The sequence below is a fragment of the Emys orbicularis genome, chromosome 3, assembly GCF_028017835.1.
Source record: "Emys orbicularis isolate rEmyOrb1 chromosome 3, rEmyOrb1.hap1, whole genome shotgun sequence".
Taxonomy (NCBI): Eukaryota; Metazoa; Chordata; order Testudines; family Emydidae; genus Emys; species Emys orbicularis.
Window position 1 is genome coordinate 26,529,130 of NC_088685.1, and position 144,179 is coordinate 26,673,308.

A 144,179-nucleotide genomic window follows, 5' to 3' on the forward strand; every position below is an offset into this window, starting at 1 on the left:
TAATGCTCTTGAATGAGCCTTCTTGGTTCTCGAGTTCTCCTATTCTTGGAGATATGGATTTACTTACGCCTGTGATATGGCTGTTGGGCTACAAAAAGACAATCTTAATGCTGCCATAATTACCTTTCTGACGTTTATATTCAAGCCAATGGCCATTTTGTACAGCAGTGCTTTAATGTCTTGAGCTAATTGCCACTGAAATCTGTTGGAGCTTTTTCATTTACTTTAATGTGAGGCCCTAAGTGAAATGGAGAAGACCTACTGCAAGTCACAGTAAATAAAGCAGTGATTGATATGAGCATTAATTCAAGGAAGTACTCAATATATAATTACTAGCTTAGCGTTTAATAAGCACTTGATTATTTTTAAACTAACATGAATTATACCACTTAATAAATTTAGTGAGGGTACTAATAGCAGTGCCCTAGTGAAATTCTGGTGCAAAATAGTAGTTGAAATTTCTGCCTTTGGCTGCTTAATGTGCCCAGGCAAATTAAATGGCTACATTCCTGTAGTCATGATGAGGGTGGACCAACTGAATTAATTCTGATCAAAAGAGGATTCAATTATTAGTGTGCTTCATGGGAAGGTTTTATGGTGAAGAATCTGCAACATATGGACATGTCAAAAAATGCTTCCTGCCTTGCTGCTTATTTATTGACTTGTTTGGAGATGTTTACTCTGACTTGAAGCTTAGAACCTAGCTTGCTTTTTCAGTCTAGAAATGCAGGGATGATTTGTCTTGTTTTTTGAGGCATGATTTGGAGAAGGGCAGAACTGCATTGCTTCTTCAAAAGGTAACAAAAGTAATTTTAAGGCACTAGAGCTTTGCTGTCTTCCCCCTACTGGCAAATGTGGCCACAGTGCATGCACTGAATTTTTCTGCCATAATCCTGTAAAGCATTTTAAAGGAAGTCAAAGGCTAATAAACTTAAGAGGGCCTTAGTGAGCTGGACAAGTGAAATGTTTATCTGCAGGTCCTCAAGTCATTCCAGATAATTCCAGTCATGTAATGGGCTGAGTTGCTTATCTACTATCTCATAGACTTTCTATATCCTCTTTGCTTTTTTTATTTTATCTCGTTGATGTTATAGTGCTATGTGGGATAAAATAGGAAGAGTTAGGCCAGCTTTAGGTCAAGAGAATGGGTGGTGCTTTGATCTAGAAGTAGCTTAGAAAGCTATTTAAACAAAAGAGAATTGACATTCTGGCTGGCCAGAAATCTAAAATGATGCTTTCAGGTTCTGGGTGAAATGATGCAATACTTTAAAAATTGTCAGGAAGTAAAGCAACCCCTTTTCTTCCAGTCTGAGTTTTGAATTAGTGGCTGGTAGGCTGTTGCTGGCCTCTGAAGAGTTAATTTTGAGTGAGAACCTTACTCAAGTGTCAGTTGTGTCCATTTTCTCCTCCATAATCAAGACTTCTGAGGAACTTATTTTAAGCTACCTAGAAAGAATCTTGACCTGAATGTTTTGAATATCAGACTTGATTTAATAGGACTATATGCAGTAACAACAATGGTGATAGATCCAAGGCATTTAATATAGAGGTATTACATGCTTGGAATCAAGGTCCTTTTGTGAGCGGAACATGGTCTCTAATATTCAGTGATTTTTCTGAAGGAGGTACCAGGAGAGAGGAGTTGCACGTTTACAGTCATATCACAGCTCTTCTGACAATGCTCTGAGAAGTCCCACTGTCCTATTCCCTAGCTGCTTTTTCTTCTGTGCAATATACTGTAGCAGTGACTACTTCTGCAAAAGTAGGATTTGCTGCCAGTGCCATATTATTAGGGAGATCAGATACTAGAATACCACTGGATAAGGAAGAATTTTGAGGGTGAGTGCCTTTGTATTTTTACCGGCTGTTTTCTCTCTGACAGGTAGAGCTGAGAATCTGTCCCTACAGATACATATTAGAACCACAGCATTTGATTACAATTCATCAAATAAGGCACTTTGGACAAGAATGAAGTTATACTTCCAGTTCCATTTATACTGTTTGTTTTCATAACAAAATGTGTATTTTTTCCAGTATTGTAGTAGCAGATTCTTGTAGTGACTGGATTAATTTTTTCCCTCTCAGTAGCAACATGCTAAAGATGTGAAATAAGAATTGGGGGGAAAAGTCAAATGTTATAAATTTATTTTGGGACATATATTGCAACCTCTTTGGAAGCTTTTGAAAATTCAGGCAGAAATCAATATACTTCCAATAAAACTTTTTTAAACTTCCAGTAATACAATATTTTAAATGTATATATACTTTTTAATTAAGGGAACATTTTAGGAGGATTTACTTAACTTTGTTCATACTGCATTCCTCTGACATAGCTCTTTCCAGATTGAAAGGATGCAAATGAGGTAAGAATTAAGGCAAACCTAAAAGGCATGCAAATGAATTACATTTATATTCACTGACAATACAAGCACATGTGTGGATCAGACTCACGCACTGAGGAACTTTCGCCTCTGTCTGTCCAGTACTACTTTACAGCAGAATGGTGACATGGTTTATAATCAACAGTTACATTACCATGGGAAGTCAGTGTCACTAACATTACTCAGGCTAGGAGACACATAGCTAGCATCAGTAAAACGAACAATCAATAGTATTTCACTGCAGCACGGTACTGCTGCACAGGCTTCAGAGGAATAGGATTGTTATGAAATGACATTGCACACATCACATTGTGGCAGTTTATTTTTATAATATATACTTTTAAAATTCTTTAGCAAATGACATTCTCATGCACACGAGTGTTTCAAACACAAGAAGCAAGTCCATTTATAGGTAGTCCAAGCAATTTGTGTGTGTGGAAATAGCTGCAAACTGAATGGAACATCTAAACTTCTGTGCAGTCCATAATGCATTTTACATTAGCTCATTTTTGAATGTCACACTGCAGGAGTAATACAATGGAAGGATCACTCTTTGCAGCTTCTTTGAATTCATCCAGTGTGATCTGGTCATCTTTGTTCTTATCCATCTTGCTGAAGATCTTGTCTACTCGTTGCTCTGGCGTGAGACCATCCTCATTCATTTTCATCATTATCACAGTACCCACCATCTTGTAAATGGCCTTTGGAAATAAACAAAAAGGTAAATAATAATTTTAAAAAAATCAAGACTTGGAATAAGTATAATTAAGTCTAGTCAGTACATGGTTCTGGGGGTCATGATTATATGCAGCGTTGATTTTTTTTAACTTGAGATGTTGATTATGCCTTCAAATTAGCTTTAAAAATCCCAAACCCATTTGCTTCTGACAAGGAAAAACAGCCTCTTAAATATTTTAATGAAATTCATTAATATAAATACAGGCTTCTTTAAAATGCTTATTCCATTTGGCACGTTAGAACTAATTTGATTCTTCAAACTCTTGAAACCTTTGTTTAAAGAAAATCATAATTTTACTGTTATAAGTGAGTTTCCAATTACAAGTAGATGCATAGTTTTATTTATGATAATCCAATAGAAGTGTAGTCCTGTAGTCTTAAAACAAACTAGAACAGCACAACAGCTCAAATCCTCCTATGCTCTGGATCAGATGTGTGTGCACTTCTGCAGTCTGAGGTTTTTACCAATCTTCAGCTCTTTGAAACATTTTATACAAACTTTGACTGATCAGTTTCCTAAGGTCATAGTCTTCAACTGTTTGGATTTTTTGTTTGTTTTTTGTTTTTGTTACAAGATTATCTTGGTCTGGTAAGAAGTAAACATACCGTAATCATCTGTAGAACACTTGACCAAGAATGAAAAGATTTTTCCATCAGGTAAAGATTTAAGCTTGTTTTAGAACTGTGACTTTGAGAATTCCTATTTGAGGTCCTAGAAGTGTTCAGCTGTACTGTTTTTCCAGACACATCAGAAAATTATCAAATGTACCTCTATTAAAATACAAGTATAAACAAGTGTGCACACACTGCCCTCAGAAATCATGGAAACATTTTTTTAAATCTTCCCATTTGTTAATCACTTTGAGAAACGACACTAAATGATGGCTCTGCATTACATCATCATTATTCTATTAAAATGGGGGCCAACTGAACAAGTCTGGATAACAAATTTCCAATGTTTAGTGGACACTGGAATATCCTATTTTAGATAATGGAATGTTTTTTTACAACTGGAAATATTACTGTTTGGAGAATCCAACTAAGCTACTGTATGTACTAAAAATATCAAAGTCTATATTCTACACCTCAGTAATCACTAATTTGGCAACATTTTTAGACGTTACTTCTACTGCGCATTTTTATAATGGAAGATTCTAGTTACTAATAGAATTAGCACTCTAATGTTGGACAGATAAGTTCTAACTAGCTTAATGTGTTGTGAGATGCAAACTCCTTGGTGAAACTATGCTTTCCACAAACCAGTAAGACTTAGTTAGATTTCAGCATTATCAGCACAGCTTCTAGAGAAATACAAGTTCTTTGTGCACAGGCTGCATGTTTTATGCACAAACTCTTATGAGCTCAGCACGCCACCCATGCCTGCTTGTGAGTGTTTGTATCAGGAAGTTTATGTGTACTGGAACGGGTGCTACACCTGCCTTATGGAAAGTGTTCAAAATGTACAAAAATTATGTTTGTAACAATGTGTAATATTTATCTTACCTCTATAATTTCCAGCATCTCCACTCTTGTAATTTTACCATCTCCATCAAGGTCATACATATTAAAGGCCCAGTTTAGTTTCTGTTCAAAACTACCCCTTGAGGTGATGGACAATGCACAAATGAACTCTCTGAAGTCAATGGTTCCATCGCTGTTCTTATCAAAGGTTCTGAAGGCATGTTGGGCAAACTTTGAAGCATCTCCATATGGAAAAAACTGCAAAATGAAATATAAATGCAGTCATTGGATGTTCAAGGGAACAATCTGCATACAGAAATATTAAAGTGAAGCTTTTAAGAAGACTTACTGTGATATGAACATTTTATTGCATATTCTCAATTTATCAGCAATAATCCAGTATAGTCTATCAGTGCCTAATACTCAGAAAGTGACTCCTTATAAAAGTGCAGGGTAAATTGTACAGTAAAGCATTAAGAGCACTTTTCATAAAAAAGGAAAAAAAAGCTTCCAACAAGGAAATATTTTGTACCCACCCACTACATTATCTTCAAAGCTAACATTAAAGCAGATCATTCTTAAAGTGCAGCTATACACTGAGAAGTGATTGGAAATAAAAACAATAGGACTGAGGGAGCTAGCATTCCATGTTTGTTTATAGCAGCGACTTCCAGAGGAAATTTGCTTAGTTTACATGTAGAGAGAGAGTTTCTATCTTCCAGCCTTGCAAATTCAGCCTGTCATCTGAAAATCAAGCTGATTTTTTTTCTGGCTCAAGTATCTTTCTTAGTAATATTCTGCATTTGAAAAATGTAGCCTAATTTGATTCCAAATGAAGTCAACAGGGATTTTGCCGTCCAAGGCAGGATTCAGCCATTAGTTAACAATTCTATTGCTGGTGGATTCGATTCTAGCTTGAACAACTACAATTCTCATGGTGGGTTAGCTCTGCAGTATGAATAGCAATGAAAACCTTATCTTGAGAAAGGTAAATGAAACATCTGTGACTTGAATAAAATGTTAGAGAGGGTGACCTTTTAGAGCCATTTTTCTGATCATAACTGCCTTTTGCAGTGGGTTCCTTTAAAGGGGGTATGGATCAGCAGAAGTAGTTAAATTTACAACTGCATTTGCATTGAGATCTGTTCTAAGTATAGGAATTATTGCAACTAATGCCACAAGTTCAGATGAACAGCACTGTCTTTATTTTAAAATTCAGTATGTTTGCTGCTTAAGAGAAATCGGGTGTTTTTCTGCGGTCAAGTACACGGACATGTTTACGGCTGTTATTTTTTTGTTTATTATAACAAATTCACACACAGTACAAAATTAGGAACATATGTTTACTTATGCTGATTTGCATAATACAAGTAAATAAACTGAGATCCAACTAACTATTACATTATGCTACTCATGTTCATTTCTCAGTTACTATTATCAGGTAAATATGCAGCACATTCCAGTTTAGTGAAAAAAATTAAAAATGACTGTTGCATGCATGTCTGGGGCTGAGACTTTCTAGTAACTGTAATGTCCTACTCTCAGAGATTCTCTCCTATGGGCTCAGTGCAAGAAAATGTCATTCATGAAGGATGTTTTCAAGCTCATGTTGAAATCCCAATGAGGGCAAAGAGACTTAAGTGCTTCCTGGCTCAGGACTTATGTTCATACAACACCAGCACCATGGAATCTGACTGAGGTCTTTGGGCACTGCCATGATATAACGCCACAATGAGGTTGGGGGGGGGGGGGGATGGGGGAGAACATTAAACGTTTCATCTTAACTAATGTTGAATATGAGGGAATCCTTTTAGAACCAGGGCAACCTTCCTGCGGTCTAGGGCCCTGAATGCCACTGCACTATATGCAGTGTGGTACAAGTTTGCACAGGGGCACATGATGCCTGTGCACTGTAGAACAGAGCTGCCTGTGGGTGGGAGTAGGGTAGGCCTGGGATCTTGAGGATCCATAACTATGCACATCCCATCAGCCATTTCCACCTTGTGGGAGCTGCTGCAGTCCTGAGGCTCTGGTAGCAGGGGTGAAGCAGCTCTGCTGCTGCTAGATTTTGCCCCTCACCTTCCTGCCACAAAAGTTGGATTCCTTATGCCCTTTGCCCTGCTGCCAGCACAGCCCTGCTACTTCATGCACTGGGATCAGGCTGTACCCCTCACTGAACAGAGAACAAGATGCTCATTGGCATGCGTGATTACCCATTTTTATCAACGGAGTATATTAATCTTGGCCCTGGGCCCTTAACCAGATATGTACATCATACATCTTTGGACTGTATTACGTTAATCTACCATTACGAAGTACAATATATTTTAACCATTCACATTCGAAAGCTGCACTAATAGAGTATGTCTACACTGCAGTGGGAGTGAGCCTCCCACTCTGGGTCCACAGACTCACATTAGCAGGGTTCATATTGAAAACAGGTACATAGAGATTGCAGCTCAGGCTGGAGCTCATGACTACACAAGGTACAATTGGAGAATTGGGCCTGAAACCTTAGGCTATGTATGCAGCTATGCCTCAAGCAGGAATCTGGTCAGAGTTGGATAAAAAAATGCAATGTGGTTGTCTACTTTCTGTCTTCATGCCCTTCTTTCATTCCGACCTCTACGTGTACTTTGCTGTAGTGCTGAACGAGCTGATGAACAATGTTGATTTCCTTGTGTTTGCCTAAAGGATATTTGTATATCAGGCTGTTTTTCTGCTTGTCAAATATTTATGGTCCCAGGCATTACTCTCTCCCACCAATAATGACAGCAGCAACGTTAGAAAGGTACAAAGTGAATTCAAACAAATCTCCAGTGATATGTGTTGCCATGCAATAGTGCAGTGGTCCCCAAACTATTCAGGGTCAACCCCCCTTGCCCCTGGGCATGGGGCCGGCAGCTGGGGCCAGGGCCAGGAGCAGAGCTAGGTGGCACTCCCTCCCCATCCCCAGGCTCCAGCTGTGCATTCCCCCCCTCGCCCCCCCAACGATCCTCCCTGCTCCCCTAGGGCAACATGCCCCACAGTTTGGGAACCTCTGGAACAGAGTCTTATGAAATGTGGAAGTTGATTGGAAGATTGGTGAATTATAGAAAGTAGCTTTAGCCATTCAATGTTAGAATAGTTTTGATTCCCATTAACATGAAATAGTGCTACAAGACATTTTTATAAAATATATGGACATTGTACGGCTTGGAAAATCTGTTTCTTGTCTGAAGGGGCCTCTGCATATTCACAATTGTGCGGTGCACCCACCTGCCCATGGCAACAGTAGGCTTTAGGAACCTTCTCGAAGCGCAGCACTGGGTGGGGGTGTCCTCTCATGATACCAGACATGCATCACTTAGTTTCTAGTCCCCAAACCCCTCACCTCCTGCCTCTTCATGGTAAACATGCCCAGAGAACTTTTCCAAGGTTAAACCAAAAGTTTCCTGTTAACATCTTGTGAAGTTTAGACAGAGAATTTTAGGTCGCTTCTCCATTGCTGTGCAGTTTAGACTGCTGAGCTATCTCCGTCCTGGCTCCTGGGCTTATTTCCATTCCAAAGTCTCCTCCTATCCCCACAAAATACACCAGGTTTACATGGACGTACCCAAAACCTGATGTGCCTCAAGGAAAGCCATTCCAGGGATTATTTCACAGTTTCATAGGATTTAAGGCCAGAAGGGATCATTCAATCATCTAGTCCAGTGGTCCCCAAACTTTTTACCTCATACCCCTCTGACCTCTGTCCACCCACCCCCAGCGGTTGGGCGCTGGGGCTGGAAGTGGGACCACGCTCGGGTCTGGGGCTGTGGCTGGGGGGCAGAGCAGAGCTGCAGCAGGGAGCCAGGGCTGGAGCAGAGCTGGGGGCAGAATGGCGCTCCCTCCCTGCCTGATGGGGTGGCCCGAGCCCCGCCACATCCCCCCAGAGAGAGGGGTGCCCCACCGTTTGGGGACCACTGATCTAGGCTGACTTGTATAGATCATGCCCTTAAACTTCACCCAGGTACCCCCGTATTGAACCCAATAACTTATGTTTGGCTAACGCATACATTCCAGAAAGGCATCCAAGCTTTTCCTGAAGACATCAAGAAATGGAAGATCCACCACTTCCCTTGGTAGCTTGTTCCAATGGTTAATTACCTTCATTGTTTGTTTAAAATAAAACAAAAAACAGGTGTCTAATTTAAATTTGTCTGGCTTCAGCTTCCAGCCCTTGATTCTTATTATGCCTTGCTCAAGTTGCGCTGCGAAATTAAAAAGCACATTAGTGCTCGCTATTATCACCCCACAAAGGTAATTATACATTGTAATCAAGTCATCTCTCGATCTTTTGGATAAGATAACAGGTTCAGCCCTTTAAGTCTCTCATCATAAAGCATTTTCACCAGCCCTCGAATCATATTTGTGGCTCTTTTTCCTGCACCCTCTCCTATTTTTCAACATCCTTAAAATGTGGACACCAGAACTGTATGCAGTATCCATTATCGATTTCACCAAGGCCATGCACAGGGGTGAAATCATAGCCCTACTCAACACTCCTGTTTATATAGCCTAGGATCCCATTAGCCCTTTTTGCCACAGCAACACGCACTGGGAGTTCATGTTCAGTTACTTGTCCACTGTGACCCTTAAATCCTTTTCAGAGTCATTGCTTTCAGGCTGTGGTACCTTATTCTGAAGGCATAGTCTGCATTCCTTGTTCCTAGATGTAGTCCCTTGCACTTGGTTATATTAAGACACATCTTGTTAAAATGGGCTCAGGTTACCAAGCAATCCAGGTCACTCTGTATGACAGAGTGATAATTATTTATCACTCTGCCAATTGTTGTGATATCTGCAAATTTTATCAGCAGAGAGTTTATAGTTACATCCAGATCATGGATGAAAATGTTGAGTAGTGCTGGACCTAGTACCAATCTCTGCAGAACCTCACTAGGACCACCCGGATTCGATGGTGATTCGCCATCGACAACCACTTGCTGAGATCTGTCCGTTAGTTCTTAATCCATTTAATGTGTGTGTTGTTGATATTATGTAGCATTATTTTTTTTAAATTAGCATGTCATGCAGGACTCAATCAAATGCCTTACAAAAGTAGATGATATTTACTCAGTTACTTCTCAACCAAACTTGTATCTCAAATAATGAAGCTAGGCTGCCTGGCATTAATTATTTGGCAATGGGGATCTTTGATGCCTTGGACCCCAAAGGACAGCCCAAATTTAGGGCCACAATCCCGTGCATGCACAGCGATAGAATTAGGCCTGCATTGAGTTTGATGCTTTTTAAGGTGGGGAAGCAGATGGCTTTGATACCAGGGTTGCCCCCTTTCTCAGGCTCTAAGCTGAAGAAGTATTCTTCGTTCATTTTTAGGCTTCTACAGGGCCCAAGGCTCAGTGACCCCAGCATGAGTGAATTTCTCAAGTGTGAATATCCAAAGGTAACACACTATGAACCATGGTAAGAAAACTCTCTCTCTCTCTTTTTTTTTTTGGTAATAGCTTACTAAAAGGAAACCTCTTATAAGTCCAGTTACAGGAGAGCAAACATACCATTCCCGTTCACATCATTACCAACCTCCGGCGTTCAAAAATCATGAAATTAGCTTAAAATAGAATCATAGGACTGGAGGGGACTTTGAGAGGTCATCTAGTCCAATCCCCTGCACACATGGTGGGGATAAGTATTATCTAGGCCATCCCTGACAGGTGTTTGTCTAACCTGCTCTTAAAAATCTCCTATGATGGAGATTCCACAACCACTCTAGGCAATTTATTCCAGTGCTTAGCCACCCTGAGAGGAAGTTTTTCCCAATGTCCAACCTAAACCTCCCTTGCTGCAATTAAGACCACGGCTGCTTCTCTTATCCTCAGAGGTTAAGGAGAACAATTCCTCTCTCTCCTCCTTGTAACAACTATTTATGTACTTGAAAACTATCATATCTCCTCTTCTCAAGACTAAACAAACCCAATTTTTTCAATCTTCCCTCATAGGTCATGTTTTCTAAACCTTTAATCATTTTTGTTGCTGGACTTTCTCCAATTTGTCCACATCTTTCCTGAAATGTGACACCCAGAAATGGACACAATACTCGAGGTGAGGCCTAATCAGCATGGAGTAAAGCAGAAGAATTACTTCTCATGTCTTGCTTACAACACTCCTGCTAATACATCCCAGAATGATGTTCACTTTTTTTGCAACAGTGTTATACTGTTGACTCATATTTAGCTTGTGATCCACTATGACCCGCCAGGTCCCTTTCTGCAGTACTCCTTCCTCGGCAGTCATTTCCCATTTTGTATGTGTGCAACTGATTGTTCCTTCCTAAGTGGAGTACTTTGCATTTGTCCTCATTGAATTTCATCCTATTTACTTCCAACCATTTCTCCAGTTTGTCCAGATCATTTTAAATTTTAATCCTATTCTCCAAAGTACTTGCAACCCCTCCCAGCTTGGTATTGTCCACAAACTTTATAAGTTTACTTGCTAGGCATCATCTAAATCATTGATGAAGATATTCAACAGAACTGGTCCCAGAACTGAGTCCTGTGGGACCCCACTTATTATGCCCTTCCAGCTTGACTGTGAAACCACTGATAACTACTCTCTGGGAACAGTTTTCTAACCAGTTATGCACCCATCTTATAGTAGCTCCATCCAGGAGTTTATGATGAGGTTTTGTTTAGTTTGAAGGACTCTTTATTTGCCTTTTGCTTTCTGAGCCTTTAGAATGCATTCTGGGTCACGTTTTCAGGCTTTTCTCTGAAACCATAAGGGCTAGAAAGTTTTTTAAAAAAAAGAAAACTCAGATTCTCGCAGGATTCCAGCATCTGGGGCTTTGAGAAAAACATCCAACTATTGTGAGGTTCATGATAAAATTTCATGGTTTGGCAACGCTGTGCTAAATACAAGGAGATCTAGGGGCAGTGAAAACTCAGAGCTAGGTCCTGTGGCAGTTCCACCCAAGTTCTGCAAACCATATCAGTATAAACATTCTAATATTAAATGTATAACAGTGATGCTGTTCCACATTGGTTTGTTCCAACAAGAGCTTGGTGATGGTTCAACCCCAGAAGGGAATTAGAATGAACCTAATCTGTTTCCACTGGAGTCTCAGAGAGCAAAGTTAGATGAACACTAAATGCCTTTGAAAATCCGACCCTCATCCTGTTGGAGCAGGAAGCCTGGCCTACTGCATAGTGGGTTAGGTACATTGTTATGGTTACTATATTGTGTGGGTTTGCAAGGCTGTTTACATTGTGTATGTATGTATGTGACTGATTTTTTAGGATATGAAGCTTCACAAAACCATGCTGTCTCACAAAGTGCATGTTTAGGTTGAGGAGCCTGGCTGTTGTCGAGGAGTCAGCTAAAGGGGACTGATAACCCCATTGCAGATCTCTGTTACTTTCATTGGTGGTCACTAATATATAGAGATATACCTATCTCATAGAGCTGGAAGGGACCCCGAAAGGTCATCGAGTCCAGCCCCCTGCCTTCACTAGCGGGATCAAGTACTGATTTTGCCCCAGATCCCTAAGTGGCCCCCTCAAGGATTGAACTCACAACCCTGGGTTTAGCAGACTAATGCTCGAACCACTGAGCTATCCCTCCCACTACAGAGAAAGGCAAAGAGATGAAGGGAATTGGAAAAAATAATTTTTGCGCCTCACATAACTAGAGAGCCTCGCTAATATGCTTCACAATTCTACTCCCTGTGAACATCCTTGGTGTAATGTACATGCCTCTGGGCTCCCAGGCATTCCTTAGGCACTGACTGCAGGCCATCATTAGTGGTGTTCTGGACTGTCTGCAGCAGAATGAGAAATGCTGTTTTGTCTTCATCAGTCACTCTTCTGTGCAGTGACTCTGCTCCCCTGTACTGAAAAGCGCCAGAAATGGAGTTGCCCTCTGGAGCCGAGGGGCATAACATAGCAGAGTATCCCTTTAACCCATAAAAGCAAGCACGGCAGAGGGAATGATAGAGACTGTAGAAAATGGGTCAGGAAGATACTGGGAGCATGGACTGCTGTGAATCAAGGAAAACAGACAAGGGAACAGGGAAGGAGACCAGCTGCTAATGAGACACAGCATCTACCTTCCCATCAGAAACACTCTGGAGCCCAGCAGTCAGACTGGGAGCCCTAGAATTGAGGTGGGTGGGTTAGGATGGACTCTTTGGATAGCAGGGTGAGTAAAGAATAAAGAGGGGTCTTTCTAAATTTGTTCTTGGGGACCCATCCATGTATCAGTACATCCCTAGTTAACATGAGTGTGTGGGCAAAGTCTTGGTGTAAGCACAGACCTCCCATTAATCTGTGTTATGCCCATACAACTGGGAATTGAATAATATTCTATTACTCTTCATCAAGGCCAAGAGCTGGATGTGTCTCCTCGGGGCTAACATGAAGGCATTTAATATGTTCCAAATCTGAGTACTGAGATGAATGAGTGAGCGCCATGCTTTCTGCGGTTTCAGTTTGTCCTCCAATTAACAGCAAATACAACAGCAGGTTCTTGAATCACTGAACTGGAGCTCTCTTCCCAGCTAGGAACTGGAACTTAAGAACATAAGAATGGCCATACTGGGTCAGACCAAAGGTCCATCTAGCCCAGTATCCTGTCTACTGACAGTGGCCAATGCCAGGTGCCCCAGAGGGAATGAATCTAACAGGTAATGATCAAGTGATCTCTCTCCTGCCATCCATCTCCACCCTCTGACAAACAGAGGCTAGGGACACCATTCCTTACCCATCCTGGCTAATAGCCATTAATGGACTTAACCTTTTAAACCCTGTTATAGTCCTAGCCTTCACAACTTCCTCAGGTAAGGAGTTCCACAAGTTGACTGTGCGCTGTGTGAAGAAGAACTTGTAATTGATGCTTGAAATACCCGGAGGAAGCCCTTAAATCTGCAGCTATGGATTTCTATTATTCTTGCTTCAGACAAACCAAAACTCATTGTCAAAAATGTTTAAAGAAAAAGACATGGATAATGTTTCTATTGTGCAGCTTCTGGCTCTGAGAAGATTTCCATGTAAGAAATGGAGCCAAGAACTGATTTAAGAGGAAATTGGCACCAGGCCTGTCCTTGAATTATTTTTAAAATTATCCTTTTGTGCTCTTTGCTTCCAAACTAAGGTACATTTAAAATGTTTTGTTACAGACAATTGGCCTAGAGATGAAGAAAGGAGGACAAGAACACTGCTGTGCCCCCTGTTCCTAGGCAGAAGCAGGAACTGAAATAACCTCCTCAATCTATTCCTAGCAAACAGAACATGAAATTACCTAAATTGGAAAGTTACTTGATTTTTATTAAAGCGGAGAATCTGCTGAGGAGGGTGAAGGGGAAGAGAGAGGTTCTTCACATCCACACAATAAAAGGCAAAGTTGCTGCATCCACCTTTGCCTGATTTTCAGAAATAAATGCTTAGTGTCTATTGCTTTGAGTAAATCAGGAGTACGCGTCGGTATATAGAATGTGGCATATGTCATTGGGAATTAAAGGAATTAAGCTTTATCATTATGAAATCACTGGGTCAGAGAACACCACCACACTTTTGGTTTTGTTTTTTGTTTTTGGAAAAGTCCTATATAATTTAATTGGTCTGAAACTGACAGGGCTGTGTAGACATAGAATTATATGGTTGGTTTACAAACTATACAAAGGCTATTGTTCTCAATTCAACTTTTTCTTTTTCATAGTGTGTTACCTACTGTAAAAATAGCTACTGTCCAAAGGAAAGGAAAGGAACCCTAGAAGGCACAGAAATGGTTCTGGAAAAAATTGAATTTACCAGTCATGCAACCTGCCATAGGCCCAGTACTTGATGTTTCAGAAACAGATAAGGAACCAAGACAGGGATTGTCAAAAGATCCTAAGGGAGTTAGGGGTCCATTCCCATTGAAATTCCTAATTCCTTTAGGCTCCTTTGGAAAAACTTAACCCAAACCCTGGCCGATTTACAATGCGTTATGTCAAAAGGAACAAAATCCTCCTGGCTGCCGTCAGCTTACACCAGGAAGGATGAGACTGATTTACTTTTATCAGTATAGGATCTTGCCTTTGCCATGCATGTTAGTGACCGTAAAATTAGCCATTTATAAAATCCAAGCAAAGTATGTCGGTGACCTTGTGCAGCATTGAATTCCATGGCTGACCAGCCACAGACTATTCAAGGGGCAGGTGAGAAGTTAAATTTAACATTTCTTGCATTTCTGCCTGTCAAATCTCATCTCTTTTCTCATCCACGCTTTCTAACTGAAGTAAAGCAACTGCTTAACAGACACATCACTCCTTTGCAGTGCTAGGGATGTGCTAACTATTAGAATAAGTAGGCAATTTTAACTGGGGGGAGGGGAAGGCTCTTTTTTTGTAATGCTGGTTCCCAGTCTAGGAAAAGACAATTTTAGAGGGTTCTTGTCTCCTGGAAGATTTCTGACAAGTCTTTGGCTCTCTCTGGTTTTGCTCAACTAGCTCTGGAAATAGCTTTAACAGTACCCAGACCACAGCACTAGGAAAATTAATCAAATATCTAGAAGACTTAGTTACGTCTGCACCTTCATAATTCGAGGAGATGGGTCCTCTACCAGTAACAGATCTTTGAAAAAGTATTGTCAGCTGCAGCTCTCAAAGCACTCTCTAAACATTAACACTCAGATCACCCTCGCAAGGTTGTAACCCCATTTTACACATGGGCAAAACTGAGGCAGAGAGGTTAAACACATGCCCAAGATCACAGAGTGACCTGGTAACAAAGCCAAGAATAAAACCTGTAATCACCTGCTTTAACCACTTGCCAACACTCCCTCTACTAAATATGCATATTGTAACTTGTTACAATAATAAATTGTCCACAGCATTGTTACAGTATATCAGCATGGCCCCAAACTTTTGAATGCTGAGCTCACTTGCCCGTACAGGAAAATAAAACAAATCACAAGCTTAACACCCCTATTTTAGAATTGTAATTAAATCACATTTTAAAATGTGGCCTTAAATGTTTAGTTCAGTGATCACATTGGTTTTCTCTGTGGCCAGAACTTGGTTTTAGTTTAGAAAGTTGGATGTGACTCTAGATCACAGATAGAAAAATCAACTCATCACAACTCTTCATCCAGCCTAACACAGGGCTAGAGTCTCAGAGTTTGTCTACGTAGAGAAATTTAACAGCAGAATTAGCTCTTCACCCAGCAGTGCATTTTTTGCTTTGTAAAAACTGAAACTGGTGATGTTGCCCATCAGTCCTGATGTGAATATACCCCGGACTTGGAGTGGAAGAGAATAAAGCACTAAAACACAGGACAGAATGTTTTTTTATGAGCTTATGTTACTTATTTCCTTTTTTTAAATAGCAGCTCCTACTCCCATCCAAATGTAAACCAAACCAAAAACCCAAATAAATTTCCTAAACACTAAGTTTGAGAACATTCTTCTCAGTCAGTTCAGTTCATACTGCTTCATCAATTAGCATTAAAACGGGGTTCCTTAACATTTATTTCCAATCTCTCATTATGAATTAGATGATTTCTATGCCCTGTGCACTTTATGTCCGTAATACTCAGCACAGTACATATTATTACCAATATGGGGTGATGGAAATATTCTCATTTATTTCAGTGGGCTTTCGTTCAGACCCAGGGTGTATGAGAAAATTCATCTTTAAAGCACTTTCTTATAATTCTCTATGTTAAAGGTGTCACTAAGTAAGTGTTAATTTAAATCTTTACTTAAAAGAACTACATTTAAAATTTGGTAACAATGGGTCACATCCCATTATTGTTACTCAGTCCTTACTCAGGCAAAACTCCCATTCTCTACAATGAGAGTTTTGACTGCACAGGCAGTGAATAAGCACTTCAGAATTTGGCTCAGTGTAAGCAGAAGTAATTACAGAAGCTTATCGTCCATTAATACTTTAATCAAATGTTAAGTGATTTAGATCTTTCAAATGCACAGGGTTCTGTAATGTTCTCAGCCTTCATCCAGTAGTGCCATACCACCACAGACAGTCACAAATACGCAGTTTGAAGAATACATCTTAGTCAGAGCTATTTTGTTCACACATATAGATAATCAAATCATAGTTACTCTGGATTAATTTTATTACGGAAGTTCCAGGGGGTTGATTTTAACAGCTAGATTGGAACATGTTCCAAATCTTCATTATAGAATGAGATTTCAACATACTGCAATACGATTGGCTACACTGCACACAGGTCTATGTAGTGAGCTCTGTTCACAGTTCAGATTTACATTAAAGAGGGGGCCTTATCCGATCTGATGTTAACCCACTTTCTAGTATCAGTCTGTTCAGCAGCGGAATCTCAGCAGTCGTCCTATGTTGGAAGCTCACAATGTGTGGGCTGTATTCACCTCATATGCAACTGATGATTATCAAAGTAGTTGATGACATTTACATTGACTCACCTATGGGACTTCAGCAGGAGCTGATAGAATACTCAGTAAAGAAACAACATTGCTGAGGATGTAATTTTCATTTATCTTAATGCAGTTAGTCCAAGTGTAGAAGGAGATGCCATTTCAGAATTAGGGGCCTGCTCCTTCTCCCACTGACTTCATTGGTCACAAAAATCAGGACAAGGGATCCCTCCCCTTATTGCAATTATTCCATCTTTGCAGAAAACAGCTATGCATTCCTCACAGGCCATACATCTGCCAGGGTATTTCCCAGAGCTAATACATGAGTCTCTGTTGGATAGCTTGGAGAAAGAAGGCCAAATTATGGCTCACATGCCAGCACTTCTATGGTGCAAAGGTGCCATAAAGCTGCCCTAAGACACAGCCGGAGTATACTGTACTGCAGCAATCCTTGGCTATTGTAACAGCCCCTTGGTATTCACTGCAAACGGTGAAAACTAGAACAGCCCTGTGATATATAGCCACCGTCTCCTCCCCACTCCAGGCCTTCCTGGGCCCTGCACTAAGCACAGCTCCCCCAGACTCAAATATCTGGTTTTATGTTCATTGGTTAAATCTGCTACCTGATATTCAATGTGAATGCAATGGGTCTATATAAACAGAACTTGGTTTCAAGTTGCAGGATGCCTAGTAAGGAACTGGAATTACCATTACTTTCAGCATTAGCATAGGCTGTTGGTATCCTTGCCACATTGCATCGCAGAAGATAGCAGAGTATTTTCTGCTATAAAACTAAATACAGATAAATAGCAGAAATAAAATGTCAATGCCAATGCAAGAAACTTTAATAATGTTGAGAAGTGGTCTAGGAAAAAGACACAAGAAATGAAAAGTATTATTAAAAGTGACCTGTATTAGAAAGGCAGGCAAGAGATTTTTTTCCCCCCTCCAGTTGTTTTTGACCTTAGTTATTTTATACACAAACTTCCAGCAATCTAAGTAAACTTGTTTCATAAAATTGATATAGTTATTTCAGTGCAAGTCTGTGTGGTGACTCTTGTCCTCTCAGAGCCTAACTAAATGAATTTTAAACCACACCTTTTGTTACTATAGTGCGGGGGTCGGCAACATTCGGCACGCGGCTCGCCAGGGTAAGCACCCTGGCGGGCCGGGCCAGTTTTATTTACCTGCTGACGCGGCAGGTTCGGCCGATCGCGGCCCCCACTGGCCGCGGTTCGCCGTCCCGGGCCAATGGGGACGGCGAGAAGCGGCGCGGGCGAGCGATGTGCTGGCCGCGGCTTCTCGCTGCCCCCATTGGCCCGGGACGGCGAACCGCGGCCAGTGGGGGCCGCGATCAGCCGAACCTGCCGCGTCAGCAGGTAAATAAAACTGGCCCGGCCCGCCAAGGTGCTTACCCTGGCGAACCGCGTGCCGAACGTTGCCGACCCCTGCTATAGTGCATGCTTGTATGTAGACCCGTCTTTAGACAGATCGAGTGAAATACTGGCCCCAGTGAAGTCAATGAGAGTTTTGTCATTAACTTCAGTGATGACTTCACTCATCAAATCTTGTCTTCCCCGCTTTTTCTGGAGGTCTCCTTGGAAGACCAGAGAATTGAACAGTAGTTTTCTTAGCCCTTGATAGAGGGACTTTTGATAAAAAGGTTCTCTCTTCCAACTGTCTATTATATATTTGAGTTAAAACAGACAACAAACAAATCAACCAAATAACAATCTTCTGAAGTGTCAAACACACACAGCTTCTACTGACTGCCACAGGAGCCATGGGTGCTCATCACCTCTGAAAATCAGCTCAAATTACCAAACAGCCTGACTAAACATTCCTGCTGAGCCTGCGGGTATTCGGGAGACATGCTAGTGAATTATCCTCTTGTTTGAATTATTTGCAGTGTGTGAACCCCTCAACATTGTAGTGTCAGTGGACCAGAAGGCGTGTTCTTTGTGGAAAGCTTGGTGTTACTGCATGTGGCCATTGCTTATTATGCTTGTCATAGGAACAGCAGTTGGAAAAGATTGATTAGGTCATCCAGTCTATACTCCTGCACATTCAGAACTGAAATATGTGATAACTTCTGTCTTGTGTGATATCTGTTGCCCTATTTGCTGTGAGGTCTTCTTAATATTTAAAAAAGTTCAAATTTATTATGTGATTATTGTGTATCATCTAATTTCCTTCAACGGGGAGAAGCAGTAGATGCGATAAAGCTTGACTTTAGTAAGGCTTTTGACACAGTTCCACATGACATTCTTATAAGCTTATATAGGGGAAAATATATAGCAATTTCATATAGGCTGATGTGTGCACAACTGCTTCCAAAACTGTATTCAGAGTAATTATTAATGGTTTATTGTCCAAATGGGAGGCCATATCAAGTGTGGTCCCACAGAGGGTCGGTTCTGAGCAACAGTCAATTGACCAGTATTCAGTATTTCCATTAATAGCTTGGATGATGGAGTGGAGAGTACATTTATAAAATCTCAGGATGACACCTAGCTGGGATGGACTGTAAGCACTTTGCAGGACAGGATTAGAATTCAATAGGATATTGATAAATTGGAGAATTGGTCTGGAATCAATAAGAATAAATTCAGTAAAGACAAATGCAGCGTAGTACACTTAGGACAGAAAAATCAAATGTACAAATACAAAAAGGGGAATCACTGGCTAGGCAATAGTACTGCTGAAAAGGATCCGGAGGTTACAGGGTATCACAAAGTGAACATAAGAACGCAATGTGATGCTGTTGTGAAAAAGGCAAATGTCATTATGAGATGAATTAACAGGAGTATGGTATGCAAGATATGGGAGGTAGTTGAGTCACTCTGCTTGGCACTGGTGAGGCCTCAGCTAGAGCACTGCATCACAGTTTTGGGTGCCACACTTTCAGGAAGCTGTGGACAAATTTGAGGGAGTCCAGAGGAGAGCAACAACAATGATAAAACGTTAGAAAACATGACCCATGAGAAAAGGGCTAGCACCCCTTCTAGACCACTCACACTGGTTTACATTGGTATAACTATACTGACTTTAATCAAGATATTCCAGATTTACATCAGTGGAATGGTATCAGAATAAGGCCTTTGGCTTTACTTTCACTATTCAAATGAATCAAGTGGATTTTGTATTAGTGGTGCAGAGGCTGAGATTGAGGGGAGCCCTGTAGATAAAGTGAATGGGCTGCAGAAATCCAAATATGAAACATCTAGAGAAGACATTTACACACTGCAACAGGGAGAAGTCGAGTTACCTGTTGTTTATCACACATCTCCCGGCAGTTCTCATGTGGAGGGCATAGCATTAAAAAGTTTCCAACCTGCTGGATTAAATTTCTTTATTCACAATGTGGAGAATTAGTCATTAACTAGGAGGAAAATGAATTGATTTTCAATCGCTGCTTTTCTGTAATTAGATTTAAACAATGAGCAACCTAATGCAGCCACGGTAGTGCTACAAACCAATGTGCTAGCAGATCAGTTATGGCCCACTGCAAACAATCAATCTCAGAATTATTGCCAAAACAGTTAGTATTACTAGTGCATTACGCCAGGGCTGGGACTGATTAAATGCTATTTCTTTTTATTCTTCCCCATTTGAGTGACAGCACTGGAGCCTTTCATTTCTTTATTTTAATTTTGGCACGGTTTACACTGCCCCAGGGTCAGTCCCAATACAGGGATTCAACAATGGCAGAATCCAGCTGTGCTGTAGCTATACCCCAGTTTAATTACAACATCCCTTCATTTGACACCACGTTATCTGATTAGGAATCCGGGACCATTCCAGACTTGCAGAATGCACCAATCTGGAGCAGATTTGCCCCTTAAAGAAAGCTTCTGACTTCTTTTCCCTTCTGAAAAGGACTTTACTTTCCAAGTGAGTCTTAGCCCTGAAGGATCAGAGCATTAATTTGAATGTCATGCATGCTGTCTCATGCAACTTTTTGAATATCAATTTGTAGCTCCCAAAGAAGCAGGATTAAAAGCACTAGGTTTGTGCAGTTTGCAAAACAAGAGATTTGAAATGGAGATCAAACTCTGAGATAATCACCTTACAAATAAATAGAGAGAGCTGCAAAATAATGAGAAATAGCTCTCTCCAAGCACTTATGGTTCTCATCTCCTAGCTATCTGTGTGCCACATTTACATTAATAAATCTATTCTCACAGCTTCCCCACAAGGTACAGAAGTAGTATTATCCTGGTTTTACAGAAGGGTGACTGAGGGATAAAGAGACTAGGTGGCCAAGATCACAGAGAAAGTTTTGAGCAGATGTAGGATTTGACCTCAGCCCTCCTGAAACTCAACTAGGGTCTTTAACCACCATGCCATCCTTACTCTCTGGTAGCCAAACAATAAACCTGGGGGCCCTAAAGAGGCCACAGCTGACCCGCAGAGTGCTAAACTGCCAGCCATGGCCCAAACATGATTTTCAGAATGCGGTGCCTGTAACTGCAAGATGAGCGCAATGTCCAGGATTTGGTACTGAACAGAGCCCACTACTTCCAGAGACAACCTGGAGCTTCCCACAAGCAGACCTTTATTACAACTCACTCAGAAATCATTCAGCCGTCACCACACCTGGACCCAGCCAACTGCATATCCTTGGTGTGGGCCACTACTAGTTCTCTTAAAGGCACAGTCTACTACTGGCAAGGGAAGGGGAGGGATAGCTCAGTGGTTTGAGCATTGGTCTGCTAAACCCAGGGTTGAGAATTCAATCTTTCAGAGGGCCACTTAGGGATCTGGGGCAAAAATCAGTACTTGGTCCTGCTAGTGAAGGCAGGGGGCTGGACTCAATGACCTTTCAGGATCCCTTCCAGTTCTAGGAGATAGGTATATCTCCAATTGATTATTATTATTACCACCATGTGGACAAAGTTGGCCAGCTGAAGGTTGGTGAGCTCAAAAACCAAGTATAATGAAAATGCCATCGTATTACTGGGTATTGCTTTTACCCTCCAGTTTAGCATTCAACCAGTAGAGGACTCCACACTCCCTGTGATGCTGACAGACCAGATGCCAGCTCTTGCTCAGGCTACAGGCATTAGCTAAGAACTGACAATCTGGTAGCTGCAGACCAGACCAAGTCACCTGTATGTTACTTTTGCTCAAAATAGGTTGTGGAAGCAGAGAAAGAACTGACAGGAAGGAACTGCAATGCATGACAGTTTGTTAGCAAGAGTCAGGCTAACTGTAAACCTAATAACGCGAGATTTGTAGAAGCGAGGATTGTGTGAGGCGAGTGGGAAAGAACTGTGTGAGAAGAAAGAACAATTTGTGCAGCTGACAGGACACTAACTTTTCCAGGTACCCCTGAGCCTCTTCCTTGGACTGATTCGGGCTGGGTTCCCTCAACCCCCCGGGGTCCCGGTCTGGCTCGGAACCAGTCGGGCTCCGCTCCTCCCGGACTCCCGGGGAGTTGAGGGAACCCAGCCAGAATCAGTCCAAGGAAGAGGCTCAGGGGTACCTGTTCATGACTACGTTTGCTGGGAGGGTAGGGGACAAGGAACTACCCTGACAGGACACTTACTTTTTCAAGCTAATGATAGCTGTGTGTATGTTAATGCCACCACATTGCAAGACATGCATTTTAATCTCACTACCACTGCAGGCAATCATATTATCTACTGGCCTGCAGATAGAGTTTTGCAAGTAGCCCTTAGGTTGCAGATACCCTTTAATTGGACTAGTTTAGTACCTGATAGATTTCAGAATTTGTTTTCACTGTTACCAGAGGTTCAGAAAATCTCTGAAGTACAAGGGCAAATTCACATGCTTCAAAATATATATCAAATTGAAAAGTAAGCCTTTCAGACAGCTTATAGAGTATCCACCTTATGTACTAAGTATGATATATTGTGTTCTATGACTAAGATTGTACAACAACCCCATCATATTATCGCTATGGGAATGTTATTGCTTGTGTTGTTGTATGTTATTGTTGTTGTAAAGGACGTAATAATAGTAATACCTTTCATGTCCATGCTCACCATGCATTGTCATTACATCCAATCAAAACCCCTAAGATTGAAGCATCTGATGTAGAATCTGAATTCCAAGACTTAATGCAAATAGAGATTTGAAAATGTTTGTTGTACTAGTAGTACAAAAGGGGGGGTTGTGGAAGCAGAGAAAGAACTGACAGGAAGGAACTGCAATGCATGACAGTTCGTTAGCAAGAGTCAGGCTAACTGTAACCCTAATAACGCGAGATCTGTAGAAGCGAGGATTGTGTGAGGCGAGTGGGAAAGAACTGTGTGAGAAGTTGTTGCGACCTTGTGTAGATAATGTGTAGAAAATATTGTATGTAGGCTAGAGTCAAAACAAGTGAGAAAAATAAGATATCAAGATGGCCTATGTATAAACAAAATGCAGCTGTTGCTTGTTATTGTCTGTAATGAAAGGTATAAATGCTTGCTGTAATTGTTTACCTGTAGAGAGACCTGCTTAGCTCTCTCCCTCTGCGCAATTGTGAGAGAAAATAAAGCATCTGACTTGCTGTACCCAAACAAAAAGTGAGAACTCTGTTATTCTCCGACAAGGTATTAGTCTCATACAAATATATTTAGTATTTAGACTATGAATTCCTGTAAATTGCTGCCTGCATTAATCTCACTTGTCAAGTATGGATTTCCTTATAGCATGGAATACAGAAGGTTTGCTTTATAACTTTGAAATGTTTGCTCTTAACTTGTGAGCTGAGGGATGGGTATAATTTCCCTTCCCGCCCCATCCAGAAGGGCTATCAAAATCAGATGGGCCATCACGGATCATCACACTACAAAGGATTGGCCCTAGCGCACCGAGGAAATGCTACATGCAAGGAAGCTCGTCCTGTGGACTTGGAAGATGAATGAAGAAATAAAACCAAGCCACGGGAAAATTTTCCATTGTTTTGGCTGTTTGAATCCGAAGGGCCAGAGACTCTAAACTGAAGCCGGAGATCCCCTGGGGATGCCTCCTGGGTCTACCCTGAAAGACACTTTGAATTGACAGATCACTGCAACTCTGTCACTCTCAGGATTTAGATATGCATCCAAAGAAGTGGGCTGTAGCCCACGAAAGCTTATGCTCTAATAAATTTGTTAGTCTCTAAGATGCCACAAGTACTCCTGTTCTTTTTGCGGATACAGACTAACACGGCTGCTACTCTGAAACCAGGATTTAGATGGTAACTCATCTATGTCTACATGTTTGCTTGCTTTCACCTGTAAATAGGGTCTCATTTCTTTTTCCGAGTTAATAAACCTTTAGATAGTTTATTACAGGATTGGATACTGGGGTTGTCTTTGGTGTAATATCTAGCATACCAATTGACCTGGGGTAAGTGACTGTTTGCTTGGGATTGGAAGCAATTTGCATGTGGTGTGATTTTTGGTGTAAGTGGCTATTTATCACTAAATACAGTTTGTCTGGGTGGCCAGGTGGACTGGAGAGTCATCTCTAAGGGACTGTCTGTGACTCCATGGTCAGACTGTTACAGTGATCCAGGAGTTCACATTTGTTCCTGGCTTGGTGAAATCTAATTCTAGAACACACCACCAGTTTGGGGTGTTTGCCCTGATTTTGACAGTCTGCCCCAAGATAGGTGCTCACAGTCGTGAGCCACTCCAGGCCGCATGACACCCTCACAACAAAGAAAATGGAAAAGCAACCTGAGATCAGAGGGGAACAGGGCCTCGGAGGGAGCCAGAGGCTGCATGGGAGCAGGACCATTAGGGTGGAGACAGTAGCCTGGGAGCTGTATTGAAACAGCCAGGTAGCAGACACTCTGGGAGGTAGGATGGGAAGGCTGAATGCCAAAGCACAGACTGTGACTTAACAGCATCCCAATGCAAAAGCCTCACTGGTGTCTGGAGTGAGTTTTAACTGGCCTGACCAGTTCACTGTATTTCAACTCACTAATGTCATAACCTGTAAATAAAAAGTGTCATCAATAGAAAGCGAATAACATACACTAGACAATAATATTAATGATCAGTATGTACAGACGACAAATTCACAATTACAAACATATTGGGAATTATGTTCTTAAAGTGTATCTGTCAGGCAGGACTAAAGTTACCCCACCCTAGACAAAGGAATGTGGGTCTGCCACCTTGAAAGTACTTCCAAGGTACATTAAGAGACAACGGGAATGCTATTTGTAGAGAAGGTGATCAGGACCATCAAGCCAACAAGGGGAGGAGATAATCGATCAGCATCACAGCAGGGAGAGGAGATTGTAGGAAACAGACCAATTTGCAGTTTAGCAAACACCAGTGGGGAAAGAAACCATCATTAAACTTCATTCTCGTTGAGACTCTATGGCGTTTTCCCCACAGTTTGAATGAATTTTACTTTGGGGGTAACCTACAGAAGAGTCTATTTCAAAAGTTCACAGGACTCTAAAAGACAGGGTCCAAGAACCCAAATTCTCTCTCACCTAAGAAGACAAACAAACAAAACACTCTGGACTTTGTGGGGGATCCCGACCCGAGGGGGGGGGGGGGTGAGCCACCTTGCTGGATGGTAGATTGTTAAGAAAACTACCTTGAACAAATGCTGTAGCTTGTTGTGTTAAGTCCTGGCCACCAGAAAGCGTTTTTCACCTTTACCTGCTTGTAACCATTTCTCACTCTATCCTTTATACTTGAACTCATTTAAAATCTTCTCACCTTCTGATAATAAATTTGTTTTACTTTTAATCTAAACCAAGCCAGTGCTGTGTTTGACTTAAAGTGACAGCTAAATCCAGTTTAAGTAATAAGCTGTGCATTCTTTAAAGGCGCAAACGAACCTTATCTTCCTCTGAATGGTCCTGGAAAGGTCTGGGCATTGCAGAGCACACAGTTTTGGGACAATTCAGGACTGGGAGTGTGTTGGAGTCACCCCTGCATATGGTAATTTGCTGAGAGAGACTAGCGAGGGATGTTGTGTTGTGGCAGGCTGCTGGGGTCAGAGTGGTGACCCAGGGCTGCACAGCACACAGGCATTCAGGAAAATGCATGCTTGTCTGCTGGTTGTTGGTGTCCAGGCTGTGAGCCACAGCAGCAGAGCATTCAAGGCATCCTGGGTTATGGGGCAGGCGGGGCAACAGCCCCTCACTAGTCTGAACTGCACCCGAGAATGTGACAGAGACATGCACTGACCTTGGCAGGGTTTGGGGGGGACAGCAGTAGCCATAACAACCAGATTGAGAGCTATACCTGCAGGCAGGAGGATCATGTGGCCAGGCTCCAATGAGACCGTAAGTGATGGATAAAATAACTAGACTCTGGCCAGACAATCTACAGGCCAGTACATAGTTGCCTCCATGAGCGGGATGGGCTGGAGGGAGTATGTTCTGGCACTATGGCCTGCATCCACTTGTAATGGAGCAGCTCGAGGGGCTGGGCTGAGAACGGTTGGGTTAACCTTTGTGTTGCAACCGCTAACGCTGTTGTGCTGAGAGTGTTTGATTTCTAGCAGCTTTAGCAAAGGAATCCTCAGTTTCTGGGAGTGGGCAAGGGGATGTGGAAATGCACCGAGAGGTCGGGCCCAAAGGGCTCAGTGTCTGCTTCCAAGCTCCTGGCACACCCAGCATGCTACATCTCTACATCAGAGGGGACTGGTGTACCAGTACAAATGCAAATATTAGGATGTCAGAGGTTGGGTTAGAACGCAGGATGGAAGGGCATATGGAAAGGCCGGGGAGTTGCTGAGGAGGACCCCCAACATTGAGAGACAGGGAGGATGGTATCTACTGTAATGGAGACTGGAGGGTTTGGGGGGCTGTGTGAAATGGGCTTGTGTCATCCTTTTTTCATCAACGTCCCTTAGCCTGGGGTTTACCCTATTGACTTCAGCTTTCAATGTTCGCTCTGAAAGGCACTTCAAAGCTCACAAACCTGCCTCAAAGTCAGACTTTGTAATGAAATTGCAACAGACATGTTTTCAGGTTTCCTCCCAAAGGAAGGTTCAGCCACCGATAACTCTGTATACTTTTATTTTTATTTGATTTATTTCAGTTGCATGTGTACATAAAACCCATGAGGTATCATGATCTAGGGGATAGGGCCAGGGCCGGCTCCAGGCACCAGCTAAAGAAGCAGGTGCTTGGGGCAGCCAATACAAAGGGGCGGGAATTCGGCAGCGAGTCCCTCAGTCATAGAATCATAGAATCATAGAATATCAGGGTTGGAAGGGACCTCAAGAGGTCATCTAGTCCAACCCCCTGCTCAAAGCAGGACCAATTCCCAACTAAATCATCCCAGCCAGGGCTTTGTCAAGCCGGGCCTTAAAAACCTCCAAGGAAGGAGGTTTCCCTCTCTTCCTCTTTGAGCTGCCGCCGAAGTGCGAGTGAAGGACCCACCGCCGAAGAATGGAGCAGCGTGATTGCGGTGCCGCAGGTTTTTGTTTTTATTTTTGCCGCTTGGGGCAGCAGAAAACCTGGAGCCGGCCCTCGATATGGCATGAGAGGGGGAGTTAGGAAACTTAGGTTCTCTGTCACTGACTGGCTGTCAATTAGACAATTCTCACTCTTGGTGCTTTATTTTCCCTTTCTATAAAAGGAGAGGTGATATTTACCTGCATTTGTAAAGTGCTTTGAGTTCTACAGGTGAAAAGGGTTGTATTATTAAAAGGCACCGATAATTAAGTGTACAGAAAACAGCACAAATTACATAAAATGTATAGCGGTATTTTCAAAATAGACTCTAGATTATACACTAACTAATTAGCCTAGACCTTAAGACAATGAACTACAACACTGGGCCAGATCATATCCCCTAGATGCATGCACAGAGCTTTGTCTACATAAACAGGGGTGCTGGAACAATTTTTATAGTGGGGGTGCTGAGAGCCATTGAAGCAAACTGTAAACCCTGTATATAATGTAAACCACTTCAAGTTTGGGGGTGCTGCAGCACCCCCCGCACACCTAGTTCCAGCACCTATGTCCATAAATGCATCTGCCTCTGGCTACTGTTTCCATGGCACTGTCTCACTGACTTTGACCCAACAGCAAATTCTGTGGATGCAGAATCTGAGCTTGGGGGTGGGCCACCAGAGTGATGGGAAGATGACAGCTGGGAGGTAGCCAGAAGGTGCATAGACTCAGGTAAGATCTCTCCCAGCTACCAACAGTAAATCGGTCAAAAAGTATACACAGGCTGCATTAAATTGTTCATGGAGTCTCCTTTGTGCCAAAGAATCCCACTGTAAGGAAGGATTCCAGGGGCTACCATGTGCCTGGCAGTAGCGCTCCAATGGAATCACTGTGCTAGGAAATGAAAAGCGAGGCAGGGAGATCTGGGGCCAGTATGGAGGCACATCACCTTGGAATGACCATTCGTGTGTGTCTCAAATTTCCATGATCCATGAGGACAGAGGCAGAACCCTCTATTCATCCCATGGAGAAGAAAATCCCTGCCCTATACAATGATGTGGGGAAAACTTAGTTAAGGGAACCCTTAGAATTCCAGATACTAGTGTTAATTTCCTTAGCATAGAGGTAACTCTAATCCAAATGAACGCTGTGAATTTTTCCCCTCCCCATAAAAATTGTCTAAGTGCCTGGAGTTCAAACTGGGCATCTACCGTCTATCTGTCAGAAGAAAGCTACAAGGGCAGGGGTCTATTTATATGCAAGGTAAAGCACAGAGAGATGCTTCAAGATCATTGTTTTCCTTTAATAAGCACTACCTAAGAAATGCAGTGGAAAATTCAGTCTGATGCAATTCGAGCTGCCCCACAGTACAATTAGTTAGTATGCACTGGGGGAACTATTGATGCTTTTCCACACTGAATAATGAATATGAGCAATTGGTTTCACTTTGTTCCCCAAATATTCTGGCAAACATGTTAAATATATCAGCTTGTATTTGGACTTGAATAAATGGCAGCAATTACTCAGTGCTTAATGTGCAGATAGCAAAAAACACAGAGGCTCAGTATTGTGGGGGTGAACCGAGAAAAGCATTAGTCAGACATGGCCTCGCTAGCTTTGGACAGAAAAGATCCCATGGAGCATTAAATACAAAATCTGAGAGAATTGAAAGGAACTCAAAAAAACCCCAAACAGCTATTTAAGAGAATTTCTCATTCATAAATGAGAGCTCATGGGCTGAAGCTGAATTTGAACTAGTGTGTAAATAATTCAGGCAGAATGTTTTTTTAGATGAATGGAACAAATTGTCAATGTCCTCAATAAAGCCATTTGTGTAACCTTGCACAGGAGGAAGCTGGATGCACTTTTGAAAAGGAAACAATACAAGGGTAAAAGCCTTGGAATGCCTTGGCACAGCATTTGCTAAGAATTCACTAGCAGACCATCTCATCTTTGATGTTGCTGTGTTCCAAACGCAGTGAAGATAAATAAAATGCAATATAGTCCAGCCATTTCTGCCTATAAAATACAGTAACCATGGCAGACCCGTTATGCTAGCACTTGGCTTTTGATAAGTAGACAAAGCAAATATAAGATATAAAGCTATAAGAAATTATTATGAAGAAGCTACCACTTGTATTAAGGTTGCAACCGGCTTCCTTTGTAAAAGATATTTCCTCTAGGGAACATTCTAAGGCCAGATGTGGAGCTCATTCCCATAGGAGGTGGTCAGCGAGTGATGTGTGTGTTTGAGGAGAGAGGTAGAGGGAAAATGAATAGAGGTTTCCTGTTAAACAAGAGGAGAGAAACCTGTAACATGCCTCAGCCGGGACATGGATAAAGACAGAAACATTCTAATAGACTGGGGGACTCCAGTTATATGAAGAAGCTTGTAGTCTGTGCCACTGGAGCACTAACAGTATATTGGTGTTTTACCCTATCATGAAAGGGCCCACATGACCGACAGGCCTCCTACAGTGGCAGAATTGACAGCTCTGCCTGAAATTCCTTAGTAGCAGTCCAGAACCCAGCGGGCAGCTGGAGAGAGATTGTATATGTTCCTAAGCTGCTGTACCACCGTTCTCAAGTTTTAAATCTACGAGCACTAAACCAGACAAACATTATTATACTGCCTGATGTGATATGACAGACGGGAAGAGGATTATCAATACAGCACAAGCTATAAAGGGCCAAAAGATATTGCTTTTCTCTGACCTAAGTCCTCTCAGAGACATGTCAGAAAGAATTTGTCCCTCTCTGGTGTAGCTTAGCCTACAGGCTGTAAATAGGCTTCCAGTGGCCCCCATGGAGTTAAGAGAGCACAGGGGTGCTTAAGCCATTACCCCTTTCAAAGAGCTGGCTCATAAAGCCATTGATGTCAGCCAGGGATTCCTGCATGTCTGGGATTCTTCAGCTAGCTAGATCTATCCCGTTTGTGGCACCTCTGCCTGGTGGACTGTTGCGAAAGGGATGTGGCACAGCATATTAAACTGCAAGAGTGGAAAGAAGTTATACTTTCCCAACAATACGCCAGGTTATCTCTGAAGAAAAATCTACATCCAATTCAGCTAAGCTCTGCTGGGAAAAAAATCTTAGCGGATCTGTCAAGCTATTTTTAGTCCTCGGAGAAAAAAAAGGACTAATCAAAGAATGTTTAGATCCCAGTTCTTTTATTTACCAGGTTCCTTACTGTCCTTCAGCTGTGGCTGATTGGCTGCCTATTCTGAACTGGAGTGACTTTTTTTTACTTTTATAATTGTTTTCGCTCTATTTAGCTAGCATTGCACCTAGTGAAAGTAACTGGAAGCACAGGCACTGACTTTCAGCTTTCACTGGGGGTACTCCACCCCCACTCCACTCCAAGGCCCCACCCCCACTCCGCCCCTTCTCCTGAGGGCCCACCCTCACTCCGCCTCTTCCCACCCCCTCTCCACCCTCTCCCCTGAGGCTAAGCCCACCCTGCCTCCTCCCCGAGCATGCCCTGCCTTCGCTCCGCCTCTTCCCCCCCAGCTCCTCCCACTCCCTCCCAGCACCTCCTGCCCACCGCTGAACTGCTGATCAGCGGGAGGCGCCGGAGGGCATGTGTGTGAGCTGATTAGTGGGTGCTGAGGATCCACTATTTTTTTTCCCCGTGCGTGCTCCAGCCCCAGAGCACCCATGGAGTTGGCACCTATGATTGGAAGAACTTTTTGTGGGTCACAATATTTAATGTTTCATTTCGATAATTCAGTCGCTGACCTGTTTCACTTCAGACAATAGGTTTCTTTCTGGGCAAGAAAGTTTGTTAAATCTTACCAGTTAGTTATGTATACAAGATAAGGATTTGACCCAGTCTCAACTTTTGTGACTGGACTCTCTATCCCACTCTAATCCAGTGGGATATTTTGAGTTTCTTTTGCCTAAAAGCAATAAAATGTATTTTGAAACCCCCCCAAACAAACCCCCAGGCTGCAAACTGTGATATCCCTAGACATGCAGACCTTTTCAGACAGGGTTGAGGGGATTGAAAAATGAATAGGAAACCCTAGATAAGGCCAATTTCACTAGTATATACCTCTGAAGTAATATTCACCAATGCGTACAGGGCTGGCACAAAGAAGGCTTATGTTGTGTTGACCTCCTGGACAAGGGTGAACGTCACCCATGGTGAACATGTCAGCATTTCCCCCAAGCAGCTGAATGTGATTGACTGAATAAGTAATAGCTCATATCAGTATAACATATGAAAGCACTCTTTTAGCATAATCGGTATTTAACTCTCTCCTTAAATCACAGGTGCTATATTGATTATGTTGGTTATCTGCTTTGTTATGGAGGACTTATATTACCCAAGTGAATAATATAAACTGAATATATGAACTGTAATTCAAAGAACAGGATTCCAATAATCAGGCAAAATCTGAGGTGTTATTTCCCACTTCAAGCCTTCTTTCATGTGGTCTTTAACCATTGACATATTATCTGTAATCCTTCAAGGAAACTTACTAATGAACTGGAAAGCCCTGCTGAATTCTTAGTAAAATCCATAAGTATCTACAGTGTATGGCAAATACTTCTAAACATTAATGTTATATGACAGCAAGACGTGGTGATGGAATGTGACTGAGGTTTGAACATGATGCAGGTTTCAGGTCACAGTATCATGTAGATGAGACTTGTCATTATGCTGAAATGTAACTAAAACTGCCATAGTGATACTGGTGCCAGAACAGTTCAGTGTTACAATGAGGTGACCAAAATCCAGAACGACTGCAATGCTAAGGAAAAGAAACTGGGTTTTTCCTATCACCACTACATAACCAGAAAAGGGTCCAGCACCACTGTTGTCCTATAATCACATTCCCTTTGAGATGTCAGCCTGAAATCAGAATAGATCTGTGCTGTATTTATGCAGAGATGGATTTAGAGTGGCAGAATGTAACTTTTGGATAGGAACATATCCAGGGATGTTTCTCTTGCTGCATTGGCTCTGATCAGGCTTCACAGAATCATAGAATATCAGGGTTGGAAGGGACCTCAGGAGGTCAGCTAGTCCAACCCCCTGCTCAAAGCAGGACCAATCCCCAACTAAATCATCCCAGCCAGGGCTTTGTCAAGCCTGACCTTAAAAACCTCTAAGGAAGGAGATTCCACCACCTCCCGAGGTAACCCATTTCAGTGCACCACCCTCCTAGGGAAATAGTGTTTCCTAATATCTAACCTAAACCTCCCCCACTGCAACTTGAGACCATTACTCCTTGTTCTGTCATCTGCTACCACTGAGAACAGTCTAGATCCATCCTCTTTGGAACCCCCTTTCAGGTAGTTGAAAGCAGCTATCAAATCCCCCCTCATTCTTCTCTTCTGCAAACTAAATAATCCCGATTCCCTTAGCCTCTCCTCATAAATCATGTGCTCCAGCCCCTAATCATTTTTGTTGCCCTCTGCTGGACTCTTTCAAATTTTTCCACATCCTTCATTTAGTGTGGGGCCCAAAACTGGACACAGTACTCCAGATAAGGCCTCACCAATGTCAAATAGAGGGGAATGATCACGTCCCTTTGTAACAGTGTTGGGACTCACCACCTGGCACCTCCTGCTGGTTGTCTCTGGGAATTAGCTCAGTCCAGTGGAGCGCCCTCTCCTGGTGGTGTCCCGTCCGTTGTCTCACCCTTGGTTGGCGTGTGGACCCGCGTTGCTCCCAACTCGCGGCGTCCTCTTCAAGACAATGCCCCTCAGTCCATCCTCACCCCTTCCAGGGGGTGGGGCTGGGGGGTTGATCAGCAGTCTTTCTCTACGCCCCAGCCACCATGTACAACCACACACCCCAAAGTCTAATCCCTCTTGTCAGGGATCTGGCGTAGTCTATAATGGCTGCTCCCTACGGCCAATGGCTGGGTGTACTGCAAGGAGGGAAAGGGGGGACCCAGGCCCGCCCGCCCTCTACTCTGGGTCCTGGCCCAGGGACCCTCTGGTGGCAGCCTCGCTGTCCTCCTTCTCTCCCCTTGACTGTCCGCTTCCCTGGGCTGCTTCCCCTACGGCCCCTTGTACCCCTTCCCTTCAGGGCCTGCAGCCTGGGAGGCCTCAGGCTAGAGCGCCTTTCTGCTCCCAGAGCCTAGCCAGCACTGCGCTGTCCGTGGTGCTAGTCTCCCTGCTCTGGAGACAGACCTTCCCTATCAAAGGCCTGGGACAGACTGCCTGCTCTCTCCCTGAGCAGCCTTTTTATAGGGCTGAGCCTGGCCCTGATTGGCTGCCTCCAATCTGGGCCCTGATTGGCTCCCAATAAGCCCTTTTCTGATTGGTTGCCCATCTGCGCAGGCCCACTGGCCTGCTGCAGCCTAAATTCACCAGGAGTGGGGCAGCTGCCCCACTACACCCTCGATTTGCTGGCAATGCCCCTACTTATACAGCCCAAAATGCCCTTAGCCTTCTTGGCAACAAGGGCACACTGACTCATATCCAGCTTCTCGTCCACTCTAACCCTTAGGTCCTTTTCTGCAGAACTGCTGCCTAGCCACTCAGTCCCTAGTCTGTAGCAGTGCATGGGATTCTTCCTTCCTAACTGCAGGACTCTGCACTTGTCCTTGTTGAACCTCATCAGATTTCTTTTGGCCCAATCCTCTAATTTGTCTGTATCCTATCCCCACCCTCCAGTGTATCTACCACGCCTCCCAGTTTAGTGTCATCTGCAAAGTTGCTGCGGGTGCAGTCCATGCCATCCTCCAGATCATTAATGAAGCTATTGAACAAAACCGGCCCCAGGACTGACCCTTGGGGCACTCCGCTTGATACCGGCTGCCAACTAGACATGGAGCCATTGATTGCTACCCACTGAGCCCAATGATCTAGCCAGCTTTCTATCCACCTTATAGTCCATTCATCCAGCCCATGCTTCTTTAACTTGCTAGCAAGAATACTGTGGCAGACCATATCAAAAGCTTTGCTAAAGTCATATAAGGCAATGAAAGTTCTCCAGTCACAGCGAACTATTTTGTGCTTTTGCTTTCCACAGACACAGACAGCAAAGCTGTCACTGCCTCAGGAGAGGTGACAGCCTGTGTATTTAGCCAGCCTCACTAATTTCTAAGATGTGTGGTAATAAAAGGCTTTATATTTTCCCCACATATAGGGAGCTTTTCTGATGAAAGTTTCTCTACAGGCTTTACCAATTGTTGTCTCAATTCCACAGTCAGCTCAATTCAAGAGACTATTCTTCATGGCTGGGCTCCCCACCAATGCAGAGCCCCACTGTCTTCGATGAAGCTCTGTGTGGGAAGCCCTCCACTGAGGTCAGTGGGGGTCTGTACAGGCCTGGGGGTCCAGTCAGCTCAAGTAGTTTGCTGGATCAGGGCCTGTATACATACATACATACATACATCACCACTGACATCCATTACATCTAGGGTGAAAGCAGGAAGGCAACCAGTGTACAGTATGCTACACAACAGTGAGGGAGGGGAATGGGCAAAGGGCACAGGGCACAGGCCTGCTCTTCGGAAAAATGCCCAGGGATGCTAGTTTCCATGTAAAGCAGATGGGATCTCAGTTTTTGAGCAGAGAGGCATAGTTCGGCATAGAATCAGATCTGAATCCTGTCTTCCAGCAAATTCTTTGTCGAAAGGATGTCTCCTACTTTAAAACATTAAAAAACAAGTGCAAAGGCCAACAAATGGGCTGTCCCGAGGCTCTAAGAAGTTCACCTTAAATTATGTTTTCAAGCGATTTCCAGGAATTACTTTACAGTATCAACTGCCATTTTCAATGCTGCATTAGTACATTTATTTATATTGTACTTTTAATACTAGATTCTCAGCTACACCCAGTACAGTTTGGGCAAAGGTGAAGAAGAGAATGGAGCACAAAGGAGTCATTAGTGCAGAGACGACCCGTGCCTGCTGATAGTAGTGAGGGGTGGAGATCCCTGATCCTGGGGCTGGTTTCATGTTGGTCTCTGGTATAGCTTAGTCTCTGGGCTGCTGTACATTAAGCAGGCTGCCAACAACCCTCTGGGTGGTACCAGAGCACAGGGATTCTTCAGCTGCTACCCCATTTCATGAAGGTGGATCACAGAGCCATTATGCCAGGGGAGTCATCAGCTTGCTTGATCCACTCGGTTTATGGCCCCTTTGCCTGGTGGACTTGTGTGAAAAAGCTGTGAGACAGCCTACCCCATCGCTGGAACACCACTTCTACAACATGTACCAGATTTTTTTTCCAGGTTAAATGAAAGAAATAAGAGCAATTTAAGCCTTTCCCTCCTCTGCTTACTTAACTATTTTGGCCTAAACATATTTGAAAGGAGAAATAAAGATAAATTATCAATAGAACTAACCGAGACAAACTGAATTATGCATTTGCATTACAGGAGAGGCTCGCTCTCCCTCTGCTAAGAGTGCTACTTTTCTTCCAACCGCACATGTAGTAGAATGCAAAGCACTGCTCTGTCCCTTCATGGCACTTTATAGCTGGCAATACATATTTAGAGCACAGAGCACAGTGATTTTATTTCTCTTACACATGTCTGTGCCACGTCTCCCTTCCTAAATTCCACCCTGACCAGGAGTCAGGGATGTGACTCTGGATTGCTGAACCAAGCTGTGTGGAAAGTTTATACGCTAATGAATGTAGCCCGATCTATAGATTATGTATTAATTATATTGATTACTTAAGAATTCCCAGTTATCACTTGAGGGTTGACAGGATCCCAAGATCAGGACCAGTATTATTGAAATGACTGTATCGCTGGGAACCCTGATGTGCACGGTTGCAACACTCACACTGTAGGAACCCTTCTATATTTACACTACTTTATTAACTCAGTCAGGTAGACAGAGATACTACAGAATGTACAGCTGCACAGCTATATACTCACACCATCCCTTGCAGAGCAACCTAAAATGTTAGCCATTATCTTCCTCATCACCATTACCTCCCTTCTCATCACCAGGGGCCATCATTCTGGCTCCTCCCAAGGGCTACATCTCTCTCTCCTCTTGCAGCCAGGCTGGGATACAGCTTTTATAATGTTATGCTGACACCACCATGTCTAATGAATATTCAGTAGGGGTTTCCTCCCCTCTTCCTTATTCGTATTTCCTCACGCTGCTAACATTGGGGTGCCTTTCTCCTATAGATTAGCATATGAATGATCTCTACTCTTGTGGTAAGATGACTGCAGATGTTAGCTCATGTACCTGTGGTTGGCTGGTGTCGTTATGGTAAATTCCAACAAAATTCCCCCTTACACACTCTAGTCTCAGTTCCCCAAAGCTGGGGGTTACCGTTGGGCCGTTTATCTGTGCCAAAGCTCATAGGCCTTGAGCCTTATGCTAACTGCTGACGCTAATATCTTACAGGGTACAGGCCTGTAAGTTCCTTGCATTACTGCTGAATATAATAAAGGCATAATATAATGAAGGCAAGGCAATTAATATAATAAAGGCAAGCTAGCCCTATAGGCAAAATGGACTAGAATGCAGACTGACTCCTGACAGTGTTCATGGTTTGTTTGGATCTCGGTGTAGCATCCTTTCTTTGCGTAGTCTTCGCTGAAATCGCAAGCCAGCTGTGGGCATTGTGTGGAACTCCAGGAATAGTCACCCAAAAGCAACATGACAATGCCAGGTGACAGACTGTACTTACGTTTTAGGATATCTTATTTCTTCAGTGCCTTGGCTTAAGTAAGTTGCTTCCATTGCCACAGAAAAGCTAGCAATGGCAGACTGCAATTACCAGTGGAGGAAGTGAATTTACTAATCTAGCGTCAAATCCCAAGTTCCTTGCTCGTTTTTTTCTTGGTCCTTACTCAGACAAACTCCGGCTGGAATCAACAAAGGTGCCAGTTGTGCTTTATTTGGTGGACACCTAGCCTGGAGGAACTGGACTGAGAGCACAGACTTATTTTACACCAGCTACTGTTAATGACTACTGAGCACTAGGCCGGATTATAACTAGTGACCTACATACGAAAAGCTAGGTATCGTATTATTTCTGAGCTATCCTAGATCCCCTAGGTTCCTAGGTCAACAAGAATGTGTCTAAGTGAGGAATAGGTAAAAACTGTGTGCAATGAGTGTCAGGCCCTTAACATTTTGACCCCTGGTTATTTCACTGAATAAGGCAGGCCCACAAGAACAAACAGTTTAATAAGAGTCTGCTGAAAATGGCATGACATTTTCAAGTAGAGCTTGGACTGGGATCGCACAGAGATAATGAGATACAAAGCTTTTCACATCTAGGTTACTAATTGCAACCCAGCCCTGGTCAGTAGTGAACACCACTTATTACTATCTCACAGCCATGTAGTAGTTTATGCATAAAGAGTTGGTGGTCTCAGCCTAGTTCCTAGTGGGTAGGTACCCACAAAATAAAAAACAAGATCCTCACAGCTGGCACTTCTGTTAACAGCCTAAGCAGAAAGGACAAGGACTGAATGGGCTGTGAGAGAGGACCTCTTCCCCTGCTAGAAGAGGAAGCTTCATTTCCCTTTAGTGCCAGTTGGACACATTTTAAGAGCTTTAAAGCTTCTTACAGAAGACTGAAAGAGATAAGAAAGAAGTTTGAGAGCTGCAGAAGTCATGCTGCGTTGACTAGCAAGTTAGGGTCAGATCCTCAGCTGATGTAAACTGCAGTGAAGTCAATAGAGCGATGCTGATTTATGCCCGCCCAGACCCTGGCCCTAAGATTTTTGACGAGCAATACAGAGAAGAGGCAAGCAGCTCAGCACAGATGCAGATGTGGCTGCTGAGCCGTGGGAAAGGAGCCAGTGCATACAGCTGAAGGAATGAAAGCGAGACTTGAGAGGGAAACAGGAGCTTTCTACTCTGAATAATGGTGAGTAAGACTCCAGATGACAGCACAGGAGCAGACCTGAACCGTGTTCTTTTCCCCCCATGGGGCTGAACTTTCTGTACGCTGGTAAATGGAAATCGACTCCACTCATATGAGCCAGTGGGACTGCAGCTACTGAAGTGAATAACTTTCCATTTGCGAGTTGGAAATGCCTGTGCAGCAGCATTCTACCAATCCCTAGACATTTCTGTGGTACTGAGTCAGCAGGCAGTTCCCTGCAGCATTTCAGACATTTACCACCGGTAAGAGATATGACAGCGCATGGCCATGGAATGCAAAAGGAGGAGGAGGGTTCTGATTCAGTTTTTCCTTATGTCTTTTAAATTGTGGTTACAGTCCTAACCTGGTCAATTTGATTTGGACACCACAGAGAGGAAATACATTTAGAATACCCATTGTTGCTTTGCAGACATTTTTCTGTTTAAAAAGATCATTATAATTGCACGAGAATTGATTTGTCTAACCACCGGTGTGAAATAGCTGGTATTGCTGTGCAGGGAAGTGGGAGTCAACGGAAGTAGTAAAAGGTTGCCTACAGTTTGAAAGGCAGGGCTTTGCAGCGCTGAGTAGAACAGAGACCGGCAGGCTGCAGCTCAGGGCAGGCTCTCTGCTTTGTGTGTCAGCTGTTTATAAAGAAAGAATAAAATAATTATTTTTTGAATACGAGTTAACATTGCAAACTCAACCCAGGGCTATGAAAACCAGGCTGGGTTCTTTCTGCCTCCCAATAATTACATATTTGAAGTTGGAACTTAGGGCCCAGTCCTGGGAGATGCTGAACAAGAGCCTGATGCAACTCCCGTGCATGTCACTTGAAGTTTTCAGTTTGTAAGCTCTTTGGGGCAGAAATGGCATCTTCCTATTGTGTTTGTATAGCACCCGCATTATAGGGCATCCTAATAAGGTTATGTGGTTGCTACTATAATGTAGATAGTGGTTATAATGGGAGTTGGATAGGACATCCAGTCAGTGGGAGACACTCAACACCGTGCAGAATCAGGCTCCTTTTGACTATCCATGAGACAGAATAAAATCCAATTCAATCTTCCATTGCTTTACTTGGCAGCAAGATTAAATTCTTGTTTTGCCAATGCAATAAAGAGCTATTATTCAAACCGACATAGTTAGCAGACATCCTGAATAAGGAGGAGACATTTTTACCTAATTGTTTGGTAACCATAGCTACACTTGTAACTGCTGTGTAGAGGTCTAGGTGAAGATCATTGATTAATGTTTGTGCCACTCATCATTTTATTAAATGAGGCCATTAAATAGTCCTTTTAGAATATGTATGCATATGTTAATTCCTCAAAAAGGACAAACAGAACATTTGCCTCAAAAATAACAACTCACCAGGCTTGACATTATGGCCGTATGTTGCATTACTACTGTCATTTTTCACAAAACGTCTGTTTTGTTCATCTGCTCAGTAACGATGAAATGTAAAGCACATATAATAAACATGCAAAACAGTAGTCGTCATTTGTTTTCCAAAATAATTTCCTCTTAAATATTCTCCACTTATACATGGAATTACAGAAGTGATATATTAATGGAGTATTTGATGGTTTGTGCTATCAGCAGCCTCTTTAAAATAAAACAAACAATGTTCTTGTCTTTTATACTCATTTTAGATCTGACCTGCTGGGTCACCTTGGTGCAGGTTATGCCATCCCGTCCCAGTTAATAAACAGTGATAGATCTAACAAATGAATTAAAAGCTTCAACCCATTTGCCTCCCAGTCAAGAATATCTTCTTGAATGGGAGATAAATAGGCTGATATTACTAAAGTACAAGTCCTACAGATGAAATTTTTCAATTTCCGTATGTGTTTCTGCTAAAAAGTTTTTTATCTACCCATGTTAGGCTACAATTTTACCAGTAGATGGTAGTATTGCTTATTACACTTCTATTACACTACATATTTTGTCTGCCTTTATCAGAAACATTCTATCCTTGGAGAAAGATGAAAAATGTTGGCCGAATATACAAACCTCTGCTTTGGTATAACTCAAACAACATTCTTGTTCCTTCTAGATTTAGAAGCAGCCAACAGCCTTAATTCACAGTAGACTGCTGGGTCACAAAAACATCATACCAAAGTCTTAAAACCTTGGAAAATTATACGCCCAGTGTGATATTATTGAGCATTTCAGGGCATGTATGAAAAAAAAAAAGAATTCAAGAGTTTCTCTAGATTTCACTTAAAATAACAGAGTTCTGTTGCATCACTCTGCAGCTTCCGGCACCATGTCAAGCTCCATACTTGGTTGTGGAAATCTCTGCTTTACCTCTCATAGAAATTGCACTTTAAGAAGTAGAGGGCACTGGAGGAAACATCTGAGGCTTTTCCTCCTGAAGGGATCATGCGTATGGTACAGCTTCCAAACCCCGATAGTACTGACAAAGGGTCAGTCCCCAATGGTGCCGAACATGTGGGTGCCAAGGAAGATCCCAGTACTGGGACTTGTGAGGTGAGAATAGTAGGTGCCATAGCCTTGTCCTGCATTGGCGGTGAGTCTGGTACCAAAAGGCACAAAAGATCTCTAGCAGCTGCGTCACATTAGGCGTTGTTGGTACTGATATGGTAGCATGCACTGCAGAGGAAGTGAACCCTGTTGAAGGTCCCAGCAATGGAGTCAGTCTCTACGGTACTGGTAGAGGTGCTGGAGACAACAGCTCCACATTGCTAGAATGTGGTACCAGTGAGCATCTCAACGGAGCTTCTCTGACCTCGGTACCCATCTTTTCCTTATGAGACTGAAGAGGATTTAGCCCTCAAGGAAGAGGATTTCTTATGACCAGAAATCGAAGTGCTGGACTTCTGCTGTTGTTTGCATGGTACTGGAAACAAAGAACACTGCCTTCTCTCCAGCTTCTGTCAATGCAGGGAAACCGCTATGTCTGGTGATGTACTTCAGGACTGAATCATGTCTGAATTCCGCAAGCCAAGCTACTGCGCAGGGTATCAAACAGAGGTGCAAAGCCACTTCCATCAGGAGGTCATTAAGCCAAACTTCCCTCAGCTTCTTAGTTCTGATTTTAAATGCCTGCAAACAGGGCACTTATATCTGGTGTGTCTTTCTCCCAAACACTTTAAGCAGTAGGAGTGAGGATCGCTAACTGGCATAGATTTGTTAGAACCAGAATCCTGGGGACTTAGGCATGCTTTGGCACAAAGCTAAAAGCAAACAGAATAAAAAAAAGAAGTAAAACAAATCTCTAAAATGAACACCACTATCTAAACAACAACTAGAACAGTACTATACTATTTACATGAAGGACCTTAAAAATCCTGCTAAAGGGAAAATAGGGGGGAAAAAACAGATGCTCACACGTGCTCCAACTACCGATCACGGCTGATGAGAAGGAACTGAGAATTGTTAGGACAGTGCCACCATCTGTATACATTCAGCTAGCAGCATGAGCATGCAGAGGGAGCACACAGAGGGCAAATGTGCCGCCCCAATGGGCACCACTATGGGAAAAGTTCTCCTGCTTCAGTGCCTTGGTGCACAGACATCTAAAGTGGGATGAACGTGTGCAAGCACTCAAAGAAGAATGAAGCCTGTTTGATGAAAACAAAGTGAACCTCCTCAGAGACTCTCAAACCAACCAGTTGGAAAGAACAGCTTAAAAACAAGGTAAAATTTTAGGGTTAGAAGCTAGATTGTTGGCATGGGCAGACAAGAGGGTATGAGGAAATAAGTAACCTTTCCAGCTCCTAAATACTTCCACAAAGGGTAAGTACAATATTAGTTCTTGCACTCCCAGCAAGAAGGACTGATGCTGTTTCAGAACCACAGCAATGCTAAGCACTCAAAAGTGGGTGGGGCAAGACTTTGAGACTTCATCCCTCCTCCCCCCCATTTTACATTGTCCATCAGAGCCTCTTTTTGAAAAAGCGTCACTGCTCCTGCTCTTGCGTCTGCTCCCCTGGCACTGTCAGAGAGATCTGTGCTGAGTCATCCAGAATACTTCCAGGGACTGCGCTGGTGCAAGGGACCTCCAGAGCTCCTGTCCTATACTCACCCTATTCCCCAGTGTGGGGTTTGACTGAAAAAGCTAGAACAGACCCTTAAACCTTCTCAATGTCCCTTAACATTAACAATAGAACCATTCTATTACTGTGGCATAAACACAATGCTTTTTTACTGAAAACCCAGTATTTGCTTAGGTCAGTAATCAAGAGGTTCAAGATCTCTTCAGTTCCCTGGCATGGCAGATTCATTTGCATATAATAATATATCATTCCTTTACTCTGTTATCAGATTAATACCAGAGACACATAATTTCAATCCAATCACCACTGGATGACAACAACAGGCAAATGGAAAATACTACCTCCAAACCCGATTTATAGCTGATCATCCACGATTAGAAAGAAAAGAGGATTATTGTAATGATCTAACATAAAAAAAGATGATTTGGGAAGTTTTACAAATGGGGAGGTACGTTTAGGACGTGACATTGATGGGCAAATGCTGCATAAAGCACAGTCAACTCTCCTCTGGAAAATGCCTCAGTCACATTAATTTAAGGGGAAGTAACAGATTTGATGATTAGCGATGAAATTGTTAAACTCTTCCTCTAATAAAGCTTTGCTATATTCTAGTGCAGTGGTTCCCAAACTTGTTCCGCCGCTTGTGCAGGGAAAGCCCCTGGCGGGCCGGTTTGTTTACCTGCCGCGTCCGCAGGTTCGGCCGATCCCGGCTCCTAGTGGACGCGGTTTGCTGCTCCAGGCCAATGGGAGCTGCTGGAAGTGGCGCGGGCCGAAGAACATACTGGCTGCCGCTTCCAGCAGCTCCCATTGGCCTGCAGCAGTGAACTGCGGCCACTGGGATCTGCGATCGGCCGAACCTGAGGACGTGGCAGGTAAACAAACTGGCCCGGCCCGCCAGGGGCTTTCCCTGCACAAGTGGCGGAACAAGTTTGGGAACCACTGTTCTAGTGAGGTACATATTTCCCTCAGCCATAATTTTAACAGAAGTCATTTAAAATGTCATGGTCATAATGACTAATATATTGCCCTGCATCATAGCAATTATATTCTAATACAAACTGTGCAGTTCACAGGTATTGAATTTGTGATGATGTTTGCAGTGGGTATTATTATAGAGTTAGGTCACTGGATTTCATTTATTGATTGGAAGAAATTAACATATTAAATGAACATAATAAAGATTGCACTATTCATTCCTCCAGCCAGAGGAATAAACTATAGGGAAGGACACATAAATGGCCTTTAAAAATGCTACCAATATTTGCGGACATTTCAGTAAACTCTGATAGTTGAGAGTGCCATTACTTTTATTTATAAAGCCCTCCCCCTTTCCATTCCACATGTCCAAGGGGATGTGGGATGCTTCAAAATTAACTGGGCTTGAAAAAATTGTTTGTGCAGCACCTAATTGCCTGAGGACTAAGTCAACAAACCCAGGTAAGTCAGCAAAGTTTATCCAGCTCTATGTCACTGCGGCTAAAAGACAGGATTTTAATACTAAATCTATTATGTGCTACACAGTGAATAAGAAAGAAAACCAAGTACAAGCCATATTATAATCTTGCCATTAGTGGAATGAGCCCAGGGCTGGGAACCAGGAATTCCTGACATCTGACTGCTTCTATGGACTTTACATCACAGCATTAAATGTATTATGAAAACAGTCATTATCTATGAAAAATAGATTTTAAAAAAGACTTTTGGAACAGACATGACACAGTCCTAAGCTGTGTCTCCTAGGTGGTGCTGAACACTCTGAGTTCCCATTCAAAGCTCTTTAGGGCAAGGAGTCCATCTTCTTCAGTATCTGTAAAGCAGCATGCACAACAGTGGTGCTAACTACATAAAGAAATAACTAACACTCTGATTCAGTTTCTCCACCTAGGAATAATAATAGTTACTTAATCTATTTCATAGGGGGTTTAATAAGGATAAATTAATTAATGACTAACATTTTCAGACCTGGGTGGCTAAATTTAGTCTCCTCAACCCATAATTTAGGCACCTAAATAAAAGAGGGCTGATTTTCAACTCCCACAGACGTCAATGGGAGATACGGGTGCTCAGCACTTTAATAATAATCCTAATAATTACTAGTATCTGAAAACCCAAGCAGCCGCACAGGTGTGGCAGTTGTGTCAAATAATCCGCCATCTGTTCAGTCTCCCTTATATGACCAATTAAATTGTTGCATGCAAATTAGTTGGCAAGTAAGGATGGGGATTGGTTGAGTTACCTCTGCTGCAACAATGGTCTAGAACTCTTAGTGTGCCATAGATACTTGTAAAGCATGTAAAGTCATAATGTCAAAATGGCTGATAACTTAAAAATTGGATGGTAGATTATGAATCCCAGTGTTGACTCAACCTGGTGATATGCTGAACAAAGAGCTCTGAACCATGCTTGAAGCTGTTTTCATCACTTCCCACTGACTCACACACTTTAGGCTTCAGAGTGGCACACGAAGTGACAATCCTAGAACTACAATATTGACAAAAAACTTTTCCTATTGAAACAATCTGGATGAGCCAGGCACAAATCAAAGTCTTATTCTTTATGTATTTAATATTTAAATTATAGTAATGCACACATGTCGCAACCAGAACTGTGCTAGGTGCTGTACAAACAGAGATAGACACTGTGTCTCTTCCAAGAGCTTGCAATATATATGATTTGTTCATGTGGGTTTTTCAAACTGGTCAGTTGGTGAACAACTGGTATTTCTTGTGGAGAAGTCAGTTTGTTTACTTTATACAAATTGAGCCTGCGTTTCATTTGCAAAACCATAGATGATATGTTTAAGATATGGAGCTTTGTCTTCATCCACTCTGTCCAGATCCTTCTTCTGGCCAAAACCAACAGAATATGATTTTCTCACAATTATTAAGATGAGACTAACTTTAAAATTGCCACTGAGGAGGCAGAAAAAGCAAACAAAACCAAGCAAACACTCTGGGGAGTGAAATGTAAAAACATGGCTTGATGTGCAGAAGAACCACAGTTCACGCATAATTTATTGATTACAGACGTCACATGATGGGCCCTCAGCTAGTGACCTCGTATAAAATAACAACCACATGTTCCTTGTTGCATAATGTAGCAGAGGAGCAGACCATAACTACGTATCAGTAAATCTTCTTACTGGGAAAACTGTTTTAATCTTCAACACGTAATGGCAAAGGGAATGTTATTGGTGTGTGAGTTTCTTGTTGTTTTGGGTTTTTTTTATGTGAGACCATGGCAAATCAATAATAAAAAAAGGAAGACAATGTTGCTAGTGAGTTAGATCAGTGTGTTTGGAAGGTTGATTTGAATGCTTATGCAAACCGATGACTATTTTCTGGCCACCCTATACCCCTTCAGTATTCCTTGTCTCTCTCTCTCTCCCTGGCACTGTCCATCTAGCGATGAATTTCCTACCTTTGGCTTAGACTGTCCATTTTGTCCATAAGTGGAAGGGAACTAGATGGTAGCACTAAAGTGAGGGCATTACTAGCTCCATGGCTTTGTTCCCCCTCTCCTCCAATTTGGAGAAGCAATTTCCATGGTTGCACTGCAGGAATTAGTTTCCATGGCATGGAAGGGGGCAGGACAGGGTGCTGCCTGCTGGGTCTGATCCAACTCCTACTGAAGTCAATAGGCCTAACTTCATTGAGAAGTTGGATCAGGTACTATAACATGATCACCATGCCCTCCCCCACCTTGGAATCCCTGATGTGTAGGGCCAATGTAGGTCCGGCTGTCAGAAGAGAGTCATTATTAAAAACAGCTCCATGCTGTCACAGCAGTAGTGGGGAGGGAGCACAAACATTAGAGGCTCTGGCCCCAATGGATCATCCAAGAGCTGGGGGGTCGGGGGTTGCATCTTCAATCAGCTGTGAGGGGGACATGACCTCCTGCTTCCCATACATCCACCCCCTCAGTGGGACCATAAAGATGAAAGGGAAACTTGCTGAGTTTACTACTCTCTGTCATGGCTTTCCTCACATAAGAGATGACATGGCCCTTTGTTTGTGGCACATACTTACTGTTATTTAAATGCTTACTCTTAGCTTGTACATCATGTTCTCTCAGGATACGTTAGCTCAAATTCGATCAGTTAGGTTATAAACACTACACCATGTCAGGGTTTTAATGGAAGGGCTAGCATAACCTTAATTGCAATGGCACAAATGGTAATAAGATTCTTCGGAGGCTTAGATTTATTCCTATGGCTTTTCTCCATTGGTGTCAGAGATAGAATCTCTTTATTCCAAGCATTTTATATTAGCTCCTTCAGGTTGTGTCATTCAAAGAGTAATAAGACCTCTTACAAATCATAATACACAGGAGAAAAGGAAAAAGTAGCCTGTCTCCTTGAGATATCAATTACTTTTCAGAAAATGACAATGAGATATTCAAATGAGTTACCCACTGCTCCTTCTTATACCTTTAAATATATTCCCAGTTGAAAGATTTTGTAAAGACAGAGTTAAGGTTGAGACTACGTTGCCCTTTAAAACAGCATTAAAATATTATAGTTAATACAAAATAAAGCACTATGAATCACCGAAACTCAGAAAATGCAAATGTAGAGGTTCTACAGCCCTAACATTAAGTCTACATATAATCCTATAGTTTAGTGAGCCTCACTAGTTGTCACACCATATTTAAGTCTCCTCTGTTGAGAACATTACTTTCAATCAGTGTGGTCTTTAACTGTATGATGACTTAAGGTGTGATTATGTGTATCTATTACCAGGAGGCTGTCAGTGTAGATCCTACTTTCTTTTGCTTTCACTGGATTTATCAACAGTGACGGGTTCTAAATTAGCTATTACTACCCAAGAAAGAGATCATGGATAGTTCTCTGAAAACCTCCACTTAGGGCACAGCAGCAGTCAAAAGGCTAGCCATATTTTAGGAACCATTATGAAAGGGATAAAAAATAAGCTAGAAAATATAGTGTCACTATTTAAATCCATGGTGTATCCACACCTTGAATACTGTAGCCAGTTCTGGTTGCCCCATCTCAAAAGGGATAGAATGGAACTGGAAAAGATTCAGTGAAGAGCAGCAAAGACGATCAAGGGTATGAAACAGCTTCCATATGAGGAGAGACTAAAAAGATTAGGGCTGTTCACCTTAGAAAAGAGATGACTTGGGGGACAGATGACTATAAAATCATGAATGGGGTGGAAAAAAGTGAATAGAGAAGTGTTATTTACCCTTTCACACAATACAAAAACTAAGGGTCACCTGATGAAATTAAGAGGCAGCAGGTTTAATACAAACAAGAGGAAGTGTTTCTTCACACAACGCATGACTAACTGGTGGAATTTATTGCCATGGGAAGTTGTGATGGCCAGAAGCATAACTGGGTTCAAAAAAGCACTACATAAATTCATGGAGGATAGGTCTATCAATGGCTATTAGCCATAATGGTCAGGGATGCAACCCCATGCTTGGGGCAACCCTAAACCTTTGACTACTAAAAACTAGGCGTGGAAGACAGAGATGGATCATTTGAAATTGCCCTGTTCTGTACACGCACCTTGAAGGTGTGGTATGGACCAGTGTCAAAGACAGGATACTGGGCAAGACAGACCATGATCTGACCCAGTATGACAGCTCTTATGTTCTTATGTCCAGCACAGCTCTTGCTGTTGGCCAATGAACTGATGCATCATGCACTGTACAGGACTCAGTGCACACAGGAAGAAGAGATTACTCCTGGGGAATTCTGCGCCAAAAAGTTAAAAATTCTGCACACAATATTTTAAAATTCTGCAAAAGAACACTATAGAACAGTGGTTTTCAAACTGTGGGGCATGACCCAGTACTGGGTCGCGGAATGGAAAGCACTGGGTCGCAGCAGCTCTGGTCAGCACTGCCAACCGGGCCATTAAAAGTCCAGCTTCCTTCCCCAACCGTGTCTTCTATTTGCAAGCTGTGAACTGGACTCTGAGGGACTGGGTCCAGCAGCTCCTAGTGGTGGCCAGAAGCTTTGCAGCCCATTTCTGCAAGAGAAAAAGGAAATTCTACACAGAACACTAATTTTGAGAAAATTTTGCATCATGCAATGGTGCAGAATTCCCGAAGGAATAAGAGATGCATTTGGTGTACTGCAGCCTGCCTCAGTTATGTGATGTGTCTTGCTGCCTGACCTGAACTGGGTTAATTGGCATTTGAGTGCTCCATGAGCTGCAGAGAGCTGCCACAAAGGGAAAGCAAACAAGCTAACTCTGTGTAGATGCCCTTACTCGGGTGAATGAGACACATCCTTTTTCCAGCTTGGCCAATTAAATTACATTTTTTACTAAAAACAATAAAAAATTCTTCTTTAGGCAGAGAATAGACCCAAGGATATTTATATAGAAAAGAACTTTCCCCAGTAAGTTAGTGTTGCGTGAGCACACACACACTCACACTTGTGCTTTCTAAAGCAGTACATTTCATCTGAAAGACAGCGCCTCCAAGAGTCAGTACAGTACTCCTAACAGAATGATGAGGTATTGGTTCATGCGGACTCAGAGGAAAGTGTTCTTGCAGCACCTGAGTTTTCATCAGAAATCTCTCAAACTACTAGCCAGTCCAGATTCTCTTCACATAATGGGATCTTGTAAGATACAACTCAAAGTGGTATGAATTAATATTGACTTTGACTTTAAATCTGTACTGTATACACTTGGTTGTGACAAAAAAAAAATCCAAAACAAAGCACTTCACTGTACACACTTCTCACTTCTCCCCCTGGTGAGATGATGAAAAAAAAAATGTGATACATGTTAGTCACTTTGCTTAATACACGACGAGAAGGCACTCCGATACTATTGTGATGAGCAGTCTGAGAACGGGAAAGTAAAGCCTACACCGATTCTGCAGGCTGGAAAAAAATCAAGGAATTCTTCCAGCAATTCCCTTTCTTATAAGTGAGTGTCGTATTTTGTAACTCTCCAGAAGCTCAGCTATAGCCAGTGTAGGCAGCACAATGCAGCAAGTCTGCAGGATGCCATGGAGAGTGTGAGGAGCACTCTGAGTCCCATGTATTTCCTATGAAACTAGACCTAGTTAATAGGTGTTAATGAGTAAGGCAATAACTGAAAAGCAGTCTTAGTACTGATGATGTTGACAAGGAGAATATTCAGACTGAACATTGTGCCTTTGCTAATGAGGAAAAATAGAGTGTGATTAGATGGAACAATTGCTTTAATCTGGCTATCACATTCTGTTCCTTTCACAAAATACTTGTCAAACTGCTTTCTAACAAATATATAACTGGAGATTAATTATTCAAAAATAAAATAATGCAAACTCTCCTGGCTTCTGTGGTGCATGTAGCAACATCCTTTTTATCCTTTCCCCTCATCCTTTTCTTCAACTGCAAACCTGGTGCTGACAGGTCCCCTCAATCCCCCATCCTCCACCCCATGGTAATCATATTAATTTGTGAGAGGGAAATCTCAGACAGTAAATGAGGTCTTAAATCAATCAACCTGAGACCAGCAATGCAACTGAGGTATTTTATTATTTTATTTAATCACTACTTAAATGTTTTGGCCAAAATGTCATACTCTTATATCCTCAACTACCTTTACAGGTATTAACCAAACAAAGCCTCTGGCTAGTTAAAGAACAGATAATATGTGCAAAAGCATTTTGTAGCTTATAACTCTAATTCTGCATTTAAATTATTTCTGTGAAAACCAAGACCACTAAAAAGAACAGTGCAGATCCATTTTGACAACGCTACATGTTTACAATGGCCTTTTAGGACCTTGTGTTCCCACAGGGTCGGGTGCCTTGGAGTGCAGGAAATAGTAGCAATTTACTATGAAACGTCCCTGAAAAGTTCAAGCAGTAGGTAAATTTCCCATTTGGCATGTTGCCATAGTGAATTACTCCTAAAAAAGAGAGTATGTTAAAGATCTGAAGAAGGTTGCCAGGCGTCTGGTTTTTGACCGGAATGCCTGGTCGGAAAGGGACACTGATGGCTCCAGTCAGCACTGTTGACTGGGCTGTTAAAAGTCCGGTTGGCGGCAGAGTGGGGCTAAGGCAGGCTCCCTGCCTGCCCTGGCTCCGCCCTGCTTCCGGAAGCAGCTGGCATGTTCGGCTCCTAGGCTCAGGGGTGGCCACGGGGGCTCCGTGCGCTGCCTCCGCCGTGAGTGCCGGCTCCACAGCTCCCATTGGCCAGGAACCGTGGCACCACCAATGTAAAAAGAAGTGAGGAAAAATTATGCTATCTGATCTTATGGAAGCTGACTAAGTCCTTGTATAGCAACTAACACAAACTCACTCATTTCTCACTCAAATGCAAACACACCTTCCTCTGCCAAAACAAAAAACAAAAACCTCTATGCAAAAAAATATGAATCAAACATGTTCTGAAAGCCTTTTGTTGTTCATTAAATATATAGTTTATTCCTTGACGCCTCCTGGAAAGACTGGTACCTAACACTGTATGTGGACAGCTGTTCGTGACACAACTATGCAGTAGCTTTTATCAATTCAAATAACTGTCTAAACATCTTTTAATTTTGTTTTCAGCATGAGTAGCCTAAATATAATGAATAAACTTGCTCTCAATTTTTTCAAACAATTATTTTACCTTTAGTAACATCTCTATATCACAATTATGTTCTCTCTACATACTGTTTCAGAAACAGACATTCTTATTCTAAGCATATTACACCATCCATCCACCCATCCCTCCTTTTTACAGCCCTGGGATTTAAATCCCAGATTTGACAGGTAACTCAATCTTGTTGCTAAGCAGCTAGTTGGTCCACATGTAACTGCAATAATGGAAATTCTCACAGTTGCAAAAGTGGAAAGCTCTTGTCTATAAAAAGCAGATGTTTATAAATCAGCTTGAAACTCAGTAAGTGGCAATGTTAGATTAGCAAAATTCTTTCCAACCAAAATTCAATCTTTAATCCTCAACCATCCAACCTGACACTCTGCTACCTATATAATATAGAGAACTAGGAAAAGGAGACAATAATCAGCATTTAATTATGGCAATTGTAACCCATTCATCACTGTAGTAACTAGGCCCCCATATGGTTGCCAATAAAGTAGATCTTCCATCATATTTAGTGGGTGTGTGATGCTGGCAAACCAGGTGCTAGATCTTGCCAAGAATACAGGCATTAGCTAAGAACTGACAAACTCATAGCTGGTGACCAGTCCAGTTCACCTGTATGTTAGTTTTGCTCAAAATAGGTATTAGTCTTATACGAATGTATTTAGTGTTTAGCCTCTATGACATTCTTATAAATTGCTGCCTGCATTAATCCCACTTGTAATGTCTGTATTCCATGCTATAAGAAAATATGTAAATTTTAATTAATAACTTTGAAAATATTTGCTCTGAATTTGTGAACCGAGGCATGAGACTTCACCTGACCCCCACCCATCCAGGAGGACTATCAAATTTAAGTGGGCCATTATAAGACAAAAGCTTTGTTAGTTGCCCCATCCACCCCTGGAGAAGTATACACAGAAGCCCTTGTCCCATTGCTATGAATGCTGGAAGATGGAAATAAAAATAGTGGATGTGAAGATTTTTCATCTCTTTGCTATTTGAACTCTCACAGGGTCAGAGAAACCAAACTGAAGCCAGAGATCCCCAGGGGTTACCTCCTGGGAGCACCCTGAAAGACACTTTGGGACAGATCACTACAACTATCACTCTTAGAATCTAGATAGTAACTCATTTGTGTGTATATGTTTGCTTCTTTTAACCTGTAAATAACATTCATTTCTTTCTCATAGTTAATAAACCTTTAGGTAGTTTATTATAGGATTGGCTACAGGCATTGTCTTTGGTTTAAGTTGTAGGAAACCAATTGATCATGGGTAAGTGATGGTTTCTTGGGACTGGAAGCAACCTGAATATGGTGTGATTTTTTTGGTGTAAGTGACCATTTATCACTAAGTCCAGTTTGCCTGGATGGCAAGATAGACTGGAGAGTCTAAGGGGACTGTCTTAGACTCCATGGTAAGACTGTTATATTGACCCAGGAATTCACATTTGTTCCCGCCTTGGTGAAATCTAATTATAAAACATACAACCAGTTTGGGGTGTCTGCCCTGTTTTTGACAGTCTGCCCTAAGGTAGGCACTCATGGTCATGCTTATGAGCCACTCCAGCCAGCCTGACAGGATGAAATTTTGGCCTTATTGAAGTCAATAGCAGAACTCCCATTTGACTTCAATAGGGCCAGGTTTTCAGCTAATATCTTTTTTTAATGACAGTATATATTTAAACAAGGATAAAAACTTGTGTGTTAACTCAGAGCCATCAAAACTTGGGCATGTATATATGAACCCAGGGCCAACTGTTTTGTCACTGCACCTCTGTTTACAGTCAGAGATCTCTGTTTCAGTCCATACTGTGGTAGTTCCAGTTGCACCATGCAGATAGACTGGTGAATTATACCTGAAGCTCCTATATATAGTGTCTTATTTTTAAGGCATCCAGAAGGATCCAAAAGTCCTCTAATGGGTTTTGAATGATCCAAGTCAGAGAGGAAGGATGTGACTTCAAGGGACTACTCACAACCTTGTAGTAAAGCACAAGCTTAAGCGCTGGTTTGGTTGGAGACGGAGTTCAGCATCTTGGAGGACTGTGCCCAAGTTCAGCATTATAGACTTTAGCCCCAGTTCTGCATTCTTCGCATACCCAAAAGTCACTGTGTTTGGGGTGTTCAAAACAATGCAGAAGCACAATCTGTGTTACTGAAACATTCTACACAATGAGTCAAATTCATACCCGATGTGACTCTACAGACTTATGCCAGAGATTAATTTGGCCTCTTTTGTATACCCCTGTGCTGTCTGGGCCTAAGGCACTATATAAAACAAATGTGGATTTATTTTTCATGTTTAATGTTACTGCTTTTGATGCAGGAAGCAAGCTGTACAAGAATCACTTCTAGTGCCCTGTCAAATGGCATGCTTTGAAGCTAACAGTATACCAGCTACAAAAGACTGAGCTAGCATCCTGCATGGCTGTTTAGGTTAAAAATGATATTTTCATTGCCGCTGTTAAATGTATCAACATGGTGTTGTGGAGGCTACATTTGTTTTTAAAATGTCTCTGCAGCCCAAAATAATCCTCTAACAGGACAGTCTCAGAAGATAGATGAGATTCCTCTTAGAAGCAGTCCCTCTACGTCAGTGTTGAGGCACACAGGGGAGGCAGAGTGGAGACAAACAAGCAGTGTGGTCCAGGGGATAAGACACTAGACTGCAACAAATGGGACTAGGGTGACCAGAGAGAAAGTGTGTAAAACTGGGACGGCGGGGGGGGGGGGGGGGGGGGATAATAGGCGCCTGTAAAAGAAAAAGCCAACATTTTCATGGCTGACTTAGAACAACGCTTCCTTAGCTCTCGTCCCCTAACGCCCCTACTCTACTTGCACTACATTGATGACATCTTCATCATCTGGACCCATTGAAAAGAAGCCCTTGAGGAATTCCACCATGATTTCAATAATTTCCATCCCACCATCAACCTCAGCCTAGATCAATCCACACAAGCGGTCCATTTCCTGGACACTACTGTGCTAATTAGCGATGGTCACATAAATACCACCCTATACCGGAAACCTACTGACCGCTATACTTACCTACATGCCTCCAGCTTCCATCTAGGACACACCACACGATCCATTGTCTATAGCCAAGCTCTAAGATACAACCGCATTTGCTCCAATCCCTCAGAGACAAACACCTACAAGATCTCTATCAAGCATTCTTAAAACTACAATACCCACCTGCTGAAGTGAAAAAACAGATTGACAGAGCCAGACGAGTACCCAGAAGTCACCGCCTACAAGACAGGCCCAACAAAGAAAATAACAGAACACCACTAGCTGTCACCTTCAGCCCCCAACTAAAACTTCTCCAGTGCATCATCAAAGATCTACATCTATCCTGAAAGATGATCCCTCACTCTCACAGATCTTGGGAGACAGACCTGTCCTGCTTACAGACAACCCCCCAACCTAAAGCAAATACTCACCAGCAACCACACATCACTGCACAAAAACACTGACCCAGGAACCTATCCTTGCAACAAAGCCCGATGCCAACTCTGCCCACATATCTATTCAAGTGATATCATCATAGGACCTAATCACATCAGCCATGCCATCAGGGGCTCATTCACCTGCACATCTACCAATGTGATATATGCCATCATGTGCCAGCAAAGCCCCTCTGCCATGTACATTGGCCAAACCGGACACTCTCTACGCAAAAGAATTAATGGACACAAATCTGACATCAGGAATCATAACATTCAAAAACCAGTAGGACAACACTTTAACCTGTCTGGTCATTCAATGACAGACCTGCGGGTGGCAATTTTGCAACAAAAAAGCTTCAAAAACAGACTCCAGCGAGAAACTGCTGAGCTTGAATTGATATGCAAATTAGATACAATCAACTTAGGCTTAAATAGAGACTGGCAATGGCTGAGCCATTACAAACATTGAATCTATCTCCCCATGTAAGTACTCTCCCACTTCTTATCAAACTGTCTGTACTGGGCTATCTTGATTATCACTTCAAAAGTTTTTTTTCCCCTCTTACTTAATTGGCCTCTCAGAGTTGGTAAGACAACTCCCTCCTTTTCATGCTCTCTCTACGTGTATATATATCTCCTCAATATATGTTCCATTCTATGCATCCGAAGAAGTGGGCTGTAGCCCACAAAAGCTTATGCTCAAATAAATTTGTTAGTCTCTAAGGTGCCACAAGTACTCCTGTTCTTTTTACGGATACAGACTAACACGGCTGCTACTCTGAAACCTGTCATAAGTGTAATGTTACAATTGAACCACATCCTTTCCCAGTTCTAGCTCCCAACAGACAAATAAAAATAAATATTATTTTACATAAACAAATCTGTTTTAAAACTGTCTGCATTTTTAAGGATTGTATAAGAGATGATCAGTTACGCTGCATCCTCTAACAACTAGAAAATACAGTGCTTAGCATTTACATAGTGTTTTTCATCTTAAGGTGCTGTACAAACATTAAGTAATCAAGCTTCACAATAACAAAGTGAGGAATGTAAGGAAGCATTATTTTGGCTATGTATTGTAATTATATTGTCTTATTAAGAATTTCCTGGTTTGTGCCTTGTAAAGTAATTATTGTAATTATCATAAAAGCTAATAAAATGTCACAAACAAAGTTTTTTTTTTTTTTTTTTACTATGAATCAACATTAAGCCAAGGAACTAATTTACAGCCTACCGTAGGCATACATTTCCCCCATATATCTCCACTTCTATTTTCTCCTCTTGTCTACTTGAGTAAAGTCCATTTAACCATTTTGGGCTTGACCTTATTTCTGTTGAAGTCAATGGGCAATTTGGCCACCAACATCAATGGGAACAAGATTGGGCCCTTTATTTTTAGCAAACAAATTCAGGAATAAATGGTAAGTGTGGGGTTGCCTCAACAGTCTTTACTGGATGTTTGCAAAGTGCTATTATGAGACCTTCGAATGAAATGTCCTACATAGGTTCAAAGCAAAATCATTAAGACATGATTGCCTGTGCATCCTTTCACTGGGAAAAAAGAATCTGTAAACTATTTTACTTCCAGTAATCCTAAAACCTGTATGTTCAGATGCTATGGTGATAAGGTCTATATAGGTAACTGGATAGAAGTGTTGCATAATGCTGAATTTCAACTGACCTCTTCTAGATCATCAGAAATGCGGCCAGAAAAGGCTAGGCTAGGTCACTGAAAAATCTTGGAGAGTGAGGAAGATGATAGTTTGATTAGCCCTTAGGAGGGACTTCCTTATATGTCTGTGATTGACTGAAGATTAATTCTGAAAAGAGTCCCAGTTAGTTTTCCTTAGCTATAAGGATGGCAGTAGTGAGGTAAATCCTAAAAAATTAAGGGTTTAAAAGGTAGGAATATGAGCGGCCTTAGGGCTTTGACAAGCATACTGTGGCATAGGTGCTGGAACTAGGGATGCTGGGGATGCTGCCACACCCCCTGGCTTGAAGTGGTTTCCATCATATACAGGATTTACAGTTTGGTTCAATGGCTCTCAGCACCTCCAGTATACAAATTGTTCCAGCACCTCTTCACTGTGGATTCCAGAGGAGACAAGGAAAAGACTGAACGTAACTGTAGTGAGGCGTGGCTCCCCTCCGCCTCTGGCAGGGTAGAGCTGCTTCCATCCCCAGCGTGGGCGGAGCTTCCGGGTCCGGGGCCCGCCCCTCCGAGGTCACGGCTCCGACCCGGAAGTATAAAAGCCCGCCACCAAAGCTCAGTAGGAGCCAGCCGGCCGGAGAGAGCAGACGTCCCGGACCGAGCTCCCGCCTGGGAGACACCGGCAGACCGCGAACCGCCTGCTAAGGCCCCACGCCGGTCTAGCCTCCCTCTCGCCCGGTATCCCGAGGAGGACTGGCCCAGCCTGCCCCGGACCCATTACACCGAGGAGGACTGGCCCAGCCTGCCCCGGACCCGGTCACCCGAGGAGGACTGGCCCAGCCTGCCCCGGACCAGCGGCCCCGAGGAGGAGTCAAGTCTGCCCCGTGCCAGCTATCCCGGGGAGGAGCTACCGAACCAGCCCCCCAGCCCCGCCACCGAGGAGCCGATGCTGGTGGACTGGCCTGAACCCAGCCCCACGGACGAGGTAGGCCCTGAGGGGGATCTTGGAAGTAGCCTGGGGGTAGCCGACCCCGGTCAGGCTGCAGAGGCCTGTGAGCCGATGTCAGTGTGTTTCGGTCAGGACACCCCACTGACCGGCAGCGAGAGTCATCGCTGCTAGGGCCCCGGGCTGGGACGCAGTGGAGTGGGTGGGCCTGCGTCCCCCCCTGCCACCCCTACACACGGGTGGCAGACTTCCCCCTCACCCAACGCTCAGGTAGGAACCTGGGCCCCCTTTGCCTACTTGCCTGATCCGCCCCTGCTCCAAAGGGGCTTGAGCTATGACTGTTTGTGCCCCGCCCTGCTACCGAGGGCCTGGGCTCCTTGAACTACTGTTTGCCTAGCCCCTGCTACAGAGGGCCTAGGCTCCTTGAACTGCTGTTTGCCCAGCCCCTGCTACAGAGGGCCTGGGCTCCTTGAACTGCTGTTTGCCTAGCCCCTGCTACAGAGGGCCTAGGCTCCTTTAACTGTTGTTTTTCCTCAGCCCCCACACCGGAGGGCCTGAGCCCTGAGCTAACCGGCTGTTGATTTCGGCCGCAGTGAGTCGGTGTGGCTCCCCTCTGCCTCCGGCTGGGTAGAGCCCCGACTCACTCTATTACAGTAACTGAATTCCACTGGTCTGATACCCCTCTGACACTGGAGTAAATCTCAAGTCCAGGAAGTTACAGTGGTGCATAACCGGCAGAAGGGAGAGGAGCATCACACCATATATTTGGATTTACTGAGATACCTGAACTGCTGGTAGATCCTAACAATACACACAAGTAATCTGCCTTCCAGGCACATCCAAAATACAGACTGTTTCTTCTGACTCCCTGAAAATGACTGCCTTGAATGGTACCATGCTTTCTTGTATTATTCTCTATCACAGCCATAAGCTTATAATTAACAGCTAGTCAGCAGCTAAATTGTTGTGGCATTAAGCCCATCCAAAGTTGTTTCATAAACAGAGCTTCATCTATGCCCATGGGCTCTAATGTACCTTAATATTGGCTTTCCTTCAAAGGGGGGGGGGGGGAAACTATCTTCCTTCTCCCTCTCTCCCAGTTGAATCTTTATTATATTCTATATATAAACTTTCTACAACAAACTGGTAGATCACAGGGCTTGGAGTTACCTAGGCAAATCCACTTTTACTATTATGATTGTTTATATTACAGTAATGCCAAAGAGTTTACAATGTGAATAAACAAGACAGACACAGAATGGGAAGAGAACAGTGAAGAAACTTGCCTAAGGTCACACAGCAGGACAGTGGCAAAGCCAGGAACCTAACTCAACTGACTCCCAGTCCAGTGCTCTGCCCACTGGCCATGTTGCCTCTCCAAATGCAATCTTCTGAAAGTTCCTTAATTCCTGAACACTACAACCAGGGTTGGACATGGGGCTTTAGCAGCACTGGAAAAGGAAAGAGGCATCAAGTGCCATCAACAGTCGTCTTCCATACTAGACAGCATTTCTCCAGTGGGTACCAGCAATAACGTGCTGCTGGTTGTAGATATTTTGAGTGGCATTGACCTGGTGGCGCTAGAAAAGGCTCTGACAGCAGATATGGGAGTATAATTTATGTTTGGCTGATGAAATAGAAAACCCTGCAGAACTTGTGAGAATGGAATCCGATAGGCATGCCTCTTCCAGCTTCTCCTATCCCAGCTGTTACAGCACTCACCTGAGATGCAGGTGACCGGGGTTCAATTCCTTCCTCTGCTGATGTGGAGAAAGGATCTGAACAAGGATCTTCCAATTCTCAGGAAGCCAATGGGATATTCTGGGGTGGATCTTTCCAAGTAAGTTACAGAAGCCTCCTGGGGCTGCCCTATGGGCTGTAGCGCTGCTCGGACTATGTACACTGGCCCCACTCTGACATGTCCCTCCCACACCCAGCCCCACGTCTGGAATGTCCCCATGTCAGGGCGTCAGAGGGGATCCATGGAAAGCAGCCTCATGGCTGTCCTCCTCAGTTCCTGACCCATGGAAATACTCCCCTCAGCAGACAGGGATTTTAGAGTACTTTTATACCGCTCCAGTCTTTTACTTGGCATAAAAGGGCCAGAGCAGAGGTGAGGATCTCACCCCTTATTGAAAACTTCCATTCACTTGAGTATTCCTTATTCCCATGAGCCATTCACATTGAAATCGGTGATCCTTACAGGATTAAGCCCTTCGATTCTTTCTCCAACTCACAATACTGTAAGTAGAATAATGACATTCTACCAAGCTGGAATCTGAAACGCAGCACAAGATACTCTTGCAGTGTCTGATGTGTGGGTGCATAAGCTCAAAATGGGTGAAACTGAAGAAAAAGCCTGGGAGGAGCCATTCCGTGAAAACAAAGAACAATGGCTCAAGTATAGAAAACTGAAACACATAACTTGCCAAAGTGAAAGACACCCTAAGGCAAAGGCTAACCATGGCAGTAATACAGGAGTAATATTTTCACAGGGATTAACTATTCTTGAGCAATTTTTTCCCCACATATAAAGCACAAACATACTTTTATTCAAACATCTATTTGGCAACCTCTTTATTTCTGGAATAAATACATTCATTGTACCCAGCAAGAAAATTCCCACTCTGCACTGAACTCAGAATAATCCATTGGCTAGAGTTCGGGATCTTATTTCTAGTCTCTGTGTGTTGTAATACTTTGGTCTTATTTCACTTGTTGGGGGCTAGGTGGTGGCAGTGGCCTGTGATATACAGAAGGTCAGACTAGATGATCTGCGGGTCCCTTCTGGCCTCAAACTCTATGACTGTATATGACTCTCCCAACTAATGTCCTCTTTTGTAGGATCGCCTTAGGAGAGAGTTGTGCTAAACGAATCATTTTCACAAGAACTGAGTAATTTTGGTGAAGTGTCAACTGTCACCTTTACCAGGAAAGCACAATTTGGGGACTGAATGTGTTGAGTTTTCACTCTGGAAACAAACCTAAAAAAATTCACACATTTGTCTCAGGCAAAATTTCATCATTTTCACATACAAATGCTGTGATTCTTACAGCAAAATGAGCCTGTTTTAGAGAAATGAAACATGTTTTACATCTGTTGTTCACATGCAAAGGAGAGAAAAAAGAACAATGAAACATTTCATTTTGGGGGGAACTGTTGAATTACATGGACTCCCCCTCTTTTCCTCTCCCCTTATTTTTTGCTTTCAACTATACTTCCTCCTAAAGTGTTATGGAGCTGCTGGCAGTATCTGCGCAAGCAGCTTAGTCTTTTGAAGGTGAAAATAGACTTTATCTGAACATTCAAAGCATGTGCTGTTCTCTAAGGGTCCAGGAAGGAGTGTCAAGTGGAAAGGGAATCTGGAAAGAGTACAATGGGTCCGATTCTTCTTTCAGTTACATATTGGTTTAACACTGGAATAACACCACTAACTCCCGATTTACACTGCTGTGAAAGTAAATTCAGGCCCACTGCATACACCAGTTTCAGACAAGACTTTCCTCTGTTATGTAGAAAAACTCCCATGAGGGAAAGATTAAAAAAATAAGTATGGAGTACACACATCTTGCAGCAGGTACTCATGTGAGTAGTCCCACCAATCCCTGTATTTTCCTTACAATTTTAATCTAGAACCATAAATTCCTCAGGTTTTCCTTGTTACATACTATATTTTAACTCTAGTAGAAAATGATAAACAGATTGATTGGTTGCTTTATTATGGTAGTGTTCCACAGAATCTTTGTATATACCAGCGTATAAACATTTCCATTCTAAATTCTCATTTGAAGATACTTATACTTCAGCAGCAAACATTTGCTTTAAATGCTCAAAAATGAAAGACACACTTCGCTAGAGCTGTTCGAGATTCTAGCCATAGGATTCCCACTGACTTGTGGGAACCACCCCCGTACCATAACTTTGAAAATTAACCATTCTCAGGCCAAGAGTTATTTTATTTATTTACTTTCATTTTTTAAACAATTATTCAAATTGGATATTGATTTTTTATTAAAAAAATATTTATTTTAAGCTAAGGGGGCCTAATACTGGAATCTATGATTTTTTAATCCTATAATACGGAGTGCCACCGAGGCCCCTTCTGTTCAGTACAAGGCAGCTAGGGGGATATAGGGAGATGGTTCTGGGTGCAGTGCCATTAGTATGCTGATAACACTCAGCTAGGTCTTTATGCAGCATTGGAGAGGATGGTGCAGTCACTCAGTTCCCTACATCTAGGGCTTGGATGGCAGCTAACAGACCAAGGCTCAACCCAGACAAGGCAGAGGTGATATTGGATTTGGGGAAGCAACAAGAGGAGATGGCAGGGATAACAGTGGCCCCTTTGACTAAAAGGGTATCCCTTGCTTCTGTTACCGGCATTTGTATCCTGAGGATACTGTTACATCCCTGGCAGCTTTTGAATGTCCAGTTTGGAGCTGTTACAAGAATGCTCTTTTTCCATCTTTGCATGGCTAGAATATTATGACTTTCATTGTGGATGTGTAGCTCACCCCAGTAATTCACACCTTTCTCATCTCCATATTCACATTGCTGGCCTTCTCGACAGCATTTGATACAATCAGCTCTAGAATCCTACTCGTAGACGTGGTAGGGATTAGCATGATTGCACTGAGGTGGCTTCAACCATTCTCTTCCCAAGCCTCATCCAGATGGATGTCAGCTCTTCTACTTTCAGAGGAGTCTTGCAAGGATCCATTGTCTCCCCCATCCTTTCGAACACCCATGTAAAGATGCTAGTGCAAACTGTGAAACAGTATCACTAGCGCTGCATCACATGCACTCCAGATGCAAACTGCACCTGCTCCCAGCTATCTAAGGGCACTGCTGAGATCAGCTATCAGATGAAAACAGCTGGCTGAAGTTAATCCTGGAAAGACAGGTAATGCAGGTGGGCAGGGGGAAGTATTCTGAAGTGCTCTGCAGGTGCACTCTGCAGGCCTTATTTCATAATGTTTTAGAGGATTTTGGCTACATAATTTTCTGTCTTAATTGTTAGGTACTTAGACATCTCTATCATTACTGATACGTAGCCTAATTACATAATTATCTGTGCTGATACATAATACAAAATTAGGGCATATCATTATCATATTAGGAAACAGCTACATATTTAAATAAAGGTGCATGGGAAAAAATTATTTAAAGAGGGAGATAGGGTTAAAGGAAAAGAATATTTCACCTTAAAGAAAGTCAAAACTTGGCCCTCATATGAGTGAGTAGGAGCGGGTGCAGAGAACCTCCATTCCCTGTGCACCCTGAACAGAACAGGAGTCCCCAGGACTCAAGCGAACTCAGTGACTGCTCCTTCCTAGTGTTTTCTGGGGAGCATGTCATGCCTTTTACAGAAGTTAGTGTTGGTACCAACCCAGAAACTTGTATCCAAATACTCCCAAACATTGGAAACTTTTTCATAGCTAGATCCCAAATCATCTCTTGTTAAACATAGTCCCAGAGAAATTAAGTGCCTGGGTTTAGGTGAGACAAGGTAGATGAAATAATATCTTTTATTGGACCAATTTCTGTTGGTGAAAGAGACAAGCTTTCAAGCTCCACAGAGCTCTTTTTCAGGCCCAGGAAAGGTACTCAGAGTGTCAAAGCTAAATACAAGGGGGAACACATTGTTTAGCAAAAGTAGTTAACACATATTCTGAGGGACCATTCAAGGTGTAATGCATATTAAGATGCTGGGCATGCTATAAGAACACAGACAGGCCACACAGTGAGTTAGTGGCAGAGCTGAGAATCTGACAAGTTCCTTATTCTAGATACCGACATACTGGGTCAGATCTTCAGCTGATGTAAATTGCCATAGTTCCATTGACATGAAGCTCCACCGGCTAGATTCTCACCCCACTGCTAGGATGCTTTATAACAGATATTAACATGGCTTTAAATTGTGCTGAGATTTCTGACCCAAATCTATGGTATTCAACATATCATTAACCTTATGCCACAAACATCAAGGGAGTAGACACTGCAAAAGGTATCTGGTGAGTCTCCAAAGGTAGAAAGCAGTTATTTCTCTATAGCATCACTTGACATATTGACTGCTCTGGAAACACTGGAGGTGAAGTACCATGCTATGAGGTGAGGTACCACAACTGCTGCAAAGGACAGCAAACTGGGAAATAAGAGGGGGAAATGACATACATGAAGGAAGGGGTCCCAATCTCTTTAGAACCTAGTCAGATTGACAGTAACACTTCTATAAGGAACAGGTGGGCGAAACTCATTCAGAATGAGCTGTGAGGGGAAGGGAGTAGAAAGACATTGCTGCACCTTCTTAATGATGAACAGTAGGTCTGGGAGACACTCCCCCTAGCCCTTTAGCACCTCAGATTAAAAGTTATATATATGGTGCATTTTGCATATGGTAGAAAAGAATCCAGCGTGAGGGAGATAAGCACAGCCTGAAATACCTTATGGGTTGGCTTGGTAGAATTTGATTTTTATTTTGATTATAATTTTGATGGGTCATATAAATAGTTATTTTAAGCATTTTTCCCCCCCAATTTTTATCAAATTTAAATTTTCACAGTTGTAGGAAATTAAGAGGGGATCAGACAATGGGGGGGGTCCAACAATAGTTATTTATTGACAGTAAATGCTGAGATTCAAAAAGTTAAAGCTTTATAACCGTTTAACCAACATCACATACAAAATAAATATCCTTAAATCAAACTCTAAGACGTTCTCAAACAGTATTTTTCTTACTTTGCCTAACTGTAAAGGTCTCTTATTTTTGATCAAAATATTTTTTCATTGGGTTTTCTGCAGAGTGAAATCAATGTTTACCGATATCTACTGATAAAAATCTAGTCCTTCCAAGTCTACTAATAGGTGACTGGACTTTGTAGAAAATTGATGGCAAGACCCACACAGGATTTCAGAGCAACCTCTGACTCTATTTTGTTGACTGTCTTATTTAACAGTAAAAAGAACAGGAGTACTTGTGGCACCTTAGAGACTAACAAATTTATTTGAGCATAAGCTTTTGTGGGCTACAGCATCCGAAGAAGTGGGCTCTAGCCCACGAAAGCTTATGCTCAAATAAATTTGTTAGTCTCTAAGGTTCCACAAGTACTCCTGTTCTTTTTGCGGATACAGACTAACACGGCTGCTACTCTGAAACCTGTCATTTAACAGTGTTAGTTTTTAAATAATCCCAACTAGATTTTGTTGTTAACTCCTCTCCGTGGTAAATAAGGAGATGCTAGGTTACCTCTGCTTCTGTTTCTCTGGATGAGAGCGCGGTTTTATGAAAGGCTGTACATTCGCTTCTGGCGGGAGTGCTATCTCTGCAACCAACAGGCCTGGAAAATCCTTGGGCAGTATGGATTCCATACAAACCACTCCTGAAGACAAAGTGGGATCTAGCATTTTTCACTAGTCCTTTGAAATATCAGTATATATTTCTCTACACTGAATTTTCTTGCTTTTGTCCCTTTATCTTCCAACCTCCATGTTTTCTTTAGTGTTGTTTTGTTGTGCTTGAATATACAATTAAGAGAGCAAACTCTCATGCTAAGTCAGTCATCTCAACTCTGCAATTAATAGGGTTGTTGGTGAAAACAGGCAATTCATGTGAGCTTAATTAAACATGAAAAGAGGGGAATTTACTCTCGTTGAGTAAAAATAAGGTTGATATCCCAAGATACTGGGACTGTTCAAGCTATGGTTAGTAGAAACCTGATCTGAATCTCAACTACAGCCTACATAATAATAAAAGGCATCTAAACTGATGCCTAATCCAGCACCTGACTGTTGTACTATGCCACAGAACTTCCTAAAGAGGCACAACTATTCATTATTAACCTACCGACCCACAAGAATGCCCAGCACCAAAAAGAACAAAGCCACTGCATATCTCCTGTTTATTCTCCCCCCTCACTCTCTGAAACGCTCTTCTCTCTCTCCCTTCCTCCCCACATTTGTTGCAGGTTTTATTCTGGGGGAAAGCTAACTCGAAGCTGCGTTTTGGAATTCACACTGAAAGTAGTGAGATTTGTGGTTATTATAATATTCTCCAGTAAGTGAATTCCACAACCTAGGACACATTGCTGAGAAAGCCCTGCCTCCAGCTCTTACTACTATTACTCTTGGGCTTGAAGTTTCATTGTCTTTAAGAAATATAGCTCTCAGGGGAGGCCATCACTACAAAGAGAAAGGCACTCTTGGAGGTATTTCAGACCAGTTCCATGGAGGGTCTTGAAGATCTGAGATCTTGAATCTGATCCAGTATTTTACTGAGAGCCAGCATAGTGAGCAGAGCACCAGGATAATGTATCCCTGGTGCTTAGTGTTGGTGAACAGGCAGGCTGCTGTATTCTGGACTAACTGAATCTTTTTAATGTTGGATAGCTCAGACATAGGTATAGTGAGTTGCGACAGTCTCTCCTGGAGACCATGAAGGCGGGGATCACTATGGACATTTGGTTTCCTAACATGTTACTGAGCTCAATACAATATTTGGGGCCAATTCAGCCCTGGGATCCGTGGAATTGTACTGTTTACATCAGGGCTCAGTATGGAACTCAGAGTTCCCATGTGCACCTTCCGTAACATGAACACTGTTTGTTCAGCCTGAGTTGTGTCTACAAAACAGATATTGAAAATAGACACATGGCACCACAGAAAAACATTCCTATATTTTGAAACAAAATTCCTTGTCTCTCACAATACAAGTTTACTCCAGTATCAAAATAAAATGTCTTATACTTCCCTTAGTTTCAGAGACTCCTTCACGAACCTTGTAGTGCTGAACGGTTTTTAATAATTTAAACAAGTAGAAAGGCCGCTTGTAAAAAATGTGTCACATTAAACTTACTAAAAGACAGCAGTTCACCATCTTCCTAGTGTTTAAAGCTATGACTAAATCAAACTTACAGGAGACCTAAAATACCAGAAGATGGTCACAACCTTAATTATGAAGAGGCCACCCTTTATATATAATAATAGATCTATCCACAGTACACATTTGGCTACAATCTAGTCATCTTTGCTATAATGAATCCCTGTAGACCTTGTGCTCTTGCAATTTAAAGAGACTGCTCACTGAATCATTCCAGAGCAAAAGAAAACATTTATGCTACAAACAAACAAGGAGGGATGCTCTTGCATTTGGAGCACTGGACTGGAACTTGGCAGATCTGATTTCAGTTCCCTGCTCAGTCACAAACTTCCAGTGTGATCTTGGGCAAGTCATTTAATCTCTGCATGCCTGAGTTCCCCATCTGTAAATTAGAGACTATCATACTTCTTTTCTCCCACCCTTGGTCTGTCTTGGTTATTTAGAGTGTTAGCTCTTTCGGGAATGGTTTGTCTCTTACTAGGAGTATGTTCAGTACCTAGCACATGGGTTCTCAACATGGCATTTGCGACTCCTAAGAACAGGTTTCTTTACGGCTAGATGGAGGCAGGGTAGGGTGAGGGGGGGCGGGTCCTGAAAAGTAAGAAAGGGGGATCCTAAAACTTTTTTTCTGTTGTAAAATGAGGTCATGGTTGGAAGAAGGTTGTGAACCACTGGCATAGCACAATGGGGCCTTTATCTCCATTTGGGAGCTTTTAGCACCGCTTTAAACAAATAATAAAACAATAACTACACAAAGAAATCCCTGGCCTGATTGTGGCAGCAGGACTGGGCTCTTACTTTGCCAGTGTTTTTCTGCATTCCCTGATATTATGTTTTAATGATGGCTTTCTCCCTTGCAGCTGCACCGCTCCTTTCCTTCTATTTTATCCTCCAGGGAAGTCATAACCTGTACTTATGAATTCACAGGGTTTTGCCATGGAAATAATTTTGACATTCCAAATGAGGAACCCAACAGGTAGTAAAGGTGAGCTGTAATGGAACAAAGCCCTTTATAAATGATGCACAATAGCTTTTGTAATTAGCAAACATGCTTTTCAAAAAAGAAATCTTTAGAGAGATGGAAAATGGGAATGAATTTACATATTTTTGACAGGTTTCAGAGTAGCAGCCGTGTTAGTCTGTATCCGCAAAAATAACATATTTTTGAAGTATCTGGAGAATTTTCCTAGTGTGGCTTTCCCTCATTAAGATCTTTTGGAATGTAATATATGCATGGATGTGTGTCAGTTTTTTAAATGCTCTGGGTTGGATTACCTTTCTACTATCTAACCAGGGTTTTTTTAAGGTTGCCCATCACTATCGTATCTTTGTGCTTTTCACATAAAAAAGATAAACACAAAGATATGTTAGCCTTTAAATTCTGTGGTTACCAAAGAAACTTTCTTTATACTTTATGAGAGAATCTGAATTCAGCAGTTAGGGCCAGACTTTCAAAAGAGCTCACAACCAGATTTTTAAGTGCTCAGTTCCCACAACTGTGGCCAGAATTTCAAAAAAGCGTATCTTAAAATTAAGCCCCTAAATAAGAGCCAGGATGGAAAACTTCCATTGGTTTCAATGAGGTCAGGATTTCAATTTCAGAACAGCCTGGCATCCAATATGCTGATCTCGTTTGAGTATCTTGATACTTATTTTGAAGTCTAAACAAGAGTTGTTATTTTTTTTAAACTGTGAATGCTGAGCTTTGAAAATCTGACTGTTAGAGACTGGTCTGAAGAGAGGTTTCCTAAAGTGTTTCTGAGTCCAAGATCTATATATAGAGAGAAATATGGGAATACGTTACATGTATCATCCCCCTCCCCAATCACACAAAGAATCGGCTTCACAGTTAATGCTGCCTCATGGGGGAGGGAGATATTAGGTGCTGGACTAATTTTAAAGGATGGTCCTTCTGTGGGTGTTTCCATGGGAAGAACAGCCTGCCCCTTTGTTTTAGAATTCATGTGAGCAGGTACAGCGCGTTCCTGGCTTCTACTTAAGAAATGCAAGACATTTCTATTGTGGTTGTCTAATATGCATAGATGTTTGGCATAACACCCTCCTATTCATGTTGCTAGCGAGGAGAAAGAGGAGATATATTGATAGCGAAAACAGCAGTGTTATGGGAAATTGCAGAAAGACAGTAAGAATCTTGCCATTGCCAAGAATACATTCTTTATGTTAACTAGCGTTGTACTAAAAGTAATGTTGTCTTTTCACGGTTTCTCAGAAACCTATTTAATACAATATTAGGGCACCAAATATATATTTCATGCTGAAAAACACTACTCTATGAAAATTCTATGTCCCAGCATGCTCGCTTTTTATTTGTGCTTTACAGTTTCTTCTGTTAAGTGCATTCTATATATTTACCTTTTTAAACAGGATAAATTTACTTTTGCAGAAGTTTGTGTCTTTATCAGGTATTTGTCACAAATGATTTCATTGTATTTTTTAATCAAATGTTTAGATTTTGATTTAGCACTGAGGGAATACATTTAACATGTTTTCTGTCCATTTGATGTTTCCTCAAAGCAGCCAAACAGCATAGAATCTCAGGGTTGGAAGGGACCTCAGGAGGTCATCTAGTCTAACACCCTTCTCAAAGCAGGATCAATTCCCAGACAGATTTTTGCCCCAGATCCCTAACTGGCCCCCCTCAAGGATTGAGCTCACAACCCTGGGTTTAGCAGGCCAAATGCGCAAACCACTGAGCTATCCCCCCCCACATCGATAGTGCTACTGCGCCTTCTCCCCAACAGGTCCCCATTTGCATTTTTATCTCTCTGTTGCATCTAGTCATATAGACTGTGAAATCTCTGGGGGCAAGGACTGGCTTTGTTTGTGTACATTAGCCCTGATTGGGGACCTTTGCTCCACCCCCGAGAATAAATAATAAATTCTTATTATTAATAATAATGGCTTCTTATCCAATTCCTATTTAAAAAGCTCATTATAAAATAATTACTATTATCTTCCTCATGGATCCTTAAGTCATATTTATAGATACATAGATATGATGTATGACTACATCATGTTAGGTGTGTACATGCTGCTGGTAAAAAGCATACAGTATATCCTACTAAATGAACTGCCCTATTGTCTAGGAAACTTCTCAGAATTCCAGGAGTGATCTTTACATATAGCTGAATTGTTCCTGAATGTTTACATCCTGTAAGGCACACACAGACAGACTTCCCTGAAATAAATAGCATGCCCATCTACCCTTGCTCCACCCCCCTCTAGTATACTAAGGGAGAACTGGTTCATTGTCCGGATTGGTATACTCATCTAGTTCCCTTTAATATTGCAGTGGAGCGGAACAAGTGAGAATGTCCAGTAAAGTGCTACAGTGCAGTAATTCTCTTTAGCAGGGTTGGACAAGGATCCTCCTAATTTTGTTGTGATGAGAACTATGTCCCTTGTTCTGCTGTCTTGCATACAGTGGCATGAGTAACAGGGTGGGGAGGCAGCAGGTTTAAAGGCAGAATAAGATGGTGACATCTATGGGCACTAGGATGGGCACCAGGGATGAGAGACTCTCACAAGGTTCAGAGTTCAAATAAGTGCCCATAGATTGGATGCTTACCCAGTGCCTGATCCAAAGCCCAGTGAAATTAATGAAAATACGTTGATTGACTTCAGTGGCCTTTGACGCAGGCACTCAAAACTCAAGTGAATAATCCAAACCCTATAGACAGGAAAAACTGGGCTGGAAACCTCATGAGAACAGATTATTTCACACAATTTCTGACATTTTATTTCCAGTCATTATGAAAGAACAACTTTCCGTATTTTATTTTGGTACTTCTGATTATAGTCACAGCTGCAGGCAGTAATGGGGGAGGGCGGGGGAGCCCACATCCAAACATTAAAAAAAGGTTCAGGTTAGGCTCAGTTTTAAACATGGACAAAGGTTTATGGAGGTTCATGTTTTATCCAAACCAGTTAATTCTTCTCTAATAAGAAAGATATTTAAGACATCATTCCTACTTTATTAGATAAAGCCATCAATACTTAAACATTATTGTAGAGTTGAAATGGTTGTCTTTGTTGATGAATATTATTTTTACAGTAGTGCCTAGATTCCCCAACTGAGCTCATCCCCCATTGTGCTAGACATTGTGCAAACATATCATAAGAGACAGTCTTTGCTCTAACGAACTTACAGTCTAAACATAAAACAAAGATAAAGAGTAGGAGAAAGGAAGTATTTTTATTCACAGTTTACAGATGAGGAACTGAGGCACTGAGATATTAAATGGTTTACAAGGTTACACAGGGACTTGTCTAGGGCAGAGCGAGGAATTGACCCTAGATCTCTAGAGCCCCTGTCCAGTGCCTTCACCCCACAAAAAACATCCTTCCTCACTATGCAAGTTATCAAGCCTTCAAGATGGGAAACTTCTCCCAACACTGTTTTTGTGTTTTGTTTTTCCCCGTTTTGTCCAAACGACAAAAAACAATCCCTGTGTATATATTTGAATGTCTTACTCCCGAGACCCTATAAATATGCTAGTGGGTGGACAAGTATTGTTTATTAAGATTTTGAGGAGCTATGTACTTCCTACAATACATTTTGGCATATACTGAAATTTGGGCTGGGGTGAAGGGCTGGAATGGAGATCCACCTACCTAATCTTCAGTAAATATTTGAGAATAGAGCCTATTTTTTTCCCCATACACTCTTAAAATGACAGAGTAGAATTCAGTTGGATCTCAGTCAGGGAACATGAGGGATAGCCCAAAACATGAAAAATTATTTGACTAATTAATCAAATCGGATTATATTTTTCAGAACAATTTAAATTTAAACTCAATAATCTGGCTTAATAAAATACATAAGAAACCCATAAAACTTTACACCCAATTTATTATTTAATACTAACCTAAGGTGCATTATACCATAATGGCTCTGAATATTTCCTTTCCATTTGTAGGACTATTGGCGTTTGCTTTCACTGTTAACCCAGAGGACATGCTTGCCATGTTCAGTGACCCGATTCCAAGAAGTATGACATCATAGGAGCCTATTTTCCACTTAGTACACACACATAGCTCATGTTATCATTAATGCCCATTATGTACACTTGCACAGTATGGGGCACATTTATTCCTGATGTAATCCTGCTGAACTCAAAACTTAAAGCAGAATGAATTTGGCCTTTTAAATCAAAATAAGATGTATGGAATCACAACATGAATTCAGAATGCCCATGTATTTAGGTTGATTTGCCTCCGGTCCCCAATTTTACTTTAATGTATTTTTGTAAATTAGTTTCTTATGATGAATATACTATAAACACTAAATAAATACAACCCTCCAGTAAAACTGCTGCTAAAACTATTCAGTATCATTCAGCTATGTGGGAACAAAGTCTGGGGTCTAATCTTGATAGCCATGACATCAATTGAGTCAAAATCACAACAGTAACCCTACACCTTCAGATCTCTTAATTGCTGCACACTGCAAGTCAGTTGCAGTGCATTAAAAAAAAAAAAACTTTATTGAATCTACAAATTTACAGGCAATGTTAAATATTTTTATATGCCAATACAAGGTGTTCTATTAAACTGTCTACGTATACACCTGTATACAGACATATCACTTTTATACAACACTCCCATAAAAAGTTCTGTAAACAAGCAAACATTCTACACAAGAAGGTCTAGTTGCATGAGTGCTATTCGTCTTAAGTGCTGCACAGTCAGGTTCATAGAAAGTACCCCAGCTGCAATGAATTCAGAGCTGATCCTAATCAACATGAAGGAAGGGGGGGGGGGGGGAAAGACACAGAACTATTGGTGCCACCTCAAACAAAGCAGCAAACACTCCATCTACCACAAAGCCTTCAAAGAGTAAAAACTAAAATCAAATGAAAACAAGTCACTCACAGGTCTCCACATAACCACTGAAGCCTCCGAAGTAACAATTACTACAATTTTTCAATGCATTGTAAAAACAGAATGAAGTCACCAGACCGTAAAACTCTGCAAAACTGGCAATTTATATTCATATCAAGAACATATTATGTGTTGTGACAATAAACATTGTGGATGTTTTCCATTGGCTGGCTGTGGGTGGAAGGAGTCTCTTTCCTTAGATCAAAGTTTTGCCATGAACATTCTAATATCACTCCTTGATCAGACATGTCCAAGTACATGGTACAAATCCCATGAGCAGACAGATGCTGACATCTAAGACAAAATGTAACACTGAAGTGAATGTAAACCTTGTAATCATCTTCCCAATAAAATATGTATGGAAACCTTCCTGGCTAAAATCCAGTGAATATAACTTGTGAACTTTTTCTCTCCTAACTGGAGGCTCACACTCAACATAAAGAAATCAATTAAGAAATCAACATAAATGTTATACATTCCTACCATTAATATGCATTTCAGAGAACTGGAATGCTTAAAATCCAACAACAATGCCTTGTGACTTCCTGTGGTGACCTCTGCTGCAAAAGTCAATTTTCAAATCTGGATTTTTTTCTGTAATCAGAAGCTAATACCGAATGAGTGTCCCAAGCATCAAGAATCAACCTCTGTGGGAACATGGAAAGTAATAGTGTCTCAGAGAGTCAGGGAATGACCTGTTAGAAGCATTGACAGTAGAACCTCAGAGTTACGAACACCTTGGAAATGGAGGTTGTTCGTAACTCTGAAATGTTCATAACTCTGAGCAAAACGTTGTTCTTTCAAAAGTTTACAACTGAACATTGACTTAATACAGCTTTGAAACTTTACTATGCAGAAGAAAAATGCTGCTTTTAACCATCTTAATTTAAATGAAACAAGCACAGAAACAGTTTCCTGATGTCAAATCTTTTTTTTTTTTTTAAACTTTCCCTTTATATTTTTAGTAGTTTACATTTAACACAGTACTGTACTGTATTTACCTTTTTTTTTGGTCTCTGCTGCTACCTGATTGCATACTTCTGGTTCTAAAGGAGATTTATGGTTGACCGGTCAGTTTGTAACTCTGGTGTTTGTAACTCTGAGGTTCTATAGCAGTGGCTCTCAACTTTTCCAGACTACTGTACCCTTTTCTGGAATCTAATTTGTCTTACGTACCCCTAAGTTTCACCTCACTTAAAATCTACTTGATTACAAAAATCAGACATAAAACAACAAAAGTGTCACAGCACACTTACTGAAAAATTGCGTACTTTCTCATTTTTACCATATAATTATAAAATAAATCAATTGGAATATAAATACTGTACTTACATTTCAGTGTATAGTACACCTCTACCCCGATATAACGCAACCCGATATAACACGAATTCAGCTATAACGCGGTAAAGTGCTATAAGTGCTCTGGGGGGTGGGGCTGCGCACTCCGGCAGATCAAAGCAAGTTAGATATAACACAGTTTCACCTATAACGCCGTAAGATTTTTTGGCTCCCGAGGACAGCGTTATATCGGGGTAGAAGTGTATATAGAGCAGTATAAACAAGTCATGGTCCGTATTATATTTTAGTTTGTACTGACTTTACTAGCACTTTTTATGTAGCCTGTTGTAAAACTAGGCAGATATCTAGACGAGTTGATTTCAGGGGCATAGCTAGGGGGAGTGCAGAGGGAGCGGCCGCTCCCCCTGAGCACATTCTCCAAAAGTGGCACCTTAGGCGCTGACTCCCTGGGTGCTCCAGGGCTGGAGCACCCACGGGGAAAATGTGGTGGGTGCAGAGCACCCACCTGCAGCTCCCCGCCCCGCCCCCCAGCCCCAGCTCACCTCCGCCTGCTCTCCTGAACGCGCCGCCCGCTCTGCTTCTCCGCCCCTTCCCCCGGCTTCCCGTGAATCAGCTGTTCGCGCAGGAAGCCTGGGAGGGCACAGAAGCAAGTGGTGGCTTCGCGCTCAGGCCCAGGGAGGTGGAGCGGAGGTGAGCAGGGTCGGGGAGCGGTTCCCCTGTGCGCCCTCCCCCGGGTTGCCTGCTGCGGGAAGCGGAGCAACACAGCCCCAGCCTGCTCCGCTTCCCTTGCCCGGGCCCCAGCCGTGTCACGGGGGGATTGGGGAAAGGTCCCTCCTTCTCCCCCACCCCCCGCACTCACCAGCAGTGGCGGGAAGCGGAGCAGCCCGGCCTCAGCCTGCTCCACTCTGCCAACTCCCAGCCGCATCGCTCCACTTCCTGCCGCCAGTAAGTGCGGGGAGGTTGGGGAAAGGATGCCCCCCTGCACTCACCGGCGTCAGGAAGCGGAGCGACGAGGCCCCAGCCCGTTCTGCTTCCCTTGCTCCTTCCCCTACCCCAGCCGTGTTGTTTGGGGGGGGGGGAAGGGGCTGGGGAAAGGTCCCCCCTCCCCTGCACTCACCGGCGGCGGAAAGCGGAGTGCCGCAGCTGGGAGCTGGCGGAGTAGAGTGGGCTGGGGCCGGGCTGCTCCGCTTCCGCCGCTGCAAGTGAGTGCAGGGGGGATCCCTTCCCCCAAGCCTCCTCCCCTGAGCGACACGGCTGGGGCGAGGAAAGCGGAATGGGCTGCTCCCCGTCTCCCGCTAATCCCCTGGGCCACGCTGCATGAAAACATAGATGTGCTTAGGGTTATTTTTTTAATGTAGCATTAAAAGCTGCTGTATTTTCTATGTTAAGACGTAAGGTATTGCATAGTCTGCATTGATTTCCCTCCCTAAAGTCCACACTGTTGTTTGTAAGGGTATGGTTCGTTGAAGCAGTTAAGATTTGCCTATGAGTATCTCTCAGTACGTTACACATGCCTAGACCTACATTGTACTCTCTGTAAGTACACTGCAGCCGTGCAGAGATCTACAGCTCTATACGTTGCACCCCAGGCACAGATCTGTAGATGCAGCCTCCAATGGTCAAGAACGTCTAGCTCTGTCTTGCTCCCTGGAAATGTACTGCTTTGACGTGCGTTGTCACTTTCCCGGGTGTCACATTCCTGGATGTCTGGGGAGTGGGGGAAGTTTGGATTGCAAGTTCCGTCAGTATTTTTCACAAAGTTGCTCGAGCCAGCAAAGTTGCCTCTGTGTTATCTTTTTTAACATGATTATTTCAAATGCCTTTCCCCTCTACATACTTCCTCCCTCCCCATTGCATTGCGCTGGATCTCTGGAGTTTAAGCTTGTGTGCTGACGCCCAGCCCTAGACTTGCCCTCCATTCTGGATGGTCTCTTCCCTTCACAGCTGCTGCTCTAGCTCCTGCTGCTCCAGCTACATTTTACTGCTCAGGACTTCGGGCAACTTTTCTTCCCAGCCTCCTCTCCCTCCCTCTGTTGCTGGCACAGAGGTGCCCGAGGCAAAGCAACAGGGGTTCGTTGCCCGGCGTGCTTCGCGCCAATAAACACACCGGGGTGGAGAAACAATCAAAGGTTTATTTGAGATCTCAAAGTGGTGCAAGGAGACAGGCAAATCTCAAATCGAGCACACAGAACAAAGCAGCTTCTCTCTTCTTATACTTTACAATTAAGCCCCCCCTCTCTCCCCCTGCACCCCCACCCCTACTCCCCCTCAACGCTCTACCGAAGACATGTTCATACATTTAAGCCGTTAAGTCATTCTAGGGCTATAAATCTAGCTTGTTAGTAACATTCCTCTAAACAATCATTGGGTCCTATTTACTCTAGTTTACTATGTTTGCATGTTTCCTCCAGCTAGAAACATGCAAACCTCATCATTATTGCTTAGGACCTGGTTATATGCAAGGTCGTAATAGGTAACTGGCTATTTACACATTCCAATTCCTGTCCTTGGCTTTTGAGGCCGCTTAGAATTAAATATGGAAGAACAGAGTTTAAACATGGAAGAACTCTGGTTCATATATAGGCCTAATGACGTCATCACCTCTATACCTCCTCAGGCAAAGGATTGCATTTTTGCTGCTCCAGATCCGGTGCTGGCATTTTTCACATTTATTTTCACTATTAAAAGGCATAAAGCTTCTGGGTCTCGGCGGTAATTCGGCGGCGGGTCCTTCTTTCTTCTGCGGCAAGACTTGGGTTTTTCTTTTTTTTTTTTCTTCGCGACGGATGGCGCCTTTTTTTATGTGTTTGCTCCTCCTGCTGTTAAAACCTGGCTACGCCACTGGTTGATTTACCCCCTGGAGGACCTCTGCATACCCCCGAGGGCTCACGTACCCCTGGTTGAGAACCACTGTTCTACAGAATATACATGAGGGGAGAGAAACTATGAAGTCATGGTTTCATTGAAGTCAATGGGAGTTTTACCACTGACTTCAGCAGAGTGAGGATTTTGCCCTGCGTGTAGACATATATAATTTTCAGCCTATAACAAACTAGGCTAAACACATAAGAGTTATGTTAAAACAATATTAGGGGTACTTATTAACAAAAGCAGGAATAGCCAAACACTGGGGAATCTTACTTAGCTTATATTTCCAAACACAAGTGGAACATAAAGGCGCTAAAGCTCATAGCCAGATTTTCCTTCTCTGTGTGTTGTCAAAGTTCTCATGCTTTTAAGCAGCACTGAACCCTCATACTCTGATTTACATTTTGCACTACCACTCAGTAACAATGGAACTAAATTTTACCTCCGGGCTATTTCCCCCTGGGTAAAGCACCTTGTGGGAGTCTACAATGACCTCGAAGGATGACTCAGAAACACTTTTGAAAAGAAGTCCTCATGGCTGGGAGATGATATCATAAAACTGTCCCTCCCACACAACCCCCCTCCACAAATACTTATTTAGACTTCATTCCCCAGTTTTTATTTGTAATTTCTCAAACAGGAAGCAATGGTTCCACAATAGTTAAACACCTTATATATTTTGCTACACATACATATTTTGCAAACGCTTATTTACTTTTCCTACAAACATGCATGAGAAATAAGATGCAAGTCAATGTAGGACACATGCCAAACATCATCTAAAATGGAGGCAATCAATAATCACTCAATACAAAACACAACGCTCTAAAGCAGTAATAGCAGGGTTTTCACAAAACAACAACTAGGGAGTCACAGTCTTCTGGAAGACAGGACTTTTCGGAACGCTGTTTTAATGTACAGAAATTAAAGTGCACAGATGGTAATTTAATTCATATACACTGCAGATGGCAGTGTTTGTACAGTAACCTTCCCTGGCAGCGGGAAGGGGGACGCTTATAATATTTGTGGGGATGGTGTGGTCCAGAGCTGGGGAAATGCAGGAAAGATGGACTGCAGTTCCATTTCAGATAAATACAGATAGTCCTTGCCTACAGAGATCATTACTGAGCTCCAGGCCATCAAAGGACTGGTAAAATTGACTGCTGGCATTTTTATTGTTCCTTAACCTAACACTGTAATTTTCTGAACTAAGTGTTCATCACCACTATCCATTATTTTTCCTACTTAAAATTACTTTGAAGCCTCTGATCTTCAGGCAGTTGTTCCATTTTGAATGAAAATGTAATTATTTTTGTAATATGAATACACATCTCATGCTGTCTCCAATGTTTCTCCCCTTACAGAATAAATACATAGTAAAAATAAGAAGACATGGTACGTGATAAATTAATGATTAATAAAAAGAAGGTAACCAGATGTCCTACATATCCTCTCTCATACTCCAAGGACAAGGGGAAAGTTAATGAAAAGGGAAGGCAACACATTTATAACATACAAAAAAACTTTTTTTTCCCCACAGTGCATAATTAATCGATAGTACTCACTGCCACAGGACTTCACTGGGGCTAAGAAATGACTGGGAATCAAAAGAGGAATAGATATTTGGATGGATAATGAGAACATATACAGGATACTTATTTTATAAACCAGTAGCACTGCATGGAGGTATAGGGATCTGCCAACATGGATCATCTTGCAGGAGTGGGGCCATAACCCCTCATCCTTCAGAGCATAAAACAACCCCTAGTTGAGAGGGTTTAGGAAGACTCTTCCCCTTTGGGAAAATTATATCCTTCCTCTGAAGCATTTGGTATTGGTCACTCTCGGAGACAGAATACTGATCTATTTGAACAACTGGTCCAATTGCTATAGCAATTCCTATGTACATACCTGTCTGCTCCTCGTCAGTATAGACTTTAATTTGAATGATAGACATGAAGAATATTTTTGCTCTACACATATTGAGGCACCACTCTGATACCCTTCTTGTGGCTGTGCAATAGGAAACTAATAAATAACGTACCTTTACATAAAGCTGCTGAAATTCGTCAAGGTTCAGTCTACCACTAGGACAGTCCTTTAGAAATCCTTTGTACCACTGTTTGAGTTCATGTTCGTTAAACTCCGTGCTCTTCACCAGATCCTCCATCACTTCAGGGGCCAGTTTGCTATTCTGTTTCCCCATTCTGCCTTAAGAAAAGCAAATTAATACAATTAGCCAAGTTGCTGTGATCGTTTTAAAACTTGACTAGCAACCAAGCTGGAGTATGCTACTGACAGCCTTGTTTTGTGCTCACTGATGCTTTCAGCCAAGCCTGTGTTCCCCCTGATTATTTGGATGCTAAACTATATTTAAATAAGTATTAGGCTGAATTCGAGAAAAACTAAGAATTAAACTAAGAACTTTAAATTAAAGCTCTTAAGTCCTGCAGAGAGACTGCTGAGTTTGCTTTCAAAATAAATGAGAATTTGCTTAATCTTTTTATCTTTAATAATCATTTAATACAAGGATTCCACCCTTTTTCTTTTCTTTTTGAGAGGACTAACAGGTTCTTCCTACCAGTGGTTACTATCATATTAAAAAGTGACCTTTCTTTTAGTAATCTTGATAAAGTGGTTCCTAACCGTTCCTTGGGTATTCAATTATGAGAGAATGTTCCTTAGGCTGACATTGTTATTAGTCAGTATTATGCTGGGTTGGAAAGGATCTTGTGATCTTTCCATTGCATTTTAATTCAGACATTTCACAGATATGATATTATTCACAGGTTTCTCTTTAATCTTACCTTAAACCCTTCCACCGATGCCAGTTCAATGATTGACAGACTCTTTACAATTTATGACCCCAATCCTGCAAAGGCTTCCACATATGATTAACATTACATTTGTAAGCAGTCCCATTGATGTACATGGGACTTCCCACATGCATGAAGTTAATCACAGGTGGAAATCTTTACAGGATCAGGGCCTGTAATACACCTCACTCTTGAAATATGAAGTGTTCTACAGCATTGGTTCTCAAACTAGGGCCGCTGCTTGTTCTGGAAAAGCCCCTGGCGGGCCGGGCTGGTTTGTTTACCTGCCGCGTCCGCAGGTTCAGCCGATCGTGGCTCCCATTGGCTACAGTTCAGGGCCGGCTTTAGGACCTGCGGGGCCCGATTCCAAGGTCCGGGTCTTCGGCGAAACTTCGGTGGCGGGGGGTCCGCTCTGCGTCTTCCGCGGCACAGAAGGACCCCACGCTGCCGAAATGCCGCCGAAGACCCCAGAGCAGACCCCCGCTGCCGAAATGCCGCCGGAGCGGACCGCCGCCGGGTGAGTCTAAGGCGCGGGGCCCTCTTACCCACAGGACCCGATTCCGGGGAATCGGCCTAAAGCTGGCCCTGCTGCAGTTCACCGCTCCAGGCCAATGGGGGCTGCAGGAAGCGGTGCGGGCCGAGGGATGTGCTGGCCACCCTTCCTGCAGCCCCCATTGGACTGGAGCGGCGAACCGCAGCCAGTGGGAGCCGCGATCGGCTGAACCTGCGGACGCGGCAGGTAAACAAACCGGCCCGGCCTGTCAGGGGCTCTCCCGGAACAAGCGGCGACCCCAGTTTGAGAACCACTGTTCTACAGTATATTACTGGGACTACATTTTTCTTTTGATAATTTTAGGTCTTTTTTTATTATATCCACATTGACTAGTACAAATAATTCTCCCTCCCCTCCCCATCTCATTTTTTACTTTCTTACTAATTTTTTTTAGATAATCACATTTTATCCCAATGTGCATTTTTGCAGTAATAAAGACAGTGGATGGACAGTGTTGCCATTTCCTGTCCTAGGCTCTTAGGGCCTGATCTTGCAAGCCCAGCTCACCTGAGCAATCCTCACTCACATAAGTAATCCCATTGTATGAAGGGGTGAAGCCCTTACAGAACCAGGACTGAGGAAAAGAGTGGTTAGCTACCCAAACTGTGAGAGATGGGGAGGGGCTTCTCTGCAAAGGGTTCTGGGTAGGGAAGCCCTCATTAAAACCCCTGGCTCCCTCCAAGCTAGAGAGTCAGAATTAAAGGGTTGATGAGGAAGAGTCACCTGGAGCAGCGGTTCTCAACCCAGGGCCTGGGGCCCCATAGGGGGCCTTGAGCAGGTTTCAGGGGTGCCTCCAAGCAGGGCCAGCATTAGACTCGCTGGGGCCTAGGGCAGAAAGCCGAAACACCACCGCCTGGGACTGAAGCCCAGGTCCCTGAGCCCCACCACCCGGGGCTGAAGATGAAGCCTGAGCAATGTAGCTTTGTGGGAGCCCCTGTGGCATGGGGTCCCAGGCAATTGCCCTGCTTGCTACTCACTAACAGAAGTTCTGGCTTTTATATGCAGAAAACCAGTTATTGTGGCACAGGTGGGCCATGGAGTTTTTAAAGCATATTGGGGGGGCCTCAGAAAGAAAAAGGTTGAGAACCTCTGACCTGGAGGAACCTGGGCCTGCAATAAGGCATATGGAGTACTTTGAATGGGTAAATAGAATGTCTTTCCATAAGATAGTGTCAGTCCTTGTTGGTCTTTTGGAGTTTTTTATTTAAAATATTTTTTGGTACTTTTACTAATAGCCCCTGGACTGTGTCATGCTGATTTTAGAAACCTTCCCTTACACTGTTAAGTCTGCCATTCCAGTTATGCATCAGCTCATCACAAAACCATATCTAGGGCTCTTTCGAATGTGATACCAGGGATGTTTAAGACACCATATAGAGTCACCTGTCAACCTCCGGTCAGGTTCTTCACAAGCCTGCCATCCCACCCTTCACACCAACTGTAGCAGAAAGGCTGTCCAAACAAGTCAGCAGGATGCCGTTCAGAGAGGTTTAGCAAACAAAGTACCAAACATTTTTTTTTTTAAAAAAAAAAGAACAACAAGGGATACTTTTCCATAACAAAAATATCAGTCCATTTACCTGTACTCCATGTCTCACAACTGGCGGAGATGACCCTTCCTCACCAGCTCTTCAACTCTAACTCTCTAGTTGGGAGAGAGCCAGGTGTTTTATAAAGGGCTCCTGTACCTAGAACCCTTTGCAGAGAAGTCCTTACCGTCTCTCTGGGTGATTGACAGTTTGGCTGACTCTTTTTCTCACTCCCAGTTCTATAAGGGATTCACCCCATCACACACACTGAATTCAAGTTAACCTGGTTAGCTGAGCACCTCCTGAACAGTACTGAATGCCCTCAACCTCCATGGACTTTCATGGGTGTGGAAGGTGCTCCTCAGCTTGCAGGATCGGGTTCATATAGTCTTTCATTCACAACCTGCTCCCATCTAAGTCAAAAGCAAAACTTCCCTTTGTATGCAACTGAAAACCCACTGGAAAAATATAAGGCCCGATTCTCCACTCCCCTGTGCTTAGTGTAGTCATTTACATCTGTGCAACACAGGATTAAAACGCTACCATTCTGATCTGATTGCCTTTAACACCTACTGTGCCCTCACTCTGCACAAGTGTAAATGACAACACTAAATACAAGGCCCTAATCAGGTCACTAATGTGAAGCATTGAAGAATATACTGTGGGGAAACAATCCTGAACTGGTGGAAGCATAGACAAGTCTTTTTCATCTATTGTGCCCAAATTAATTTGAAGTCCAGAGATTAATTTAAACCTTAAAAAGGAATAAAAACAGACAGGAAAGAAGAACGGAAGTGGAGAAATATAATCATTAAGTGCTATATAGTGAACACTCAGTAGATTGTTGACATCCAATTATTGTCAACACTTGAGATATGAGCTGTATTTATAAACAAATATGTCCGTTCTTTCAGTAATTTTTATATTGGCCCCTTTGTTGTCTTTTACCAAAAATGTATAACAATTTCCCTTAATCACTCCTTGTGGGCCACATGTTCTAAATAGCAGTACTTTGGTTTCATTTTATATGATATTTTCTCCACTATTTTGCTAACAGGGTGCTCAAAATTTCATGCAGTGCTTAGTTGTGTCCAGTGCACAGAAAGAAATAATGTCTTCCCTGGACCAACACCTAGCACTTGTGTTTCTACAGTCCAGTGTAGCACCTGCCTTTGGTGGCAGCTCTGTATTTCATATGCAAGTTCAGTTTTAAATCACCTGCCAACCCTTCCCCTTCCTCCCCATCTCAAAATCTTTCCCCCCCCCCCTGCAATATTGCTTTTAAACAAACTTTTCCCCATTTTTAAACTTAGTCTCTTTCCCATCAAGTGAGCTACTTGTTACTCTGCCCATTTCCATCATTTCCCTACAGCCTGCTTTATCTGGCCAGGCTCCCATAGTGTTAGCCATCCCTCCTAGCTTTGCGTGGTTAGTGACTGTGACAGGTGTATCTCTTTGTGCAAGTCTACTGAGTGATACTAGACATGGCACTAAAGCCTCTGGATCTCTGCTCAATACCGCTTCCCAAGTTCTCACAGTTCTATTTGTTTACAGCCCTTCCCATTCCATCATGTATCCATCTAGGGTGACCAGATGTCCTGATTTTATAGGGACAGTCCCAATATTTGGGGCTTTTTCTTATATAGGCACCTATTACCCCCACCCCCCCATCCCAATTTTTCACACTTGCTATCTGGTCACCCTATATCCATCCCATAATAATTGTATCCAAACCAGCTTGTCCCAGGGGCAAGTCATAACTGTTGGCAAGTCACTTTGCCAGGACAGCACAGGTGTCAGCAACAAGAGCATTTTGGACACCCAGAAAAAGGGGCACAGTTTCAAAGGATTTACTGGGTATGAAATAAGTGCTGCAAGTATGACCATGTAAAATAGTGCAACCAATAGGACAAAGTATTATTAGCCAGGAATATCCCAAAGCCTTAGGGACAAATTCTGTCCTGTGTTGCACAACCACATTATGGTGCTGCACAGACGTAACTGAAGGCACAACTGGGCTCATAGTTTCTTTAGGTATTGCCAATATCTAGCAGACAGACCTGGTAAAACATGCTCTGCATTTGCTTCCTATGTAAAAATCGTTACCATACCAAAAAAGCCCATTTTCAATCTCTTGTGTTCTTTGTGAATTATTATAATCCTCATGTGGAACAACTATCAATTTATCAATTTTGTGTAGGCAAAAAAACCTTGCTTCTACTCTCATTTAAACCAGCATAAATCATTGAAGTTACACCAGTTTAAACATGCGTAAGGGAGAGACAATAGCTCTAAATGTTTGTCACAGTCAGACATATGCTTTTGGCTCAAGTGCACCTCCCATACATTGTACAGGGAACCTCAGAGTTATGAACACCTCAGGAATGGAGGTTGTTGGTAACTCTGAAATGTTCATAACTCTGAACAAAACGTTATGGTTTTCTTTCAAAACTTTACCACTAAACATTGATTTAATACAGCTTTGAAAGTTTATTATGCAGAATAAAAATGCTGCTTTTAACCATCTTAATTTAAATAAAACAAGCACAGAAACAGTTTCCTTACCTTGCCAAATCTTTTTTTTTTTAAACTTTCCCTTTAATTTTTTTAGTAGTTTACATTTAACACATTACTGTATGGTATTTGCTTTTTTTTTTTTTTTTTTTAAAGTCTATGCTCCTGCCTGATTGCGTGCTTCTGGTTCCAAATGAGGGGTGTGGTTGACTGGTCAGTTTGTAACTCTGGTGTTCGTAACTCTGAGGTTCCACTGTATATGGCAAAGTTAATATACACACCTGCTTTTGTGGTAGGTTGATAATGTGGATATTCCAAATGCTTTAATAGGGCAAGATTGAGCCTTTTGGTCAGAAAGTCATATATTCCTCAGAATATCTGGCCCAGTATTGTCTTTGGATGCCCCCCTTTCCACAAAGCTTGTGAATTTATACTGAAAAAAATTATGTTGGGTTAATCTGACGCATTATATATTTAAAACCCTATACTGGCTAATCTAGTAGTAATACATTTTTCTCCTTGCCTCCCATCACAATTGTTTACAGACTGGCTATTTTACTTGTTTTTGTGTTTTAACCAGCCTGCTGATTTCCTTTGTTTGTTTCTTTTTTGCCTTTTAAAAATAGTGCTATATTTTTCAGTCCCCAAGTACCTTACTTGTTTTCCAAGAGTTTTCAAAGATGACTACCAATACGTATAACTTCCTTTGCTATACTCATAAGGAGCCTAAAATGAATGTTGTCTGGCTTCTTTCATTCATCTATGTCATTTTTACTTGACTTATTAATTTGGATTCTTGATATTTCCATATCCTCATTTTTTTATTTATAATTATATTATTTCTAAATGTATCCATTTATTTACAGAGTCCCATTGATTCATATGCACTTCAGATATGTAAAGCAGACAAAATCCCTTCAGGAAATAGCATTCTTCTGTAAACCTCAACTCCATTTTCCAAGAAAAATTATTTTCTAGGTTATGTGGATGTAATTATTGAAGTCAATGGAGTTGCTCTGGATTTATACCAGTGTATTTGAGCAAACAACTGGCCCAACATATCTATCCATAATCTCTTCCATCATCATATTCACAGAAACAAGACACTCCTTTCCTGTCTCTCTCTGTGATACATGATCCTAGTATTTGCTCACCTGCTTGTTCCACTACAGATTGTCTGATCTGTCTCAAACACCTTTCAGCAGCCTTTGATGCATCTTGCCATATAATGTGAACCTCTCTGTGTATTGTATTCGTGCTAATTGCAATGAATAGTTTAACAGAAACCTTTCATAAATGATGCTTTCTGTAAAACTTAACCAACATGTAAGGAAGCGATAATTTGGGACTGAAATCTTATGTATTTTCATTTATTTGTTGGTCCAGTTAAACATGGTACATTATCTGCTTTGCTCCATTTGATGCAGGGAACCGAACTAGTTGATCAGTCCCGTCAGGTATAACCCTCTACTGTAATTATATCAACTCATTTTTTCCATCTCCTTTTCAACCTCTAGTTCTTTTGTTAGCAAAATACATTTGAATTGCAATCTGCAGTAAGGCTCAATAGTGTCATATGACTATCAAGTGAGCGCTGAGGCTTCTGGTTGCTGTAGATCCAATTAATTTTGGTAAGAAACGTATTATTCATAGAGTTTTCTAGTTAGCCATGAGATTTAGTTCAGCCTTCTAGGGTTTCTTTGCATCTCTTATTATTATGGAAGAGGTATAATCCATCCTTAGCAATGGATGTACTAGCTGCCAACACATTTAATTTTCTAAAATTAAAACATTTTTACATTAAGCCACAATAATCATGGTTTACAAAACATGGTTTTTTTTCCCCCTCTGAAAATCCATTAATATGTATTAGGCAGAAACAGTGGAGCACAGCTGCACAACCGCTAAGTTCTTCAAGTAGGCAGAAGGTCACTCGCTCACTATTAGAATCTTTTCGTGGAGCAAAATTTTTGTTTAATCTATTCATTTGCTTCCAAATCATTTTAGTATGTCAATATCCAAGCACTGTTGTTCAAGTGTTGCATATTCTGGAGAATGGCACATCATCCTAAAAAAAAATAATAATAATGTTTTGTTTCTAAGTAATATGCCTTGAACAAATATTTTTGAAACTTCTGTGTCAGCAAACTAAAAAAAAAAAAAAAAAAAAAAAAAAAAAAAAAAGGTACTTAATACAACCAGGGCAAAAATCAAGACTTTCCTGGAGGGTTGGCAACCCTAAGTATTGTCCTGGAGTCTCCAGGAATTAAAGATTAATCTTTAATTAAAGACTGACATGATGAAACCTTCAGGAATACATCCAAGCAAAATTGGCAACCCTATGTTGGTGAGCACTTTCTTACATGAGGAATCCCAGTGGGGCAAATTCTGATACCTTTACTCCTCTTGAGTAGTACCTTATTCCTTGAGCAGTGCCTTTGTGCCACATTGCAAACCTCTAGCAGACACTGAGGATGGAGTCAACGTATCTTAGGTCGACTTAGTGCGGTGTCTACACCGCACTGAGTCGACGGGAGACACTCTCCGGTCAACTTACCTTACTCCTCTCATTCCCTGTGGAATACCGGGGTCAACCGGAGGGTGCTCTGCCATTGATTTAACGGGTCTTCACTAGACCCACTAACTGAGCCCCAGTGCATTGATCGCCAGAGCATCAATCCCGTGGTAGCATAGACATAGCTTCAGATGAGTATCCCCACTGCTCCTCACCATGAATGAGAGTCACAATCTATTCCTTTGTTGTTCATATAAGTACACATACCGTATCATTCATATTATATATAAAAATGGAAAAATACAGGAAGCAAAAACACTGGGCAAGTGAAGAACTGTGGGCGTAATCTGAAATAACAGACCAATGTTCTTGTTATTTTTTTACTAAGCTGCTTAACAAATTCCCTGTCGTGCCCTGGTAATAACTACAACTCCTGACCAATCTCAGCATTGTTCCCTTCTCCTCAGGCTACTTCCAACACTGCCTTTCCTCTTACTAATGTCAGCATGAAGGATAGTTGTAAGCAAGACAAGGCTGTGAAACCAGCCTGGTGATTCATCCTGTCAAATATATTTCTTGTTCCACAGAAAAATAGAAATCTAGAGCCAGAACCTACCATTCACACATAAAGGCCAAAAATCTTCTCCAGAGAACCCAGCTTGAGTAAGTAGCTGGGGGACTCTGTGAGTGGAATGGGAGAGGAAACACCCAAACAATGGAGTGGCCTGCTCTGGCCACAGTCCTCTCCAGAACCACCCTTGCACAATACTCTCAGGGATACACTGCAGAGGGGTATGCACCTCCAGAATGGCCTCCCCAAACCCTGTCCCATGCCTTATACAGCAAAGTGGCTCTGCTCCCCAAAGGTCCTCTGCACCCACAGGAGAGGAGACAGGATTTGTGCCATCGTGGCCCAGAAGGGGAAGATTTATCAGAACTGTGCAACTTTGCAGAGTGCAGGAATTTGCTGTATTCTTCCCTTTGGAAGATAGGGAGGAACCCGAATTGCCAGCGTTTCCCTTCACGTGGCACTTTGGACGCAACTGTATGATTTTAACCACACTTTTGCTATCATTTGTGCCACACAGTGCAACTGAGGCTATAGCCCTTAATGAAAAATAAATAAATGGGGATTTTCAGTGTAATGCTACATTGAAGTTAATGGCAAGAAGGCACCATTTACTGCTAACAAAACGCACTTCACACACAAAGTGGGGGAAACAGGCCAGATTTTTATTTCTGTGACACCACAGTAAATCCAGTGCAACTCCACTGACTTTATGCAGTCATTCCAGATTGATACTGGTTTTACCTGAGATCAGATCCTGGCTCAGTGACTCTACCCACAATGGAAACGATCTCTTTACTTGGGAGGAAAATGGAAAGTTCTGACATTATACAATGCCATCATACACAATGAATTCCTAACTCATTGAAAGAGTTAAAGGATACAATTACTGAGTTGTTAAATAATAAACACAGATGGAGATAGAAAGTAAGAGGTTTAGGCAAGCGGAAAGAGTTGTTTTCAGATGCTATTTGAAATGAGATGGGCAATTGACTAGGTACTAAGATATAAAGCAGAGTGTTCCAAAGGGCAAGAGCTGCAGGGGAGAAAGCTCTAACAGCAGCAGTGGCCAGATCATGTGAACTGATGCCTTTTTAGACCAACTGTGTGCCCACACCTGACTAGTCTTTCCCCCCATTTCTGCATATTCTGTTTCCTCTCCTCTTTTGGATGAGGTTTTGAAAGGAATATTACATTTTTACAGGTACAGAGGCCCAGCTCTGGGCCCCTGGAAGGGGTGGGGCTTTGGGCAGAAGGGGCAGGGCTGGGGGTCAGCGTCCCCATCCGCGCTGCCTGGCTGCGCCGCCCAGGGCCCCAGCAGGGATTTAAAAGGGCCCGGGGCTCCAGCCACTGCCGCAGTAGCCCTTTTAAATCACCGACCCAGGGCAGCTGCCCCTTTTGTGCCCCCGTGTCGGCGGCCCTGCTGGTAGCCGACGGGGGCGGGGGGGACAAAAGGGGCAGCTTTAACGTCAGCTGCGTACACGCCGGTACCAGCTTCTTACTGGTACGCCGTACTGGCCCGTACCCGCCCACTTTCATCACTGCACCTATGACAGATTTCTCAGATAGTTTAGTGATATAAGGCTGGATGTCCATAAGGGATAATAGGTAGACATGTTTTGCTAATGCTGACAGAAAATAACCATCTCAGTATAGGAGACAAGCAGATCAGTGGCCTCATTTCTCCTCATGCCTGGCCGTTATTAGCTGCAGTGTTCTGTAGGCACTGGGTTGCTGCAAATTTTAAGGAGAGATTTGTTTTTATCAGGATTAAGATGAATATTTCCTTATTTGGACAATTCTCTTCAACTCTGTCCTCATCCAGAATAAATGAAAACAGAACTTCAAAACATTTCCACCATCTATTGCTGTAATATGGGATTTATTCATATGCTAAATACCATGCAACTGAACTTCAGTAATCATTAATCTGATTATTCAGACTGCTTCTCACTCTCAGTATTCATTCAGTCTGATCACTGTAACAAGTTTGCAACATGTTTCATGGCAAAGTTGTCAGTTTCCAGCTGATTTCTGTGAGGTTTCTGGTTGCAAGAGTTGTTGCTTCCAACAGAACACACTATCTCCTCCTACTTCAGTTCCCCTCAGTTACTGATAAGGAAGTCCACAGTCTCCTGAATATACCAAGTTCAACTTGACCACTTAAAGCAAGTTGGGTGGCTGCAATGCCACTATTGATAAGCATTTCAAAGACTTGCTTTCCAATGGGACGGCTTGCACCATTTTAAAATCTTAAGAGATTCATCCCCTATTCAAAATACCATTTCTCGATGCTGAAATATTTGATAAGTATTGCTCAGTTGCAAACTCTTCTTTGGAGAAGATGAGCAGTTCCAGCTATATTTGAACATCAATGCCAACCTCTGTGGGTTCCAGCCTTCCTTTGGAGTTGAGACTATATTTGCCAGGGTTATAAACAATTTCCTATTGGTTTTCGATCCTGGTCACCTATGCATTTTAGTCACACCAGGCATCTCAGTGGTTTTTGATACAACTGAGCATGGGTTGTTGCTTCAGTGACTAACGATCATTGCTGCTGGGTCTGGAATTGTCCTCTAGTTCCAGTTGTGCCTAGAAGATCATGTTCATCTGATCTTGATGCACATCTGTGTAATCACTGAGAGATTAGACATGTGATAACTTTCAAAGATCTAACCTGTCTCCCATGTTTAGTCCTATTGGTAAGATTATTTCACACCATGGGGTAGAGCACCATGAGTGTATTGATGCCTCACAACTGTATCATTCTTGCTCTGGGATGCCTGCAAGTTTAGTCTTTACAAAATGTTTGGATGCATCAGAACCACCTTCTCCTCCCCACATGAAACCAAAGTCTTGTCAGCAGTTAGAGGTCATGGTTACGAAGATGCTCTTTTTCCTCATAACCTGCATATTGAGGATACATGCTTGGAGACAGTGAGCCAGATTTAAAAACTTGGCATCGCTTCTATGGAAAGCACGTGTCAGAAAGTTTTTGTTTTCTCCCCACTGGTTATGCAATTTACAGTGGCTGCTTCCTTTTCTAATCTGTGGCAACTTCACAAAAACAAAACACATGCCCTCATGACCACCAGGTTTGATTGTTGTAATTTCCTCTTAACAGGAATTCCAGCAGTTCATCTGAATTGCTTGCATCACGCTTACTCACTAGGTTGAACAATCATGATTATTCCTGTGCTCCTTATACCTGATACATACAAAATAGCTAAATTACTTTAAATTGGCACGGCTGGTATTAACAGTTTTGATCTTGGCCACACTCAAGACTTCCTCTTTTAGCCTCATCCTGGCAGGTGGCTATGCTCAAACAGCATATGATTTCTTATGACTATGTCTTGGAGTCTTAAATGAGTGAATTCTGCTGTGATGAGCCCTATAGTGTAGACGTCACTCCTTCTTTACATCCATCTCAGCCCCTTCATCAGGGCTTTTAAACAATATCTACCCCCCTTTTCTGTAAGTGTTTTAAGCACTCTGCTGGCCTCGTATTTATTACCTTCCTCCTCGGGTTCTTGTTTTTTTGGTACAAACTCTAAAATGGTGGGCTTTATTAACCAACTATTTTATTGTGCTAATAATTGTACAGTGTCCAGAGCACTTTAGCAGGAAGGAAAACGGGTGCAAGGGCAATAAAGCTACTCTACAACTACTATTACTCGTGTAAATATTTATTCTTTTTTCACCACTCTATTTACAGTTACAAAGTGCAGATTTCCTTAAAGACAATCACAGAACCCAATATGTTAATTGTTAACATGACTTCAGCCTGTCATGAATTGGTATGCACTGTGTTCCTGACACTGGTGGTTAACGTAGCAATCAAAATGTTTTTCGAGGTCCTACTTGCTAGGGGTATAATCTTGCCTCACTAGTTGATCATTCTCTCTCTACACTAGAAACTTAATTCAGATAGGACTCAGTGTCAGAGAGCACTAGTTTATACAGCATAGGTTCTCTCTTATGGGATTGCTATTTACTTCAACCAGGGAAGGAAATGCATTAAGAGGCAAATCGAGTCTCTTTCTTCATGGGTGTGGAGGATCCCCCTGCAGAAGAACTAATGAAGTTATAAGCAACAGAGGGTCCTGTGGCACCTTTAAAACTAACAGAAGTATTGGGAGCATAAGCTTTCGTGGGTAAGAACCTCACTTCTTCAGATGCAAGTAATCACTATAACTGCATCAAATGCAGTTATAGTGCACAAAAGAGGTGAAGACAAAGGATGAGGAGGGCATGGGAGTGCATACTCCCTATAGTGTGAAGCCCTGCTCAAGGTGAGCTCCCTGAGTGGCAACACACAAGAGATGGGAGAGGGCAGGAAAGTGCTATGGAAGGGCAGGGCCAGAGGGCTCCTGGAGCAGTCCTCCCACTCCCCCACAGGATGGGGAGCTGTACAAGAGTCTTAGGAGGCTCCTCCAGCCACTGGGTTAGAGTAACCGCCATGAAACAGAGGTTTCAGCCCAGAGAGGAAAGTTTCCTCCTATTCTACGTACCTGTCCTCTGCCTAAGGCCAGGGGATGAGTTCAGGTGCTGGGCCTAAAAGACTTAAATTATGTATGAGAAAAAGCTAGGATACAATCTTAAAACAACAAAGAAAGATTCTATTAGAATGTGTCATGAAAGTTTTGCAAAATTACAATTAGATTATGCATACTAAGACTTTTAAAAAGCACAATATGATCCAAAAATCTGCTCCACGTAGAATTGTTACCCAAATATGCCCTTATCCATGCTGTCAAGGCAGTATGTTTGTGCACCCATATGCTGGGTGTAATGGCCTCACGCAATGATTTCCCTCATGCCGGCTGCCCCTGCAAGGAGGACAAATAATTTGCAGGTCGACATGTACGAATGTAGCGTTAGTGGGCCTCAAGGAGGACCAAATCCTGAAGCCCTTTTTATTCAGTGTTCACTCATTTAGTGCTACCTCATTGGGAATTTGCCTCAATACAGATGTTAGTAGAAACAAAGTACAGACTTTAGGATTTGATCATAGTAAATAGAATAGAATCTTCTACTTTTATTCCTCCACTCTTCGCATCCCTTCACTAGTTTCCTCTTCTCCAGTGAATCCAACTACTTGTAGTCATCTTTAAGGCCCTTCACAGCCTATCCTTGACCTAGCTATCATCTCTTACATGGTATTGAGAGGTCGCTTCCCACCTAAGTTCCTTAAATGAAGCTAGCTGTAATTGTCCATTTTTAATTTTTTCCAATATGCACCTTTGAACTTTCTCCCATTCTGCCTTTCATGAATGACAGGAGCTCCCCACAAATATCTGCAAAGCCACCTTATTGTCCTCCCTTCAAATTCCTTCTTAAAACACTTATCTGGCATGATGTGTACAAAATACGCCCCCACAAATCCTTAATAATGGTAGGCAGCTGGTTTGCTGAAACCACTGATTTTCATGCTCACCAGTATCATCTTACTATTTTTCTGGGCCCCCCAATCTGTTTTGTTCACCTATAGCCTTATATGTAGGTTGCAAGCTCTTTGGGGACAGGGACTGTCTCTTTTGTTTGTACAGTGCCTAGCACAATGGGACTCTGGCCTCTAAGGGCAACAACAATATTAATTATTATTATTCCACAAAAAATATCACTATGAGCAGTCTCATTATAATAGGAAAGGCTCAATCGGGCAAAAGATTATTCTTCATCCCGGGTGTAGCATCTGGGTCTCTTTGCTCACTGCAGTTACAGAGGGAGGGCACTAGTAGCTGTGCTTATTGGTGCGAGAGGGTCTCTGCTAGACAGTATCTGAAGCCAAAGGGAAGCAGGGGTAGCAAGACAAGTCCAGCACCTCTCCCTCTTTCTGCAGGGAATAGCTGCAGCAAGATTAGGAGCAGGGATTCGCTCTTACTCTCACCCCCACTCACAGAATACTGGCAGCTTCTCTTCTCCCTCTCCACCTCTACTTTGTGATGAGAGTTTTGCCTGATAAAGGCGTGAGTAAAAAAGTGAGCAAGGACATCAGGATTTGTCTCAATAAACAGAGTTGCACCATAACTGAGATAATTACAAGCAGATTTCACTATTCTCAGTCTTGTATTTACACTCAATTATTGCATAAAAGAATGAAAAAATAAGACTGATCCTCATGGGATTAGCTGTCTTTGGGTCAAATTTATCACTGGTGTAACTGAACAGATTTCAGCTGATGTTTTTGACCCTTTGTGCTAAACAACCACACTAATGAAAACCATACGAATGTAGATGCAGCAGCTGTTAATGGAAGTGGTTAGTGTGAATATAGATTAAGGCTTATTTTTCGACTAAAACCCTTTTAAATCTAAACACAGCATCTGTATTATTATGGCTATTGCTTCCCTCAGTACAAAACCCACCCCGCACTCAGACCTCAGTCATCAGAACTTTCCCCTGTGGCTACTTTTGATGGTACTCAATTAAATGCATTATCGAGACAACTAATCCTAATTCTGCAGGATGAAATGAATGGCTTTATGCTTTCAAGTCAGACATAGAGGGATGGTCAAAATTATTACTCGGCTAAGTAAGTCAACAACTGAATCATGCATCACTATTTATAACTCAAACAGAAAAAAATACTGAAGATTTAACTTGTGGCAACATTAAATACAGAAGAAAAATAAAAGAGACCTGAAAACTTGTCTTTTTCATGGAGAAAGATGGGCAGGTAAATTGCTTTCTGGGGACTGGATAGCTCTTGGACTGGTAATAAAAGAGGGAGACTTTCAGACCCAGGTTACTGCTTCACATTCCATCCAAGCCAGTAGTGACTGAAAGTTGTCATTTGTTTGATGGTCTATGTGGGATAAATGGTTGTTTTCTCAGTCCGATTCTAAATGGGAAGGTAGGTACCTATTTCACAACAGAGTGAAAGGACGGGCTTGTGGTTAAGGAACTAGGTGGATACCTGGGTTCTGGAAAACTTTGCTTTGTCAGAGATTTAATGTGCTACCTTAAGCAAGTCAATTAATCTTTCTGGCCTCAGTTCCCCATCTGTAAAATGGGGAGAATAATAGTTTCTTTGTCTGTTTTGTCTATTTAGAGCTTTTAAGGACAGGGCTATCTCTTACTATGTGTATGTACAGTGCCCAGCACAATGGGGCCCATCTCTTGGTTAAGGTCTCTAATCTTAAATAATAATAACCACTGCACTAATTGGCACCCTTATTGGACATCTGGGCAAAGAGGCCAATGTCAGATGGGCATGGAAACTGAATGAGCCTTTCACTGGGTCCCTATAGTTCAGAATTTAGGAACACTGGTGGGGAAGCTTTCACTGGCGGTGCCCATGCTACATCTTTTACATAGATACTGAGCAGACTTCATTTTCTAGGACTACAATGTGGGTGAGGTAATATCTTCTATTGGACCAACTTCTGTTGGTAAGAGAGTCAAGCTTTCAAGCTACACAGAGCTCTTCCTCGGGTCTGCGAAAGGTACTCAGGTCTGGTCTACATGACAGAGTTAGGTCTATGTAAGGCAGCTTACGTCGACCTAACTCTGTAAGCATCTACACACTAAAATGTAGCTCCCACCCATGTAATTCGTCCAACACTCTAACTTAATAACTCCACCTCCACAGGAGGCAAAGCACCTAAGGTGATGTAGTTAGGTCGAGACAGTGTCAGTGCAGGTATTGCGCTGCTTACATAGACTGTTGCTGCCTCCCAGAAACCATCCCACTATGCCCCACACTAGCAGTTAAATTGGAGCAAGCCTTCCTGGTGAGGACGTGCACCATCGAAACAAGGAGTGTAGTGTGGACATATAAAACCAATTCAATTACAGTAGTGACTGTATGTCTACGTAACTTAGGTCGACTCAGGGCACGGCTACACTAGAGAGTTTGCCACTGTAAGCTCTCTAATGTGGCCACGCTAAGCCAACGGGAGCGAGCTCTCCCATTGGCTTACCTACTCCAGCTCCGGGGAGCGGCAGTAGTTATGTCAGCGGGAGAAGCTCTCCTGGTGACATAGCACTGTCCGCACCAGCACTTATGTTGGTGTAACTTACGTCACTTACACCACGATATACACCACGAGGGGTGAATAAATACGCGATTTATTCACCCCTCCCCCCGAGTGACAAATTATGCCAACATAAACTGTAGTGTACACATTGCACCACAAAATGAAGGCTGACTTTCCCTCAGAGTGTCTCAGTTCAATACAAGATCAAATAGATGGTTTAGCATAAGTAGTTAACACATATTCTAAGGGACTATTCAAAATGGTGGCCCATTAACACACCTTTAGTCATAGGAGAAAAAGGGGGGAGGGATAGCGGGTTACAGGCTGTTGTAATAAGCCATGAATCCAGTGTCTTTATTAAGACCATGATTTTTAGTGTCGAGCAAGGTTATGAATGTAAGCTCCCAAGCTTGTCTTTTGAAAGTGTCGTGCAGGTTTCCTTTGAGGATGAGAACTGATCAGTCAGCTGTAGAGTGAGCACTTCGTGAAAAGTGTTCACCCATAGGTACAGTGATGTTTTTGTCTTTTATCATTTTCCTGTGAGAGTTCATTCAAGAGGGGGGTGATTGTCTGGTTTCACCCCCATAGTTTTTATTGGAGCATTTAGTGCACTGGATGAGGTACACCACATGTTGTGATAGGCATGTGTAGGACCGATGGATCTTGAAAGATGTGTTGTGGAGGGTGTTGATCATTGTAGTAGTGGAGATATGTCTGCAGGTTTTGCATCTGCTGTTCTGGCAGGGTCTGGTGCCACTTTAAGTTGGTGTGTCCTCATCTGTGGGGAACTTGCTTCTGATGAACTCACACAGAAAGATGATAAAAGACAAAAACACCACAGCACCTATGGATGAACTACTTGTGCTAAACTATCTGTTTGATCTTGTACTTGGAGTGTCACAGCTAAATACCTTTCCCAGACCTGAAGAAAGAGCTTTGTGTAGCTCGAAAACTTGTCTCTCTCACCAACAGAAGTTGGTCCAATAAAAGACATTACCTCATCCACCTCGTCTCTAATATCCTGGGATCGACATGGCTACAGCACCACTGCATACAACAATAGAAGATTTTCTAGGACTATCAATCCAACATTTTCAAAAACCACTAAATTAACTCAATTTTTTCTAAAAGAAATTGCTTCTATACAGATAGAAAAATTATGGGTTCAGTAATCCAGAGGAATTTTTTAAAGGCAATATATGCTTATACTATCTTGTCAAAAAATAATAATGCACATAATAATTTCTCTTCTTTTGTATTTCACTTGCATTACTACAAGTTAACAATACTAGTATTTGAAATCTGATTGACAGATAACATGCATGAATCTCCCAAATCCTTTTTCCTGACGACATAAAAAAAGTTTTATAGATGAGAGTGCAAAAGAAAAGAAAAAAAGTTTCCTAGCAGGGATATTTATTGGAATGGCAACTGAATGTATTCGGATTAATATTGATAAAAAAGGCAAAAAAAGCCAAAGCAAAAGGAGAGCTCTCTCTGTAAAGAGATTTTGTTCACAAAATAGGAACTTCATTATTATTTCATGTCCTTCATAGCAGGACCTTAAGCCCTGGCCATATCCTAAGATTCAAACAGAAAACTGAGATGCTGGGATATTCATCAACTACTAACTGTTAGGTATATTCAGTATCAATACCAGCATTTTAAAATTAACTCTGTATTGAATAGGACAGGGTAAATAATATGATAAATTTTCTCAAAATATAAATAATACAAGTCCTTTGGCAAAAAAAAAAAATTATATATATATATACACACACACACACACACCAAATGTAGTCAGAAAGATTTTTTTTTCTCCTGAAAGATTGTATGTTATAATTTCAATACGTTACAAACAATAGGCAAAATTTTCCTCCAATGGTCTTCAATGACAGTTGCACTTGTACAATTTTTTCTCAAAAAGTTAGCTTCTGCAATTGTGCTAATACAACACTATGATACTTGCACACCCACATTGTGTGTGTGTGTATGTTCTACTAGATTCTACAGCTACCAAGAAGGATTCAACCTATGACTCGGGGGGGGAAAGAGGGGAGAGGGGAAAACACAGAAATCATCCAGTACCATAAGGCACCACAAATCTGCAGTCACTACCACATCAAAACTATGTGCCTCAGCCTGCAAGGATGAAAAGAGAGGACACTATTCATTTGCTTCCTCTTGCAGAACTGAGATAGACTTGTTTCTTAAATGCTGTGTTTCCAGAATTTAGCAGTGCAGCAGTGCAGCAGCCATCTTTGTTTTGAGGACAATAGAGATTAACAGGAAATGTGCAGCAGTCACCTTTGTTTTGAGCATCAGTGTATGGACAGATTCTAGCAACAAGTTACTGGAATCAGTTCAAGATGAGTAGCTCAGAGAATGTGCAGTAGCAAAGGTGCCAAATGACATCGGGGCAGGGGAAAGCAGCAATAAAGTAGATAAAGAAAAACTATTGTCACAACAAGGAAAATATGTTAGGATTATAAAACTAACCCAATAAAGAGCAAAATTAAATTTACTTTGCTTGAATTCACAGCACTTATATCCACAAGGATGGAGCAGTATAAATGGACAGATTCAAAAATCTTGAAATTCAAAATCTTGAAATGCCAAGTTTCATTTCTGCTAGACTGTAGCTGAGGAAGTAAAATACCTTTATGAGTCACTGCCCTACAACACACCAGCTGACAGATTCAGATCTCCTTGAGAAAGCTGCCTGAGAGGACCCAGCTATGAAGGCAGCAATACAATCTTTGCCTTCTGAACAGTGGGACTTGCAGTAAATATCCATAACCCTTCATGGGGGCATGATCTTTCTTCATAACTCAGAACAGGTCACTGCTGCATTGTCCATTGAGGCAGACGATGCATATTACATACTGAGAGGCTCAAGGATGGGAATTCCAAAAGCTCTTCAACAACTAGTCATGAATCTGGCACACAAAGGTACCAGTGAGACCAAAACCCCAGTATGAGAGTATGGTTTCGGGGCATACAGATGCTCTTGTTCAAAGGATTGTAAAGATCTGCCCATTAGGGCAGTTAGTGGCTTTTCAAGCCAAAAAGAAATCATGGGTCACATAAGACTAGCAAGAGCACCCAGAAAGCAGTCAGCATTGAGTGTGTTTTATCACAATATCTGTTGGTCCTGGATGACAATTATTCTCATTAGCTACTGGAGTTTCTATGACTTCGTTGGCAGCTATCACTGTAATCCCTTACCTACTTAAAGAGTGGCCAATGAGTGTTTCCCCAAATGAACCCCAATACTGAGTGTTTATAATGTTAGTAAAATATATGAAATAAAACATTTTTTTAAAAAGGAATTGAAATGATGTGTGGTAATCATCTCCATGACCACTATGCTTGTATGTTTTCTTTCTTTCCCCAACATCTGTGTGTTTTAGAGTGCAAATTCTTTGGGGCCAGGACTGTATCTTCCCATATGATTATGCAATGCCTACCACACTATGGGAGCTACTGCACTATAAATAATAGAAAAGATGATTCACAACTTGATGTAGGATCAGCTTGAGATATATTATTAATTTATAGACTAGGAATCTCAAACAAGGATTTATAGATTCATGTATTTTAAGGTTAGAAGACACCGTTGTGATAATCTAGTCTGGCTCCTGTCTAATACAGACCATAGAATTTTGCCCAGTAATTCCTGCAACAAGCCCAAAAACTTGTGGTTGAGCTACAGTATATCTTTTAGAAAGACTTCCAGTTATGATGTAAAGATTTCAAGTAACGGAGACTCCACGACATCCCTTGGTAGGTTGGGCCAGAGCCTCATTGTGCTAGGCGTCATACAAATATTGACACCTCGATATCAGTGCATGCGGGGAAAACATTAGAGAAACTCAAAGAAACAACACGGACAAAATTTAAAAGCAGACTACAAAAAGTGCAGCAAAAAACAAAATAATCATAAGAGCGATTATGGCACTGGACAGAAATTGGAACTACTGGGTAAATCAAATAAGAATCCACAGGGTGCCAGCAGGCAAGGAACTGCCTGACCTGATTATATTTGTAGTACTATTTTTGTTAAAATTACTCACAGAAGTCTCTGTATATACAGAGACATGTTATAGAATCCCCTCCGGAGTTGAACAAGGAAAGACTCCAAATGATGGCTCTTTGATTTCCTCACTTTCCAATCTCAAGGACAAAGAGACAATATTAAAACAAATGAAAACTAGAAAAGCTGTTTGTTGTTTGAAGGTGGGGAAAAAAGAACATCATATCCCCTGACCTGAGCAGACTGGTGACTTGGGCCAGGCAGAAAGAACTTACAAGGGTCAAGAAACAACTTCAAGAAGGAGCAGAAGTCTTCTTTCATCAGTTTGTCAAATCCACATTATCCTTCCAAGCTTATGTAAGCACCATCCAATCTGTGCACCAACTGAGGCAGGGATCCAGTAGAAAAAAATAGTATGTAATCATGTAATTAAAGACTGCATTATTATGTATACACACAAAAGGTTGCACAGGTAACCTCAATTTGACATTTCCTAACTTTTCAGTCCTTGACTCTGCAACCTTAAATGATATGGGAAAAGGGGTAAACAGTGAGGTGGTAACATTTGCAGATGATTATGTTTTCCACTGTGCATTATCCCAACTATACATATAAAATGATGGGGTCTAAATTAGCTGTTACCACTCAAGAAAGAGAACTTGGCATCATTGTGGATAGTTCTCTGAAAACATCCACTCAATGTGCAGCAGCAGTCAAAAAAGCGAACAGAATGTTGGGAATCATTAGGAATCTCTTTTCCAAACTGAAGAAAGAATGGTTTGTATTAATAACAACAGTTAATAAAAATCAGTTAGTGTTTAACAGCTTCATATGATAAGGAGTAATATGAAAGCTAAACAATTACACCATTAAGACTTTTTTGAACTCTGTGAAACGGTTGTGCAAGAGACCAAGAAAAGCCTCTTTGCCCCCAATGTAGCATCCACGAAATCATGCATAAAAAAATTCTTCTGAATGGTGGAGAACCTGATTCATCTGGATTGTCTCCACTTGGTGGCTAGTTTGAGCCCCTTACATTATAAGAAATTTTAATATTACCTTGAGGTCAGATTCAGGCTGAGCTGTTTGCATCTGTGGTGGGGGCAGACAACTGCAGAGTGTTCTCTAGTCAAGTTTCAGGCTGTCTGCCTCTTGGAGGTTGTTGGAAGAATTTCATTCCACAATCTGTGATTTGGATCCAGGTTCTTGGAAGGAGAAGATCAGTCAGGAGAAACTGGAGTCCACTGTTGGTTGAGTTTGTCAGGACAAGGAGGCAGTTCATCCTTAAGAAAGCACTCTGCCCAAGAAACCATTTCTTGACAATCTGGCCAATTATCAAACTTTTTCAAATATTTCCTTTGGGGGTAAACTGAGACAACTCAGAATAGGTTGGGTGCCTCAGATTTCCTGGAGCCTTGTCAATCTGCATCCACAACACATTACAGAGACTGCACCTGCTGATGAGCTCCATCTGGAGATGGATGAAGATCAAGTGTACCAAGCTGATATAATTATATCTAGCAGCTGCCTCTGATAATGCTGATTATGAGTTATTGTTGATTTGCCTGCGGTCCAAGTGGATGGGCACTATTAAGTGGCTCCATTTCCTTCTGTTTAATTCTAGATAGTAGTTTGAACTATTAGCCCTGAGGATGGAAGAACAATCTTGTAGGATTCCTTCTTGTTTACTGTATATGTGTGTCCATTTCTATGTTAATGAGGAGACACAGGTTACAGTGTCTTCAGTATGCCATGTCCTCATTTCATCTTACCCAGAGGATATAGATGAGGACTTTACCCAGTCCTGATTGAAATTGGGCATGGATAAGGGCAATCTGAATAAGACCAAAATGATGTTAGTGGTTGGGAGTAGCGACCAGAGGATATAGCAGAGATATCAACCCCCTTGAGCAGCCTACTGTTTCTTACTAGTGTTCAAATCTAAAGGTCCTGCTATATCTTCAGCAGCTTTTATATGATCAAATAGCACCTGTGGCCATGATAACATTTTTCTACACTTGACCGGAAGGTTGTGTCCTTTCTTTCATACTTAGATTCACAAACTTTATCTATGCTTCTGTCACCTTGAGATTAGACTACTCCTATTCACCACTTGGAAGATCAAGCTAATGCAGAAAGCACGTACTCACTTACTCAGCAGGGCATTAAATAAATAGCCAAGATAGAGCTCTATGATCTGAATTGACTACATATTTGTTTCTGATTACAGAACCTGGTCTGGGTCCTGCCTACTTGGGAGATCACTTTTCTCCAACTGCAGTACTGACATTGGTGATACTTGGAGGTACTCACATTGCAGCCACCCCAGTTTAAATGGGAGGGAGTTGCCGGTAGGGCTTTTCCTATGAAGGGCTCTGTGATAAATGGGGGAGGGAGGGTAGCTCCCTTTTATGGACACCCAGCCAACCAGTTAACTATAAAGTTCCTCTTGGTGGCTGTTCTCTGCTTGCTTTACCTGTAAAGGGTTAAAAAAGTCCCCCAGATAAAGGAAAGGGTTTGGGCACCTGACCAAAAGAGCCAATAGGAAGGCTAGAACTTTTTTAATTGGGGGGAAAAAACGTCCCTTTGTCTGTTGTTGTTCTCCGGGAAAGAGGGGAACAGGGAGCAGTTATGCTATGAGAAGCTTTAAGCCAGATATGATGATAGATCATCAGATCATACTAGAACTACTTATTTGAAACCCCCAGATGTGTATGTCGATCAGAAATGTTTAGAAAGACGCAATTAGGTTTATTTTTGTTTATTACTTATGGCTAGTGAACTCCTCTGTGCTAACCCTGGATGCTTTTGTTTGCTTGTAACCTTTAAGATTAACCCCCCAAAAAGCTATTTTGGGTGCTTAATTTTGGAATTGCTCTTTTAAAATCTAGCAAAGATCCAGATGTATTTTCTTTCTGTTTTTAATAAAATTTTACCATTTTTAAGAACAGGAATGGACTTTTGGTGTCCTAAGAGGTTTGTGCATATGTTGTTTAATTAGCTGGTGGCAACAGCTAATTTCCTTTGTTTTCTTTCTCAGCTCTTACCTTGGGCAGGAGGGGAGTGAAAGGGCTTGAGGGTACCCCACAGGAAGGAATTTCCAAGTGCGCCTTCCTGGGTTCCAAAAAGGAGTTTTGCATGTGGGTGCTGGCAGCATTTACCAAGCCAAGGTCAGAGAAAAGCTGTAACCTTGGGATTTTAATACAAGCTTGGAGTGACAGTTATTAATTTTTAAAATCCTTACAGGCCCCCATCTTCTGCACTCGAAGTGCCAGAGTGGGGAATCAGCCTTGACAGGCTCCTTGACTTTACATTTCACTCTCCAACTACTGGGTTTAAAATAGCTCATAGTTGGTGATGCTGAGAACACGTTGCAGAATTTGGGGGAGGGAGTAAAGGCCAAAAATGCAGTGGAGGAAGTATGGTCTGGTGGTTAAGGTACTGTCTGGGAATTGGGAGACTGGGATTCATTGCCAGGTCTGTCACAGACTTTCTGTGTGACCTTAGACACGTCACTTAGGCCCAGATCCTCAAAGGGATATAGGCTTCTAATTTCCATTTATTTCAATGGAAGTTAGGTGCCTAAATATCTTTGAGAATCTGGGCCTTAGCCTCTCAGGGCCTCTATTGCCCATCTGTAAAATGGACATAACAGTACTTCCCTACCTCACAGAGGTGTGTTGTGAGGATACATACATTGAAGGGATACAGGGTTCAGGTAACATGATAATAGGGGTCTGTGACATGGTCTACAGACTCCACTCTGAACCAGGGCTGGGAGTAGAGCAATACTAGGCTAAGGAGGACCTACCCCTCAACTGGTGCTGGGCATGGTCCCAGTGAAGGAACAGTTTAAAAGGACACTGGTAGCCCAGGAAAGGTGCTGCATGCTTAAAGCTGTGTTTTAGTCACAGGTATTTTTAGTAAAAGTCATGGACAGGTCATGGGCAGTAAACAAAAATTCACAGCCTGTGACCTGTCCATGACTTTTACTATATACTCCTAACTAAAACTTAGGCCGGGGGGACTGCGGGGGCTGGGCGGGGTGGCGTAGGACCGCTGCTCGTGATGGGGGGAGAAGGGGGTGGCGGCGAGTGGCTCGGGATCCCCGCTGGTGCTGGAGTCGGGAGGGTTGGTGGGCGGGGCTGGCAGGCTCCCTGCCCAGCTCCGACCGGCATGTCCCTGAAGCTCCTAGTGGGAGGGGTGGCCAGCGGGGCTCTGTGTGCTGCTCCCACCACAAGCGCCGGTTCTGCAACTCCCATTGCCCGGGAACCACAGCCAATTGGAGCTGCAGGGGCGGCTCTTGCGGGCATGGGCAGCGTGCGGAGCCCTCTGCCCCGCCCCACATAGGAGCTGCAGGGACATGCCGGTGGGAGCTGGGGAGCTGCCCCCCTCCCATAAGTGGTGCCCCGCACCACAACACCCTGCCCCAGCCCTAAGCCCCCTCCCACACCTAAACTGCTGCTGCTGCTGGCCCAGGGGCTGCCTGGCTTGGATTTGGATCCCCAGCCACACACCCCTTCTCTCTGGGAGCTGAAAGCCATAAAAGAGGTTGTTGGATCAGCATGCTAAGAAACTGAGGAGAGTCTTCTAAGCCAGTGACCATGCCCCAAACTGAAGACCTCGAGACTGGTAGGAAGTGACCCAGAGATAAACAAAATTTGGGGTAGCTCAATAAGCGGGCCAGGACCTGCTGGAAAGGGTGGGCCTGTGTCCCCCTACCTTACCTCCTCTCTCCCCTCCACTGTAGTGACAGAACCTCGAAAGGAACAATTGGAGCATGCCGGAGAGATTGAGGCTGCAGCCAGAGAAACCTCTGGGATGACCAGGCTGGCTGAAACTAAGACCATGACCTGACCATTAAGCCAGCTTAGGGTGACCAGATGAGAGGAAGAAAATATCGGGACACATTGGGGTGAGGGGTCCGCCGGCAGAGAAACAACAACAACAACAAAAAAGCCGAGTGCTGCCGGTGGAGCAAAAAAAAAAGGCCGGTGGAGCGAAATATCGGGACGCGGGACAAACACCTAAATAGCGGGACGTCTGGTCACCCTAGGCCAGCTAGTCATCAGACCATCCTGCTACAGGGTCATATAAGTACTTAAAATAGGCCTGGGTTTCTTAAGGAATATGGAGTCCTTGGCTGTTCTCTTGGTTGATTTGCTTTGCTATGTGGGCTGCAGTTATTTTTAGCTGAATCTGCTATTTTTATTCTGCATGGATTATTATAATCAAGCTCCTTGTGCATGGGCTAGGTGTTTTTTTCTCATCAGCAGTGAAGAGTATGTTATCAAGTGCATCAAGGAGGTGGAAAGTAAGGATTTCTGGGTGCTATTCTGAGCTAAACTTCTGTCTCAGTCAGTGACTATAGATATTTCACCTATCTATAAAATGGGTAGATAAGCAAGCTCATGGAGGTTCTGTGAGGAAGAACTAGTTGTTTGACACGTGCTTGGAGATACTTGCAAGAAAGGCTTTGTATGCATGCAAATATTAGGGGAGTGCCTAATTTCTTCATGATTAGGTGGGGGAAGCAAAGAGCCTCTCTGCCCTTGAACCCATCACATGATACAGATCACAACTCTAGACCTTGCACACTCCTGAGTGCAAGAAGTACCTCTGACTATTACCAACGCCCAAAAGAGGTCAGCAGGGGCCATGACCCTGACTTACCTTGGCACTAGCCAGACACAGAGGTGAAGGGGAGAACACTGCAAACTACTACCAGCAGCCAGCACATTCCCTTTTTGTACCTGGGCATAGAAACATTATGCCTGTATCAGGCCTAATATTTCCTGAGACTCCTGCAAAGGAGAGTGAAACTTCACACCCACTCCAACATGGTCCCGTGTTTTAAAAGCACAATCTAGTCTATTGTTAACCAAGAGCTCAGATTTTGTCTGATTCTACTGGAATCCCCATCCTTGGAGGATTCTTAGAACAGGTTAGACAACACTTGTCAGGGATGGTCTCAGTATACTTAATCCTGAATCAATACAGCGGGCTGGACTAGATGACCTCTTGAGGTCCCGTAGAGCCCTACATTGCTATTATTCTATGACTTCAGTGGAGTAACTCCAGGTTTACATTGGCATAAGTGAAAGGAGAATTGGGACTCAAAGGAGTTTATCTGTATGTTCTTTGTTTGCACACAGGAACAAAGATGTCTCATCTTAATCCATCACAAGCTATTGAATTGTTAAGTGAGGCAGAAAAAGATGCAGTAAGATAAAGGAGCCTGAAGAGATGTCAATTATGAAGTTGTTTGTCACCCTGTGGTACTAGCCAAAATTCTGTGCTGAGTTGCCTCATTGTTGAATCCTGTTCATTTCATAGGTAGGGAGATGATTATGTCACAGAGGTCACCACTGGCACAGCACCTGTGAATTTGGCCATTTACAGGGACCCCTACTGCCATACATTAACAGTTTTGTTAGTCCACATTGATCTAGTCTCATTTCAAAAGGGCAACATCAAAGCAAACTAATGAACTATAATGTGTGGGAGGAGGAGCCACAAGGTTGCCATGACCATAGCGTCAAATTCTCTATTATTATTTTTAATGTGACTGTGCTGTGAATTATGCATAACTTTACTGTGACAAAACTGTATCCATACTCATTGGGGTGCAACTCAGAACAGAACCTGACCTGCTAAATATCATTTCAAATGCTAGTGCAGCTGGTGCTTTTCAGATGTCATTTATCTTTAAATGTGTTGGCTTCAGATGCGGCATTAAACATGGAAGATGGAAGTAACTTTCATAATGGTAATACCACAGAAAGCTCTTAAGTTGTTTGAAGCAAATACAACAGTTAGTATAAGAAGATTAAAGAAAAGTGTTCTGGAGGACATAAAATCTGGTGCAGAATAAGAGACTCATAACACATTTTGTATAAGGAAAAACCAAAATACAACCACGAATGGTAAGAGAAAGAAGCTCATTCATCACTGTGTTTGTGCTTCAATTTTATGCCACGGTAACTATGGAGCTACACTGGCATTAAACTGAAGCACACAGTAGGGAAATCAGGTCCACAGTTTACAAAAATTCTAGCAGTAAAATTGTCTGATTTAACTTCTCCACTTTGGACAGCAGCAATTCAGGAAATAACGGTATGATGAGGATTTTTATTCTTATTCCATTATATCTATAGATTGTACCAAAACAAGCATACTATCAAGTAGTTTTGAGGGTTTGTTTGTTTTTTTGCAAAATATGCATGACATATGTCTTAACCAAAGATGTGTCAATTTGCTCAGTACAACTGTATATATTTTTGATGTACTCATTTTGTATGAATTTTAGTCATGGGGAAAAAGCCAGATAATAAAAAAGATTACACTTTATTGTATTACATAAGGAATTAGTTGTGCAACTCATCCTTAGAGCTTGTGCATCTAATTTCCAATGCACCTCACCATGAACTAATCCCAAAATTTGAGCTAGATTCTGCTCACAGTTACATTACAATTAATCCAGGAAAACTCCCTTGATTTCACTGGCATTTTAATCTGGATTTACACCAGATTAATCAAAATCAGAATCTGACTCAAGGTCTCCAGGTTCATACATTTTTTTTATCTCATGTCTCAGGATACATTTCTTTAAGTTCTTTCTTTTCTTAGACAATCTTCATATCAAAATGGAAGTGGCATGCAAGTGCTTTTAACTTCAGATGTATTTAAATTTATTTCTTTGATTTGTCTTCAGCCATGAGTTATGGTTATTTTGTCCTTGTATTTGCTCTCTAATGCAGTTTGTAATGCTTGAAAGAGGAACTGATTTGTATTGTGTGTGTATATATATAAAAACCAACCACACACTACACTGAAGGGGACAATACCAAGGTTGAGAGACCTAAAATTAGACTTTTGAGCTCTGCTGTCATTGGCAGTGGTGTGCGTGCGTATGCATTGTACCAGGCCTTTGCTCTGCCTCTTCCATTCTTGTGAAATGAACTCTAAAAAGCCTGTTTTCCTTGAAAAATACAGCAATTTCAAGTTAGCAAATGTCTCTAATACTATGCTTTGCTGGCCGTGGTGAATAGATTCCCCCCTCCCAAACTTTTCCCATCGATGGTGCTTTAACAGTGCACAAGCAAATTGGTGCTCTTTCATAAGCCATTAAGAAGCACATGGCAGAAATTGCAAATATATATAGTGTGCTTTGAATACAGATAAGCAAGTAAAACTGTTCTACAATGGTGTCTGAAGTAATTCTGCAATTTGCAAATCCTCCCCAACCTCAAAGAATATTTGATTTAAGATTTGTATTTTTCTGTTTAGAAAGAAAGCTAATGAGCATCCATCCATCATACAGAACAGATAACAGTAGATCAGGGGTTCTCAAACTGGGTGTCGGGACCCCTCAGGAGGTTGCAAAAATTATTACATTGGTAGGTCATGAGCTATCAGCCTCCACCCCAAACCCCGCTTTGCCTCCAGCATTTATAATAGTGTTAAATATAAAAAATGAGTTTTTAATTTATACGGGGGGAAGAGGGTGGTTGCACTCAGAGGCTTGCTATGTGAAAGGGGACACCAGTACAAAAGTTTGAGAACCACTGCAGTAGATGGTATTTAATCATAGTGAAGTGTAAGGGAGGTACTCTTGTGCCCCCCCCCAGTGTCTGGGTGAGGTACTGCAGTCCTTGGTGGGTTTTCAGCAGCTTGGTCCTCCACCTGAGTAACAAAGTCCAAAAGAACCCCCCTTAGGGGTAATAAAGAGTTCAACACACTGTCTGTCTGCTCTCACCAGGGTCTTTAGCCATGGCTCTTGGAACCTTTAAATTCAGCCCTTCGCTCAGGCTTCTAAACAACCCTTGTCTCCTTCCCACGGCTTAGGTCACTTTTCCAGTGGGGAACCTAGGCCCACCCACTACTCCAGGTTCCAACCCAGGGACCCTATAAAACAGCAGCCATTTACTGCTCCCTTCAGTTAGTTGCTGTTATTTACCTGGGCTTCTTCCCACATGGCCCCTCTAGTTTCACCCGACCTTAGGGTTAAAGTTCTCAGGTCCTCTCTCATCTCGTCTCACCCAGCCCAGCCCAGCCAGGAACTGACCTGATAAGGTCCTGCAGCTCCTTTCATCTGAGCCAGTTGGGCTCTGATTGGCTGCATCCATGCAGCCTCTCTAGGGAGGCTGCAGGACCCAACGTTGCTGCTCCATTCCTGGGGCAGGGTGTAGGAGGACTGCAGGGCCTCCAGCAGGGGCACCAAGGCCCTGGTACACCCCGTCACATGAAGTAACAGGGATAACTTAGTCATAGTTGGGCTCTGTGACAAATTGCAACCACATTCAATATCTTTGAGGACCATATTATATTAAGTTTATGTATCACTGAAGGCCAGGGATTGTGTGCAACTCCAGGAGGAAGAGTACCACAGTTCCTTCAATAAGGTGATTAAGGTGAAGCACTTAGCTCAGAGGTCCCCAAACTGTGGGGCGGGCCTCCCTAGGCGGGCATGGAGGAACCTAGGGGGGGCGCTGAGGCCCCAAGCCAGCCCCCACAGGGGGTGGGGAGGGAGCGACATCCCTCCCCTCCCCACCCCCAGCTCTGCTCTGTTCCTGGCCCAAGGCCGAGGCTGGGGACAGGGGCGGGGCTGGGAGCAGAGCTGCATCTGGCTGCGGGCCTGGCTGCCGGCCCCCACCACAGCCCAGCTGTGGCTCCGCTCCCGTCCCCACCAACAGCCTTGACTCCTGACCAGGGCTCCATCCCTGGCCCCGCTCCCAGCCCCCGTCCCACCCCCAGCTGCAGTCCCAGCCTCATCCCCTTGCCCCTGTCCGCATATCCCCCCTGAGCCTCCATTCCAGGCCCCAGCTTGGGGGGTGGGAGGGGCACGGACAGGAGTAAAAGGGGTGTGTGACAATGGACGGCGGGTATCATAGGCTGGGGGAGGCTGTGCCTCCACAAACAGCCAGGCATGGCCCCACCCATTCTCCGTCCCCAGATCCCCCCTCCTGCTTCCCACTCTGTGCGGCTCTAGTCTCCCTGTGGGGTGGCTCTGGCTCAGGACGCACCACCCGCTATCCCGTCGCTCCGGGGCTGGGAGGGCTGGGGCCACACCACCCGCTATCCCATCGCTCCAGAGCTGGGGCCGTGCTGCCCTCCCTCCCGTCACTCCGGGGCTGGGGACAGCGACTGTGTGGGGGGAGGAAGGGGGCTCTGGGCTGCGGCAGGGGGAGGCACAGAAGGGGCAGGGCCTCAGGCAGAAGGGGCGGGGCTGGGGGTTAGCCTTGCTCAGCCGGTGGTTCACGTGCCACCCAAGGGCGTGACCCTCAAAAGTTTGGGGATCACTGACTTAGCTTGTAAACATCTCCAGAGAGGTCCCACCCCCTGGAAAGGCTTGCATGTACTGGTTCCAACTAGGTTTTCCAGAAAACAATAGACAAAAGAAAAGGCTTTTGAGATAAACAGACTGGGGTTTAAACTGACTTAGAGTCTTCTTTCTGATCCAGAAAATAGACAGGACATTCTGTCCAAGGTTGCGGGGGTGGGGTGGGTGGGTGGAAGGGGGACACAGATGTGGGGAACACTTCCATACGCGTTGGAAAGACTTTAGCTTTGTAAGGTCCCCTAAGACTGATGGGTGACCACTGATAAGCTTTTAGCATGTGTATAGGAATTTTTATTGGTTTCAATATGCTTTCGCTGCAATGCTTTTACCTGAAGAACAAATGCATTGTAACTTGTAACTGCTGGCAATACACTGGTTTTGGCCCTTGGGGAGAGAGCACAACACACAGGCACTGGCTGTTTGACAGAGTGCCTTGCTGAGGATATCACAGATATGGTACCCTCTGGGTCAGAAGGGTGTGGACAAGGGCCCTGAGAGCTGACTGGATACTCCTAGAGTGGACCATGGAGTGGGGACACAGGTGCAGTTACCCTAAAACTGTGACAGGTTAGATTCTGATCTCAGTTGCTTCCAAGCAACCCCTGCTGTAACCAATAGGATGGGGGTCTGCATGGGTTCAACTGAGAGCAGAATGTGTCGTAGAAGGTCAAAGTTAGACCTTATTGGATTTCTGAATGTAGAAAGTTACATTAATGCTACAAAAGCAGAGTTTCTATTTGTTCCCTATGCAGAACTCTCCACAGAGAGCATGAGTAATCTCTGTGAGATATGGAGTGGCTAAGCCAGAGAACTCCATACCAAATCTGCGGATGCTGCCCCCAACTCCAAGCCTCTCCAAAGCTTCTGACATGGAGGAATTGCAGAATAGAATAAAGGTTATGGGGAAGCCCCAACCTTGCAAAAACTGAACTCAATTTGGCAGTCTCTCCTGCCCATGCACTGGCAAATGCACATAATAGGAGAGAAGCCTGAATTTAGCCCCTAATGTGTGATTATTCACACAGCAATACACACTACTGTGAGGGGAATTTTATTATTAGTTAACCTTGTCTGAGCTGAAAGGCAAAAATAGTTTAGGCTGAACACCATATGTTGCCTTATGGCTGAAATCTTCCCCTCCTGTTAGAAAGAAGGCCTCTTTCCAACTCCCTGTGCTATACAGTTTGGTTGCCTGAACTGTGAAGAAACATTTAGAATTTTATAGTGTATCTGTTCCCCTGGAATCTGATGGAGGAGCCATTGTATTTCGTTTCCCTGGATCCTGTTGTAGTTTTTCTAACTGTGCAGTATTTCTCAGTCAATCTATAAAGCCTTTTGTTTAGAGGGTTCAAGTGACTGTAACACTAGCTACTGCTTTAAAGAAAACTTAAGCTGTTGCTTGTGTACTATTCATTCCAAGTGTTGCCTTTTGGTGTTTCAGGAGAATACATGAAATTGGAAGTGAGTTCCAGAAGTGAATAGTCAGTGTAGTCCAGTCCCAGCTGTTGGGAGTTGCTTCATGGGTGTTAAGGATATAAATTTAGTCTATCTATAGCTCAGTTACTTAATGTCTGTATAGCACTATGATATAAATACTAAATGCTATATCTAGTACCTGGGTACCATGGCAACAAAGTGCTCTTTAAATACCTAGCTAGCTAAAATTAGATTAGCTAAAAATGCTTAGTAGCATTTTGTCACTATACCTAAATTACAATATAAGGAATAGGTATAAGTAAGGCAGCAATTATTTACCTAGCCTAAAATGTCAGACTGCATCTCCAGTGTATTACTTGCACTGCTGCCGAAGCCCTTGTTATGGCCTTGGGCACTGATTCAAATAGTGATTTTTTTTTCTACTAGAGGACTGTGGCACAGTATATTCCTAGTGCTATTAGACTAAGCAAAGAGGTGAACAGTTGTTAGTGGCCAGAGTAGGTACCAATGACAGTTGAGAAACTGCTGGTCCCATAACTTGATTCAAGGCACATCAGTGAATAGCCTGTAGCCAATTCCCTGTATAAGAAATACCCTTCTTAGTCCAACATCTAGAAGCAATGTGGACACTTAATTTTACTACAGTTCAATATTTTCCGTTTTTCCTAACTTTTTCTCACCCAATAAGAAAATGCACATGTGCATATCCCACGTGCTTTGCACATGCGCTTTGTCAAGCAGTAATGTCCCCAGGTCATACAGTGTGCATCAGACAGTTTGCAGGGAAAGAACTCAGGGAGGGAGAACAATTCATCTTAATATAACCAAAATTTAAATAGACACCCCAGCTGTTTCCTGATTCACTGAGACCCTGTAGTGTGTGAAATCAGCCTCCCCAAAACAGCATCCGGGTAGAGTTTCAAAGCCAGTGTGCAGTATTTTTCAAAGGAATGCATGGATAGTGAGGAGGCGACTTCCAGATTTCTTCTTAAGTAGTGTATCACTCCACTCAAGAGGCTCCTACCACTCTTAGGGAATAGGGTTGCCAACTTTCTAATAGCAAAAACCCAAACACCCCTGCCCCGCCCCTTCACAGAGGCCACGCCATGACTCACTCCATCTCCGAGACTCCACCCCCCACTCGCTCTCCCCCCCTCACTTTCACTGGGCGGGGGCAGGAGGTTGGGGGGCATGAGGGCTCCGGCTGGGGTTGTGGGTTCTGGGTGGGGTCAGAAACGAGAGGTTCAGAGTGCGGGGTCCCTTTTCGACTGGGTGTTCCGGTCGAAAACCAGACACCTGGTCACCCTATTAGGGAATCTGGCTTGAGTGCAGGAGAAGACAAGCTCTTTTTCTTGTAAGCTTCAGATATCACAGATTCAAAAACACTAGGGCCACTTTCCTTTTTATGGCCAGCTGATAGAACAGAAACAAACAATGAATTTGATCTCCTAAATGCTTTATTCTGTCCAGCTGTAAGGGTCTAAATGAACTGAGTGAATTCTCCCGACAGCTAGCTGGGAGGGGGAGAGACTGCCAGAGAAAACTGTATTTACATAAACACACCTATTCTGCTTAGATATCCAGCAGACAGAGCGGATTATCAATTTATGCTGGTGTTGGGTTATAAATCACTTTAGTACTGAATGCAGGGGTAGTGAAATACTGTTACCAATATTGTTGGCATTTTTGTAACACAGGGAAGCAGGACTGTGCTTAATCTGTCCCAAATGTGGGGGTCACCCTCAGCTGAAAGAACCTTGTTAATCCAAGGGCTCGAATGCCAGAGCCCTTTGAAAGTAAGAGGGGTGGGGACAGGTGTCCCAGCGAAAATATGTAGACTTCTCCCAAGAGTCCTTCCTGGACTGGTTTAACCTGTTTCCCTCCCTGCCCCCCCCCACACACATTCAAAGAAAGAGCTACATAGGCTTCATTAAGAGCCTCTTTGTTATTTTAAATGTTCAATCAGAGCTGAAATCAGTTGTGGTGGGACTGTGTTTCTGCCCAGCCTGCTAACAGCTAAACATCACTGAGAGCTGAAATCACTTTGAGATGGGGCAGTGTTTCTGCCCACCCTGTAAAGAGCTGAAAATTACTAAAAGACTGATGTGCAGAGGTCACAGCAGAGAGGCAGGTGGCAGAAGGTGACTGACTGTTGGCTGACGAATGAGTGGCTGGCGGGATGGCCAGACAGTGAGGAGCAGCGGCTGGTGGGGTGGCCAGGTGGTTCAGACAGCGGCCAGCAGGGCAGCTAGGGGAGAGATGCCGCAAGCAGCCAGCAGGGTGGCTGGCAGAGAGGCGCAATGGGTGGCCAGCAGGGCGGCTGGCAGAGAGGGGCGACGAGTGAGTGCCTAAGCAGTGGCGTGTGTAAGGTGCTTCCTTACCCCCCACTTCACCCAGGGTGGGAGGCACCTCTGAACTCTGTGTCTGCACTGATCAAAAACAGCAACTGTGAGTGGGGTGGAGAGAAGGAACGAGTACGTTAAAGGGACTTCTGGGTTGCTGGACTTAAGAACCTGAGGGGAAAAAGACACTGTCCAACTTTCTTGGGGTGGGTCTTTTGCCCAAATAAACGCCGAGTTACTTCTCTCTTTCTATTAAAAGTTTCTTTTCTACACTCGGACTCTGTGCTTGTGAGTGGGGAAGTATTGCCTCTCAGAGGCGCCCAGGGATAGTGTGTAATTTCCCCAGGTTACTGGGTGGGGGCTCGAGCCGGTTCTGTGTTGTATCGATGGAAAGGAACCCCTATTTATTGAACCCAGCCCTGGTTGCTGCTCGCTCCACCTGGCAGAAGGGTTACATAGCTATAGACTTGTTAAATGGCAAAGCCTTGCTTGGGAGGTGCAAATGGAGAGGAGCAGCTGTTTAAGCCCCTATGAATAGGGCATAAATGATGTGAGCTGTTTGACCTGACATTATAATCAAAGAGGTTGATAAAGGAGGTGCTGTTGTCATCATGAACAGGTCTGACTACCAGAAGAAGGCTGCCAGACAACTCTCCAATACCAAATTCTACAGGCCACTTTCCTCAGATTCCAGTGAGGAATATACTAAGAAACTGCACCATCTATTCAGGACACTCCCTACACTAATACAGGAACAAATCAACATACCCTTAGAGCCCTGACAGGGGTTATTCTATCTACTACTCAAGATCCACAAACCTGGAAATCCTGGACACCCCATCATCTCTGGAATTGGCACACTCACTGAAGGACTATCCAGATATGTGGACTCTCTGCTCAGACCCTATGCCACCAGCACTCCCAGCTATCTCCGTGACACCACTGATTTCCTGAGAAAACTACAATGCATTGGTGATCTCCCAGAAAACACCATCCTAGCCACCATGGATGTGGAGGCTCTCTACACAAACATCCCACACACAGATCGAATACAAGCTGTCAGGAACAGTATCCCTGATGATGACACAGCACAACTTGTTGCTGACCTCTGTGACTTTATCCTCATGCACAATTATTTCAAATTTGGTGACAATATATACCTCCAGACCGGTGGCACCGCCATGAGCACCCGCATGGCCCCACAATATGCCAACATTTTTATGGCTGACCTGGAACAACGCTTCCTCAGCTCTCGTCCACTCACGCCCCTTCTCTACCTATGCTACATTGATGACATCTTCATCATCTGGACTCATGGGAAGGAGACTCTGGAAGAATTCCACCATGATTTAAACAGCTTCCACCCCACCATCAACCTCAGCCTGGACCAATCTACACGGGAGGTCCACTTCCTAGACACCACAGTACAAATAAGTGATGGCCACGTTAACACCACCCTATACCGAAAACCCACCGACTGCTATGCCTACCTTCATGCCTCCAGCTTCCACCCCGGACACACCACACGATCCATCGTCTACAGCCAAGTGCTGAGGTACAACCGCATCTGCTCCAACCCCTCAGGCAGAGACCAACACCTACAAGATCTTCACCAAGCATTCTCAAAACTATGATATCCACACAAGGAAATAAGGAAACAAATCAACAGAGCCAGACGTGTACCCAGAAGCCTCCTGCTACAAGACAAGCCCAAAAAAGAAACCAACAGAACTCCACTGGCCATCACCTACAGTCCTCAGCTTAAACCTCTCCAACGCATCATCAGTGATCTACAACCCATACTGGACAACGATTCCTCGCTTTCACAGACCTTGGGAGGCAGGCCAGTCCTCGCCCACAGACAACCCACCAACCTTAAGCATATTCTCACCAGCAACCACACACCGCACCATAACAACTCTAACTCAGAAACCAATCCATGCAACAAACCTCCATGCCAACTCAGCCCACATATCTACACCAGCAACACCATCACAGGACCTAACCAGATCAGCTACAACATCACCGGTTCATTCACCTGCACGTCCACCAATGTTATATATGCCATCATGTGCCAGCAATGCCCCTCTGCTATGTACATTGGCCAAACTGGACAGTCACTATGTAAAAGGATAAATGGACACAAGTCAGATATCAGGAATGGCAATATACAAAAACCTGTAGGAGAACACTTCAACCTCCCTGGCCACACAATAGCAGATGTAAAGGTAGCCATCTTATAGCAAAAAAACTTCAGGACCAGACTCCAAAGAGAAACTACTGAGCTTCAGTTCATTTGCAAATTTGACACCATCAGATCAGGATTAAACAAAGACTGTGAATGGCTAGCCAACTACAAAAGCAGTTTCTCCTCCCTTGGTGTTCACACCTCAACTGCTAGCAGAGGACCTCACCCTCCCTGATTGAACTAACCTCGTTATCTCCAGACTGATTCTTGCCTGCATATTTATACCTGCCTCTGGAAATTTCCATTACATGCGCCTGACGAAGTGGGTATTCACCCACGAAAGCTTATGCTCCAATACATCTGTTAGTCTTAAAGGTGCCACAGGACTCTCTGTTGCTTTTTACAGATCCAGACTAACATGGCTACCCCTCTGATACGTGAGCTGTTTCGGTTCTCAGATAAATTGGACACCCACTCTCAGTGGTCTGCTGGATCTTTGGCTCTTTGTCTTCCTTGAACAGCCTTGCACTTGGAGACAGGGGACCCACTGTTGGATCAGAGGTCACCAGCAGTGATTGAAGTAGGTTCACTAGTCTTGATGGTAACGATATTTTCCTTGGACAAACTGCTCTTGGACTGCTGCTTCACCAGATCCTTGCAGCAGCAGCAGAAGGAAGGTGGCAGTTGCCACTTTCCTGCTGGAGCTAACTCCCTTTCTAGCATGACCTGGTCTGGCTACCTACTGGCCCAGGGAAGGGAAGGCTTGAGACATGTCTTCCTGGGCAATGCAGTTCAGAGAGCTGCCCTAGACCACAAAACCAGCAGAGCTCATTATCCATGTACTCTGTCTAGGAAGAGCTGCAGAAGGAGCAGGTTTTCTGGTTAGGCTTCTCTGCTTATCTGCTACACAGGGATCAAGCAGAGACTGCAGGGGCATGCCAGGGCATGTGCTGCTGCAGTGCCTCAGGAAGAAATGGGAGCTGAGAGTCAAGTAAGTCAGCCCCTTTGACCAGGGCGGGTGCAAGGATGTTTCGCACCCTAGGCGAAACTTCCACCTTGCGCCCCCCCCCCTTCCCCGAGCCCTGTGGCAGCTCTCCACCCCCTCTCCGCCCTAAGGCACCCCTCCTTGCAGCAGCTCCCGCCCTCTGCCCAAAGGCGCCCCCTCCGCGGCAGCTTCCCCCGGCCCAGGGAGCCGTGTGGCAGCTCCCCGCCCCAGCTCACCTCTGCTCCGCCCCCTCCCCAAGTCCTGCGGCAGCTCCCCACACCCCCACTCCGCCCTGAGGCGCCTCCCCTGTGGCAGCTCCCCCCCCGCCCTAAAGTGCCCCCCCCCCGCAGCAGCTCCCCACCCCCCCGGCCCAGGGAGCCGTGCGGCAGCTCCCCACCCCAGCTCACCTCTGCTCCGCCCCCTCCCCGAGCACGCCGTCACCACTCCACTTCTCCCGCCTCCCAGGCTTGCTGCGCCAATCAGCTGTTTGGCGCCGCAAGCCTGGGAGGGAGAGAAGCAGAGCGGGGCGGCGTGCTCAGGGGAGGAGGCGGAGCAGAGGTGAGCTGGGGCAGGAAGTTCCCCTGCGTGCCGCCCCCTCCCTTACTTGCTGCAGGCGGCCCTCCCCGCGCCCCCCTGCCCCAGCTCCCTCCGCCTAAATGCCAACGACGACCGAGGCAGCCGAAGATCCAGCCACCGTGGTTGCCGCCGAAGGACCTGAAATGCCGCCCCCCAAATGCTAGTGCCCTAGACAACTGCCTAGGTCGCCTAATGGGTTGCACCGGCCCTGCCTTTGACAGACAGAAGGTCTGATTTAGTTCCAGCCAAATTGAAACCCGTTTCCACCGGAAATGTAACTTTTAGGCTTTTATTTAGTTTAGAACTGTTTGAGATCCAAAGAGCCTACAATTGTGGAACAGGGAGGCCTGTAACTCTAGAAGTAGAACAAAACAGGCAGGTTCTTCTTTTCATGAAAAAATTGTCCTTTTTATTGATCAGCTCTAATAACATATTTTTTTTAAATGTCTTTTCAATGGTTCAACTATCCTTCCATTGTCACACCCATTCCCTCCTGAAATAAGCTGGAACAGATAATAGCACCTACTGCCAACTATTTTATTACAGTGACAAATCTCAGGCACTCCCCACGGATTAGCCATAAAGTGACTAACTATGCCTGTTTATTGGACTGCACTCTGAAATGTTCCTTTCTCATTCTTTCCCTTTCCTTTATTCATGCTGAAACAGATCCCTTGATACATCTTTTATGATACCCAAGGGGAGAATTATTTGTAAAGCACGTATTGCCACAAAGCCTGCCTGGCATGCAATCCAGCTATACAGTGCATGAGAGTTCTGCCATGTATGTATTCTGTCATGAAGAACACAAATGAGAACAGACTTGTTGCTGGCTTTTCCACAGATGGCCACTGTGTTCAAACTCAAATGAGAAAATAACCTGGGACCTCATTGTTCGTCCACTGTACTTTAGAAACCATTGGTGTATGGACAATTTTCATGCAGATACAAGATGGCTGAGATAATATCTCTTATTGGACCAACTTGTGTGTGTGAGAGAGACAAACTTTTGAGCCTGAAGAACTCTATGTAGGGTTGCCAACCCTCCAGGATTGTCCTGGTGTCTCCAGGAATTAAAGATGAATCTTGTCATGTGATGAAGTCTCCAGGGATACGTCCAACCAAAATTGGCAACCCTAGCTCTATGTAACCTTGAAAGCTTGTCTTTCTCATCAACAGAAGTTGGTCCAATAAAAGATATTACCTCATCCATCATGTCTGTCTCTCTTATCCCTGGAACCAACATGGCTACAACAGCACTGCATACAGTTTTCATCCAGCCATTTGTGAGTGATAAACTCTGCTTTTATTGTACCATAGCCCTAACTAGGAAAAAAAACAAAGGAATCCCAAAACAAAAGGCAGTAAAAAAGAATCTATGGACAGACCAGTGTTTGAGCCTACATGGAACAGCTGGTATTATAATTCAGTGATAATGAGGATATCTACCTCCTACACTATCTGTGAAGAGTCCAACTGCTATCCCAATAGCACATTTCTGCACAAGTTCTTGTATTATTATTATCAACATTATTATCAACAAGACCCATTGTGAGATCTCAGCGGATATATCACAAAATCTTGTGCAAGATGTGGAAATTGCAGCTGATTCCACTTTATAGAGTAATGATCCTCGTATTTTGGCATGTCTTTAGATCATGGTTTAAACAACTTCTTTGTACTGAACACATATGATTTTGACTAGAAGTATTTTTAACATGATTGTCTTGAATTTTATGAAAAGGATTACATTGTGTTTATATTTTGGAATAAATAGTGGGATAATATGACCCACTACCCACAAAACCTTGATTTGAAAAAAATGCAGGGCGGGGACTCAAACATTAATATCAACTTCTCTGACATAGGGTACCCCAAAGGAGCATGGGGTCAATATGGTTTGAAATAGCTTAGCTGAAACAATCATACAATTCTTGCTGTGCTGGTACTCTGAAAGGTAAAAGAGAAAAGGTTTCCTAAAAGTGCATAATAGTATATAGCACCAGACTGAAAAGCAGAGTAATTGAATTAGCTTCCTTTTTTTAACTCCAGAATTCATTTAGAAAATCCCCTTTTCAAATACTAGCCTTTTTATTGTATTATCCTTGAGATGTGTTTTTGCAAGATACACAGGCTACCAAAATATGTAAAGGGACAATGTAAACTACAACTCCACTCAATTTCAAAATGGAATTAAGAATAATTTCAGTTATTAAACTTGTCTCTGGGTCCTTCTGCCAATTGCTGGTGCCTTACAATCAAATGTTCCAAATTTTTTTAATGTTTTGTTTCCCTCACCTCTGTGACTACTGCAAAGACCCACACAAATGACAGAGAGAGACTAACAGATTATACATGGGAAACAGTTAAACTATCTACACACATAGTGCTGACAAAAGTACATATGAAACAAAAGACAACAGAGAAAATATTTTCTTCTCTAAGCTCTTTCAGTTACACTAATCTTAGAGGTTACTTGTAACAACAGTCGGCAAAATACTGCAGACAAAAGGGTGATTTAAATTGACAGAGTCCATGTAAATACAATGGAGCAAATCCTCAGCAGGTATAAATTGGAATAGGTCCATTGACATCAGTTCAATGGAGCTGTTCCAACCTTATACCAGCTGAGAACCTGGGCCACAATATTTTAAATATTAGCTTTATTTCATTATGTGTATCCATACATACTGTACAACACAGATATTTTCCCTTATAGGGCCTGATCCAAAGCCCATTGAAGTCATTGAAAATCTTTTGAGTTCAGATCACGTATATACAGCATATCTTTCTGGCAACACATTTGACTTTCACTTCATAACTGAGTGCCATTACATTTTCTTAAACCACTTTTATAAGTAATCCAAATAATAAATCGGTGTTGTTAACATATTAAGTTTTTGTATATCTATTCTTGGGGTCATTGCTGCTTTAGATTGCTCCAGGGTGAGGTAAAAGCAAACATATTGGAAAGGACATCATGCTGTGTATTTGGGACTTCATAGTTTAGGTTTAAGTTAGTTATGTGTTTTTTCTCTTCAATATTATCTTAAAAAGTTACTACAATTAATGTTTTACACTTACAAAAGAAAACTAACAACATAACAATCCTAATTATTTAAACTCCAAGTATAAAATGCTTATAATTTTCCATATTTTTTCATTTATATGAACTACTCCCATGATTAGTCCTATGGGACTAGTCTCCTCAGTAAAGATTTGCAGGATTAGGCCCCTTGTAGCTAACAAATGAAATAGTGTTCAAATTCCAATCATTTTATACTTTGATTGCAAATAAATTGATTAATATTTTCAAACAATGTTGAGATCCTCCCTCAAAAGGAACTATATAGTGATTGTCACAGTTTCAGGATATCTGCACCTGTATTCTTCCTCCCACCATCCCTTTCATGGTCCACTCCAGGAATGCCCAGCCAGGTCTCAAGATTCCAGCTATCACCTGTCTCTGGGCAAAGACCGTTGGCCAACTTCCTTCTGACCAGGGGTAGGGAGCCCCTTTCCTTACACTGTGATATCCCGAACAAGCCCATCTATCTAAAGGCCAGTACCTGTGCTTTGCTTTCAGTCCAGCATCCGTGGTTAACATTTCTCCAGGTGCTATAACAGTACTTACCTGTTCCCACACTGTCCTTCTATGAAAGCACATTTATTCTTCAGCTAAAAGCATTACACAGAAAAAATAATAAATGTTCTGACACACATGCTGCAAGCTTACCAGTGGTCACCCATCAGTCCTAGTACCCCAAGGTCTTTCCAACCCTTTTCCGGGGGTTTGGGCCCTTGGACACACTGTCCTGTCTGTTTGCTGGATCAGGAAGGAGGTCTCAAGTTAGTTCAAGTTCATCCTTTTATACCAAAAGCCCTTTTATTGTTTCCTAGTCTCTGGAAAACCGAGCCTGAACCAGCCACCTCACGGGATGGAATGTCTCTGGAGTTTTTTTAGACTCGGTCCCTTAGGAGCTGGAGGACATGCCGGACGCTTCCTGGAGCAGCGCAGAGCCAGAGCAGACAGGGAGCCTGCCTTAGTCCCACTGCACCGCTGACTGAGAGCTGCCTGAGGTAAGCGCCGCCCGGCGGGAGCCCACACCGCAAACCCCCACCTGGACCCCAATCCCCTGACCCAGCCCAGAGCCCCCTCTCGCACCCTGAACCCCTAATTTCTGGTCCCAACCTGGAGCCTGCATGCCCAACTGGAGCCCTCACCTCCTCCTGCACTCCACCCCCCGACCTAGCCCAGTGAAAGTGAGTGAGGGTGGGGGCTGGAGTGAGTGGAGTTGGGGCCTCAGAGAAAGGTTGGGGTAGGGTGGGGGGCAGGGAAAGGTGTTCAGTTTTGTGCAATTCTAAAGTTGGCAACTCTACGTGAATTACAATTTCTATCTAAGTTTCAAACAGAGATGCTTGAAACTTTGCTGGAAATTGAAATTCAAATGCAGTCTCAAGGTAAAAAAGTCAAGCTGAGTTTGCTGTTAGCTGCTTATTCACAGCACTGTCATCTTGGATTTTATGTCAAGATGTGGATGCTGTGAATAAGGTCATGTCAAGTTCTAGAAATTTACCGGCAATACTACAGGTGTATTATCCCTCTCATAACTGTCATGAACAATGAAGCATAAACAACAGAAAGTGCATTCAAATGCAACAGGGTCAGAAATGTGTGTTATTTAAATGGTTCAAAATTAGGACCCCATCATAACGGTGTTGTACTGCTATAAAAGCAAGACTGTAACAGCAATATAAACAATCATAAGATCAATGAATCATGGGACTTACTGATGACAGAGACCTATAAAGGCTATCCAATCCAGTGTTGTTCCCCACAGTACATTCTTCAGCCCATTTCTGACTCTAGTTTCAAATGTCTCAATTGATGGAATTTACACAGTTTAATAAATGGCTCTGGCCCTAATCCTGTAAGGAGCTCCAAAAAAGACAGATCCCCTCGATGCACACAGAGCTCAGTTGCTAAATTGGAGCATCTGTATGGAAATGTGTCCTGAGATTTAGCCAAAAGATTCCTCCGCTCACTTTCATATCATTATTCCCGGACCATTTGTACCACCTTAATTTCTCTTCATCCTCTAGGGTGTACATCCTTCATGTATTTATGAGTGTTCATGTCATTCACGCACAGACACACACACGTTTTATCATGATTTACCTAACTAGATATTGTAATCTTTTCACATAAATCAGTTAATCCCCTCAGCCCTTAAATAAATTCATTTCTCTTCTCTGATACAGCCTGTCATTCATCTGACATTTGAGAATACCGATGAAATGGGGAGAAGCTGTTCAGCTGGCAAGAATCAGCTGCATCTTTACTAACGTTCCATTTCCCAACACTTATTTTGCAACTCCTTACATTTATCCTTCCTCTGCTCTAACATTATTTTCTCTACAACATCTACAAAATTCATCTTTTTATCTCTGTCTCTCTATGATAAAACTCATTTCTATACTCTGGTAACTTCCTACCTCAAACTAGTCTGACCTTCTCCTTTTCAGCCTCCCTATGTCTTCTCTCTCTCCTTCATTTTGTTGAGTATGCTATAACCCAAAGCATTTTCCTCTTCTATCATCCTCATTATATGTTCCTGTGGCACTCTGTGCTTCAAAGCAACATCCTGGAACCCCCGTATTCACCACTGTCATATAATTATGATACATTTTGTACAAAGTATGCCTTGTGAGGTAGCATTTTAAAAGTCTTGATCTGTTGAACATTAATATCCTTTTGGATTGTATGTGCTATCATTGTATGGGAAGTTATGCAGTTTTGTTATGTGTGTGTTACTGGAAAATGTTGTGAAGTTGGGAACTCCCACAAACAGCCTTTCAGACACAACAATGGAGCAGCCAGACACTGCTGATATTCCATTAAAGGAATCCACACTCCCAAGGACTGTCCCAGGAATCATATACAATGGAGACTTCTCAGAGATAGCATGAGACAATGGAGACTACTTGACTCACGTCATAGCAAAGGGTCTTTCCAGCAAGCTGGAAGAAACTATAAAAGAGAAGTGATATCATCACTTGGCCTCTCTCCCCCCCACAACTCAACACCTGGAAACACATCTGGAGGACAAAGACTGAACTGGGGAGGTGGTCCCAGGCTGAAGGAAAGTTCCAACCTGAGTATGGAAGATCAGTAACCTGCATGTATTAGGGTGAGACACTGTTTGATTCAAATCCTGTCTAGTTTATAGAACTGATTGCGGTTTTACTTTTAATTCATAAGTAACCAACTTTGATCTGTATGCTTACTACTTATAATCACTTAAAATCTATCTTTCTGTAGTTAATAAATCTGTTTTCTATTTTACTTAAAACAGTGCATGGGTCACTATTTTTACCTAAAATAGGGGATGGATCACTTGATGATGAACTTTTCTATTCATTCCCTCTGAAGCACCTCGCATTGGCCACTGTGGGAAGATAGAATACTGGGCTAGATGGACCTTTGGTCTCACCCCGTAGAGCCATTCTTATGTTCTTATTTTGGTTGAAGTGCTTGGAAAATCTGCTCAGGTTGCAAGGGCTGGTGCATGTCCACTTTCCTTTGTAGAAGTGATGGACTGGGTAATAAACTTACACTGGTCAAGTATCGGGAGTAGCCGTGTTAGTCTGTATCCACAAAAACAACAAGGAGTCCGGTGGCACCTTAAAGACTAACAGATTTATTTGGGCATAAGCTTTCATGGGTAAAAATCCCACTTCTTCAGATGCATGGAGTGAAAATTACAGATGCAGGCATTGTTATACTGACACACGAGGAGAAGGGAGTTACCTCACAAGTGGAGAATCAGTGGTGAGGCTTTTGACCAAGGCAAGATGGTACAGCTCTGGGGTGCAAGGCTGGGAAGCTGTGGGGAATTGGCTGGAGCCTCTCTATTGTTGGTTCATGAGTGGCTGGCAAAAGCATTCAGCTGGGTATGCCCCTGCCTGTGGATGTCTGTGTAAGTACAGTACCTGGAGAGGTTTATAGCTTGTCACAGCATCACAGTGTGCAAGGGAGCTCAGGTTGATGGCACAGAGGGCTCAGTGGTACCCCAGTTCCAGATTGCACCCTGGGGGAACCTGTCACAGTTCCCCTTTCTTATTCTCTACACTGGCTCCCCCTCTTCTTACACAGTCATTTTAAGCATCCACTCCTCAGCTTTAAAGTTCTCACAACTCTGATCTTGTCTACATCAGTGACATGATTTCTGATTACACCACTTCCTACTACCCAAGTTTCTGCTCCTTATGGGTTTGACCTAGCAGAATACTTAAGCATATGCTTAATTTTAAGAAAATGTGATTAATGTTAAGCATATGCCTAAGTGCTTTGGTGTTTCAGGACCTTATTTCCTTTGCCCACTCCAACTCCATGCCTGCCTCCAAACTCTTCATTGGGAACTATGCACAGGCCTAAACCAAAACTCTGAGGGGAATACAGATCCAAATCTCAACTTCAGAACTAGTCCATATCTCTGTAATTGGCCAAGCCCAGATCCAAGCATCCCCAAATTTGGGAAAAACTCAAATATGGATCTGAAATCTGCAGTTCAGGCCCATCTCTACTGGGAACAATTTCCTAATCATTGGCATCAAGCACTGTCAGTCCCTCCTTCCACTTGCTCCTAGAATTCAACCATTGCTGCTTTGCCTGGGTGTGTTAACATACCCATGCAACTCCATTGCCCACTGTTGTGTTCATTTTATTTCATTGTACTAGTTGTGTCTTCAGTATGAACACCGGTGAGGGCAATGATCTTGTTTTGCTTTTGGTATGTGTATATGTACTATTACTACAGATACAGTATTGTATACATAATAAAAATTTTGCTTAATCTCTCACTTAATTTGGTTAGATATTGAGACCAGGGAAGGCAGCAGGATATTTTTAAATGGAGATCAAGTTGTACAGAAACAAAAGAGATACCATCAATTTTGTTTGCCCAACAGGAAAGAAAACCTGCCTACTTCTACAGGTGCTATATCTCATGAGGATATTCTGAATGCCTTAATGCAGTGGTTTTCAACCTGTGGTCTGTGGATCCCTGGGGGTCCGCAGGCTATGTCTAAGGAGTCTGTGAAAGATTGTTGTTACCATAGAACAGGGGTTTCCAATCTGTGGTCCACGGACCTCCGGGGGTCGGCAGACTATATCTAGGATTTCCAAAGGGGTCCGCACCTCCATTCAAAATGTTTTAAGGGTCTGCAAATGAAAAAAAGGTTGAAAACCACTGCCTTAATGGAAAAACTACATACAAAGATAAGACTGTTATTAACTGCCGCTTTGGAATTAGCTGAACCAAATAAACACATAAATTCATAAGCTGGGAAGGAGGACAGAGTATGCAGAAGTATGTTAATTTTTTCATGGAACTTCAGACATTAAGGACACCAGTTTAGTTCAAGCCCTGGTGAATAATATCTATGCTTACAGTATTAGACTGTGGGGATTTACTGGATATTGTATTGTGGCTATTCCAATCCCTAGCTGTTGCTCTGACCTATCTTTATAAAGCTAAGTTTCATGAACCTTCTCTTATCTCTGTAGACAAGATGACATTAATACATTGTTATTGTTAATTATTTATATATATTGCTGTTAGTATATGTGCAACTGTATAAGAGGTGAAATGTGTCAAACAAGTAACAGGACCCTGTTTTCAACACCTGGCAGTTTAACGGCATGAAGTGGAATTTTCAAAATTATTTAAGTGACTTAAGGAGTACAGGCCCCATTGAAAGTCATCAGCATCACCCCAGTTTTCAGAACCATAAAAGGGTGTTTTCACGCTTTCACATAGTCAAAGGAGATTGAGTTAAAACTGCTTCTATGGTTGATTTTAATTTTACCCTATATAAGTCTCCCCTCTTCCCAAACTAAAACAACAATAAACCAAAAATGTAATGGGGTGTTTGATAGTCAAATATATATTACTTACTTACCAGGAATTTCTATTACACCCTGCAGAAATTCAGCACTATGTAAGATTATTGCTTCTCAATTGCTTGTAGTTATATACTATAAATATTTTAAATTCAGTGAAAAAACATTTCAAGGATCTATTAATCTAAAGTAACATAGCTCATATATAATTGCAGTTAACTTACAAACAGAGATCTTTGGTTTATTCTTGTGCAAAGAGAGCAAGATGTGCTTTGTGACCAAAGTACATACATTAGTGCATTTTATTAGTTAACTAACAACGTAAACACTATGGTATTGAGAGGTAGATACATGCTGACAAGCAGACATTTGATCCCAATCTAATGAAAAAAACAGATAATATGTTGTGCTATGTCATTATAGCATTTTATTTTTCTCTTCATACCCTGCCACTGTTCTGTACATGGAACTCCAGCAGAAGTCAATGGGAATACAGGCTCTGATCCTGCCATCAGCTCTATACCTGCAGACCCTTGCACTCATGTGGAGCTCCACAAGAGTTATTAGGACTCCACACAAGTGCAAGGCTTGGCCCAGGCACATCAAATTGCAGGAACAGGGCTTTTGAATGTAGCTCAATATCAGCAAGGGCCCACTGAACTATGTATGGATAGAGTAGATAGACAGAACACAGTAGTACCTGAACTTCTGACATTGTACTCTGGTTCAGAAGCAGCCCTTCCGAAGACAACAGCAGTAAATAGAACAATTTGTTAAAAAAACAACAACAACAAAAACCTGCTCTTGAAATACATTTTAGTTACAGAGAAGCTGGATTCAGTCACTGCTCCCAAATATGAATTGTCTTAATATAATTCCATGGAATCCTTGGATAGATTTTTATTTTCATACTATTATTAACTGTGATTATATATCATATATTATCATATTATATACGAATATTTACAAAACATTGTAAATGTACATACCACAGTACTTTACAGAACATATAAACAGACAATCCAAAAAGATTAGAATCTTAAGGCATGTAGTTGAGACAGGTAGAAAAGAAAAGGAGCAATTAAGAGAGGAGATGCAGAAGAATGTACAGATCAAGAGGGGATGAGATGAGGCAGAGGCAGTCCTGACAATTCTGAATTAGATCTTAATGTAACTATGTAGGAATCTTGAATGAGTAATGTTAATCTCTTAACCATGTAGGATTTATGTATGTATGTATTTAATATATATGCATTCCAGTAGCACTTGTCATGTGTGAGGTACTGGCCCCTCACACAAGAAGACACAGTTACTGGCCCCCAAAATCAGTTTAAAAAATAAGAAAAAGCTTTAGGCTAAATAACTAGACCAATCCTTGTTTCATATACTCAGAGCACGTCCCCACATATCTGGATGCTCTTCTTGTAAGCTTTAATGGAAAAAAATACAGGTAAGTGATGATCCACTCACAATATCTGAGGAGGAAAATGGACCCTTATCATCTACTTCTTTTGGCACTTGGATATGACACTGATACAGTAGGCACATTAGAAATACCCTAGATAGACAAAATAAGACATGTCAGTGATTTTCCACCTTTCCTACATTGGGACCACCTTCTCATCTAGCTGGGATCTAGCAGGGATGCACTTTCCGTTCAGTAATATGGGAAAGAGGGTGGTTGTGACCCTTTGACAACTGATCCCCTGGTTGAGAATCCATGAGATAAACTTTTTTTAAAGATCAAAAATAGACAGCCATACAGACTTCAAGGGCCAAAAGTGTGTAGTAAACTACATGCACACTTTTTCACCCACCCAACGTACATGCATGCTAGGGGCCTGATCCCAAGCCCATTTAAGTCAATGAGAGACTTCCCTTTGACTTCAACAGCCATTGGATCATGCCCAAGGATACCAATACATTTAGGCAGATGCCAAAGTGTAGGTGAAGTTTAGTTAATGTGCATTTGACAATTTGGCCCCATCTGTCTAAAACATTTTGCTACAAATGAACAAAAATATTTAAAATAAATTGTATCCCTTTTGTTCTCCTTGTAAAAATCAATTATATCACCTTAAATTTTAATTCTCAAACTAGATTCTATTTCCAAGCAGTCATGGTTTCGTGTTTAATTCAGATTTAGAGTCACAGGACTGGAAGGGACCGCGAGAGGTCATCTAGTCCAGTCTCCTGACTAATAAGTATTATCAAGACCATCCCTGACAGGTGTTTGTCTAATCTGATCTTAAAAATCTCCAATGATGGAGATTCCACAACCTCCCTAGGCAATTTAGTCCAGTGCTTAACCACCCTGACAGTTAGGAATTTTTTTCTAATGTCCAACCTAAACTTCCCTTGCTGCAATTTAAGGCCATTGCTTCCTGTCCTATCTTCAGAGGTTAAGAAGAACAATTTTTCTCCCTCCTCCGTGTAACAACCTTTTATGTACTTGAAAACTGTTATCATGTCCCCTCTCAGTCTTCTCTTTTCCAGACTAAACAAACCCAATTTTTTCAATCTTCCCTCAGAAGTCATGTTTTCTAGACCTTTAATCATTTTTGTTGCTCTTCTCTGGACTTTCTCCAATTTGTCCATATCTTTCCTGAAATGTGGCGCCCAGAACTGGACACAATACTCCAGTTGATGCCTAATCAGCATGGAGTAGAGCGGAAGAATTACTTCTCGTGTCTTGCTTACAAATACTCCTGATAATACATCCCAGAATGATGTTCGCTTTTTTTGCAATAGTGTTACACTGTTGATCATATTTAGCTTGAGGTCCCCTATGACCCCCAGATCCCTTTCCGCAGTACTCCTTCCTAGGCAGTCATTTCCCATTTTGTTTGTGTGCAACTGATTGTTCCTTCCTAAGTGGAGTACTTTGCATTTGTACTTATTGAATTTCATCCTATTTACTTCAGACCATTTCTCCAGTTTGTCCAGATCATTTTGAATTATAATCCTATCTTCCAAAGCACTTGCAACCCCTCCCAGCTTGGTATCATCCGCAAACTTGATAAATTTACTCTCTATGCCATTATCTAAATTATTGATGAAGATATTGAACTGAACCGGACCCAGAACTGATCGCTGCGGGACCCCACTCATTATGCCCTTCTAGCATGACTGTGAACCACTGATAACTAGTCTCTGGGAACGGTTTTCCAACCAGTTATGCACCCACCTTATAGTAGCTCCCTAATTCATTTATGAGACGGTCATGCAAGACAGTATCAAAAGCTTGCAGAAGTCTTTTCCAAGAGAGGGGAAAAAAGCTCCAAAGAGTTCCTTAATGTCTCTACTCATGTATATAATTTGAAAAATATGTGTATAAAATTAATTTTTGGTACCACTTACCAAAATACAGTATATGTTCTGCTGTAATAAAACAATATTATCCAATCAGATACGTGCTGGTTAGTTAGTAATCCTCCTAAAAAATAAGTTTTGGGCAATGTTTGCCACAATGGATATTTAGTAGCTATTAATTCTAGTGACTAGCCACACAGATTTGAGATGGTCTAATGTAATATTTTATTAATTCCTCCAATTACATCGTGAACAAACCAGTTCTTTTTCACATATTTGCCACATTCCATCAAAAACCATGTGGAATAATCCCTAAAAGCCTCCTATGTTAAACAGTATCTCTTATTTCATTCTTTATAAGCCTTTCAGTAGCTTTATATTCCATCTAAACTATAACTGATAAAAAGAATATAAATATACTTCTTGTGTTCTGAACTATCAACTTTTATAAACAAGATGTTCTAATTTTAAATTACTCTGTTGTGGATTAAATACATAGATATTCTCAAAGTCCACAAAGAAGATATCCTTTATATTGATTCAGTACCATTTAATATGGAATAATTTAACTTTTCTTCTGGATTAAAAAATGTTTTTATTAAGTATGTGGAACTGATCCTTTATTAAATAATTCATTTCAAGTAACACACTATCATAGTGTAATTACTTCTTAAAATATCGAAATCAAGTTATAGATGCTTTACAAAGACTGTGTTTAATAAGTGGCCTGGTTAAGTTTAATTTAAAAAAAAAATTACTTTGGGGACTGGCTAGCTCAAGGACTGATAATGGAATACAGAACCTTGAAACGAGATATAAATGTTGAACAGTGAGGGTAATTAAGCATTGGCACAGATTGCTAAGGGATGTGGTAAATTCTCCATCGCCTGGAGTCTTTAAATCAATACTGGATTTTTGTTTCTAAAATATATGCTCTAATTCAACCACAAGTTATTGGGCTAGATATAGGAATCGCTGAGTGAAATTCTATGGCCTGTGTTATGTAGCTGGTCAGAGTAAATGATCACATTGGTCCGTTCTAACTTTAACAATCTTATGACTCGAAAACCTTTTCTCTCTAGGTCGCTACTTAAAGTCAGCAATGATCGAAAGTCATTATCATCAAAAGGATGAGTAGTGCCCCTATATAAACTAGTCTAAAAATTATTAAAATCATCATTACAGCTGACATCCTTACTGGCAGTTTAAAAGAACAACTGCATGTCAGCTGAAACCGATGCAGCAGAGTAGATACACTCCCTCAGAGTTAAAACAATCAAGTTAACTCCATTAATTGATATTGAACTGATTGATTTATCTAATGTAAACAGAACTTACACTAAATAGTCACAGAGACTCTGGCCTTGGCTACACTACAGAGTTTTGTCGACGCAAGTTACACCGACGATCAAAAACTAATATAATTGCATCACTTGTGCATGTTCACACAACGCTCCTTCTATCAGCAGATAGCACTGACAGAGAGAGCAGTGCACTGTCGGTAGCTATCCCACTGTGCTATTCACCACCTTCAGTAGCTAGGAGGTGTGGGAAGGCAGAATGGATCACAGCGCATGATGGGTGTCGCTTCAATGTCCCATGATGCAGTTTTTTCCATCCCATCATTCCATGGGCCTCCGACAGTTTTGCGGTATTTTTTAATGGTCCCTGTTTACTGTGTGCTCGCCCTCTGTGTCTGAAAGGATGGGTCCTGCACTGCTCTCTACTGTTGTGGTCACTGTTATGAACACATCGCAGCTGGTCGTGCAGTATATTATGAGCACCCAATCTGAACAGGAATCAGAGGTGCCTGACCTGCTGTGTGCCATGGAAAGAAACAACACCAGATTACTTTTGGCATTCAGGAGCTGCACATGGTGGACCATGGCTTTTGGGCTTGGGAAACAAGCACTGAGGGGTGGGATCGTATCGTTATGTAGGTCTGGGATGATGAACAGTGGCTGTAGAACTTTCGGATGCAGAAAGCCACCTTCCTGGAACTGTGTGCGGTGCTCGCCCCAACACTGTGGTGCAAGGGCACCAAAATGAGAGCTGTCCTCTTGGTGGAGAAGCGCATGGCGATCGCTGTGTGAAAGCTGGCGACTCCAGACTGCTACCAAACAGTTGTGAATCAGTTTGGAGTCAGGAAGTCCACCACTGGGGCTGCGTTAACCCAAGTGTGCAGGGCCATTAATCACATTCTGCTATGAAGGACTATGACTCTTGGCAACGTGCATGAAATAGTGGATGGCTTTGCGGCAATAGGATTCCCTAACTGCGGCGGAGCGATAGATGCTACACATATCCCAATTTTGGCTCCAGACTATCTTGTGATAGAGTACATCAATAGAAAGGGGTACTGCTCTATGGTATTGCAGGTGCTTGTGGATCACGATGGCCATTTCACTGACATCAACACATGGTGGTCCGGGAAGGTGCATGACGCACATATCTTCGGGAACACTGGCCTATAAAGAAAGTTGCAAGCAGGGACTTTCTTTCCAGACCAGAAGATTCCAATGGGGGATATTGAAATGCCCACAGCGATCCTGGGAGACCCAGCCTACCCCTTACTCTCGTGGCTCATGAAGCCTTATACGGGAAATCTGAACAGCAGCAAGGAGCGCTTCAACAATAGGCTGAGCAGGTGCAGAATGACCGTTGAATGTGCCTTTGGCAGATTAAAAGCTCATTGGCACTGCCTTTATGGCAGGCTAGACCTAAATGAGGAAAATATTCCCATGGTCATAGCAGCATGCTGTGTGTTCCATAATATTTGTGAGGCTAAGGGTGAAAAGTTTCCCCTGAGGTGGAGCACAGAGGCAGATCACCTGGCAGCTGATTTTGAACAACCAGATACCAAGGCTATTAGAGGGGCACAATGGGGCGGGGGGGGGGCTATTCGAATCAGGGAGGCTTTGAGGCACCATTTTGACAATGCGCTCCAGTAATGTGTCTATCTATACAGCACTCTGCCATGCTTTAACTTGCTGCCTTGCATGAAAATTTTGATGATTCCTGACCATGATTTGTATTCAACAAATGATCAAATTGCCACTGTGTATTAATTCCAGCAGCAACGACAGTATGTAGGAGACAAAGATTGGTTAGCTTTCACAGAGTATGTTTTTATTAAATACCAATTAATAACACACACAAAAGCCTTGGTGGGAAAGGAGATAACAATGAAGGGCAGTGTAGGCTCTATAGTTGTGTATAACTCCATCTATCATTTTGGAAGCTGTCCAATGGGGTGGAGTGAACAGGGTACCAGGATGGGCAGGGAAGTTGCAAGGAATATATGGGAGGAGTTTGGGGAGGGCATGGAAAGCAGTTCTGTATTGGCTGCAGGGGGGGTGAGCACACACGAATTCAGACTGTAGTGTGATTAGGGACTTCAACATCTCCATTTGCTTCTCCATCACTTTTATCATCCGCTCCTGGACCATTAAAATTCGCTACTGGGTCTCCCTTCTGTCGTGCCTGTATATTTTATCATTTTCTTTAAAGTCTCTCTCCATGCCCTGAATTCTAGTTTTTTGGCCTCTGAGGATTGCAGCAACTCTCAAAACATGTCCTCCTTGCTCCTCCTTGGTTGCTTCCTTATCTGGCAGAGGTGCTCGTGTTGGGGGTTCCCCTGAACGCCACATCTGTAGAAGCACAAGAAACAATAAACAGAAGCATGATTGTTAGTGCACACACAGCATCAAATCATTATAATAAATTTATAATGCACCTTTTTAAAAATACAAATCAGCTTGTCACTGTCCTTTAGGAAACACACAGCTTGGCGAAAGCCCTAAACATGGTGAGTTCGGCCCGGGGGGGAGGTGGGGTCAAGATGGGGCAAAGAATCTTGGTATTTTTTAAGGGGTTTACTGCAGGTGACTAGGGACAATATTGTAAATTCTGCCACCATTTTCCACAGTCAGGGGTCATTGAAGCCAATATCTCATTCCTGAAGGTAAGCAAGGATGCAAGGGTGCATCTCCTTCACACATGCGGCTTCAGACCAGGTACCTATGCTGCTCACCTGTGTGCCGCTTTGGTCCCAGCACAAGTGATTGCCGATTGGTGCAGAAAAGTTCCCTAAAATGAGTGACGGAACAAAGCCAAGGAACCTTCGGCAGAGGATTCACAAGTATGTCCAGGAAAGTTTCCTAGAGATCTCTCTGGAGGATTCCCGTGAAATCTTGGTGTGCATTAACATGCTGTTCCGCTGCACTGCTTAGCTGCACAGTGGAATGTGAAGCACAGGCAAACACAGCTAGTCTCGTACATTTCTATCCCTTCACCCACTTCTAGAATATACAAAGCAAAGGACAGCTCTACCTCATATAACCGAACAGCATCAACTCAAAAAGATCACTTACCAAATCTCTCCTCTCCCGCATTATGCACACCAGAGACGAATTCCTGGGACTGGCTAGACCCCTCCGGAGTGGAAAAGAAGTGCTGACTCGCCACACCACCGGACGACTCTGCTGTGTGCTCCACATCATTCTCCAACTCAACCTCCTTGTCCACAACTTCATCCTCTGGGTTGAGTCCGCGGACTGCTGTCTCCAGCCCTGTCAAAGTATCCACTGGGCTCTTGGCAGTGGAGGTGGGGTCGCCGCCAAGGATGGTCTCCAGCTCTTAATAGAAGCGGCAGATCTTCAGCACAGCACCAGAATGACAGTTTGACTCCCTTGCCTTCTGGTACACCTGCCTCAACTCCTTTATCTTCGCAAGGCACAGATGTGTGTCCCGTTCGTAGCCCTTGTCCAACATACCACAAGAAATCTGATCATAGGTATAGAAGTTCCTATGGCTGGATGGAGCTGGGATTGCACAGCCTCCTCTCTCTACAGTACCAGCAGCTCCAACAACTCAGGTGTGCTCCAAGCGGAAGAGCATTTCCTGCATTGAGCCGCCGTGGTCAGCTGGGAAGATGCAATGTGAGCTGTCCACACGGAGCAAACAGGAAGTGGAATTTCAAAAATTCCCAGGCCTTTAAAGGGGGAGAGGCAGAAGCCTGTGTATCTGGGTGCAGGGCAGCAGAGTTCGAACTGCTGATCAGAGCGGTCAGCATGGGCATTATGGGACACCTCCTGGAGGCCATGTAAAGCAGCATAACCAAGCGCAGCATCTACACTGACACTTTGTCGATATAACTTTGCCGCAAAAAGCCATATGGCTCTCGTTGAGGTGGCTTTATTTTGTTGGCAAAGCAGGAGAGTTTTGTTGGCGAAAAGAGCATTGCAGTGTGTACATCTCCACTGTTTTGTCAATGATAGCTGACTTTTGTCGACAAAACTCTCTAGTGTAGACAAGACCTCTACTATTCTCTAATGCCTACCACTTATCCCTGCCAGTACGGAAGCATGTTGCTGGCGCATTATGAGAGCTTTGCAATGCCACTGACTATGTCTCACTATGGCTTTTTGGGTGCATAGAGGACTTCAGTTTCTAGGGCTATCTATCAGGTATCTTTGAAAAGCACTCAATTCATGTAAAGGGAAATTTACAACCTTTTTTTTGGTTTTTGTGAGTGCTGGGGTGGAGGGGAGAGGAAAGACATTTCTAACTACAACTATCTGACAAACAAGAGACCAGTTATAATTAGATAATCCAAGGTGTCAGATAAGGTGTAGGATCTACTAACAAACCACACAGTGTAGTTCACTGTGATTCAGTCTTTTTGCCACAAGAGAACACAACCCCCGCTATGTGAATGGGAATGACATGTAAACATGATATGCAATCCTGCTTCCATTAAAATAAATGGGAAAACTCCTACTGAGTTCATTGGGAGCAGAAGGGGGAGCATGACAATATTATCAGTGAACCTTTCATAGGATCCCATGGTATTTAGTGAACCTTATAATGGATCTCTATGAAAACACTGATATTGTTTTGAATTAATCATCCATTAAAAATCACAGTAACACTAACTCTAATCACAGAAACAGCTTTCAGAAGAGCTATGTTTTAAAATGCATTTTTTTCTTGAAGGAAATTATTCAGCTACCATTACGTCAATAAATTACATCAGCTAAAGTATAACAAAGTCTTGTTCCTGCAAATACCTGAACTTGGCAAACTTAGCACAAATTCTTCTGTTTGTTCTGTACAGTCTTGGCTCCTAAAAGTGACTTACGTGGGGTCTGTTGTGGGCAGAATTGTTTAACTGATGGTCAAATATATTCAGACACCATGATATGATTGCCTTCTATGTTTCTGGTGCCAGAATTTGAGACAGTATTATTTTTAGCACAATAGACTTACTTATTTCTAATTAGTTATGTGAAAATTATTTACTTGAGGTCAATTGTGAATTTCTTGTTTTAGCTAAAATAATCTGTTCTCTAGCCTTCACTAGAAAGACTGCTAGATACCTTTATATACTTATTTTTAAATGTATGTTAATTTAAAAATTTCAATGCAAAAGAACATCATATCACCCCTACCCTTGCCACAACTTTCCACTTCCCAGTGAGCAAAACACCTCTTCTCTCCTCCAACTCCCTCCTTAAACACCATTTATTTTGCTAAGTCTTCCAGCTATGAGATCACCATTGACAATTTGCCTCACTTTTCACATTTCTATTATTATCCCGTGGATCATATTGATATGAAATAGATTGAAATGTCCTCAGGATTGTCTTTGCTGTAAAGTTTTAAAATAATAATTATTAACATGTACCAATGTAAAATAAATAACATCAAACGGTAATACTAATCACGGATTTGGAACACTGTCTGGAGAATTTGGATTCCATAAACAAGAACAATTATTTCAGCAGTTGTTGAGAGCCATGTTCTTGCTCCCATATGTTTCATTCTGTTTAAAGGGCATTGCACCCATTTTTTCTCAGACTCTGACATTTTTCAGCAGTCTGAAATTTCAAAAGATAATAAGCACCTTTCTACATGAATGAGCTCAGGAGTTTGAACTAAGATGGCAACATGAGTGTTTTCCCATGCCTTGCCGGTGGTAACATCCTACCCCGAACCTCATCTTTGCAGCTGTTCCTGTATACAGCATTTCCCTAGCTTACCATTTCTTTTCACTATGCTGCTGCTGTACCCAGTACTCCTAGGCTAAGGCCATGTGCAGAAGTTACAGCACAGGGCATGGATTTTCAGCATAATGAGGGGAAATAAACAGTGAAGAGGGCAGGAGAGAGCGAATATGAAGAAGCAAATAGAACTGATGCATGCAAAATCTGGAAGGGAAGGAACAAAGCTACAGTGGAAAGAGGGAAAAGAAATAAACAGAATGTGAAGTCGTGTGAGACACAAATTCAGGAGTAACAGACACACAAGTGAAAGGTGCAGATGCAATAATCTGATGGCACCATAACAAACTGCAGGACTAAATTTGAGTCGTGATGGTTGGGGTTAGGAGCTCTGCAGAGGGATCACCCTGTTCTCTAATAACCATAGGCTAAATGAAGAACCAGGCAGACTAAAAGTCCCCATGATGCAAGACCTCTGCAATAGGAATCCTTTAAGACAGCTCTAAAAAGGAAGGGGAGAGTAGACATTTAGTCCAGTCCACACTGACAAAACAACCAAGTATAAAAAGTGAGTTTAAAAACCATACTCAAGCTGTTTTAAAACATCAAAGGCAAGAGACAGGACAAAATGGAAAGAAGAGGGTTGCAACCTTTCATGATATGTGACATATTTACAATTCTAATTATGTTTAAAACAAACTTACCCATTAAATCTAATTTATAATTGCCCAGCTTCCTTAATTAAATCAAATGTAATGTATGTTGTTATTTTAATCATGGTTATAGGCTGATCTTGCATTCTTTGCACATCCAAAACACCTGTTAAAATCAATGGGAGTTTCAACTGCTTAAGGCATACAGAATTGGGTCCGTTATTATGAATGTGAGAAAAAGATAAATGTACATACTGCATATTGTATCTATAACTATCTTTCTACCTCTCTTTGTATAAATGATTTGATTTTAATCAGGGATACAAAATATAATAAAATTAGAATCCCAATTAAAAAATTAAACAAGTGAAAATTTGATGAATGGAGCTGGAAGATCAGAAATAATAAGATACAAAAATGAATAAGGGGAAAATTCAAAGACAATGTGTTTTTAAAAAAACAATAATGTTATTGGCCAGAAATTTTCTCTATGAAAGTTCTAAAATATAATTTATTTAGGTTTACGTACCTAAAATGATAAGGAAGCAAAATTTCTGCACATAGGGAGCATATGAACTTAGATCTAAGTCCTGCCCACTGCTATACTGGGGTTGAAGCTGTTACAGAAAACAAGCAGCAGGGATGTATCACTCCAAAGCACTTAAGAAAGCAAAAGGGAGAAAGGTGAGGTGTCATGGCTACAGGTGATGCAGTCTACACACCCGGCCCTCAAGAGGATATGGTCTGCTAGCTAGAAGGCACATCTAGTCCTCCAGCCAGCTAGTGTATATGCTACAGATGCAGAATGTTGTATCCAGAGGCACTTCCAACTCCTTTCAGCAACCCAAGTGAACCCTGCGGTGATTCCTCTATCATGTCTATCCATAGGAATTCTACCCTGGCCACCAGGATTCCAACAGCAGCAAACTCATCTGCTACCGTCTTTCTTACACTATACCCATCCACCTAGGCAACTTGCCTTGCAGTTCTGGCCAGGGCAAGCTTTGACTTTGTTTGTATTATATAAACAGTAAGATGTCAAGTTGTGCCTTTTTTTTCTTGGTAGATTTACACAAATAGATTGGGGGTGGAGAGAGGGAATGAAAACATTTCTGACATTTGCTTTTAGAGTACTACGGTTATGTAACACTGTGACAAACTAACCACCGAAAAGGCTAAGTACCATGACAAATTACCACAGTCCCAGGCTTTGAATCTGCTTATCAAACTAGAGAACATCTTAATAGATTTATAAGCAACGTACTAGTAAAGTGTGAAGACATTTTGATGTTTAGTCTATGATTAGCTATTCCATTCATTAAATATATTGTTGACGCATATGTGGGATCTATGTATACTGACTTACATCTGCACAAACAAAATCCAAGCAGCCAAAAGCTACTTGGTTTACCTCAATACTCCCTTCCCCCCAGACACTCACATACACAGACTACTTCTAAAAAACAAAGGTAAAAAATGAAAGGTGTAGTTATATGTCATGGCATATATCTGTATATGTTTAAAAGATCAGACCATTCAAAAGAACAATTATATTCACAGCCCTGCTCCTAGTGAAGTCTATAGCAGAACTCCCATTGAATTCAATGGGAGCAGGAGCACACCTTTTTTAAAAGGTGAGTATTGTATAATGAAGATTAAAGACATTTTTAATTTTTTTCTTGATAGTGACAGCAACTCAGACTACTTTATGAATTTATTTATTTATTGGGAGAGTTGGGAATGGAAGGAGAAAAGTAATAAAAGTATGAATTAAAATTACTCTCAGTCCCCAAACTTAAAATGGATAATACAGAAGGCTTTTCAATTGAACTGATATTGCTAAAATGTTTTCTTTACAAAGTCAAAGAAGCCATAGTATGAATATCTGTATATATCTGAGAGCTTGCCATAGAAACAAACTGCTGTGTAAACAATATATTTTGAGGGGATTGGCGAGAATAAATTTTACAAAGATCAAGGTTGTTTTCACACCTTTCTGTTGCTCTGGTTTGTCTAGATTTTGTTGTGTACCATATTCTACCTAATAAATCCATTGCTTTTACTACTTAGTCTTATGTATAAATGGCCACTGATGATCCTTCTAGCTCAGCAATTTAATACGACAAGAGCAGAATTCAGATCCGCAAATATTTTTGCTATAAAATTTTACCATTGTGGCTACTGAAATCATTAGGAAAGGGCCTCTATCTTTTAATATATCTGCTGCATGAACATCTTTGCAATAGCATAGCAATCATACATCGATTCAATATTTCACTAACTGGCCATGTCACAAGCCTGAAAATAATCATGTTTCATTTGTAATTAAAATTGGGTCGATCTTTGTAAACTGCCCCCCTCAAAAAATGTTATACTGTTATCTAAAAGGTTTCCTCTTAATTAAAAAACATTGCATATCCGGATGCCCCTAATTCCTCCGATAGCCTTACTATAAAATCTTTAGATTCTAAATTAATTCTGAAATCGATACCTTTAAATTATCTCTTGGTAGCAGGTGGGATCTTGAGGCCACCTTGGAGAGGGGAGAAGCTTTTTGCAGTGGGGGAGCGAGAGGGACTGAAAGCTCGAAGGCAGCCGCCAGAAGCAGTTGGAGGGCTGCTCTGCCTGTTCACATGCTGCTGTTCTGCAGCAGCTGCCAAAAGTACAGATCAGTCTTCGCTGCTGTTGCCCGGTGATTCATTTTCAGGCTGCTCATCAGGACAGGAGAACTGTCTTCTGCAATGTTAATGGGTTTTATAGAACGCCAAGGAGAGCACCCTGACCTGGGGAATTCCATAAAAGGCTAAGAACTAACCTGCCAAGCCTCCACCTCCACCTGGGAGAGCGCAGAGCACCTGGCGTGGGGGATGCTGGGTCTGTATGTTCTGAAGTTGAGGCCCAGCAGGAAAAGGAAGGTCACTTTCCACAACCCCACAAAACATACCCAGCTGGGGCTGTTTTCAGGTGCCCCCCAGGGTCTGACTTTCCACAGACTTTGATGAGTAGGAAACAGGGCTGCTCGGCATCTGGTGCCTCGGCAGTTGTGTCACAAAAATCCTCCCCCTCTGCAGGGGGCTGGGGAGAGCTCCTGTCTGGAGGAGGACCCCGGCGGGATCGGTTTACAGCCTCCCCCCGCCGTGCCAACTACCGCCGCGGATTCAGTGCAGTTACATAATGTTAGGGTGCACGGTGCACCCCACCATGATCTTCACACCAGCCCCCAGCTCCGCATCACTGGGGAGCAGAAAGGCGCATCTGTCACCTCCGCCTCAGGACCACGTTCCGCAGGGCCACATCTCCAACAGCTTCTGAGTCAAGGGACAAAGCTGTGAGGCGCAGGGACAAAGCAGGGAAGCGCAGTCGGTAACGGCAGAAGAGAAAGGGCTCGTGTTTGTGGGGTGGGAGGTACAGGAGGGAAGGACGAGAAATCTGCGGGGTGCAGAGAACGGCCAGGAGGGTCTAATTCCTGCAGATCCAGAAGGTGCGGGGTGATCTGGTATGTGCAAAAGGGGCTCTCGGGGAGATCTCGTGTGTGCAGAGAGGAGGCTGCAGAGGACTCTGGTGTATGCAGAGAAGGGGTTGCAAGAGGATCTGTTGTGTGCAGAGAGGGAGCCGCGGGGATCTAGTCTGTGCAGAGAGGATTACTGAAGGGGGTCCGATGTATAGAGAGAGGGGACTTCAGGGGGGATCAGGTAAGAGAAAAGAAGGAGCTGCATGGGAAACGTGTGCAAGGAGCTGTAGTGGGGACCCAGTAGGCGGAGAGGAGGTAAAGGGCGGGGGAGGCTGGTAGGTGCAAAGAGGGAGCTGCTGGGTTCTGGTAAAGGGATGCGGGCGGTCTGGTGGGTGCAGAAAGGAGGTTGCAGGGAGATCTGGTACCTGCAGAATGGAGGAGAGGTATGCAGAAGGATCTGGTATGCGCAGAGGCAATAAAGGGAAGGTCAAGTTGGTGCAGAGGGGCTTGTTGGTGTTTTAGTAAGAGGCTGCAGAGGGGTCATGTGTGTGCAGAAAGGAGTTGGGAGCTGGGAGAAACGCTAGGGAAGGTCTGGCATGTATTTCTAGCAGCATCTTTTAAGATACCGAGGGAGGAGGGGTCTCGCTCTAAACCGCTGTTGTTACGCAATGTGGGGTTTCCAGAAGTGTTCAACGTCTTCCCCCTTCTTTCTACCAAACGGTCCCCTGTATCCCATTATTCTGGATATTTCAGCCTATGCATGACCCTTCTGTGCAGAATGAGACACAATTAAAAAAAAAACTGTACTGAGCACACACAATTGTTCATGCGCTAACAAACTCCCTTTGCAATTTCAGGAATCTGCCTCTTAGGATGGCCAAATACCTGGGAGGTATGGAAGGAGGGGAGAAGGGAAGTTCCCACTTTTGAGGTACACTCCCAGTATATGTTTCCTCTTAGCTCTCTAACTCGTTATTTTAAAACGTTTTATTCTTAAGCTGCACTTTTTGCTGCCCTTGCCACATTCTTCCTTGTATGTACTACCTGCGTCGAGACCTCCTGCCTAAATTCCCTAAATAGAGATTGACCTGTCCCAGTCCCTTAGCTATAAAACATGCTAGATTTCTTAATAACACAGAACAGAGCAGTCAAGCGACAGCAGCTTTTATGAAACCTTTCTTGACTGGTTGGGTCACCGAGAAAAACGCCCCGATTCCCACACGAGTTCTGCCGAGCTGCCCCAACTTGCCTCTCCTTTGTTTTGATCTCTGGAAATGAAATTCTCCTTTCGTCTCCCCTCCCTCCTTCTCACGCCTTCCTGTGGGAAATGACTTGGATTGCACACTAGCTTTTGTTATCTCCACCCACCTCCATTTTCACCTCGTTCTATTCCCAAGTAAACAGGAGCGCAGCACATCCACCGTGCAGTTTACCACATCAGAGGAGTGAGATGAGCGCGCTTATTCCAAAGCTTATTCCTGAAAATATCTTGCAGATGCACAAAAGGGTGGACCACTTAAAAGAAACATCTGTCACACAAACCAAGTCTATCAAGAAAGTAATCGCAAGGATCTCTAGCAATTTGCTCTTCACAATGGGTTTGATGACCTTGCAGGGACTACTGATCTTCCTCTTAATTTTCGCATGGTCTGTTTGCACTGGAAAACATAATGACCTTTTCTCTATTGCTTTTCAAGTGATTAGAAATGTCAAAGGCTTCCGGCTATCAGCAAAACATGCCCAAACGCAAATTATTAAGCGAGCGATCAATGCCTGCTTTTGATGTTGGTATTTATATCCTAATCAATATAGCAGTCAGTCTCTCATCTTAAAACAGGTCAAGGCAGATTGCTGCGGACACAATTTCCCTCCATTTGGTCAATAAAAACAACAGCGCACACAAAGTATTAAGAAAGGAAAAGCAATGTTACACAACTTTGCTCGTTACGATTATTTGTAAGCGCTAAAAAGAGGCAGAGATAACCACATTGCTTTAAGCTTTTAAGTACTAACATATGGCACAAAAGCCTCCTTCTATTTCCATCCTATCCAGTTCATCCACTTTCACTAGCAAACACTTCTGCCACTTTTCCGGGGGGAAAGAAATCTGCACCGACAGGATGTCAGACAGTTTGACACTTTACAACCCTCTCATTTTATCCCCCACTTCTATCAGCAACAGAACTTCGCCATCTGGATCTAAAGATGTGTGTATGTAGGAAAAGGTTTCTATTTATAGATTTAAAAATCATATGTAGTTATACTCACCCTCCCCCTATTGTCAAACCCCGCAGCGGACTTTAAAAAGTAATCCTAATCCTTAAATATCGTGCAAGCAAACACTTCACAGTTCACTTTCTCTTTTCACCATCACAAGATGTTCGCCCCCCTCATCCTTTATTGCTAGCAAACAGCGGGATGAAGCAAAGCCGACAGCACTTTATTGTAACCATGCATTTCACCGCATCCATGCAGAAGATACAGTGGTGCAAGAAATTCCAACCCCACCATGAACCCTAAATTAGCATGCAAGAGAAAGGGAACACTTACAGTTTGCGTTGTGTGCTGTCACCTGAAGCAAAGAATAAAACTCAAAAGGGCAGATTTTTAGAGACAGAGAGAGAAGTATTTAATTCAGATCAATGGTGAATCGGTCCCTGCCTCTCCCGCTCTCTCTGCGGCTTAAATCCCCTTATAGAGCGCGCCAGCAGCTGCTTCCACACGTTCCTCCGCTTTGCTCTGCACTGCAGATCGGGAATCCCAGAGAAATTCAAGGTTCCCTTGCTGGATGGAGCTGCCTGCGCACGCGCTGCCAGTTCCCCGAGCCGATGGAGTGTCAAATTTTGTTCGCCAAGAGATAGGAGCATGCGCATTCACAACAGCGAGGCCGCTGCCCTTGCTTCTGCTCTCACCTGCCATCAGAGATCGGATCCCTGAGCAAAACCGAGTGTGGGGGGCAGGGGAGAGGAAAAGAACAAAGGGGGCGGGGGGCGGGAGGACTCAGAAGGGGAGGTAAAACAGGGAAGGGAGAGTGAAGGAACAAAAACAGAGTGACGAGATCAGTAAAACAGGGGGAAGGACAAAAAAAGGGGGGAAAAGGAGCAAAAACATTGAGGAGGGGAAGCAGGCGGGCTACAACACTGGGGAGCGAGAAAAGAGGGGCAATCACGAAAAGACCAATAAAAACGAGGAGGACAAACGCAGGGGACAAAAACCACAACAGGGAATGGAACAAAAATGTGTTGTTGGGGAAGAGCAAACATTTAGGAGGAGGGGGCAGGTGAGCAAATGCATGGTGAAAGAGTGGAAAGGAGCAAAAAAGGGAGAGTACTGGGGAGCATATCTGGAGAGGGGGCAGAAGAAAAGAAACAGGGAAGACAGGGACTAACATAAAAGAGTTTTTTTTGGTTTTGAACATCACCTTTTCAAGCCTTCGGTACACTCAATTTTTCTTTCATCTGCAGGTCACCTTTAAGAAATTGTCAACTACTACACACAGTTGTCCATCACTGAACATTAAAATGGATGGGGAATATAGTCTGTTTTGTCCCTGAATTCTTTCAGTGGTCAAAGAAAAAAATATTGGGGCAATACATTGCTTTCACAAAAGTGCCGTCTACATACCCTTTACACGCATACTGGGCTGTTTTATTGAATGTAAAGAGTGCATTGTCACTGACAGTTTATTTCCACAACAATTTCAAACGTTCTATAAGAAAATGGATGTTAGCTGACTAGTTTTAGTTTAGCTAGCCATGTTCCCTCATTTAATGTGATAAACAGGTGACTGATCCCCTTCTTTATATTGTTATTAATATGAACATTAAAAATTTGTATTGCGCTAGCTCCTAGAGGCCAGGGCCCCTTTGTGCTAGGCACTGTACAGACATGTAACAAAGAGACAATCCCAGCCCTGAAGGTTTTATAATCTACGGCCTTGATCCTGCAAAGATTCACAGGCTTGATTAACTTTACACAGTGTGAATAGTCCCACTGACTGTTCACAATGCATAAAATTAAGCAATGCATAAATCAAAAGTATAAGACTGTAGACTACAGGTGGATACAACAAACAGACAAAGGGAGCATAAGGAAATAATGCTAACTGTGGAAAGCAGTAGTCATTGGAAACCAGATGCCTGACTATTTTCGAGGTTTTTTTAGGCATCACACCAGAGAAGAGTTTTAAGCAAGGATTTGAAGAAAGATATTATTATTTACTTGCACACAGTTGATTTAACTGTGGTTAATAATCATCATTAATTATTTCTGTTAATTTATTTTTTATTGTTGAAGTGCCCAAAGGCCCAACCACGTTCGAGGCTGAATTCTGCTAGGCATTGTACGAATACATAGGAAGATACAATACTTCCCCTTAAGAGTTTCCAATGGATCTGATGTATCTGACATTATAAACTGTATCTTTATTTACTTTGACAATTTAAAAAAATAAAAGATGGGGAGGGGAGGAAGGTGAGAAAATTCCAAAACACAAAACTTGGTGTCAAAACCACTTAAGATGACAAAGTTTACTTAGATAAAAGATTACTTACCACATAATTTACAAAACAAAAACATATAAAATAAGAAGTAATGTTTGCAGTATTGTTATAGCCATGGGGGTCCCAGGATATGAACATGCTTAACAATCTGATCTATCTTGTATTTAGCTTGGACACTCTGGTTACCTTCTTCAGACCTGAGGAAGAGCACCGTGAAGCTCAAAAGCTTGTCCCTTCCACCAACAGAAGTTGG

The 144,179-nt window shown here is 42.7% G+C and overlaps 1 protein-coding gene across 2 annotated transcripts; it reads right to left on the bottom strand.

Moving 5' to 3' along the window:
* Positions 1-2,884: 2,884 nt before the first annotated feature.
* On the bottom strand, positions 2,885-77,919 carry VSNL1 (visinin like 1). 2 transcript variants are annotated; one of them, XM_065401147.1, is made up of 3 exons: positions 77,758-77,919; positions 4,623-4,838; positions 2,885-3,082 (listed from the first exon to the last, which is right to left on the bottom strand). In XM_065401147.1, exons 1-3 carry the CDS (start codon positions 77,917-77,919, stop codon positions 2,885-2,887), a joined length of 576 nt encoding a protein of 191 aa, XP_065257219.1. The 2 variants fall into 2 exon arrangements, with proteins under 2 accessions (XP_065257219.1, XP_065257220.1); XM_065401148.1 differs by lacking the exon at positions 4,623-4,838.
* Positions 77,920-144,179: the final 66,260 nt, after the last annotated feature.

Coding starts and splice junctions, on each gene's coding strand:
- VSNL1 (XM_065401147.1), bottom strand. CDS start 77,919: ATGGGGAAACAGAATAGCAAACTGGCCCCTGAAGTGATGGAGGATCTG. Junction 4,839..77,757: donor TTCAGCAGCTTTATGTAAAG/GTACGTTATTTA, acceptor TTCATTTTGCAG/TTTTTTCCATATGGAGATGC. Junction 3,083..4,622: donor AGATGCTGGAAATTATAGAG/GTAAGATAAATA, acceptor TTATTTCCAAAG/GCCATTTACAAGATGGTGGG.